The sequence below is a fragment of the Pteronotus mesoamericanus genome, unplaced genomic scaffold, assembly GCF_021234165.1.
Source record: "Pteronotus mesoamericanus isolate MK-2021 breed Mesoamerican mustached bat unplaced genomic scaffold, CSHL_Meso_final scaffold_54, whole genome shotgun sequence".
NCBI classification, from domain to species: Eukaryota; Metazoa; Chordata; class Mammalia; order Chiroptera; family Mormoopidae; genus Pteronotus; species Pteronotus mesoamericanus.
This window is the reverse complement of record NW_026555321.1, coordinates 27,649,756-27,793,934: the sequence shown is the minus strand read 5'-3', so window position 1 is coordinate 27,793,934 and position 144,179 is coordinate 27,649,756. Positions and strand designations below refer to the sequence as shown.

The window sequence follows — 144,179 nt, the reverse complement described above, 5'->3', positions numbered from 1 at the left end:
TGCATTTTTTTCTATTTCAAATGTTTCATTAAAAATACATTTTCTAAAAATTACTTTTTAAAATCATCACCCAAGGATACATTTATTGATTTTAAAGAGAGAGGAAGGTTGGGGGGAGACAGAGAGAGAAACATCAATGTGAGAGAGAGAAACATTTATTGGTTGCCTTCCATATGAGCCCCAACTGGGGATTGAACCCACAGCCTAAGCTTGTGCCCTGACACTGACTGGGAATTGAACCTGCGACCTTTTGGGACACAGAATGATGCTTCAACCAACTGAGCCACACCAGCCAGGCTTGTTTCTTGTTTTTTGGGGTTTTTTTAGAAAACCTTGGAGCATATCAGTCAACAACCAAATAAATTATAGCTAGAACACATGATGTGATGTGATATGCTTACATTCAATGTTAAGATTAATTGAATAAACATTTTTAAAGTGCATGACTCACAAGTCTGGCAATCTCTGAGTTGCTCAGATGAAGGCCCCAAACGCAGATCTGTTTCCCCAGCGTATAACACTCATCTTGAATTGTCATGAGCAAACGTTCCAAGGACATTCGCAGGATGCTTGGCAGGAAGTCATTGGGTCTTACAAGTATACACTGGAGTGTAAGAGAAAAACTACAGGTGGACATCATAAAAAAAACCCCATGCATCTGAATATGTGGAGAAAGACTATTGTAATTAAACAACAGTAGAAGAACATTTTTGAAAGCTATTAATTTTAGAATAGGTGTGCATTGGTGTGAACTCAACACAAGCTTATGAAGTTCCTGCCATCCGCAAAGTTCCATGAAAAGCCCTACACAGCAGAGATTTTTCCAGCAGGTCACTATCCATTGTTGGGTCAGGAAATCAATTTCATTGCAACCAGATTTTTTTTTTCTTTAATAAAATAAGAAAGAAGAGAAATTATCTGACTGTATTCTAAGCTGTAAGAAATAAATGTCTTACGAAACTTTTGTTTAAATGATATTCAAAATAAAAATGGAACCCAACCAAAGCAACCCACCAGTCCTTATGCACGGGGTCATGATGTTAATTGTATTTCTGATGGTGATTGTAATTTAAAATGTTTGGAAAGCCTTCCTGAAGGGACTGTAAATTTGAACAAGGTTTATAATTAGCTCTTATAATTTAGCATTGGGTGCTAATTATAGGAATTACAATAGAAAAAAAGTGGTAATTATTTTACCACAAGAAGGGTGGCCTGCAACACTCCTCCCTTGGGATGTGCAGGGAGATGTGTGACGAAGCCCAGAGAAGCAAGTACGAAAGGAAGACTTAGAAAGACCTAGCAGGGTGGATGGGGAGGCAGAGAGGGAGAGGCTGGAGGGACAGCTGCCCTGGGAAGTGGTGGTTTAGGTGAAAGAGAGAGATGGTTAGAGAGGGAGTTTAGGTGGTTCTTCTTGAGTGGGGTGCAATGGAGTCATCCTCCACCCCCCAAAAAACATTCAGCAGAAATATGTGTAGGATGGATTTGGGTCCAACTTATCTAAGTAATGAACTTTTTATTTTTTCTTAAGTACCTGACCCTATCTAATTTTGTTTTATTTGTTGTCAACAAATAAAACACTCAACATTTTAGGAAATCAGTGAGTGGGTATTTGTTTGTTAAAACATAGACTGTCTTTCTGCACTGGTGATAGGACAGTTGTAAAGTTGGCTGTTCTGCCTTTGGGGGCCGGGCCCCCCTTTCCGTCCGCCAGGCCCTTTCCCAAGAGCTGACCATTTGGTTTCAGTGTTGGGCCCTCTTCCTTCCCCTCCCACCCAGCCCCTAGAGGCCATCTCAGGAAAAATATGATATCGGGTTTTCTGGAAATCCAGTACTTTTTGAGTCAGGACCAGGTGTTTGCTAACCTCACTGCAAGTGGGATAGGAGGCACGGGCGATGAGGGTGTGGCCTGATGCCAGGGAAGGAGACACTGGAGTGGGGTAGCTGCGGTGCCGCCAGGGAGGGAGGTCCTGCAAGGACGACAGAAGCGGTGCTTTGGGGCTGAGCTTTCTAGATGGAGAGTGGGAGGAGGGGCAGGCGGCCAGTCCAGATGGGGGGCGGTGTGAGAAAGGCAGTCCGCTGGGAGGACTGGGATGGGAGATGGGGCGGTAGAAGTGCTGGGCAGGCCCTCGGTGCCGGGGCCAGCTGCGGACTTCAGGCCGGAACGCAGAGGGGGCGACACCACGGCGCTGGGCTTGAGGGGACTGAGGACCCATGTTCCTTGGGAGTAAACCTTAGTCAGGTCATATCACAGAAGAAGGAGGAAAGAAGACATCCCCTCACCTTCCTGAGAACCTGTTCATTGCTGATGCTGGTTTTCAAGGCCTGTTTGATGGCTGAACACGCAGACGTCTGCGTCCGTGCACAATGCTTCTCGGGTGTCTTCAGGAATTTCTGAAGAACTGGATCGATGGGCAGGGGTGCTCCTTTATTTCTTGTGTTCCTTCCTTTTCTCTTGGCATTGTTTTTATAGTGTTAGGTTTTACTTGGATCCTGAAGGCAGTAACTTGTCCTGAAACCCAACACACAGATATCTTTTTAAGTAAGATTGCACCCCCACCCAAAATTGGCTAATGTTACTACACACCCCTCTCTGAAAATTTTTAAATGCTTCATTTATCTTAAAATGCGAGTAGGGAGTTAAGAAAGACACAATGGAGTGGAATTTTTCAATTTCCAATTTCTGTATTCATGGATCCATGTTCTTTCTTTTAGATTCTTTAAAATGAGGGCAGTACCCATACAACTCGATTGTAAAGGAATGTAATTAATATTAATAGTGCGTGCTAAATATTAACAAGGAGATATTCATTTAGAAATGGCATAATTTTTTTTATAGACATAACTCTTGCCAGGTGGTATATCATGGTGGTTAAGAACATAGGCTTTGGTGGGGAGCAGACCTGAATTTTACTCTTGTCTCCACCACTCACTGGATGACCTTATATAAGTTATGAAGCCTCTTTAAGCCTCTATCTTACCATCTGTAAAGTGGATTTTGGTTGTTGTAAAGATTAAATGAGGTAGGTTTATAAAGCACTTAACACAATGTCTTCCACAGAATGGAAATTCTCAATAAACTTTATTGTTATTATTGATGTTATTATTGTTCTGTTGGCCACAAGAAGTTACCCAGTCAGTACCGATTTTGTCCTTTAAATTATCTAGTCCCAAAGAGTCCCTCCATGTGATAACTTAAGGTAAAGATTGGGTCTCTGAACTGGATTCACAGAGACAAATGTTTACAGGAATTATTAAGAGTTTTGCCATATAGGAAAGTTTCCAGCTAGAGACTGTCCAAAAAAGTGTTTATTACCTTACTTCAAAAGGGGATGTCCTTGTCCCTCCTGATGTGACTCTGTTGATTGGAGTGTTGTACCATACACTGAAAAGTTATGTGGGTTCGATTCCTGGTCAGGGCTCATATATCTAGGTTGCAGGTTCAATCGTTGGTTCGGGTGTGTATGGGAGTCAACCAATCAATGTTTCTCTCTCACACTGATGTTTCTTTTTAACTACCACCCCCCTACATCTCTCTCTAAAAGTAATTTTTAAAAAAAGGCCTTGAGTGAGGATAAAAAATAAAAACTGAAAAACCAGAGCGCTCTTCTTGTTGAATCTGGGCCTGCTGATTCTTCTCAAAGAAACCAAAAGATGGGGGCTGTTAAGAAAAGCAAACATCAACCCTGGCTGGTGTGGCTCAGTGGACTGAGTACTGGACTGTGAACCAAAGGGTCACCCTTCGATTTCCGGTCAGGGTACATGTCTAGGTTGCAGGCCAGGTCCCCAGTAGAGGGTGCATGAGAGGCAGCCATACATTGATGTTTCTCTCCCTCTCTTTCTCCCTCCCTTCCCCCCTCACTTGGTTGGGTGTCCTTTCACAAAACAAAAGGTCGCCCAATTAATTCCCAGCAGGGCCCGGTCAGGGCACATGCCTAGGTTGTAGGTTTGGTCATCAATCAGGGTGCATGGGAAAGACAACCGATTGATGTTTCTCTCCGACATTAATGTTTCTCTCCCTCTTTCTCTCTCCCTTCCTCTCTCTAATAAATAAAATCTTAAAAAAAGAGCACAACTTCTTTGCTACCACTACCATCATTTTCCAACTGTACCTTAGGTCTGTTCTCCAGTTGCCAGTGATGTTTTCCAAATGTAAATCAGATCATGTGACTCTTCTGCTTAAATCTCTACGATGGTCTCCTATTACATTTATCTTTACAGAATTTTATATACACTTGATCAGTTATCGAGAGAGGTATATGAATGTGAATTTGTCTACTTCTAGTAATTCTGTAAATTTTTGTTTTATATATTTTGAAGTTATGTTACTAGGTGCCTACAAATTTAGAACTGATAAATCTCCCTGGGGGAATCTACCCTTTTGTCATTCTTTAATATTCCTCCTTACCTCTACAAATGCTTTGTGTCTTAGAGCCACAGTTCCCAAACTGTGTACTGAGGTGCTTGGAAGCGCTGCAAACTTACATGGTACTTTGGGATATTTGAAATTTTCCAGGGAAAGCTAGCAACATCTGTTAGATGCCATGTGAGCCACGATGGGGTCGATCACAGTTTCAAATTGGATCACACTTGTGTCGGCATCCTATTGCTGCATAACTAATTACCCCATCACACATGAAAAACATTTGGAAAGAGAGAATGAGCCCAGCAGAATGTAGGCACTCAGGTCCTTGGGCAAGGGGAAAATCACAAAATTACAGCTCTGGTTGGGACTTTACAGATTGTCTAATCCAAGGAAGCCATCACTAGGAGAGCCAACTGTCCTAGGACTTTGAGTGTTAAACCTGGGAGAGTAGTGGGCACACGAGGATGGTTGTTCACCCTACCGCTGCCCTTACCCAAGGCCATCACCCAGCTGCAGCCTCGGCCTCCTGCTCTTGGCTATGCTCCAGGAAGCTGCTGGAGAGCAACCAACCTGGGCAGCTACCCAAAACCTATTTGCCATCTCAGACCTTGTCTAACTTCTTGTTTTACACATAACAAAAATGAGCCCCAGGAAAGAAAAGAAGGGACTCGCTCTGGCTGAGAACAGAACTGGGCCTGCTGACTCCCATGACTGTTTTTGGTAAGCATCCATGTGATGCTTATCATCAGGCAATTGGCAAACACTGGCAAGGCATCATGGGAGACTATGCAAATGCAGGGGTTGGGGGTGGCCAGGCTTTGAGTCAAGAGGAAACTGTTTGAATTCTGTGCCTGCAATTATTAGTAGGGTATTATGGGTAATCAAATTCACTTCTCCTATTTTCTTCATCTGTAAAAAGAGTGGGAATATTACCTCTTTGGCATTTGTGAGGATTAAATGAGATAACGTATGTAAAGCTTTTCATCACTAATGTAGGGATGACATGATAAAAAGTCATTATGAAGAATCATCAATTGGCACATGACGGATACTCAGAACAGAGCCTGGCACGTAGTAAATACTTGGGTGGGAAACCTGAGGCACAGCAAGGTGGAGTGATTTGCCTAAGGGCAGACACTGGCAAATGGTGCAGCTGGGACTCAAATTCAGGCAGCCTGGCTCCAGAACTCGAATTCTTAACCATTCTGAGGTACCACCGGTAAGATACAGTTGTAGACTGAATGTTTACATCCACCTGAATTCCTGCGTTGAAGCCCTAACCCCCCACTGTGATGCTATTTGGAGAAGGGGCCTGTGAGGGGTAATTAGGATTGAATGAGGTCATGAGGGTGGGGCCCTCCTGTTAGGGTTAGTGCCCTTACAAGAAGAGACACCGAGAGCCTATTCCTTCCCTCTTCTCCACCCCCTCCTTCGCCTCTCCCCTCCCTATTTCCTTCCTTCTTCCTCCCTCCTCCTTTTCCCTCTCCTAGCTGTTGAGATGACCACCACCAAAAGCCAAGAGAAAAGGTTTCAAAATGAAAACCACCTTGCTGGCATCTTGATCTTGGATTTCCAGTCTCCAGAACTGTGAGAAATAGAGTGTTGTTTAGACCACCCAGTCTGATATTTGTTATGGGGGTCAAAGCAAAGACAGGTACTGTATACAATATTACTTAAGGTACACACACATATGTCCTAAAAATACTCTTAAAGATCCTCTTGAATCTTGATTTTTTTTTAACTTAATATTTTATCAGGAGCATTTCTTTATGTCATTTCCCTGTACCGCAATATGTGGCCCAGGTTAGCAGGGAGGCGTGTCCAACCAGGCCGCTTGCATCCTATGATGGCTATGAATGCAGCCCAACACAAAATCATAATTTACTTAAAACATCATGGGTGTGTGTGTGTGTGTGTGTGTGTGTGTGTGTGTGTGTGTGTGAGAGAGAGAGAGAGAGAGAGAGAGAGAGAGAGAGAGAGAGAGATTACGTGTAGCCTTGTATTTAACGTGTGGTCCAAGACAGCATTTCTTCCAATGTGGCTCAGAGACACCAAAAGGTTGGACACCCCTGATTGGCTGATTCATTAATGAATATTCATAGAGGCTCAAGGACTGGGTGCCCGGCGTGTGCTAGGTTTTTTCTCTCTTCTGTGACTCCTCCAAATGGGACAGTGGTGGGGGCTTCGGGTGGGACGCGGTGACGAGTAGGGGCAGAAGGCCCCTGCCGGCTGTCTCGAGAAGAGTCCTGCCTGAGTCCCCTGCTTGTCCAGCCCGGACACCTGCTGGCCCACCTCGAGGTCCCAGGGGACAAAGAAAGGGAGCGCAAGAAGGGGCTGGGTGCTGCCCCCCTCTCCAGGGCTCCCAACAATTTCAATACAGTCCGGAGAGAAGCCAGACTACCCACCCGAGGCCGCGACACCCCTGCTGCGGCGCGCGGGGCAAGTCCGGGTGGGAGTCGGCGGGCTCCGGGGTCCCCGGGGGTGGGGAACGGGGAGGCGCGGGTGCACACCGTCTCGGTGGAGTCAGGTCCCAGCCCGTCCGGAGCAGCCCATCAGGGGCCACACAGTTTCGGGGCGCACTTCCCGTCCCCGGCCTGCGGCCCGCACTTACCAGGGGGCACTGTCTCTGTGTCCCTCGCCCAGCCGCCTTCCCGCGTGGGTCCACTGCCGTGGAGACGGCAGCCAAGGGCGGTCAGAGCGAGGGGCAGAGACAGGAAAGGGGCCGGCGCGGGAGGAAAGAGTCAGGGGCTGGAGGGGGAGCAGGGACAGCGGCAGGAACTGTGGTTCCAGGGTCCCGCCCCCGCCCCCCGCTGTGTCCCCGCTGCGGGTCAGACAAAAGCAAACACCACAAGATTTCACTTACATGCAGAATCTAAAGAATAAAATAAACGAATAAACAAAACAGAAACTGTCTCATAGATCCAGAAAACAAACTGATGGTTGCCACAGGGAAGGGAGGTTGGAGGATTGGGCGCAAAAAGTGAAGGGATTAGGAAGTACAGATTGGTAGTTACAAAATACAGCAGAGGGAAAATAGTCACATATTGTAATAACTAAGTATGGTGCCAGGTGGGTACTTTAAACATCGGAGGTATCACTTTATATGATCGTCTAAACACCTATACACCTGAAACTAATATAAAATAATATTGACTGTCAGCTGTAATTGAAAAAATTATAAAGGTCATCTGGAGTGGAGAGATTTGGGGGACCCGTGTCCCTGGTCATAGGTGAGGCATCAGGCAACAGAGGTCTCCAAAAGATAGGTGCCTTGGCCACCGCCTGCCAGAGCCCCTAACTCAACAGAGGCCTGTACTCGGTCGGTTTCCAAGGGCAAATGACATGAACGGTGGTTACCTGAAGGACTGCAACAGGCAGAAGCCAGTGTGAGCCGACTCTCCTGCCCACTAGAGAGGTTCGTTTTAGCTTCTCTGGCCCAATCCCAGGAGGAAGGGGACGCCAGGATAAAGGAGGCGCTTCAGGGGCTTGGCCTCTGGAGTTTTGGGGGGGAACAGAGAGGAGAGAGGTGCAAAAGCAGCTACAGCTTTAGGAAGAAGTGCAGAGGGGTGGCAATTTTTAAAAAAAATCTTGCCATCCGCAGTGGTTTTGGGACTTGTACATTTAAAGATTTAGGGTCACAATAAAGACCCCCCACTCCCCCTGCCCCCCCCCCAAATATCCATGCTCTAATCCTGGGAACCTGGGAACATGTTACCTTACATAGCAAAAACGACTTTGCCGATGTGATTAAAATTACAGATCTTGAGATGGGACCAATCTCACCACCTGAGTCTGAAAACATGAAGTCGGGAATCTTTCCCTGCTGTGGGTCAGGGAGAGATGACAGAGGAGGACAAAGGCCAGAGGGATGCAACCGCAAGACCTCCACTGCGGCAGCTGGCCTTAGGGGGGAGGGAGGGCCGTAGGAGCCAAGGAATGCAGCAGCCCCGGAGGCTGCAAACATGTGGGGGTGAAACCTGCCCAGACTTCCGCAAGGGAACCCAGCCCTGCCGACACCTTGGTTTTAGTCCGCGGAGTCCCGTGTGGGGTGGGACTTCGGACCTCCGTGGATAAAAAAATTACATATAGAATAGGCTTTTAGTGAATGTTTAATGAAAGAATGAATAAAAAAAGAAACTGGATGAAACTAATTTACAGTCAACTGCAAATGGAAAATAGTTCCTTAACTCCTCCAGGGCTGGCTATAGTTTTCTAAGTGTGTATTATAGACCCAGGCGGCTCTAATGGAAGGCATTGGGGACTCAAAGTGAAGAGAGGAGGTGAGGAAAGCTGAACAGGGCAAGGAAGGACCCTGTGTCTGGACAGACGTGCCTTTCCAGTGAGTGTGCCCCCTGAGTTGGCTCCCCGGGTTACTTGTGCTTCGTGCAGCCTCTCCCCTTCCCCTGCTCGGCCCTAGTCCTGCCTTCCTAAGACAGAACCAGAAAGGCGGTGAGGGAGGACAAGTCTGGAGCGGGTTGAGAGAGAGCACTTGCAGGTCACTGACTAGGCCTCCAAGCAGATGCTCAGAGGGCAGAGGATGATCAGGAAGGCCAGAGCCCAAGAGGACAGGGACATAGTGAGGGTCCAAAACCAGATGGACCATTAGAGATGAGATGAGGCATCCTTAGGCCCAGCGAGCAGGTTTATGAAGAAAATGTAACACTCAGATTAGGTTCAACTTTAAATGACAGAAACACATTTAACACTGTTAAAACAATACAGAAGTTCATTTCCCTTTCTTGTAAGTGAGGTTCAGGGGCAAGCAGTCCAGAACTGCTAGAGCACCCAAACTTATGAGAAATCCTTCTAGTTTATTACTTTGCCATCCTCATGGCCCAAAATGGTTGCTGAGGTCCAGCCATTTTGTTCTCATTTCAGACAGAAGGAAGGATAACTGAACAAAGAAAGGCACATTTTCTCCCTTTAAGGACATTTCCCAGAAATCACATGGGACACTTTTGCTTACATTCATTGGCCAGACTATGGACATGATCATTCCTAGCTGCAAAAGAGGCTGGAAAATAATCTTTATTTCATGCCTACTTGAACCCAGCTAAAAAATAGGAGCTTCTGTTAATTACAGGAAAAGAGAAAGACAGATAAGGGGAGATAGCCAGGGACAGCAGGTGGGATAGGCATGGGGCTGTGTGGGCTCCGCACGCATTGAGCATTTGTAAGTCAGAGGCAGCCTGGAACTCAGTGCACAGTTGGTACCATTTTAGGTGTGACTCACCAAGGAGGAACTACCAGGGAGGCTTGCCATGTGTCTTGATCTCCGGCAAAGCTGGCAGACAAAAATAATAACAAATGTAGAGAAAGGATTTGATATTTCACATTTCAAAAAAAGCCTCTAGCAAAGTAGTTTTGGGGAAAAATCAGAACTCTGTTGGACTTCATTGTCTGTAGTTTGCAGTAGTGTAGTTTTAGGTTTTGATTAATGCCTAGGAGCGGGGCGGGAGTGCCATGATCTTTTTGGTTCTCAGAGCCCATCAGGCCACCCCATCCGCCTGCCTTTGCTCCCTGCTGACTGCAGCCACCAGAACTAGAAGGGCTTTGAGGTGAATTTGGCTTTGAGGGGAGGGTAGCTGTTCTGCTACTAGATGCACGGGAAATCATACACCAGGGAGGAGGACAACAGGAGACTGCTTGAGAGAGAAAAAAATAGAGGAAGAGAGGAAAGAAAGAGGCAAAGTGAAGATAAGAGGGAAGAGACACAAAGGAGGACCTACGGTCAGAAGGGGAATAGCTCAGGGGCAGTCTACCCCCTGCACCCTCCCTGAGGGGGTTTAAAGATGTCTCCACAGATAGATCCACTTCTCCCCTCAAAAGGTGGAGGCTAATTTCTCTTTCCTTGAGTGTGGCTGGACTTAGTAACTCATTCCTAATGAATAAAATATGGTGGAAACTATGGCATGTGTGAGGAAGCGCCACAACGTTCTCTCTTTTTCTCTCTGCCGCCCCCACCCCCGCCCCTCTCTCAGATCACTCGCTCTGCGGGAAGCCGGCTACCGAGGAGGCCCGGGAAAGGCCTGTGCCCCAGGAACCGCGGCCTCCAGCTCGGTGAGGAAGTGGATCCTTCAGGCCCAGTCAAGCCTTCAAGTCACTGCAGCCCCATGAGAAACCCCCAGAACCACCTAGTGAAGCTGCTCCCAAAATCTCAAGTCTCGGAAATTGTGTGAGACGATAAGCGTTTGTTGTATGAAGCCTTTACGCTTTGAAGTAATTTGTTCCGCCACGAATATATAACTAACCCACCTAGGAACTTCTCCCTCAACAGTGGAAGATTTACAGGGACCTAAGAGTGCCTGGCGCAGCCGCTGCTGGTCTTTCCAGCAGCCGCGCTCCCCTTCCACTTTGCTGACAGACTCAGTGGGGCCACAGGGGTCAGGAAGCCGGTCTCGGGAAACGACCTTCCCCGGCCTTCCCGGCCGATGGGACAATCACGTGACACAGCGTCAGCCAATGAGACAGAAGCAGAAGTTGATGGCTGAGGCTTCCCAGAAAGCTCTTTAAAAGGAGGCAGTCCCAGGCGGCATAAAATTTTATCTTTTTTCTTCATTTCTTCTCACTTGGAATACAGTCATTGTGCTGAGTGACGGTGGAGCTGCTGCCAGGTACATAAGCGCCAGTCATCAAATATGGCCTGGAGGGATGGGAGGAGCTGGGGGCCTCTGGGCGTCATGGGGCCGCTGGACCCGTCTGGGCTGCTTTCCTCTGGGTCCTTATTACACGAGGAAAAGAACACCCCGATTTATTTAAGCACATCTATTCAGGTGTCTGTTGCCCACTGCAGAATGAGGGATTATGGAAATAGGAACGCCTTGACTGATGCATCGTAAAAAATGTGCTAACATTCAGTTCCAAAATTTAAAAAGTATGCAATGAGCAGGTTTCATATTTTCTATTCAGATTGTTTAAAATTTGTATTGTGGATCTGTCTCTGAAGCACACAGTAACTCTGGAGATGAGAATAGGGATTCTCGAGGCAAGAAATGAAGATGCAATTTCTTTGGGTTCTCAAGAACATTGGTTTTGAACTGAAAATGTGAAAACCAGCTCCGCTGGCAGCCAGACCATGGTTTCCCACCTGCACGCAACGATGCTTAGACAAGTCCTCGGCCCCCACCCCCACAACATGCGTGGAACACGACTATTGTACTGACAAAAAAATGGCTAAACAACCCCTTCTTCTGATGGATCTCAGGGACTGCTGCTCCTTCACCAGTTATAAGCAGCTTTAGTGCTCTGGCCTTCTAGATGCCCGATACCCAATTGCTCTGTTCCTCTTGACACATCCAGTCTAAAACTGTGCCCCCCAAGCCAACCTTCCTCATCCCTTCTGAGAATCACCAGCACGAGGCGGATCCTGCAGAAGCCCCTCCCACCTCCCTCCTGCTGAGCCGCTCAGCCATTGGCTCCTGCTGCAGCCCAGTAAACCTAAGGGCTTTTTTCTTTGATTGCATGTGAGCTCCTAGTAATTTCTGATCAGCCAGCTTTTACAGAACACCCTGGTGTATTAATTATATTGATTGTGATCAAGTATAATGTGTGCCATTGTTTCCCCCTCTACAAAGTGAATAAGATGATACCTTTTAGGAAAACCTATAAGATACTAGTGAGCAAATCTCCCATTCTTGAGTATTTCATAAAACGCATATTTCATAGGCGTAGAGTCATGTCTTTGAGGCTCTTTCAGAGTAAAATTTGTGACTCGTTGGGGAAATTACGATGTCAAAGAACTTTTATGGATGCATAGATGGAGTTCCCTGGAAAGCAAAGCCAGGCAGCTAAGAGTGAGGGGAAAGGCCTGGAGGGATGAAAAGCACCTGCAGGTTGGTGCCTTCCTGAGCTGGCCACAGTCATCCCGATGACCTTTATGCCCAACCGCTGAGCTCTCAACGGTCAGGGAGGAAGCAAAGGAGGTGTCAGCTCCCTCCTGTCTCTCCTGGTGAATTGGAACTCTCCGCACTTCCAGGTTCTGCCCCCTGATCTCAGGGAAGCCGCTGGGGAAGGGGGTCCCCGATTCTCAGATGCAGAGCCTCAGTGGTTTCTGGTGTCACGGACGTGGATGTGAATGAGGCCAGGCTGGAGCCCAGGCTGCCCGCCTGGGGAGGGTGGGGAGATGTGACAGGAGCCTGGCTGGAGGTCTTCCCTGAGACAGCACGGGAGGGCCTGAACGCAGGTGGGAGGCACACAGACTGCACAGATTTCACGACTGCGTGGCCGTCAGTGTGTTAGTGTGAGGCTTTCTAGCTTCGGTCCAGGTTGACTCACCATCATCTCTGGAAAAAGGGAAAATCCAGGCCCTGTAGCGAGAACTGGCACACTTTTTTTGTAAAAAGCCAGAGAGTAAATATTTTAGGCTTGCTGGCCATATGGTCCCTGTTGAAGCTACTCAGCTCTGCTATTATAGTGTGAAAGCAGCCGCCATGGAGAGTATGTAAATGAGCGAACATAGATGTGTTCCAAGAAAACTTTGTTCTTGGACAACAAAATTCAAATGTCACATAATTGCCATATGTCATGAAGTGTTATTTTTCTTTTGATTTTTAAAAATCATTTAAAATATATAGGATAATCACTATTAAAAAAAAGAAAAGAAAAGAAGTGTTGGCAAGGATGTGGAAAAAAGGGAACCCTCATACACTGTTGGGGGGATGGTAAGTTGGTGGTGCAGCCATTATGGAAAACAGTATGGAGGTTGCTCAAAAATTAAAAATAGAACTACTTTGTGATCTAGCAAGTTCTGAGCATTTATCTGAAAAAAACAAAAACACTATTTGAAAAAAAACGTGTGCCACCTTGTTCACTGCAGCATTATTTACAGTAGCCAAGACATGGAAACGGCCTAAGTGTCCATCAATGGATGAATGGATTACAAAAATAATTCCACACAATGGAATGTTTTTCAGCCATAAAAAAGAATGCAATCTTGCCATTTGTGACAACACAGGTGGACTTTGAGAGCATTGTGCAAAAGGAAATGAGCCAGAGAAAGACAACTACCACATGATCTCACTTGAATGTGGAATTTAAAAAACAAAAAGAACACAAAATTTTAAAACCTCAGGCTTATAGATTCAGAGGGCAGATCGGTGGTTGCCCAAGAACAGGGGTGGCAGGGCGGTGAGAGGCGGGCATAATGAGCGAAGAGCGTCAAAAGGCACAAACATCCAGTTATAAAATAGATCAGTCAATCAGGGGGATGTCACGGAAAGCGTGACAACTAGAGTTGATAACACTGCCATTCATATTTGAAAGATGCCAAGAAAGTCTTGAAATTTCTTATCACAAGAAAAAAATGTGTAACTATGTACAGTTATTGATATAACTAGAATTATTGTGATGATCATTACCAAGCATATACAGGTACGGAGTCATTATGCTGTACACCTGAAACTAATGTAATATCATATGTCAATTATATTACGATAAAAAGAAATAAATGAAGTGGTGCAGTTCATTTGGAAAACACTATGGTGGTTCCTCAAAAAAATGAAAAAGAGCCCTGGCTAGTGTGGCTTAGTGGGTTGGAGCATTGTCTAATGAACCAAAACGTCATGAGTTTGATCCCCAGTCAAAGTTCATGTCAGGTTGCAAGTTTGATTCCTGGTTGGGATGCATCAGAGAGGGAACCGATAGATGTTTCTTTCTCACATCAATGTTTCTCTTCCTCTCTCCCTCATTTCCTCCCCTCTCTAAAATCAACAAGCATTTCCTTGGGTGAGGAAATACATGCATACATACATCATACATACAACTACCATAGATGATCCAGCAATTGCACTTTTGGGTATATAGTCAAAGGAATTGGAAACAAGATCTCAAAGAGCTTATCTGTACACCTATATGCATATCAGCATTATTCACAATAGCCAAAAGATGGAAACAACCCAATGGCCTATCAACACAGGAATGGATGAAGAAAATGTGGCCTATACAATGGAATATTGTTCAGCTTTAAAAAGGAATGAAATTCTGACATATACTATATGGATGAACCCTGTGGATATTATGCTAAGTGAAATAAGCCAGTCACAAAAAGACAAATACCATATGATTCCACTTATATTAAGTAGTCCCATTCATAGCGACAGAAAGTTCGGTGACGGTTGCCAGGGGCTGAGGGAAGAGGTTGTATACTCACCAGTTGTTGTCTAATGAGTATAGGGTTTCAGTTTTTCAAGATGAAAAGAGCTCTAGAAATGGATGGTGGTGATGGTTGTACAACAGTGTGACCCAATGTCATCGAACTAGACACTTAAAAATGGTTATGACCTTAAATATGTTATTTGTATTTTATCACAATTTTTTAAATGTAAAAACCATTCTTAGCTCACTGTACAAAAAACAAGTGGTGGGCCACATTTGGCCCGTGGACTGTAGTTGTCCTATAGGACTGTATTAGCATTTCCAATCCTCCCTAACTCAGACGTGACTGAAAATTCCATATGGCAACATAACGAACCCATGCAGTCTGTAAGGAAGCACCTGGGTGGGTAATCTTTGTTTCATCACGAGTGAAAAAAAAAGTGCTATTTTATCAAAAAATAAAAATAAACTTTAACAAGGGCTCCATGCACATCAACATGAGGAAATAATTTTGAGCTTTTTCTTAAACCCATTTACCTTCTTTCCTGTGGATGAAAAACGTTTATTTTGCTGAGTCTTTCCCTTCCATGATTTAGGTGTGAGTAACCTGCCTCTGATTGTCAGAGCATCTTCGCCTTTCTGCTTCTCTCTCTGTTACTTTTGGAGACAAGTGTAAGTCACCTGGTGCCTTTTCAGCTCCTGGTTGATAGCATTGTTCCCTACGAAAAGCTCATTGCAGATCAAATGTAGAGGAATGGCTAAGCGCGTGATGACAATACATCACCTTCATGAGGCATTACCTGGCCCTTTAAGAGAATGAATGAGATGTTTATGCACTAACATGGAAAATATTGCTCAAATGGTCTGAAGAGGGAAAAACAGGACAGGGGCAGATGAACACAGTGGCGTCAGCTATGCTAGATATATGTGCACATGTGGCTGAGCTGGAAGGGGACCTCAGAGAAGTTAAAGTGGCTGTGGACACAGTTGGGGATGTGGTGGGATTGGTGCTATGAAAAGGGAAATTATTCTAGACCCAGAGTGTTCTGAGTTCAAGTCCTGTAATTTGGGGGTACATAACTCACCCACTCTGAGCCTCAACTTCTCCCTTTCAATTTGTAGATTAAAATGAGAGCTGAGCATGTTGCACTTGATAGGCTCAAAAAGCAGCAGGGCCCTATCCAGGTGCCTGAGTGGGTGGGGGCATTGTCCTGTACAAGGTTGCGGGTTTGATCCCTGGCCAGGGCACATACCTAGGTTTTGGGTTCAATCCCCGGTTGGGGTGCGTACAGGAGCAACCAATCAGCGTTTCTCTCTCACATTAATGTTTCTCTTTCTTTCCCTTCCTCTCTCTAAAATCGGTAAAATTCTTGAGTGAAGATTAAAAAAAAAAAAAAGAACAGTAGGAATAATTCTTATGGGAGAAGTAGATTTAAAGCATTGTTACAAAGAGGCTATACTAACTTTAAAGATATAAAAGTACTTCTAGTTAATAATAATACATGTTCATTGTAGGAAGCTTGAGAAATATATGAAAATTTAAAAATATGAAGTAAACTTCAGCTGTAATCTCATCAGCCAGCCAGGGCCACAGTTTAAAATCTTCGCGTGCAGGGCTACAGACTGTTTTCAATAATACATCTTCCTGCCACACCTTAGGAAGTTACTTCATTTCCCTCAGTCTTAGTTTCCTGTTCTGTAAAATGGGTCCCCTAACATCTGCTCCCAAGGTTGTGTGCGCATTAAATAAGAGAATGTTGGTAACATGCTGAGCCTGGCGGAAAACAAATGCTCAACTTGCTGATTATTATCAACATCACTGTCACTATTCCTTGCTCCTAAATTCATAAACTCACACATTATTTGCCGTGGAATATCCTTTTTCTCTTTCTGGGTGTCGACAATTCTCCACAAAAATCTGTATGTATCCAATTCAGCTAGGAAGAGTAAGGGCTCTAGCAGAAATGTGACCAGCTTCTCCAAAAAACAGTCAAAATTGCCAGTCCGTATTTTTTTTTAAAACTTCACTGGTATATTATTGACATCACAATAATAAATTGGACGCTTTTAAGTGTGTAATTTGATAAGTGTTAACATACATCATCACTCATGAAACCATCACCACATCAGGAGTGAGCATTTCCTTGTGCCCCGTAGCCCCTCCCCACAGATACTCACTGACCTGCTTTCTGTCACTATAGATTGCACTTTCTAGAATTTTGTACAAGCGGATCACACAGCACACACACTGTTGGCCCAGTTTCCTTCACTTACAACGTGACCTTGAGCCCTCCTCTGTTACTGGGCATGTTGGTAGTTCATCTCTTCAGACTGCTCAGCCGTGAGCGTCCCATTATTGGGATCTGCCCCCATTAGATGATCCCTTTACCTGTTAGTGGACTTCTGGGTTGTTTCCATTGTTTGGCTGTTACAAGTAAAGCTGTTATCACCCTTCTGGACAAGTCTTCGTGTGGCTGTATGTTCTTGTTTCTCCCACTCTAACTTTAAAAGCCAGTATTCTCTTCAAATGCTGCTCCTGTCCAGCCTTTTCCCCAAGAACGTAGAGTCAGGGGACGCACCCTGCATTTGGGCCAGATTCTAGTCTGTTCGGTTTTTAACAGGGCTGTTCCCTGTACTCTGGCGTCACAGAATAGAAAGTGCCCCTTTTTCTCTCTTATCAAGTCACTAGGGTCAATAGGATTTTTCGGCTGGAGGTTTATGGCAGCTGCTGCTGGGATCTGCCATTGAGGATCCCCCCAAGGGCGTGGCTCCAGAGACCAGGGGCTCAAGTCTGCAGCCGCTCCTGGCTTCTCAGCTCCCCCCGCAAGGCAGAGAAACAAGGGGAAACTGAGGCCCAGAAAAAGCTGCATCACTTCAGATTGTTGGGCCAAGCACCCTCTGCCAGGACTGCCTTCCCTTCCTGACTGGCCTGCCCTTGTCTTTATTAACATGCAAGGCACCCAGAGTGACGTCACCTAAAAACAAGGATTGATACATTGGGGTCTTCTTACCTGGAAGGGAATTATTTGCCAATTAACTCCTCGTTCCTCCGCAGGGGCGGTGCTTTCCCCCCAGGGTTCTATAATCATGTATGAAATATTTCCACTATCATGATGTTCACCCCAAAATAAATAAATATCAGCACCCCCACAGATGTCTCCTTATTTGCTGAAGGAAAAAGAAGATAAACACAGTTATTGTGACTCACAATATTTGTGTAATAGGCACCACAGTAGAGCCTTCCTAAGTACTCCCAACAATAATATTTGGGAACTTTAATTTTTTTTTTTTTAATCTCAGATGGCTCCATGCCAGTTTGATGCAGCTTCAGGCTCTTCCCCGCAGTGTAAATATTGAGGATCAGTCAGAAGAGTTTGGGGGGATGACCCGGTGCTTCCAGGAATCACCTTCTCCCCCAAGACCTGGTGGCTGGATTCTGCTCTTCAGCAGTGTTGGGGGCTCACACAGACTCTGCAGCAGCCGGAAACCTTTGCAGACCTGCTCACCAAGGACTAAAGCAGGGGCTCTCCAACTTGAGTGACTAAGGAGCAGAATCCCCTGAGGGGGCGCGGACCAGCAGGCGGGGCCCCACCCCCAGGGCTGGGACTCAGAATGTCTGGGCTGGGGCCTGAGCATTTGCATTTCTGTCAAGTTCCCAGGTGATGCTGGTGCCGCTGGTCCTGGGACCCTACTTAGAGAACCACTAACCTAAAGCTTCTCTTTCTTTCCAAAGATGCCTAACATGTTAACTCCTGGCTGGGGGACTGCCTCGCAGAGGCCTGAGGAGACTCTCCCTACCTGAGTGTTGGCACTGAAATATGGGGTTACTCGGAGGGGCAAGAAAGGCCACTTTGCTGGTTCCCAGGCCTGGGTTAAGCCTCAAGGGCCCAGAGTCTGCCTGGTACCTGACAACTTTCTGGAAGGTACTAGATTTGTTTACTCCCTGAGGACAACTTTGAGGAGAGAGAGAGATCCACGGCTGTCTGAAGTTCAGGGCGTCTGATGCCAGTTCCTGGGACAGAGCCAGAGGCAGGGGGAGCCTGAGGCCTGAGCCTTGGACACCAGTCTGTGTGGCTCCCCAAGAGGGTGTCCACAGGCTGGGCCCGCAGCTTTGTCAGTGAACCAGACATTGGGAACAAGTGACACATTGGGTGAGTCCGGTGAGCCTGAGACCTGCGCCTGGAGGAATGGGGACAAGTGCACTTGTCAAGGGTCACCTGGAGGGGCTGAGCAGACAGAGTGTGGGGAAGCAAAGGTGGAGAGGGCTTGAGGGCAGAGGTGACTCAGCCCTGTCTCCCACGGTGCCCTGCGTCTGGGCCCCACCAATGAGGCACCGTGTGGCTCAGGGCACTCGTGGGAGACGCCCGAGGGCTCCAGGACCTGGTGCTGCCCCCTTGGCCTCCTGCCCCCCTGGCTTCTGGCCTGAGCTCCTGGCTGTGACATCCCATGCCCCTTCCTGTGGTTATCATCCACACATTCCACCCCCCCCACCCGGGGGTCCACTCTAACCCCATTTGAACACATGCCTGCACTGTTTGGTGTCAGACCTCCCGGGAGCCTTGCCCACACTGCTTCCTGTTCCCTTGTCCAGCTTCCCCATTCCTGGCCCTTGATGGCCCCTCTGGGCCCCTCCCACTTAGAGGCTGGTCAGGGAGCCTGGCTGCATCCTGGGACTCTGCCCCCAACTTGTCGGTGAGAGCCAGGATTCATCGGCACTAAGGTGCCCACCAGCCTGCTTTCAAGTCCTTTCAAGCATCTCACTCTGATTTCCACCCACTGGCCTGACGAGCAGGGCAGGTCTGGGGCTACAGCCTCCTCCTTGGGAAGGCCACTTAGCCTCTGTGGGCAGCAGATTCCCCCGTAGTGACAGGACTATTGTGGCCATCATGTTAAGAGAATGCCCATAAATTGCATATTAATGTGTCCCTTCAGCCCCCTCCCCCTTCCTGACTGCGGTCCACTTGGTCCCCAGTGTCTAGTACCAGAACCTTGCCCTCCTGTTGGAGATGTGTAGCTTGGGCTGAACGCTGGGGGGATGTGTGCATTGAGGCAGAGCCAGGAGAGGCTAGAAGCGTGGTGTGTACCCCCTGCCACCCTCCCCTTCCCTGGATCATGGACGATCATATGACATGGGGATTTGAAAAAGGGTAGAAGATGCTCTGAAAAGGTGATTCTTGGAATGTGAAAAGGATCAACAGTTGGGGTCCTGGGACTGGAAGGGACCGAGGGGGCCACGTTCCTCCTCTGAGTTGGAGCGGATTCAGGTGCACCCCAGGCAGGTCACCTTTTCTGTCAGGGGAATGTAAAGGGGCCCTGGAGCCTCTCCCCTCAGCGAATCTGGCACCTTCCATGGCACCATCCTTTTCCCATTATGTTTCAAATGGGGAAGAGCAGACAGCAAGAGCGGTCCCTTACAGGAACTTAGACTTTAGGGGCCCAGAAAATAGTAACCGCACCTAACACAGTGCCATTTTTTCCTGTTGCCCTCACAATCCCGTGGGACTGGCTTGAAGAGGCAGGGTCCGGGGGAAGAGGTGGGGGAGGGCAGAGGAAGAGGCTGAGAGGCAGGAAGGGCTTGCGTGAGGGTGAGGCAGTTCTCGGTTCAGCGCAGCGCAGTAAACAGTTTCCTCCTGGCCTGGGGCCACCGTCCCAGCACGCCTCCCTCTGCGTGGTTCCGCCCGCGGGGGCCTCCCCCAGGGTCAGGTCCCTCTTCTCCGGGAGCCCTTTGGCATTCTGTTCCTCGGGTGCAGCGACTGTCCGCGGCTCTTCCCGGGTGTGGGGTGGAGGTCTCGGGGTCCTGAAGCCACACTGTCGGGCCTCAGCCTTGCTACCTGGTGACCGGCACAACTCCAACCAGCGGTGTCCCAGAAAGTCACCTTTGCACTTTGCTGTGCTGAGGAAGCAAGGCCGGATAGTGAGAAGCTAGGAAAATTCCTTGACAAGTGTAATGGGGAACCTGAGACAGAAGCTGGACAAACTGGCCGAGCAATTTACAGCCAGATACAGGAGGTCACCTGGGTGGAAAGTTCCGGGTGCCTAGCAACAGGCAACACTGGCAAACTTGGTCCCCGGGTGGCCTTTCCTCCCCTAGCTTATGGATGGTCCTGCGACCCCCTGATCCCTCCCCCATCCCACCCCCACCCCCAGAGATAACATCTAGGTCTCAGTTGCATTTCAGCTCCAGGCCCAGAAAAGCAGCAAAACCAGGCAGGCAACTCCAGGACCAGGTGCAATGACTAACAACCCCCTGCCTTGGAGCTGCCCCATCAGTGGAGACTCTTACCCTAAAAGGACACACCTGGAAAAAATGATGAGCATTCTATTAAGATCCTCCTCTAAGACCTCCCTAAACTCCCAGATATTGAAAAACTTTAAGGTCCCAGGGCTCACCTCCCTCCCTCCTGCTCTCCTGGCTTGCCTACATCTTTCCTTTCCCCCTCTTCCTCCCCCACAGGCGTGCCATCTCCTGAAGTCTAAGGGACCCCACAAGACTTGAAACCAGGGGAGCAAGTGGCGGCAGCAGCTCATCCCGGGCTTACCCCCTGAACCTGTCTCCAAGGCCCCCTTTTCCTTGACTCCTCAGTGAGCTGAAGCAGCCCCGCCTGGTCTCTCCTGTTGCTTCTTCTGTCCTAGGCCCTTCCTTGTTTCACAGTCCCCAACTTTTAAGAAACATCTTCTCAAAATCACCAGGATTCGTGATGTGAAATCTTTCCTGCACAAAGTCAAGAACCCACTCACCACAGGCCGGCCGGAGGCAGACCCACTCCGGGCAGGTGCCTTTCTGGTAACAGAAGCAGCTCTGAGGGAAGGAGGGTTTCTCTGTGGCTTTTGGATGATGCCAACGTGGTTCTGCTCTGCACAGTGATTTCCTGCACGTTCTTAATGGTCTCCCTCTCATGTCTTTGCATGACTATCCCTACCATTGACCAAAGGTACTAGAGGCCACAGCCAGGGCCAAGGGGAGGACTGGGACCCCGAGGCCCACGAGGTCTCGGTAGTTCAGGCAGAGCAAAGCGGTGTTCCCCTTTCGAGGGAACCCCCCAGGTCAAGAGGCTGAAGAAGGTGCCACCGGTGTTTTGGGTTCCTCTCCTGAGGCTTAGTCTCAGGCCTCATAGTTAAAATAATTACATAGTTCAGAATAAGCCTCAGCGTATGTAGGTTGAGTTTAAGGCAACTGGGGACCCTGAGGGCTTACGAGAAACTTTTGCTTCCCCCACCCCCACAGCTATCTAGAATTTAAATTAGAAGCTGAGTCCATGAGTTATTTCCACTAATGACTTTTACTTATCTATATGGCAGGGCAAATTAGTAATTACTGAACACTCTCTCTGCTTGACCTTCAGAAGCCCCAAGGTGCCTAACCTCACCCCAACAGCTCAGAATGTCTTATATACCTGTTTCCCATCCATCCCTGGAGTTCTCTTGTACGTGAGGTATCTCTCATGTACGCAGGGTTCACATATGTATGTGTGTGATCAGATTTGGTTGTTCTCTTGCTAATCTGTCTCATGGCTATTTGATTGAGACCCGCCAAAAGAACCTTGAGAGGAAAGTGTTCCTCCCCTCACAATCACACTTATTTCGAACATGTTTTATTAGTTTAGCAGAGGGCACGAGAGCTCGGACTCCATGCACCTGCCTGTGTGGCTGTCAGGGGGGCTCAGGGAGCCCTCGAGGAGGGGGGAGCCCGAGGCTGGTGCAGGCAGCTCTTCACAGGCCTGCTCTGTGGCTCCTGCTGGCCGAGGCAGCTCCTCCCTCCAGTCATTTTTTTATCTTAAAATGGCAAGTGACAGTTTCCAGCAGAGACGCGCTGACGAAGGAAAAGCTCCTCCTATCCCCCACCTGGGCGGCGGGGGGGGGGGGCGGGGGGGAGGACTGGAATTGCAGGACACGTCAGGAAAACTGGGTCTGGGTTTAAGAAAACACCCTCTTGAACTGTAATTGGAAACTTGAATCCCGCCGAACTCCCCACCCTGCATTTGTTAAGACGGCTGAAAAAGTTCACTGAATTATGGTACTTTTACAAATACTGCTGTAAAGAATTTAAGATATGCAGGTTACGTGACCTACTTCCCTACAACATTTTAGTGGTCTGTTTGTAAAGGTTTTCACACATTTCTCAATATGTAGATAAAATACTTTCAGAGTGATTAGGTTTAAGCATTTCAATCCCTTAACTGAACATGTCTCTTTATTTCCTTAAGCATTTGAGTAAAATCAAAGGTGCCAAAAAAAAAAAAAAAAAAACAAAAAAAAAAACCCCAAGATACTATAGGGCATTTAATTGTGAAAGTTAAGAGTCAAGAATGATTTGCTTTATTTTCTTGCTACAAATGGTTTTGAAATTTAGCATAGTTATTTTCCTTTAAACTACCATGCCAAAAAAAAAAAAAAAAAAAAAAAGCCAATTGATCCCAAATGCCAAAGTGATAATTACACTATTCCTGGTTACAGGTTTTAATTTCCCCCTATCCCCTGTAAATAATGGGGACTACCGATAAGAAATAAAGGTGGCCACAGGAGGGAAACGCGCCTGCATCTGTGCCTCATCTTCTCTGACCACTGGAAGGGCCAAGTATCACCCAAAATGTCCTGTGACGTGAGAATGCAACTGTCCCAAGTAAAAATCACCTTCAAAACTCGGTGCCAGCTTTGCTGTTTTAAGGCAGCTTTTTGTCTATGAACTGTTGGAAGATAAACTGAGGCATATTAAACATTTTAAGAGGTGAGCAAAAATCAGCTGGAACCAAGCAGTGTCAAACCAGAAGTGAACACAGGAGCTCTCTGCCCAAACAAGCCAGGGGAAGAGACAGAGAAGGTGCAGAAGCAGAGAGGGGGAATTGGTTGTTTGGTTGGAGCTTAAAGCCCAGCTGGCTGTTTGTGGTTGGTGGTCCTAAGCGTTTGATTTCATAACCTTGAGATATTTAGTCTTAGGCTTTGGCTAGCTTATGCAGACCAGGGGGCACTGGATTCGCCCCCGTCTAACAGTGTCCTTGCTCAATGAAATTCGCACGGCCTTGGCAGGACAGGTGTTGGGCTCTTTTCCTACACCAGGTCATTTCATTTGTCAGCCAGTTATTTCACTAATGACAAAGACCTATTCTATTAATTTCTATAAGGACTAAAAAAAAAACACAAAAATTCCAATCCATCTATTTTTTCCTTTTTATTGTATTGCGGTGATACTGTTTTAACAAAATTATACAGGTTTTAGGTGCACAATTCTACACTTCATCTGTACACGGTATTGTGTTCACCATCCCAGGTCCCCTTTCATCACCATTTATCCCCCCTACACCCTTCTCTACCTCCCCAGCCCCCTTCCCACCTGCAATCACCGTACTGTTGTCCATGATTTTTTTTCTCTATCCCTCCACCCTATGTCCCACCCAGCCCTTCCACCTCCCCCACCAGCCCACCGCCGTCAGCCTGTGAGTCTGTCTCTATCTGGCTTGTTCATTTTGTTCATTAGATTCCACAGGAGTGGAATCATACGGTACTTGTCTTCTTGTCTTTCTCTGACTTATCTCACTTAGCATAATACCTTCCAAGTCCATCCAATTCTTTTCTCTAAGGATTATAGGAGGAGAACACAATTTCACAGGGCCTAACGGGGTCAGTGCTTCTAAACTGGTCCACGGTTGTGGAGCTCTGGAGGAGAGCTGGGAACATTCTGCCAGGAAGGATCCGCTAAAGGTTCTGGATTATCTACACAAATAGTTGGGTCGAGGGTGAGTGGGACAGACCCTCGGGGTCGTCTAGGTATTGAAGTTGTAGAAGAATCATCAGTTCACTGTGGTCTAGTCTCTGGCTTGACCATGAGCAACTTGAGGGCAGCATCTTAAGGCTCCTGGTTTAGTAGAGTGCTTAGTGAATAGCAAGGGCCAAGTCTTGTCCTTGAAGAGCAGAACTTTTAAGTTTTTACATGCGGAAGGAAACCAAAGCCCAAAGGGGTTATTTGACCAAGACTATAATTTCTAGGATGACTTTCAACCAAGGCTGTTGCTACTCCATTATTAGCTGTATGTCACTAATTCATGGAATAGTATTGTCTTCCTCATCTAAGGGCAACGAGTTCTGGGTACAATAAAGTCCCCCCCATCCTTGGAATCATTTATAATCTAGTAAGGAAGATATGCTAAGTGCATAAAACTAGATAAAATACATGCTGGTACTTTCTAAATGACTTAAATGGACTTGGTTTCCAGGAGTCACTAACATGGGCATGGAAAACACCACATACATGTCGTCTTCTATAGCCTGCCTCTCTTAGCTCAGTAAATGTCCCCTCCTTTCTTCCAGTTGCTTAGACCACTGGATCTTAAAGACTCTTTCCTTTTCCCACGTTCTGTCAACAAGTCCTGCTGGTTCTATCCTCAAATATAACCAGTCTCACCAGCCTCATTCTCTGTGCAATCCCCACAGGACCCAGTTCCACTCCCTCACATGCTCAGGATGCCAGCCCACCCGGTCTCACACTTCCTCCTATGCCCTGAGATTTTCCTCGCATTGCAGTCAGAGCACCCAGAAGGTGAGTTGAGAATGTCGCTCCACTACTCCAAACCTTCCCCCTAGCCTCCTACCTTGTCCCTTCTTCACTCATTTTGTTTTGGCCGCACCAATCTTGCTGTTTCGAGCACACCACACATTTTGTTTCTTCTGCCTGAAAGGATTTCCCCCTGCATATCCTTATGACCTCCTTTCGTCACTTCTTCAGATTTCTGTTCAATTATCTCCTTCCTGGCGAGGCCTTCCCCACCACCTAGTTATAAATTCCAATCCCTGCCTCTCCCAGTCTCCTTTCCTTGCTTAACTTGGCTTCAACGTACTTATTGCCATCTGCCATAATTTATCCGTTCACTTAGTTTTCTTCCTCTCTCGAGAATATAAGCTCCAAGGAGGCAATGGTTTTGGCTGTATCCTTACTACTGACACATAGTTTTGTGTAGAGTTTAAGACTGAGACTTGGGGCCAGGATTTGGAATTTACCTTAGCCCATACTCTAATATTTCCCAAACTTTAAAAATGAACGTCCCACATTAACACAAATATCTGAGGCTCCTTATTGGAAAAGGCCTCTGTGTGAGAATCACGTTCTCACCTATGCATTTTCATCAGTCAAGATTGTGCTGAGCTTTTTTTGTTGAGTTACAAAATCAGGTGATGGTTCGAATTTTTAAGTGTAAAACTGTTACATTGACTATGGCTTTTTAAACTGTATACCCTCCCACCCCCGAGCCTGCTGTCTCCTCAGGGAGACTCTGAAATGCCTCCTCAGGGGTCACCTACCCACTCTGCACTGAGACTCTGTCTAAACTGATGGGTGTTTCTGTAATAGTCCAGGCAGTGTGGCCTTCTCAGTTCTGGGAGGAGTTGAGAAATATGATAAATTTGGACAAGAATGTCATTCGCTCCAGGCAGATGTAGAGCAATGCGAAGAAAGTAAAGGTTTTAATAATATGAAACTAAGAGGATCTGAATGACAAGGCAGCAAACTAAACAAAGCTTAACAGGATTTCAGTGTAATTAAACAGTGTTAATTTATCCCTTGTCTGCTATTAACTATAAAATATACACATAACCTTCCAATATGGTAGCAAATGGTGTCACCAACTAAGAAGTGGCAAAATGATAAGGCAAAGAAGGAACCTTTAGGCCAGAGAAGACCAAACCTCAGATGTGGATGTGTATGAAAAATCAAGACTCTCTGAACACTGGTTCGTTTATTCTGAAGCCTGTCATGTCTGCTCTGGAGGGTCAGCACTGGCCATTGACCTACAGTAGAAGAGAAACATAGCAGAGACCCGAACATAGCGGTGCCAAGCTATGTCTTACCTTTTAATTCTTTCTTGTGTACACATAAAGGGACTCTGCTTAGCCTCAGGTGTCTCTCATTTTGGAATCATGCAACTTGGAAAGGGAAACCAAACCAAAGTATGGACCCCTTTCTTGTCAAAGAACTAGCTTGTTTACATTATGGAATAGAACCCTAATTCTTTGTTTCTGATAAGTTCCAGTCTAATACATGGGCTAGTGTGAGTGAAGGATCTGGTATTTCAATTAAAAAAAAAAGATCCTTAAGAGATTCACACTCTTATTCCTTCCTCTTTATTAGCCTTAACCCCTTCTGGAGTCGCAGGGGCTGTTTTATGAAGGTTTATTAGAGATGCGATCAAGGCCGTTGAGGTCCTACTGGGAAGGATTCTTGCTTCTCTCATTGGGGGCCCAAGTTACTGACTGGTTTTTTGGTGCAGTCCCTTTACATTCTCTAAACAACTCAGCAAAATGGCACGTGGTCCAATTCCAACACCCAGAAAAATGCACCGAGAGCTGAGCTGTGGGGCAGGCTCACCTGCACAGTCTGCATAGGACCTGAGTAACCAAAGGTTATGACGTTGACCTTTTCGAGAAGAATAGGATATGGGATCCTTCAAAATCTAACAGAGGTTGAAAACGCAGCTCTAACTGTTCACCCAGACAGGTGTGGAATGCATTCCTGAATACCGGACGTGCGTGGCTCTAAGGGAACGATGGGACCCTGCATGACACACTGTAGGTTCTCAAAACAAGTCTGTTGAATAAATAAAGAAATAATGAACACAGTCCATCAAAAAAAAAAAAAAAAAAGTCTAGTTAAATGCAAGAATACTGAGCTCTTTTCAGGATGTTTAATTCTTCTTTGTAATTGGGGTTTTCTCACTTCTGCTATTCCCTTACTAATAGGTAAGGTATAATAATTTTGAATAAGAATTTCTGAATCACTAAGAAAGTATGGTCTCACAAAAAATGGGCAGGCTTCTTGTAATTTATTTGAGTTATCTCCAAGCAACAGTTACAAAAGTTTTTAATTTTTATAATACTCTTGATAAGAAAATAAAATTTAAATAAAAATACGTTCTCAACAATATAACATGGTTACACAAATTTACTACATTAAGCTTCGATAACTTACATTTTAAAACCGGACACTGTAAAAACCAGTATTTACTAGCAACACATTAATTACCAAGTTATAAGAATGGAAGCAAATTATATCAATCAAGGCTGGTAATTTCACTCTAGAATGAGTCATGTATTTTTCACATACTGGACGGACACCTAGAAGGCTTTGTTGCATTTCTGTCTTTACAGGATGTACCGTTAGAGCAAATCAAAGGTGCTTATACTTAAAAAAAAAAAAAAAAAATCTGTTTTCTAAAACCTGGCACAAACAAGCCTTTCTGGTAAATGAACGAAGTTAGGTATCAAGAGGAACAAAAGCCACAGCATTTATCACTATTTTTGTATCATGAGGAAAGCCTAGTTTGACACTTAACTCATTTATAATGTCATGGGTAAATGTCATTACCCGTGACATTATAAATGTTTCTTTGGCAAATAAAATCATTCAGTTTGATAAACTATATTCCTGGGAGTAAAAAAACTTTGCTATGCCCATCATCTTATTAAATGACTATTAAAAGAACAAAGCTGAACAAAAAACAAAACAAACAGTAACAAAAAAACTAGCAACAGATCACCACAATTTCAACTGGTGGAAATGGCTAAACTAGGAACCAGAACTGGCATTTATGACAAGAGTTTCTCTTTTTCATCCTCCTTTTTCCTTCCTGGGGTTTACAGGTTTTTTGGATGGAGGGAGCTGCCACGTATTTTTTCAAGTGTGGGAGAGGCAGAGAAACAGATCAGGTAGTACAAATTGAAAGTACCTTGGTTATCTAGGTCCTACTGACATAGTTTCTTATTTCAGAAGACTTTCAAAGAAAATTAATTTAATTTCACATTACCTCTTTTCAGGCTGTGCCAACCTGGTTACCTCCAGTCAAAGTGGCTATTTAAAAGTGTCATGTAGAGAAAGTAACTAGATGACTGAACTCCTTCCTTCAGATTCAGGGCTACATATTCACACAGCCTTCGTCCCCCTGGTAATACCATGATCTTTAAAAACACTCATAATCGGGGATCTGACATTATAAAATACTAGAAGAGTATTTCTCTTCCTTTGAAAAAGAACAGCAGAGGACTAAACACCACCACATAGTAATAAGTGGCACCTGACAATGTTTACATGCTCTTTTCAGGCAGAAATTTAATTTTCCTTTTAATTTAATTTCCTTTTAAGAAACTTATTTTCTTAAAAGGAAATTTCAATCTAAATGAAATTCAACAATAAGAAACTTATTAAATGGTTAAATTCCTTCATATTTCTGATCACTGTACTTTATGGCATCTACAAGCTCATAAAATTTAAAGAACTCTTTCAAACTTCTCTTTAAAATAGGCCAGGAATAACCTACCATAGTACACACTAGAACAGTTTCTTAATAAAACCAATTGATTTTTACAAGTCATTTAGAGAAATACATTGCTCAATTAGAATCATTTATGGAACAACTTTGATTATGTGCCAATGGTCTTTAAAAATACCTACCTAGTAACAATATAATTTTAAAACAGTTACTCACCAATAACACAGTTGGTAAAGTGTATCTTAAAATATAGCTTATGCTTAGGGAAACAAACAAAGAAAAAAGCACTACTAGCTAGACTTACATTAATAAGTCACAGTCTTAAAACAGAAACATTTAAATCCCCGATGTTCAAAGTACCACATTTAGAAAACGTTTGAGTTTAAAAAGACATAGTAAGAGTACCGTGGTTTTTAATACTGATGAAGCAAAGTGTGTCTCTCTCAACTTCAAGATGGCAACTTGCTTCGACTGCTTATTTACAGTATGGTTTTTAGGATAAAAGTAAATTATTAAGGTAAAACAGGATTCAAACAGCTGCTTGTCCAAATTCCATTTGGCTAGCACACAATAAGGAAACAGCAATGAAATATAAACCTTTTCAGGAAAGCACTATTTCTAGATTTAAACACTGATCATTGAACTGATCATAAAGATTAGATACCACAGAGTATCTAAAGTATAATCTGGGGCTGGGAGCCCTGATTATTAAAGTGCGCCGAGTGACTGTTCTTGTGTTCACTCTCCACTCGAGAACAGTCACACTAGGAGGAGGGCATCTTGATGGTGGCCCTTTGTAATAACATGGACTAACAGGTGAAGTCAGGTGATTTTCCCATCACCTTTTTTCACTGTTTACTTTCTCTTCTTTTTCAGAAGAAATGTCCTTAGAAGTCATGTTAACCTGAACTCTCAAATCAAAAAAATGAGTACCTGATATTTAAAACAATGAAAAAAATTTAGTGGTCTCATTTTATTTCACTTGCCACCACTCATCCCAAATGTAAACAAGATGCACACAATAGTACACGTTCCCTGACTTCTCCTATCTGAGTTCTGTTTGCATCTTTAAATAGGCAAAAGGATCTATCAACTTTCAAGGATGCTCTGGCAGTTTTGTAAAGTTTCTGTCATTGCCCTTAATGTAATCTGCAAGGACTAAAGGACCAAAGGAAAACCTACTTTTTTTTTCTTTTTTGAAGCCGGAGGTCTAGGTGAACTAATGAAAAGGTCTCAGTTGTCATGGACTGGAATTTTCTAGAAAAACAATACAATGTTGGCAGTATAGAGCAGGCACTAATGGTAGTGAAGAGTCCACAGAACATGGAGTGTTACAAGAAGAGATGGTTTCCAGCTATGGAGGAGTTCTCTTTCTCTTTTTTTTTTCCACAAAGCTTCTGTAGGAAGGTTCTTTCTATTGAAAAGAAGTTGCAGAAACATGGCTTTCTACACATAGATATGAAGGGAATCTTGGGTTTCAAACTCTCTAGTAATGCATCAATACAAGGATCCCCAAACAGTTAATTTCAATTATTAAATATTAAATACAATATGAATGCAGGTGAAACTGAAGCCAATGTTCATTCTTAAATACTATGAACAAAATATATGATGAATTGAAAAACTCCAACAAAAATAGTATTTTCCAGTTCTTCTGAATCAACTGGTCAAACTCTAAGATGTCTTCCCAACAATTGGATTTTCCCTAGGGGTGGGGGTAAAAAAAAGAAAATCATTTTTCATAAGGTAAAGAATTTAACATTTTAAAAAGTGACAAATATCTCATACTATTCATTACATATTTATAATTTTCCCTTGATACTCTCTCATGCCAAGTTTTACTTCATTAACTCAACAAGTATTTACTTACCACCTATTAAATGTCAAGCACTAAATCAGAAGCTACAGATACAACAATGACCAAAATTGACAAAACTGTTTGACCTCATGGAGCTTGCATTCTGGTATAGGGAAAATGAAATGAACAAGTAAAATATTTAGTATAAGTGAGGTTGGTATTTTTTAATAGAGAAAAATAAAGCTGTGAAGGGGTACAGTGTGTGTATAGGAGTGTGTGTATAGGGACCTACTACTTAAGGCTCATCTAGCACTGGCTAGGACCCTCACATGGAAACCTCCTTGAGTTCCAAAACTGCTTGACTACGGTTGGAAGAGAACTGATTAGATTAACATAGAAGAGATAGGGATGGGATGTTTACAATACCCTTCTAATGTACTGAGCCTTCTATTCAGGGAGAACACAAACATTTATACCTGTTAAACTAATTTGTATTATCCGTAAATCACAAATATAATTATTAACCCGTACAATTAAAAAAATACCTAAAGTGGAGGGGCCAGGATCCAAATCCCCTCACTAATCAGCTGTGTGATCTTGGGCAAGGCATTTACCTTGCCTGAGCCTCAGTCTCTCTAGCTGTCAATGGGAATATAGCTGTCAATGCTGGGCTGATGTGAGGATCATTGGAAGAGCCCACATTGCTGCAAACGCTTATTTGCTGGTCTAAGGACCATCTGATACCTATTTACTTCTGTGTAAACAGAAACCAGATTCCAGTGCTAGTCCTGGGCAGCCCTGTAGCCTAGGGGAAGCTGGGGTTAACTTTAGATAAGCTTGTTTTCTCTTAGTGAGTAGAAAACACCTCTTTCTGCCTCTGGACACTATTATTTAAAAATGAGAGGCTTTGTACTGCTGTTCCCCCACTATGATCATAAAGGGACAAGCCTGAGGGAGACAGAAATCCTGTTGACGATGGCTGAGTGGTTGGATGAACCCCATGACAGTGTTGAGCTGGTGAAATAAACAACTGTAGAAGTTTGGACTTAATTAAAAGGTTAAAAGATTCCTTACTGGCTGGGCCTTCAGTTGGGGTTTTCTGTTACTTGGTGCTAAAAACAATCTAAGTGATATGACGTAAAGTACTAGGCAAAGTACCCGGTGCTGGAGTAAGCTCCTAATACACGTTAGCTGAGCTGTTATCCACTTATCCATGTACATCTGAGATGGATCCAAAAAAATTTTTTTAAGTACTTACTATGTATAAGGCATGGTAGGAGAAACTAAGAAAAAAGAGGATCAATAAAAATAAAAAATAAAGAAAAAACAGGCTACTGAGTATTCCACTTAATGAATGCGACACTGGAATGTAGCATTAGAAGTGGTGATGAAGTACAGTAGCAACATAAGGAAATGGAACCAGAACTGAAAAGACAAAGATCACTGTGTAAGTGGCCAGGGAAACTCTTACTCAAGAGAAAGTATCTGAGCTGGGTCTTGAAAGACAAAGGTAAGCAGGGGGTCTGCATTTCACATGTGAGTACACAGCAGCAGAGTCACTCTCAAACTATGTTTAAAAATATGTTTAAAGTTTCTTAAATATACTTACTTGCTCCCATATTTTGCACTACTTGATCTTTTCTTCCTATACTTTTCATGAGGTTCATCTAGCTTCTTTATGATGCTTTTTATGTGCTGAATTGTCTTAAAGGTTGTTATAGAATCCTCGATTACAAAGTTGGAATAATCATCAGGCTCTTTCTGTGGTCCTTGATACACTGCTATAGTTTCACAAGCCTCTACAATGAGCAGCAAAGTCTCTGATCAGACAACTATATTTCATAAGTGTAACTGGTAACAAAAATAAGACTTTTCAAGTGTCCTAGGCTGGGGATAGTTCCCCCTGGAAATGCACAGATAACCAAAATACATTCATTTTATTAATTATGATATCACATTTATGCAAAAATATTTTACTTGATGAACATCTATGAAAGATGCCCCCCTTTGAGTTTGTCAACTTTCACATAAGTAATATTTTGGTAAATCTATGAGTATTTTCAACTTTAAGATAATGCCAAAGTGTCCTATCTGGTGTAGCTCAGGGAGTGCCAGCCAGCAAACCAAGGGTCGCTGGACTGATTCCCAGTCAGGGCACATGCCTGGGTTGCGGGGCAGGTTCCCCGTAGGGGGCACGCGAGAGGCAACCACTGAAGTTTTTCTTCCTCTCCCTCTCCCCCTCCCTTCCGCTCTCTCTATATAAATAAATTAAAAATCTTAAGGAAAAAAAAAAGATAATGCCAAAGTAATACTTTAGGAACTAGTAATTAAGGATCACGGTTACATAAAAATATTTTAATCATACATTTACCTTCCATTTTCTGTAGCTTAAGCACACTGAGGGTAAAAAGGGAATAAATTCTTTCTGTTTCTCTGTCTTCATCAATATCTATTTGGATATCTGCAGGGACACCTCTACGGTAAAAATGAAATTAAAGACATTGGAAAAATTTCACTTTGTTGACATGCCAAAGACTTTTGAAGGTTTGAGACTAAAAAACAAAACCACAGAATTTTGTAGAAGGAACTTCAGAAATCTAGCCTCATATGATAATTAAATTAAACAGGGCCAACAAGGTTTGGTTATTATGTAGCTCTAATCAAAAGGAGGGGAATTTAAAAGTGAAATCATTTTCATAACCTATGCTTCAACACGATAGCAATATGTTACTTCTTACGTCTAAAGAGAGACAACAGCTGTTCCACACAATTAAAAGAGAACACTAAGTCCTTCTTCCTTGATTATCTTGCTCCACTTAGACACTGCCCTTTTTTTCTGACTTGTGCCAGCCCCTATTTATTTGGGAACATTTTCATCACCCCAATAGAAACTCTGTCTCCATTAGCACTCTCCATTCCTACACCCTCCCACTCCTTACAACTGCTAATCTACTTTCTGTCTCCAAGAATTTACCTATTCTGGACACTATATAAATGTTAACATACAGTATATGGTCTCTGTGTCTGGCTTCTTTCACTTAGCATGTTTTCAAGCTTCATGTGTGTTATAACATATCAGCACTCCATTCCACTTCATGGCTAAGTAATATTCCACTGTATAGACACACCACATATGAAACATTGCTTTTTAAATCAGAAGACACTTACGCAGTACATGGCTTGCAGCCTGGAGCGTTTTCACTGGTCTCCTGACAGCAGAGCCAGCTGCCATTTAGATATGCAGAGGGATGATAAGAACTGAGCCTGTTCTGATTGCATCGGCTCACCCTGCAGAGTACGTCTATCCACTCATTAGCTTCTACGCAATTATTTGCCTGGACATAGAGTGGTTTCTCCGTATGTATTACTTGGAACATCTTTATAGGCAATTAAGATAAAAAGCTAGTGAGTCTCAAAACCAACACATAGTACAAAACACAAAAAAAGTATATAAGAGAAAAATAGTTTGACTAGGTAACTGCTACTCAGGTATCTCATGAACTGTTACATTTTAAGCAATCTGAGTCACATGATACTAAACAGTACATTATTATATAATTTTTTAGAAGCCACACGTGCCCAAAGGAACAGACTATCATAACATAGGAGTTAAGGGAGGGGATTTCAGTTGGAGAAAAAAGTATAAGTAAAGGCAAAGCAGTGGGAAAATAAAGAAAAACAAGGAAATCATTTTGGTTGGCTGGAGTATAATGGTATGTATGTACTGAGAGGCAGCAGAAGATAAAATTGTACAGATTGGTTGACTATATTTCTACAAGACTTGAAAGTCGAGCAGCAAAGTTTAATAGGATAATATCGAGAAGAGTTCCTTCCTTTAACTTAATAGGCTAGGCAGACTATACAAGGCATCTACAATAATGGACAATTTTAAGACAGAGTCCTAACCAGCAATTATAAAGATTAATGATTAATGGCAAATACTAAAATGACCAACCTCTTGAAAATTTTTGAATAAGTAATTATATGCAATTTAAAAAGTTTTACTTATTTCTGTAACTTACATTTTTCTTGTTGAAAGAGCTATCTTCCAGTTTCTCCACAGCAAGAATGTTTTTCACTGGAATTGTGTAAATTGCATCTTTGCCTAATAATAAAAGAAGTACAACAAAATTAAAATAGCTTCCTCAGAATTATAAAGATAAGAGGCTAATGGTATAAGATTTAAGTTCACCCTCTTTGATGGTATAAGTAACTATAGATTTCCAAATTGCACATATATAAATAGTCTTTGTTTTATGGAACAGATAAATTTTTATTGTTTTCTACGAAGATACTTCCTCTTTACTTTTTTTAAAAATTAGAACGTTTAAAATATTTTCAAAGAAAATATGGAAATAAATTTGATCTCAATGTGGAAAATAAAAACTTAGAATATTTTTAATATATTTACCATTATTTTTATTTTGCTGTGAGACCATATTCAAAAAGCATTCTTCAGTTTATTACAATTTCTTATAAATCTTTAACATCAATATTATTTTGTAAAATGTTATATTATTTCGTAACATTATATGGGGACTAAAAAACATATACTTAGTAACAGAGGCCTACTCAAAATTTGCTGAGACATGGATTTTCAGTCATGGAGTTATTACATGAGTAGTGAATCTGACTGTACCTAAGTGGATTTTTCTGTTTTTTTAATCTAATATTTAATTAAGGGGTTAACCCTCAAAATATTTGTTTATTTATTGAGAGAGAGGAAGGGAGGGAGAAAGAGAGGGAGAGCAACACTGATCCGTTGCCTCTAATACGTGCCCCCAATGGGGAGATCAAACCCAGAACCCAGGCATGTGCTCTGTTCAGGAACTGAACTGGCAACCTTTTGTTCTGCAGGATGACGTCCAACCAACTGAGCCACACCAGTCAGGGCAAAATAATGATTTTAAATTGAAAAATTGTTCAGTACTATCACATGTTGGTTGGCTGGTCAGCTGACTAGAGCTACCAAATTTATTCTAAGAGATACAGGAAACAAAAGTAAAAATTTTATTTGGTAGAGTAAATCTTCAACGTAATTTAAGAATTCACAAATTTCGGTTTGCTAAAGGAGCTCCATAATAATATGGCATAAAAGATATGATGTGCACTTCAGCTTATAAGTTACCCTAGAAAAGACTTGATTCTCATATAGTCATAGAAACTATAAACAAATAGAATTTCAACCTTTCCTGGTCATTTTGTAATGCTGTTCTTAGAAAATCAAAGCTCTGCTTTATTTCCCACCAAACTTAAAAGTGCTGGAGGTTAAGACCTTTATATTTTATATTAGTCCATGGATAAATGTATATTACTTTTTGGTCAAAGACAATTATTTGGTTAACAAAGGTTTTCTTTCTTAAACAGAGAGGTTAATATGGACTATTTGCTAAACCTGGTTTCTATAATAAAATCTAAAATTTGTGTAATTTAAGCAAATGTGATATGTAATTTTAAAAAAAGACATAAAGTCACTTATTTCAATTATCATGTTGAATGTCTTCTATATCCCAGGCACTGTGTCCCACTTGCGATACATCAGTAAACAGAACATATAAGACCCCTAAGTAAAGTTTACATTTAGGTCTGGAAAGACTGATAAATGAATGCTATAATGAAAATAACCTGAGGTGATATGATAGAAGGTAATTCAGAAGTTACTTTAATTGGGTGGTTAGGGAAAACTTTTCTGAGGAAACATTTAACTTTAACAAATACAAACTGTAAATGCGTGGGAAAGTAAGAAAAGACTATCAGCAGGCTCCTGGAAGCAGACAAAGTCATATTTATGGCAAGGGGAGAGTGGGGAGGGAGTAAACTGAAGCAAGCTACAGTGGCGCTACATGTAGCATAGAGGACATCTGCAAAAGTAGGACTGGTTAGAAGAGAGCTTTAAGCCAGAGTCAATGGACACTCTCAGACATACATCAGGGTTAGTTGGTGAGCTGCATCTGGAACAGCTGGGCCAACTAGGCCCTCATCCGCTCCCCCCTGCCCGCCAACCCCCTGCTTGTGCTAAGCATCAGTCAACAGAGGCATATGTCCCAGGCTAAAGCAGCAGGGATGCATCCTGGGCTGCAGAGCAGTGCCATGTCAAAGGTAGTTGCTGGCCCTCAGGAGGGAAGGGGAGACCCCACACCAGAAGACAAGCATCAGCACCCTTGCCCCACCCTCATAATCACTGGCAATAAGCTACTCAACACCCAAGCAGGCGACTGAACTGTTAAACACAAATATGAAGAAATCACCAAAAAAAAACTACCAAACAGATGAGGAAACCACCAAACTCTAAATGAGACACACACATGGTACACAAAGAGTAACATCTGAGGAAACTGGGTATAACAAAGTACGGGGCAAAGAAGACGTGTCTGGGTATCAAGCGACAGTGGGAGGAACCAGAGATTAAAGAGAATTTAAAAGTTTTGCAGGAAATTTCTATTTTTAGATTATGTTGAATATACAAAGCATACACATACCCTAGAATTGCCATATTTGTTAATTTCTGGACAAACTGTAATATTACATACATATAGAAAGCACATTGCTCCCGGACACATACACTGTCATGTCATCAGAGTTAATTTCACAGTTAATAGTGTTAACTGGAATGAATTACAAAGTAAAGTAGTAAAACAAATGATTTTACTGAGGACTCTCCAAAAATACACACAAGACAAACTGTTAGGCATGAAAAGGTAAAAGCCATGGTGGACAGATTTAGAAATTTCAGTATCTGTCTAATCAGAATTCTAGAAACAGAATAGAACTAGTGTTTAAGAGAAAATTACTAAGGAAAATGTCCCAAAGATAAAGGTAGAAGTCTTCAGATTGAAAGGACCCATCAAGTGCTGAGCAAATGGAAGAAAAAGAGACAATAACTATACTCTTGGCTGTAAAATATTAGAACCTGAAAACTAAAGGAAGTCTTAAAGAGTTTCTAGGAAGAAGAATCAAGACTGAGAGCCAGAAGACTGACATCAAAATTCTCACCAGCAACAATGGAAATTAGCAAACCACGGGGTAATAGCTTCAAAGTTCTGAGAGAAAATAATTTTAAATACAGTATAACTATCATTCAAGATAAAGGGTAAAAGACTTTTTAAAAATTATGCAAGGACTCATTTATCAGCCATAAAGGCTATCTGAAATAATTCCTTGAGGATGTATTCCTCCAAAATAAATAATAAACCCAGGAAAGACAAATACATTATGTAAGAAATTGTGCTGGGCAGGATAGGAGGAGGGGATCCCATCTCTTTCTCTCATTCTCGATATCTGATCCTCTAGCACAGAGGTCCCCAACTTTTGGCACCAGGGACCAGTTTTGTGGAAGATAGTTTTTCCACAGACTAGGGACTGGGGGGCTGGGGGCTGGTTTCGGGATGATTTAAATGCACAGATTCTCCTATGAGAATAGAATGCTGCTGCTGATCTGACAGGAGGCAAAGCTCAGGCGCTAATGTGAGCCCTGGGGAGTGGCTGGAAATACAGACAAAGTTTCCAGGCCTGCTCACTGCTCACCTCCTGCTGCATGGCCCTCTACCTGGCTACCTGTCAGGATGCTCTGTGGGCCAGAGGTTGAAGACCTCTGCTCTGGCAAATCCTGTGAGTACGACCTTCGTAAGAGATCCAGAATGCGATCCATTTTTACCACCTCCATGGTTACCAACTGGTCCAAACCATTATCTTCTCCCCCCGGGTTACTGCAAAAGTGTCTTAACTTGTCTCCTTGCCCCCTGCATTCTATTCTCATCGCACTCTACATGGCATGACTGATTAATCCTATTAAAGCAACATTATTCCTCTGCTTAAAATTCTCCAATGCCTTTCCATCTTACTCAGAGTAAAAGACTTCCAGTGGTTCACAAAGTCCTACAATGTCTAACTTCTCCATGATCTTTTGGCCTCAGTTTCTATAATTACCCCCTTGCTCATTTTTTCCTAGCCACAGGAGCTTTCTCTTGTTCCTTGAACACTCCAGGCATGCTTCTTTTCAAGGCCTTTATACTGGCTGCTGCTAGCTACATTTGTGTTATTATTACTCCAAATATCCACATGGCACATCCTTTTGTCATCTTTAAGTCTTTGCTCAAATGTCACTTTCTTAATGAAGCCACTCCTGGCTAGAATTTTTAATATCACGACTTTCCTCAATGAGCCCATCATTCTCTATTCCGCTCCTGTGCTTTATTTTGGTCCATCTCATTTAAATCCCTCCAATATACTACATGTTTTTTGTGTGTGTATTATCTATTACCACTAAACTATAAGATCCACAAGAGCAAGGATTTTCATATGTTTAGTTCACTACTGTTTTCTCCAGAATCTCCAACAGCATCGCGCACAAAGTAGGCACTCAATAAAAAATTTGGTGAATGAACGCATGACTGAATTGATGATATTCTTTAATTATCAAAGAAAAAAATACTATAGAGCCCTATGTGTGAAAATATGAGCAAGTGAAAAGTCAATCCAAATATATTAAAATTCCTGTTTAAAACATCGTGGAAGTTTCTTTCATATTGTCCACAGGCTGTATGAGCTGGAACATGGGCTATCACATGAAAGTTGTGTAGGTTGTATGTATGCATCTGTGTGTGTCACGTCTCCCAAAGTAGGTAATACCTAATCAAGTTTGGTACTGGATGGAATTTCAGAGACGAATTTGTTAATAACCTATTATTAGCATGCTTGGTCAACAGGTTAGAAGCCTAGAGCTGTAGTTCTTAAAATAATTCAGATGATAACATAGCTAGAAGATATGGTCTTCTTTGAAGAACACCATTTATTAAAAACATTTACTTAATGTAATGGCTTAATGAAGGTAGTAAAAATAAAGTCCCTACCACTGATGATTTTAAAGGCCAGGGGGACAGAGAGAGAAAAGTAAGGACCATACAATGTGGTAGAAGCTATCACAAAGGCAATAAAGAAACATAGTAAGGGAATACCTCAGCTGAGATGGCTAAAGGCTTATAAATGATTTCTGTAAAAGGCTAACACTTGATTTAAGTATTAAAGGTGAAGAAGGAAGAAGGGTATTTCTAGGTAGAGCATATGCAAAAGCACAACTGTAAAAAGAGTACAAGTTAAAGAAATTGCAAGAGTAGTTTGGCACAGTGACATATAGAGAACGCAAAAGATGAGACTGCATGAGACGGGAAGAGGCTGGAACGTCAGCAACACATTTGGTTCCAGCATGTAACTAGAACTTCTACTTGTAGTAGATGACTACATGACAATGTAGCAGGAAAACCTTAATCACAAGCACACAGGTCCATAAAAAATTGCCAATGTAATCATGACTGATAACTGACTGAGTACCCTATAATAGTCATTTGCTACACGTTAACTTAGCTATCTTTAAGATTTGTTGCTTACTATTGCCTGTAATTACTTAAGCAGGAACCCAAAAATTAACAACTTATTTGAGAAAAACCCTTAAAATTTAAAAGTTACATTAATTCATCTTCCAGTAATTTGGAAAAAAACCACATTGTTTGATCCTAAGTGGTAGAAAAACTCAGAATACGTGTCCAGTAAGAGGATGGAGCAAAAGACTCAATGATTCAGAACTATGTTACAGAAACTTTGGGAGGCACTCTTTCAGGCATCAAAGTCACATAGTAAGTGTAGCAAGAAACTTAACTAGCAGCCTTGGCTGTCCAGAAAGCAGCAAGGAAACAGCACATAAACAAAGCAGTTGCTTAACAACCAAAGAATCCAAAGCCCAAGTATTTTATTCATAGGGGAAATTCCTTAAGTCTGTAATCAAAGACGTTTAATCTTATGCATAATTTTAACAAACGCAAGATCTATAGCCTCATTCCTAGTATATTAGCAGTGAAAAATGAAGGTGGGTGATGGAGGTGGAAGTGAGATGTTACATTATGGTTCATTGACAGTACAAGAAATAAAGATGTCAGCCTAAACATATAGGGGATAGAGAAAAACGAACACAGGAACACAAAAAGCACAGCAGTCCAAGGCATTTAGCTGGGGAGTAAACAGCTGCGCACACCCATAAACAGCCTTGAAAACATCATTAAATAAGAGCACTATATAATAATATTATCAATGACAGATCCAAGTCATCTAGAAAATGTTAACTTACGTTCAATGAACTCTTTTTTAGAAGGCAGGGAAGCATGTAATACATTTTGGAAAAATCCATCAAAATAGTTAAAGCAACAGGCATGGATGCTTAAAACTGTAGGCTTTGGTAAACAATCTCACAACTTCATAGAACAGAGCTCACTCCTCCAAGTCATTTCAACATGTTAAATTGCTTAAGGCCTGAAAACAGTGTTAACTTCTAATGTGTCAATTTTATACCTAGAGCAGCCTAATCATTCCATGAAATTTTATCCTCACGAGATCACTGATTAGAATAGAGGTTACCGAAAACTGTGAATGGGTTTTGGGTCCATGAACTCCCTGAAATTATATGCAAAATTCTGTGTCTAGTTTGTATGTGCATTTTTCTGGAGGAAAGGGTCCAAAGCTATCATCTGATTCTTAAAGTCTAAAACCAAAAAAGACTTTAGAATGTTTGCTTAGATTAGAAAATACTTTAAATAAGGAAAGAATAGCTTATTTATTCATGAAGAATGACTAACTCACCTTAAAATTTTATTTCAATGTATTGTTAATGTAAACATAACTTAAACATAATTAGCAATTATGACAGCTATTTTTAAAATACTGCTATATATGAGAGAACATTTATACAGTATTCAACATGAGCTGTAACTTCTAAATCTCTCAAAATATGCTTAGCATAAAAAATGCTGTCTGGAAGGACAAGTGTGTAGCCTACTGATCTTTAGTCAACTGAATATTTGTATGCCATAACAAATTATCTGGGCGCCTAAAAAAAAATTCACTTTGGTTTCTTATGTCTTGCTAACATATTTGGACGTATATAGTTATCCTGGCTAGATCATTCAAAGAAATTATAAAACAAAACATTTTTATCACTCCACTCTTCAAGAAGCACCTAAACACTTAGCACTCTACATTCTCTTAAAAGCAGTCTATGTCTGGTGCTTGTTTTATCATTTCAGAATTTGCAGGAGAAGCTCTCTTACTTTACCTAACATATTTGATAGATTGACTGAGACTCCTTATTTCCTCTGTAAAACATAATGAATGATGTTCATGGGATGCTGAATACTTATGGTTGCCAGGCTACTATCGATTAAGCCTATCTCTGTTCCGTTGGTTAGGTTTTTGTTTTTTGTTGGTATTTTTTTTTTTTTTGGCTTATCAAGTCCATTGAATTTGTCCCCAAATTTATTTATGCCATTTCCCATGTTGTAATTATAATTTACTGAAACATATATAAAGTAACAACTGCCCCCTATGAAGACATTTACTATTTATATGAAAATCAGGCAAGTGCTTTGAAAAGCTTCAAAAAGGAGACTTACATCTATATAAATAAGGTTGATTTATATGGGGGTGAGAGAGCTGTAAAAGACTAGGTTGACTATTCTGAAAATCTAAAAGGATTGTGTACTTTGATTACTTTTCAAGTATTTAAGTTCTAGCTTCACTTTGGAGAAATCAACCTGAAAACTGATGCATTTGTGGTATATATGCACAAGAAAGACAAAGGGGAAATCCAGCCTATAGATCCATATTCAAAGAAAAGATCTCGACTTGCTCTCAGAAGATCGTGAACAGTTATATAAATATTTGTGATATGTATGTATCTTTTTGTTCGTTTTTCAGGATTCTTGCTTTAACTGATGTTTTTTGGTTAAGTGAACATCTTTGGATCCTGATCACTTTAAATCAAAGGGATTCTACTGTATGTGATCTATGCCCTAGATACTAAGTTTTTGCTGAGAAATCAGAAGAAGCTAATGGCCTTCTGTGGATAAATAGTTGACCTCAAAGAATAAACTTAAAAGATGAAAATTTTAAGCATTGTGTCAGTCCACTGAGGGAAAAAATGGCCTCTCTGAAGCCCTCAAATCATACTGTAAAAAGACAGCTTTGTTTATACAGACAGACTATTTGTACTTTCTCAGAAGGCAAGTAATTAAAATTTCCATCTTTGAGTTAGTCTGCTCAACAGCCTAGAATGAACCTGATTAACTTTATAGGAATCACTATCTAATGGTATGACAAAATACTCTCATTAATTAGCTATTGATTCCTACCAATTTGGCTCTGATAGTTAAAGAAACTACCAAGTTCTAAGAGGTCTTGATGTTTCTTATTGATTATAACAGCAGTGATTTTTAAAAAACAGAGCATGTGTGAGAGATATTTAATTTGCATGGTGTCACTTGTCAAATATTTATTGCATTCTTAATGTGTGTGTGTATCACTGTGAGAAACTATAAACTACAGCAATATTAGTGAAAAGGTTAACTATAGTCACATTAAGCAACAAAAAGAAATCTTCCCTGAGAACCAGCAAAAGACCCCACAATAAAGCATACACACAACTACCTGGCTGTTTGTGGTAGGTGAGCTCTCTGCTTGTTAAGCAGAACCATCGTTTCTTGAAGTTCTTTTTTCCAATCCGAGTTCTTCCCTGAGCTCTTTTATACATCTCACTGCCAAAACAACAGATGTAAATATTTAGTTACAAATATTAAAATAGTTAAGCCCTCCCGCCAAAAATTGCCTTCATTTTAAAGTGTATTAAAAAAGTGGCATAAGATTTAATATTAAGCATACATAAATGTTTTTGCCATCTATAACTTTTGGATTTATTTTTGCCACACTAAGGGAAGAAAGCCTTTAATTAATTTAGTATTTATAACTGTGCCACCAAAAATTAAAAGGGCCAAGTGAGTGATTTTCTCCCTTAACTTCCCATGATAAGACTACTACTTTCAGAGTGAACAGTGCTGCTACTTTTCCAAAACAGTAACTCTAATTAGTCTAATACCCACAATTTCATTATATTTGCAAAACAACTCTAGGGACTGTATGGACAAGGAGCCATGCCCACCTGACACGAAGTTTACAGGACAGTGAGAGTGACTTACCTGATTGATGCTACACAGGCAGTTCTAGCAAGCACAGAACAAACACCCAGATTTCTCACTCCCAGACCCATGCTCTTTGTACTTACTCAACATCTAAACTAAAATGTGACTTTAATGTCTAATTTCATCAAATTACCCTTCTTTCAGGTGCACAGGCTCACTTGTACCACTGGACTCTTTAGTTTCAGTAGATGAAATTTCATCCAAAAACTAAATGGGGAAATAGGCAAATATTACACTTTGTATTAAGATACATCATAAATTCAGCTTATTTTAAATTTCAATGATAATAACACTGTGAAGTTCTTCATTATTAAGGAATACACGTAATTGTGATGCATAAAACAAAACACACATTTAATTGTAGAGGAAGCCCCTAATTTACAAATGACAGGTATTCTAAAAAAGTTTATTCTTAAATTACTTAAAACCCACCCTATATTTCCTTGAGAAAGAATTCAATCTATAATCCCTTAACTGTAGTTCTGAAATCTCTAAAGTTCTGAACAGAAAGAGATTTTTCGTTTTACTCCTGATTTACAAACTCATTTGGGTGTATAACTTAACCTGATTGGTGGAAGGCTATTTATAGTTTGTATTTATCTACTTAATATGAATATTCATACTTTGTGCTACATGAATGTTAATGTGTTCGATTATGACGTGCAACCCTACTGGGGGTATTATATGAGAAATAACATGTACCTTTCAAAGCTCTGAAAACTGAATTCTAAAATACTTCTGGTCCCAATGATTTTAAATACGATTATAAATGTCTATTAAAGGTAAGGGATCACCAGGGATCACCAAACTATGGCTTGGCAGGCCAGATTCAACCTGCAAAGTGCTTTTGTAAGGCTTATGAGTTAAGAAATTATTTTACATTTTTAAAGAGTTATAAAAACAAACAAACAAACAAACAAACAAGAATATGTGGCAGAGCCCTTATGTGGCCAACTAAGCCTAAAATTTTTAGTCACTAGCTTCTAAGAGAGAAGGGTTTGCTGACTTCTACTATAAATTGACTTTAGCCCCGAGAGTCAGTATTTCACAGGAATGGCTGAAGTACAGCTGTGTTCTCTGTAATAACCTGGAATCTAATCACAATTTATAAACTTCCTATGAAAAATGTAGGAATGTGATAGCTCAAGAAAATTTTAAGTACCATCTCTAGCAATGGTAAGCTACCCAGTGAACAGTATTCACAAATACGCCACCTTGACTTGTCAAGAGCTTCCTGGCATGTGGCTTTCATGGGAAAGAGAAATTAGTTCAAGGACCAATTCTTGTTCTTAGAGAAGAATTCTATTTTGTCCAATAAAGGAACTACATGTTTAGTCCTTGCTTTTTCCTTAATACTTTTCTGTGTTGTCTCATGTAGGACTTAAAAAAATAAAAACAAATTACATTCCAGTAAGAATGACATTGAGGCACCAGTGCCTGATGCAAACAGACTTTGTGGGCACAGCCATTTTCTCCTAAGACTGGCTGTGAATTACCCACCAGAACCTACACTTGGGGGGTTTCCAGTAGAATGTTTACTTCTAGTTTCCTGGAAGGAAATCTTTGCAAGTGAAAGAACAAGAGGAGACTTCCTTTTGTATTATATGTATGTGGGTTGGGTGATACAGAACAAGTATCTAAGGGAACTAAAGGTGTTTCCTATCATATCGTTAATTCTCTCTGGGGACCACCTGCTAATGAAGTGTAACAGATTTATTTGAATGTTTCATTTCTTAGTTTTGCTTGAAGGCACTGATTTGAGAAATATTATTTATGATAATTATTACATTTACTATTTATTGGCCACATTTATAAATACTGGGGGTGGGGGGGGGGATACAGTTCGCCAAAGTGAAGGAAAACACAATAATTAAGATGGACTATAGGCAAGGTGAATATAGTCCCAGTGTGCTCAGGGATGTCCTTGTCTACAGCTGTGGTCCCAACATAATCAATAGAACTCCTTTTAATTCTTAAAAGTATCCAGGTTTGGACATAAAATTACATGGTCATTCTGTTTATAGACCTGTCCAGGCTACCCTTTCTATAATCTGTGGGAATAGTACAGGATTCAGAGTTATAACCTATTTTATTCTGGAGCAGTGGTCAATGTCACTAGTGAGAACAATATGAAATGAGAAGCTGGGCTTCATAAGCTTTTGCACTTTATGTCATTGCACATATCCAGACTTAGCTAGTGAATTACAAAGAAAACCCTTATATTAGAGCAAAATATCTTATGCTAGTTTAGGAGCCTAGAACCAAATTTGAGACAGGACACAGACCACGGTAACGGTCTAAGAGAATGTGAGTGAGTGACTCTGGGCGAATCAGGAACAGACTAACCTCCTGGCACCCCTTACCTGCTTTCTCCACTGACCTTATCAACTCTACATATTGATTATGTCAGGGAAAAAAAAAATCAGATGCTACTATGGCCTAGGTCATTAAGAAATGGAAAAACAACCTTAAAACATCATAACGTTGCCAACAAAAGTCTGCCTACACTGTCCCACAAATGTTTCAACAACGTCCTATAAATAAAAGGGCAGCTTTCTCTTTGCTTATTCTTTTCAAAGAGTTTCTCTTCAAAAACCTTCAATGGTTGCTTAAAAAAAAAAATTTGGTTTAACTTGCGCTATTCCAGATGAAGAGATTCCAACTGGCTTTAATTTTTTAAATCATTTTAATTTACTGAGTCCCTGTAAGAATTTTAAAAGTACAAACACGTTTCCACAAAATATACTCTTGGCAATCAACTGTAAATCATGTTGTAGAAACTGAATGAAATCTTTAAAATTTGGCTTTGCTAATTTAAATTCAATAAATTATAGCTGTAATAAATAAGTTACAGTACTTCCTGCAAGCCAAGATTAAATATACTTCAAAACAATTTTTCTTAACAAATTTTTAGGGTATGACAATAATGCTACATTGTGTTTAGAATGATTCAGAACTAAAAACTCAAGAAATTACAGATCTTTTCAAGATACTCTCAGTTTCTGAGTATAGCAATTTTTGTATATTGTATGTAAGCCTTGCGTTAGGATATTTTATATTGTAGGCTTTTGTACATTTTAATTTTAGCAACTTTCCTTGAGTTACTACTGTTTGTCTCCATTGTTTATAAAATGTTCAATAATTCATGTATTTTTTACTATGGCAATTAAGTGCCTACTATACATCAGGCACATAGTTAAGTCCTTACCTCTAGACTAGAGGTTCTCGATCAGGGGCAATTTCTGTCCTTCAGGGGTCATTTGACAGTTTTGAGACACTTTTGGTTTTCAAACTAGGGATATACTACTGGTTTAATTGGTGGAGGCCAGAAATGTGACTAAACATTCTACAAAGTATAAGACAGCCCCTCACAATCTAGAATTACTCAACTAAACTGCCAATAATGCTGCCGTTGAGAAACCCTAATTCTACATACTTGTAACTTGTGTTAAGACACTGGTAATAGTAGCCACCGCTAAAACTCATTTAGGTGTTTTCACAGCTAAAAATACCATAGTTTTGAATGGGAGGAGAGAGGGGGGAAAAAGACAGCTTTGTTATAGTTGATGGATCGTTTTACATTATTTATTTAAACTGGAGATTAACTACTAGGAATACTATGAAATATTATTTCTCCAATGCTGTATGATAAGACATGTTAATATTTCCAGAACAAAACAATCGTACCTTTTTAACTGCTATAATATACCCTTCTTCTTGAAACATTTTGAAAAATTCACACATGAATGTCTCCTTGAAACTTGACTAAGAAAAAAAAAACACAGGATTTCATATATTAAGCAGAGAACTGAGACCAGTAAACTGTATTTTCAATAAAGCTTAGGCTTAAGACCTAAAAGGATTCAATCATGTATTTTAATAAAGTTATAGGGCTTGGAGCTGAAGATTTCCCTAATAGCTCTTAGGTGATTATGGTACAGAGAGATAAACAGGAGGCACTAGCATCGGTTTACCAGACCCTCTACCCCTCATAGATAAATTAGTTTAAATTAATCTGTCTTCTTTAACAGGCGACTAAGACGTAACATCTCTCTAAAAGACAGCTACTGCATCTGTACATACTATGTATTTTTGGCTTTGCTTTGTTTTTAATTTGGAAAGGAGAAAGGGAGAAGGGATCACAGAGTTGTACAATATTTAGAAGTGTGAATACAAAGCAAGAGACATCAAGACTTACCTTGCTTTTGGACAAACTACCACAGCTTCCCAAAGTCTGAATGGTTTTTGAGATAAGAGTTAATGTTCTAATTGTCTGTGGGTCCTAAGGAATGTAAAAAGGACATAAAACCCGTTAAGTTTTCAAAAAAATAGAATTTGTATAAAAAGTACAAAGTACAGAACAGAGTGAATGGACTATATTATTGCTTTTGAAACAATTCTCAAAAATGTTCATTCAAGGTAATGTAATTAAAATCTAGCAAAGGGAGACTTCTGGTCAAGACGGCAGCACAGGTAAACATGGCTCACCTCCTTGCACAATCATATCAAAATTACATCTAAATTATAGAACCACCATCACTCAGAACCATCAGAAATCAAGGTGAATGGAAGTCTGACAACTATGGAATTAAAGAAGCCACATCCATCCAGACTGGAAGATGTGGAATGGGCTGGTTCCATATCCATGTACGGTAAATAAATTTCCAAAGGGATCTCTCAGGAGCAAGGAGTCCCAGCCCCTCACCAAGCCCCCCAGCCAGAGTTCCAGTGCCAAGAAGATAAGTATCCATAACTTTTGGTTGCAAAAACCAGCTGGGAATGAGTCAGTGGAAGGAGCTTCTGGAGTCCCAAGCAGTTCTTCTAGAAGAACTCACATATGGACTTACTCAGACTCACTCCCTCTGAGCTCCAGCACTGGGGTAGCACCTTGAAAGACACCAGTGGCACACAGGGAGGAACTAAAGAGTCTGGCATCAAGGCGAGAGCTGGGGGACAGCTTTCTCCCAGGCAGAAAGGTGGGCAGAGGCCACTGTCCCTTTTGTGAACCCTCCCCAGAACCACAGAGCCAGCAGGTGGATGCCATATCTGAGACTCCATCAACCTGGCTAACACTATTTGCCCTGCCCTGAGGATCCCGTGAAGTTCTGTCCCACCCAACTTACAGCTGTTAACAGTGGCTTTTTCATATGAATGGCTGGTTTTGGCTCATGCTTCACAACTTCCTATAGCCTCTCAAGTAAGCATCAGCGAGCCTCAGAGAGCCCCCAGCCCCTGTATCTCTTGCAAAGTGGCCCTAGGTTCAGCACTAGCAGCAGCCAGCCTAGATTTACAGCCTGGCTTCACCTGAGAATCTCCAAGCCCAGCACAAGAGGCAGTCATTTCAGATTGCTTTATAGCTCAGGCAGGGTGCCCTCGGGCAAACACAGGTAGGGCCTGACCTTGACCTGTACCACCCAGGAAACTCCAGGGCCTGCGCACCCAACAGACAACTACAGACCACACTGGAGCACCACCACCCTGCCCCTGTACAGCTGATCTTCCATGGAGGACGGAGGTTGGTTGTCAGTGGTCACAGCCACTCCTTGCCGCTGACTCGCTTGGGTGAATCCCTCCCATTGGCCTGTCAACAGCAGCCAAGGCTCAACTATAGCAGGAGGGTGTACTCAGCCCACATGAAGAGTAACCAGCCTGGATGATAAGGGAGACTGTGCCAGTGGCCTCTACAGGACACCTACTACATCAGGCCACACTACCAAGACAGGGAGTCATAGCAGCTCTACCTAATACATAGAAACCTACACAGGAAGACTGCTAAATTGAGAAGACAAAGAAACATGGCCCAGATGAAAGAAAAGATCAAAACTCCAGAAAAAGAACTAAACAAAATGGAGATAAGTAATCTATCAGATGCAGAGTTTAAAACACTGGTTATAAAGATTCTCAAGGAACTTAGTGAGGACCTCAGCAGCATAAAAGAAGATCCAGTCAGAAATGAAGGATACACTAATTGAAATAAGTAACAATTTACAGGGAAACAACAGTAGAGTGGATGAAGCCAAGAATCAAATCAATGATATGGAATATAAGGAAGCAAAAAGGACCAATCAGAGTAACAAGAGAAAAAAAAATTTAAAAAAACCGAGGATAGTGTGAGCAGCCTCTGGGACAAGAGCAAGTGTTCCAACATTCGCATCACAGGGGTGCCAGAAGGAGAGAAAGAACAAGAAATTGAAAACTTATTTGAAAAAATAATGAAAGAAAAGTTCCCTAATTTGGTGGAGAAACTAGACAAGCAAGTCCAGGAAGCACAGAGTCCCAAACAAGATGGATGCAAAAAGGACCACTCTATGACACATCATAATTGAAATGCCAAAGGTTAAAGATAAAGAGAGAATCTTAAAAGCAGCAAGAGAAAAGTAGTTAGTTATCTACAAGGGAATTCCCATAAGACTGTCAGCTGATTTCTCAAAAGAAACTCTGCAGGCTAGAAGGGATTGGCAAGAAATATTCAAAGTCATGAAAAGTAGGAACCTATAGCCAAGACTGCTCTATCCAGCAAAGGTATTATTTATATAATAGAAGGATGGATAAAGAGCTTCCCAGACAAGAAAAAAATAAAGGAGTTCATCATTACCAAACCATGATTATATAAAATGTTAAAGGGACTTAATTTAAGAAAAATAAGATCAAAACTAAAACATTAAAACTGCAATAAACAGTTATCAACAAATGAATATAAAAAACAAACTAAGCAAACAAGAACAGAGATAGAATAATGGCTATGGAGAGTGTTTCAATGGACGCCAGATGGGCAGGGGCTGTTAGGGGTATGGGTGAAGAAGTAAGATGATTAAGAAGTACAAGCTGGTAATCACAGAATAGCCACGGGGCTGTAAAGTACAGTATGGGAAATGGAGTAGCCAAAGAACTTATATGCATGACCCATGGACAAGAACAATAGTATGGGGATAGCCTGAGGGAGTGGGGGCATGCTGGGCAAGGGGGGAAAATCGGGACAACTGTAATAGCATAATCAATAAAATATAATTTTAAAAAATCTAGCTAAGGATAGGCACAACTCATTGGACTAAGAAATAAAGAGACTAAAGAAGCTACGTGTAACTGACAATTCCTCCCGAAGTAATTATATGTATGACATGTTACTTCTGAAAGCCATAATTTAATCAATATTATATATGTTGTTCTGTACAGTATGGCAAATTGAATTACCTAACAAATTTTATTCACTTTGGAAATGTCAATGGCATCTACTTTTTTCTACCTTATAACCAAAAATAGCACCAATTTTCTGTACTCAACCCTTCTCTAAGCATATTCAATAATTTGCAATCAAGTCTTTACGCCACGGGAGCAAAGACCCAAATTCAGCTTAGGAAATAAGAAGTCACCCAGTTCATGTAGGATCTTAGCAGAGGGTAACTATTTAGGTCTATTATCCAAGGTGTTTTTCAGGCTTGTCTATCAGAAAGTAAATATAAGTGAAATTGACTAAATGGTGTTCCTTAATGAGTACTTCCTCCTTCACTTAAAAAAAAAAAAAAGGGCCAACCCCCCCCCCCCCCCCGCCTTGAGGTATAATTTAAATATACTGAAATGAACAGATTTTAAATATATATATACAGGTTGATAGGTTTTCATCAACCCATACATCTGTATAACTGATTTGCCTATCACTATATAGAATATCTCTGGTTTGGGTATTCAAATAAAGAGTATCTTCCATCAAAAGACATACTCAAGAAAATTTAGATACAGAAATGCTTTGGTTTAGTTTTTGGTCTACATTCCTTAATATTTTAGGATTCCCACATTGAAAACAGGCAGTAAATTGACAAAGAGATGACCAGGAAGTAAGGATATCTGGAAAAAAGGGATATCTGGGATATGATTAGTATTATGTATTTATGAAACATTTTCATGCTTTGTTAATTCAGAAATATTTAGCTCAACATCCAGGATTCCATTATATGTATAAAAGGTCCCTATAATTGTCTGCTGTGGAAGAATATTACAATATTTAACAATGTGCTAATAAGCTGAATTTGAACTGAATTTCACCAAGATTTCCCTGTTCAGATTTGGTTTTAAAATTAGTGTTTTATGTCATAATTTTCCTGAACAAGGAAAAGAGAAAAAAAGTATATTTATAGTTTCTGCACATCAGAGGATTATGTACATTAACATGGCCCTCACTGTTCTTTGACAATCATCTCACTGAGCTGCTGTTGATACCTGGTGAACAAATAAGTTATTCTAAATTTTTTCTCTGCTACCATCTGCCACTGTTATTTTACGTAGATAACCAGTACCTCAGACATCTGACACCTAGTGCACAGCCTGGCACTGGTATATATTAGATGCTATGTAACATTTATTAAAATCAACTAAAATGTTGACTCTCTCACACCTTAAAACAACATTTCCTATCCTTTATTCTTTATATTAGGTTGAACCATATGAAATCACCATTATTTAACTCTTTCTGATATATAAAAAACAAAACAATTTCATATAGTCTACCATATATTTAAAAGGAGGAATTATTCTTTTTCTCAAGGTTTACCCCATCACTTTTTCTTTTAAAGAAATACTTACTGAATCCTTTACGATATTGATCTGTTATTAGTAAGCCCCTTTCTCTTTTTAATTACTCCTTCTGTTGGTCCCTTCTTCTCTATTTAAACCACATATAGGTTTTCCCCTTTTGGAAAAGACTAATCATTTGATGGGTTCCCTCTCTGAGCTACCATCTTTCACTCCCAAACATTACTGAGACTCTACTTATCCTAGAAACTGTGCCATGTGCTTGGGTTACAAAAACTTGAAAAAGATCTAGCCCTTGCTCTTACAGTACTAACAGTGCACAGGCAGAGACTATAAACAGATGATTATAAAATAGTCTGAGAAATGCCATGACAAAGAGAGCCACAGGGTACTATAAGAGAGGCACCTGCCCTGGCCCAGTGGCTCAGTTGGTTGGAGCGTCACCCTGTACACCAAAAGGTTTGATTCGCAGCCAGGGAACATACCTAGGTTGCAGGTTTGATACCCAGTGGAGGCATGTATAAGAGGCAACTGATCGATGTTTCTTTCTGGCTCTCTCTTCCCTCTTCTGTACCACTCCCCCCACCCCATTCCTCTCTCTCTAAAATCAATAAAAAATACATCATTGGGTAAGGATTTTAAAAAATTAAAGGGAGAGAGAGACAGACAGACAGATGGACATCTAACCTAGACTTGAAGGATTAGAGAAGTCTGCCATGGCTGAATTTTACACGGAGCTATAAATGAGAGAATGGGAGATATGGTGAGAAGGATGGTTCAATCCTTTTTCACTCCTACCATGAAATTTCTGGAAAGAGTGGCCTATTGTGTCAATGTTAACATATGTTTTAAAATTAGTGTTTTAAAAAAAATTATTCATTCATGTGGACATGACTGAGTTTGCCCATGTATTCTAGTAGTAGGACAAGCCCACCTTTGATATTATTTCCTAGGTAAAACTACGGTTACCTATTTATTCTATAATCTTCTGCAATCTGATTTTCTTCTTTTCTTTTCCTCTACTAAAACTGACTTCTTGAAATTCAAAGAACTGCTAAATGTAAAATCCAACAAATTTTACTTGGCTTCCCTCTACAACCACTCTATAAATTTCGGTGTTGGTCTTGACAATGACATCACCCACAGGTTCCTGGGATCATTTGTTCTCAATTTGTATAGTATGAACTGTCTACAGTTCTAACTTGGTACTAATCAGGTGCTACTTTTAGATTTATATATGTAGTTTTAGACTATGTATTTTATGTATTTCCCCTATTTGCCCAATTAGAGTGAACGATTCTTAAAAAGAAGGACTTTATTGAAACATCTGTTACAGGAATACACAAATCCAAGTCTGAATACAGGCAGGGCCACAAGTTCAGAGATAGAAGTTCTATTTCTGTCCAGAATGCTGCTACCAAGCTCTTGCTTTTCCCCAAGTTCAGTGCAGCTTCATAGTCATAGAAAGGACAGCATGTTAATAAAAGGTTACTGGCCCATTCTTGGCTGCAGCTACTCACAGGCCATTTGTCATTTGACAAGAAAGGGTATGTTGCTGCCATAGCAGCATGGTCCTGTTCAGCTCTCAAAGTTAAATGAGTGGCCAATGTCAAGAGAAGGAGTGGCCTTCAGAGCCCAGTTTAACTGCAAAGCCCACAGGTCCTCTACATATTGTATCAGTCAGTGAGTTTCCTACGGGCAGGTAGAGCTTTCCCATCACTGTCTCCACAGTGCTGAGCACAGTGTCTGATACATTACAGATGTGCTCCAACATCTGACTGTCTAAGAGGGGTAAGCTCACAGACTGGGAAGACTGAACTAGAATTCTGGTTTAATTCAGTTCAAACTCAGTGACAGCAAATCGTAAGTTAATTAGTTGTTTGACCTTGGCAAAGTTACTGAATTGTGATTTTCTTATCTGAAAATGGGGATGATAACAAAATTTACTCACAGGGTTACTAGGAAGGCTAAGTAAGTTAAAACATAAAGTACTTAAAACAGAGTCTAGTACAAAGTAAGCACTAAATAAATCTTGGCTATTATTTTTTCTAAAGGTTTTATTTATTTATTTTTATAGTGAGGGGAAGAGAGAGAGAAAGAGAGGGAAAGAAATATCAATGTGTGTTTGCTTCTCATGCAACCCTTAATGGGGGCCTGGCCTGTATCTGAGGCATGTGTCCTGACTGGGAATCGAATGAGTGACCCTTTCATTCTCAGGCTGGCACTCCATCCACTGAGCTACACCAGCCAGGGCTTGGCTACTATTATTTGTTATACAAATCAGCAGCAAAAACAATTAGATAAGATCATAAACTCTCTGGGACACAAAAGGTTAAAGAATCAGCAGAAATACACTATATGAGAAGGAAACAAATAGGAAAAATGAGGAGTTTTGATGTGTTAAGAAATGTAAATCTATATGGTACAGACTCCTGTTTAAGTAATTAAATAGGTCTTCACAACAAAAAGTTTACATGCTTTTAAAAGGTTTTAAATTTCATATAATTACAGTATCATCTCAGGTAAATAAAAAGCAAAAATATGGAGAGAGCAAACAAATTCTGTTCCAATAAAAGTTTCTACATCTGTCAGAAATGAGCCTCTTCAAATTTCTGTAAGATTTAAAAGTGTCTTCAAGGTTAAACTAAACCTATAATTAATTTTTTAAAAACTATTAAGGAAATTTACAAACTTACACAATAGCAGATGGTAAATAAAATAAATCCTCTTTGTACCCATCACCAAGCTTCAACAATTAGCAATATTTTATTACTTTGTGTAATCTCTCTTAACAGCAACAACAAAAAAATAGGATTTTCAGCCTTCTCTAAAAGACTGAAATGTCCAAGAAAAATGCCCAGTGAATTTAAGAAAACATAGCCAAGTGAAACTGGCTTATTTTATCTTTTTTTCCATTTTAATAAAAATAAATAAAAATGGAATAAAGCTTTGAGGAAAACAACACTTACTGGATGATGAGGTCGCAAATGAAAAGTATGAGGTGATACTACGGCTACAGCAAAGAAACGAAGAAATACAAAGCTGCTCACTGCAGAATACTGAACATGAGGGTCATCTGCAGGAAAAAAATGGTGAAATGTCATGCACAAAAACACTGAATTAAAAAACGAAGATGATAAAGTAAAAAATGTAAACTAAATAGATCAATAAAAGTTGTCTAGTAAGGACTGAGTGGATGAAAATGATAGTAATGATTATGACTAAATTAAAGGAAAAAATTCTATGACTAAAAAAATTTGAAAGAATTAAAGAATGAAAGACAAAGCCACTAGGTTTTCAGAAATATTTAATCTGGAAAAATACTTCTTTCCTCAATCTGTAAGAAGAGACTCTTGAAATCATAATAAAAATAAAAATAGTGTCTAGCACTACCTAGTGGTAACATGGAATACCTTAAGACTTGGTTCAGAGAGTACTGTCTTAATTTTCCCCTCAAAAATCTTGATAATATCAAACACTATTTAATAGAAACAATTAGGCTGAAACCTTTACTTTTCAAAAGCTATCCATATTCCACATAAAAATTCAAATGAATTGGAGACAACTTGTGGCTTTGATCACTGACCTACAGCTTTCGATTCAGACTATAGTCAATACTTAACCCACCAATCAGATGGTAGAGAAGCAGGTGGTGAGGGCAAGGATGTCAGGATTTGGTGTGAGTTTTAACTCTTATAAGTCACTCAATAGCTAGTCACTGATAAGTTATTTAATTCGTAGTTCTTTAATAATACTTGCTTCTCACTCATTGCCTCCTCTCCCTTCTCAACCCATTTTCTTCCCAGAGTGAAAGGAATAAATAGGAAATTATAAAAATATTTTATGACAACAAAACTGTCACTACTGTTGTCTATTAAGGATATGAAGACACATTAATATTTAAGCCAACAGAAAGTCAAAGAGATACTTTAGCATTTGTAAAAAAAAAATCATAAAATGTTTTAGATTTATATAAACAAGAATTAAATAGATCAAGCATATTTAAAGCCAAGATCAATGAGAAGAGTAGCATGCTTTGGAATAGGCCAGGCCCAGGTTTGAAACCCTGCTTGCCCATTGGCCACGCTATGGATCTTGTGAAAGTTACTTAAACTTTTCTGAACCTGTTTCGTTATCTACCTAAGGATAGCAGTAGCTGCCTCATGTGGTATTGTGTAGATGAGAGTAGACATAATGCAGGCTAGCATGTGTCTGTTCTGTCATTAAGCATTTGATGTGGTTGCCATAACCTAACTCACTAAAATATAATTTTAGTCACCATGTCTTTCAATATGTTAATGTCTCTGTTCCCCTTATTTTTTGTTGCAAAGCTAGATATAATATACTTATTTGAAGTTAATTGTTTATGACTTTACTATAATCAGCAAAGACATCTAAGCCTGAATTAATTTACATTCTAGTTGGACAACTCAGGCCCACCACTTTAACAATGCATACATTTAGAGGACGGTCAGATAACTGCACACGCACGTGCATATACACACACTAAAAAATCCACGATAAAAGACCAAAATCTCTTCAGATGTTATAGAAATAAACTCAAGGTTTCACAGAGCTGGGTAAGACTGATAAACTTAAGTAGCTGCCTCATCTCCTCCCCCTTCCTCTTATTACAGGCAGATCTGGAAAGACAGCTATAGCAAGTTTATTTACTTATCAGAGATGCAAATAATTAGAATAATTCCAAGTATTGACAATCAGAGACAGCAACTCTTAATTTTATTTTTTTCTAAACAATTTGTTTCTAAACAAAATCTTGACATTGCTGCTGTGCAAAATTAAAACATTCCAGCTACTGACATATGCATCTCAAAATTCTATGTATAGTACAACAGAGATGTTTTTAATTTCTAAAGCCATATCTGTAAAAACCTATCACCACCAAAACCTTATCATTATCAAACTATCAAATCCAGTCAGTTGTATGGAACTAAAAGATTCTCACTCTTCGAATGTATACAAGTGGAAAAGGGAGGTGGCACAAATAACAAAGGTGTATCTCACAAGACCTGGTATAAATGTTTATTTATATAATGCTATAGTTCTAAATTTTACCTTTTAAAAAAATAGTGACTTTGATTTGCTCTTTGTATAAAGTTGTCATTATATATATTTTTTGTAGAAGAATATTTTTATTCTAATTTTTTCCATTTTTAAACATTATTTTTTTAATTAATTTATTTTTCCAAATACATTTGTCTCTGCCTTCCCTCCACCACTTTCCCCTGCCCCCTCCCCCCTTAGCCTCCCTCAATCCTTCCCCACTTTGATTTTGTACATGAGTCCTTGCTATATGTTCCTTGACTTGCAACCCTTCCCTTCCTTTTCCCCTGCCCACCCCTCCTTCCTTTCCTCTTGTCTCTGTTTAAAGTTGTCATTATATTGAAATAAAATGAAATGTTTTGAGACTGTAAGAAAATTAGATCAGATGTTTTATTAAAAAGCAAGAACTATTTTGAAAAATTAAGTAAGACTGTGCCTATAAGCCATACACATTTCACATAAACCAAATACATAGTAAATCTACAAAAAAAATAAAATATTAAAAAAGAAATGGCATGTTTTAGTAATAATATAAGGCACTTACTAGGAAATCTTTGAGTAGCCATTTGCCTCAGAGAATAAAAGATATCACACATAACAGTGGGGCAGCTCATACTTGATTTTATAATTGTATTGAATAACTTGTCTACATAGTAGCGTAGATTTTCCTGTAGGATTTAAAAAGGTAAACAAACACTAAGTTTTTGATTTTTACACATCCTGAATAGCCTTCATGGAAAAAAAAACCAGCAATGAAAAAGAGCTCTATTAGGCAGTCACTATCTGGTTTCTAAAGTTCTGCTTCCCTTCTCTAAATTCATTCAGCTAAGGGACAATTTACATCTTGACCTAATTTAATATATCAGATTTAGAATAGCTAGATATGAGGTGAATGTATCGAATAAAATGCACAAGAAGCAAGAAAGTAAAACAATCCTAAGGTAAATTAGGAAAATAACTCAGATATGCAGGCATATAGCATTGTGGCATTGTTGTCTACCTCAAGGAAAACCTGGGACTAACACAACAGTCTTTTCCCAGAGACAACTTTAAATACCGGTTGACCAAGGCATTATGCTACTTAATTTAGCCTGATCAGTTTGAACCTAAAGGACTGACCAGAATGGGGCTGCAACCAGATAACAGCCTTACTCCACCACTGTTACTAGAGCGAAAAAGAGAAGATCAAGAACAAAAATGAAGTGAAAGCCAATGAAAAGGTAACAATAGTCTGTGCTACTGATGGTATGGGCATTATGTAAAAAATAAAAAGCACTGCTTCCCTCCATATAGCATTACTACAATGTAAGTGGGACACAGGTTTACTTTTAAGGCCAATTTTAATGCAGTTATGAAGATAACAAAGACTTACCTTATTATTTTCTACATTATCTCCCTCTTTCAATTTAATAGGATCAATTTCACAGGATTTTGAGGATTCGCATATCTGGAAAATAGATTAATTTTTCATTGAATACTCTTTTAAAATATTTGGCAAAATGAAAATATTATTTTTATGATAATACAAATTAATTATAAAAACTTGTAACAAAGTTTAAAACTCCCATCCATAGATAATATAAACAGGCAGATCTGGAAAGACAGCTATAGCAAGTTCATTTACTTATCGGAGATGCAAATAATTAGAATAATTCCAAGTACTGACAATCAAAGATAGCAACTCTTAATTTTATGAAATGTTTCTAAACAAAGCCTTGACCTTGCTACTCTGCAAAATTAAAATGGGTCAGTTATTGACATATGCACATCAAAATTCTATGTATATTACAACAGAGATGTTTTTAATTTCTAAAACCATTATCTGTAAAAACCTATCACCACCAAAACCTTATCATTATCAAACTATCAAATCTAGTCAGTTGTATGGAACTAAAAGTCTCACTATTTGAATGTATGCAAATAGAAAAGGGAGGTTCCCAAAGAACTATATAAAAAATTCTCATGTATTTGAAATTCTAGCTAAAACAGAAACCCGGTAATAAAGAAATAATTATGTATATTATACCACACATGTCCTTTGAGTAAATATCCATTGATGAAAGAATAAATAATCTATTTTACTTCTAAAGTGCTCAGTCTTATTCTTTCAATAATACATGAATGGATATATCATTCTCATCAATAGAATACTAAATGAAAGAGATGCTATAGTAAGTCCACATAAACTATTATTATGAATACATATATTCATTCCATACCTCATCAAGAATAGGCTTTAATGTTACTTTCAGATAGTGCCCTCCCACTATTTTCATCATCTCATCCAGACATCGGGTAGCCAAAGAATTTCCTCTAAAAATTGTGTTTGCATCTCTGAAATACAAGTAGAAATAAGGTGAAAACAAGTGTAGTAAACAGAGGTCCTCAAATCAGAAATATGAGATACCTGACTTGGTCATATAGACAACTTTAGTAATTTTTACCAACCATTTAAAAGTTTGCTGCCATTTGAATTTTCAAACTTACAAAAACTACTTATTGAAAAATATAGGAAAATACATTTTTTAAAAAAGCAAACCATACTTACGAACTACAAATGTGGGGCGCGCGTGTGTGTATATAAAACAACAGGTAAGACTACGACAGGTATGGGAAACCACCCAATTATTTTTATAATGTCACACCTGTGCACATAAGGGTGATACATATAGTCAAGAAAAAAGGAACTTCTGACTTGGTATTTTATTTGTAACTTGCGAATCATTATAATAAGAGGCAAAGACTAGTAATTGGAAATTTTGACATCAAGTAAAAAGAAAATCCGTCTTTAGTTGTTCAGTTTACTGTTGGTGGGTACTGTTTGCTAACTTAAAAGGACTGCCTTTATTATATGCTAATCAGTTCTTTTTAGACTATGATACAGTAAAGATGGTCAATACAAAAGAACTAGGATTACAAAAATAGTGTGACAAATTAAGGTCCAAATACAACAACACATAATTAACATTTAATGTAACTCTTACTGTGTATCCTTCAAGTCTAATTCAGCCACAGCAGTGGCGAAAGGAACAAGCTTATCATGGTGCAGCAATAGTCGTACAAGGGGCAAAACAGCATCATTTTTATCTCGACATATTTCACCCAAAATGTAAGCAGCTGAGGCAGATATTGGCTGGAAAATAAAAAGATAGAAAACAAGCACAAAATCAAGGAAACATTAACTAAATGTTCAATCACCATGTTGTAAAAGTAATTCAAATTTGTTCATTAACTACAAGAGCACATAGTGAAATCAGGGGCTGTAATTGGAATCACAGACTGTAATTGGAATCACAGTTCAAGAGAATTAAATATACATACGTGTATATAGAGGTAGGAAAAAGTAGGATTACAGCAATTAATAAAGCAGGTTTGTAATAATTAATAAATTGGTAATACAAGAATATGCTCTTTTGCATATTCACAACTGTAAACCTACTTGTGCCTACCCCTGTATATATTATTTTTTTGTTGTTTTAATAAAACTTGACACTCTGAAATCTCCTCCTCATCATTTACTGAATTACTCTGGCCTTTTCATATTAAATTATAATTAAGATTTTTAAGGTACCTGAACATCTGGTGATTTTAGCAGCAAAGTTTTCAAAGGACCATAGTACTCTGAAGGAAGCACATAGTCTTCTGTATAACATATATTTAATCGAAGAGACCCCAGATCATCAGTTTTAGATGACTTGTTTCCATTGTCTCTTGGTTGTAGCAAGTACCTAAAGTAAAAATACAGTCAATTCCATGTGATGGTAATGAGCATCCAAGCCAGTGAGGTAAATAAACAGCTGAGCTATAAAAAACTAAACCCAAAAGTCAACTTAATATTTAAGATAAGGGCACTTCATAAGTAGCAGACTTTTAATCTTCAGAGGTTTAATATTGGTTGTATATTAACCTAAAAACTATAAATAGATTTTTATCCAGCAAAAGAAAGGTATAGATACTACAAAAATTAAGATCTCAAAGGCATTGTATAAGAGATTGATTAGCTTGCTGGTTTAGAAAAAAATAAAAAACATTTAAAATCCAGTATTATCAAAAATAATTTTTTTTACCAACTAAATTTAAGAAAGATACATTTGATACAAACAGTTAATACATCCTACACAAGAAGGCATAAGCGATGTTGTTGTAAAGTAAATCCTATATGTAAAAATTTGAATTTCTCTTTTAAAAAGTTAGCAATTGAATGTTTAAAAATAGATTTTTATACTATTAAAGGAGTAACTGTAACTACTGAAAATGTTGAAGAAAAGGCAAAAAAAAAAAAATAAAACAAGACATCTTTAAACATCCATGTAAAGAGAAATGTTTAGAAATCAAAAGACACTTGTAGGACCAAAACCCAAAATCTAATACTTACTTAAGACTTTTTATCATAGAAATTTAAAAATACATACAAAAAGTAGAGAGAGTAGAATATTGAACCTCCATATACCCATCACCTAACTTCAATAGTTACCTCAAAACTATTCTTGTCTCAGTCATACTTCTACTCACTCCTCTCATCCCACTAATGCATTATTTTAAAGCAATTTCCAGGTGTTTTATAATTTCATCTATAAATACTTCAGTCTATATAACTATATATATATAAAAAAACTTTTTAAAATCATTATTACCAGTCAATATTCAAATTCTCCCAAACTTATCATAAACAGTTTTCTACACTTTACTCAAATCCAAGATCCATGAACTATAATTGGTTGATAGCTTAAGTTTCTTTATTTTTATTTTTTGTTTGCTTTTATTGTATTTTTTTCCATTACAATATAGTCCCCTTATACCTCCCTCCTCCCCACTATTACCACACTGTTGTCCATGTCCATGAGTCTTTTTTTCTTTTTTGCTCAATCCCTCCATCCTTTACCCTCCCCATCTCCTTTGCTGTCATCCTGATCTCTATTAATGAGTTTGTCTCTATTTTGCTTGTTTGTTCAGTTTGTTCATTAGATTCCACATATGAATGAAATCATATATTTGTCTTTCTCTCACTGGCTTATTTCACTTAGCATAACGTTCTCCAGGTCCATTCATACTGTTGAAAAGGGTATAACTTGCTTCTTTTTTATGGCCAAGTAGTTTTAATCTACATTCCCTTGACCCCTACGAAATCAGGTAGTTGTCTTAATAGAATTTTCTACATTTGCGATTGTATGAACTCTACCTTTGTCTCCATGATTATCACTTAACATGTTATTTTGTCCCCTCTGTATTTCTGTATATTAGGAGTTAGAACTAGAGTCTTGGTTAGACTCAGATTTGATATTCTACCAAGAACATTTCATTGATAGTGATGTGTAGTTCCTAGTACTAAGGGGCACTAATATCTCATTGTTTCTCTTTTTGTGACATAGCATCATTGATGATCACTGCCTAGCATCATTCATCTTCACAGGTTGCAAAATGATAATTTTATAATTCTATCTTTTCTTATTATTTATTATCTGGAATGCTTTCTATAAAGGAAAGTCAGTAGTTTTGATGTTTATTTCTGAGGCTTATCACTTAGGGTCTCCCTAACAGACTAACTTGTTGAAAGAGAGAGAGAGGGAGGATTTGGTAGAATATTATTAGCTTTGAGAAAGACAGGATTAAAGACAAAAGAAACTAGAGAATTGACCAAGCAAAATTTAAAAGATGAGGGGATGGCAGTAGAGGGAGAAGCAATTATACTGAAATTATATTACTACCCACAAAAGAGGAATTCCTGTCTCAGAAGACCAACTTTCAGAACTTCTACTCTCTGATATGAGAAGTAATGATTTAAAGATTTCCTAAGGAAATAACTGCAAATACGTCTGTTAGCAAAGGTAACTCAGAAGTACCTTTAAGAAGCTCGGAAGTACCTCTAAGGGAAGTGTAGCTGACTGACCACCCATCATCAGGAAAAGGGCATTACTTCGGGCATTTCCCCCAATCAAGTGTATGTTCTGTAGCCTTGCGAATTCAGATGCCTGGTTTTACCAGCATCTAAAAGTGAACCTGAATTGCAATGACTGAGCAGAGACTGATATATTTAAAGTAAGGGGGCCAATTAGTAAATTTATGAAGAGAAATACAACAGGCAAGTGACAAAAATACCTGCACTTTTTTGTGACCAAAACATTTTATTATGGAAATGTTCACTCACAAAAGTAGGGAGAAGAGTGATATTGAAAAGGAACACTCTCACCACCGCCCATGCACTCATTACTCAGCGTCAACAATTATGATTTCTCACGGTATTTCATCTCTATCCTTCCCTTCAACTAATATGTTTTTTAATTTATTAATGCTATTTTAAAAGTTTGTTTCATTTACACACTTTTACCTACTGATAAGCTATTTGAAAAGCCAAATTATCATAAGGTACTGTGGTGAGTAAAGAGGTATCACACAAAGACTTAAGGAGCCTTAGGAATCTCTCCGCTAAGACAATAGTTTCGCAAAGGAAAACAGTAATGCCCCTAGAGCAGGAATCCCCTTTTTCTGCAGTTGTCAAATAGGCAGTACCCACCTATGTCTGCCTCTTTGGCGTGCTTTTTTATTCTAACATTCCCCTTCTATTTTAACTAGTGTTTTCCATATATGGTAGAATAAAATTATTTGTATTAGTTACAACCTGGTTCTTTCTGCCTCCCTGAGACTGAGCATACAGATCTTAAACAGGGTCCCCATACTTGGGTCAGATTTCAGACTCTGTTTTGGTTTGTTGTATAGAAATCTTACTCAGAGGGCAACTTTAATTCCCTTATCTCCAAATTACTGGAGAAGGGATTATGCCTTAAGCCACTGTTATGCTTATAAAACTACAAAATACCCAAAACAGGTCTACAGTACTAACTGGCATGTTCTGTGCAGGATTAGGAGAGTGTTTTGCTGGTTATTAACTTTTATGCAAACACTATTTAGGATGCTTTAGGAACTTCAGAAGGGCTCATTCCTGCTACCCTTTATAGGCTTGTCTCCTGGGGGGTTTTTCTTTGGCAGGGTAAAGAATTCCTATGGACAAAATATCTCATTCATGTCTACTCGAAAAATTGTTTTCAATATATGTCATTGTTCCACCCATTCCCTTGAAAAAAATCATTTTTTTCCAACGAGTAGAGACCATTTCAATTTTCTTTTAAATGATATTTTATAAGCACGGGGCACTCAAATCTTTGCTGACAGCTTAAAACAGAATATTTTTGAGTTTTAAACATATTTAAAAATATGTATGCCAAAGTACAAATTTATTATAGTACATTGGTTAAGAGCACAGGCTTTGGAGTCAGAGAGTTTGTTTCAAATGCCAGTTGTGTACCTAAGCAAACTGCTCAGTCTTTCTGTACTTGTTTTCTTAATCTGTTAAATAACAGGTAATAATAGTGTCTAACTGATTTAATCCTTACAACAACTCCAAAGAGGTTACATAAGTAAAGCATTTAGAATAGTGCCTGGTACACAGTAAACACTATGTAAATGTTATTTATATAACATTTATATACATCTAACTGTTACAACTTAAATATATAAATAACTATAGATAAATGCAGTTATTTATATTATCAATGTAAGTGTGAATTATTATTTTAAAACACTGTTACAAGAGACTCAATTTTAATCCCCTGAAGGATCTCTTATAAATTACGGGATCTTGTATAAATCAGAACTAAAGAGAAAGAAACCCTCCGGATTTGTTAAATAAAGGGTATGTGGCATGCCTAAGGTCCAGGGATGCAAAAGAAGAAGAATCTCAAATATATTTTCTTCAGTTTTTGAATAAAGTGTTCCAGTTTGAAAGAGTAAGAAACAGGAAATAAAGATAAATTTTAACTGAAAGTGTAATTAACTCGGCAAATATATTTTTCATTCACAATTAGAGAGGCATAAAAGTAATCCTGTGCTCTTAAGAGTCAGCAGTTTGACAGCCCCTTAAGAGAATTAAATATTAGCATTTGAAAATTTTTAACCACAAGGTCTATATATTAACTGAAATTAAGGTAGGCAGGCTAAAACTACAATTATCGGTTCATAATACTATATAAGCTGGAAAATAACTGTTTAAAGGAAACTCTACTAATACTTGAATGTTATTTCTTGTTCCATAAAGATAACCATTATCAATAGATTTTTACTAAAAATAAATTAAAGATTAGGTGCTAAAACTGGCAAAGTAGGAAACCAACTCATCTCAAATAAAATATTAACCTAGTTTTAAATATGTATAAGTACTTTATGTTGAAAAAAACCCCAACCATTTATTTTATTTACTATTTGAATCTTACTTTCAAAATTAAAAGTTATAACATGAAAAAATATTTATACTTATTTTCTTAATTTACATTTTTACAGTTTGAATCCTTTGGGGGAGGTGAATTATTGTACCAATCTGTATAGTTACAAAAGGGCTTTACACACATTAAGTTCTCTGACATTGAAGTAACTGGTGAAATGTGATTGAATTAGATTATCTAAGATTCTTTTTATTTATAACATTTCAAACAATGGAATACTGGTGCAAAAAAAAGGATGCAGAAATTCTTTATGTATTGATGTGGAATAATGGTCATGACACAGCAGCAATCACTGTAACAACGAGAACATGAGTTATAACCATGGTCACAGCACTTGCACCTTCCTTCATGCAAACTCATTTCATCCTTTAACAACTTTGGGAGGCAAATACTACTTGTATTGCTCTCATTTTATAGCCAAAGAAAGCAAGGCAAACAGGTGGAATAACTGGTCCAAGGTCACACATTTGGTTCCAGAGTCCATACCCTTAACCAAAGATAGAAAGACAAATATTTACTGAGGTTCTACTAAATTGCTAAGTGGAAAAAACAAGGTACAGAGCAGTATACAGTATATGTCCATTTGTGTAAAGAAAGGGAAGGGATACATATATATTTGCCTGTACATAATATTTTCAAAACTCAAAACAGTGGCTGCCTCAGAAGAAGGAAACCGATTACCTGGGGCACAGAGGCAGGTGACATACTTTTACCTTTTGAACTGTGAACCATTAAGTATATTACTTATTCAAAAAGTCAAATAAAATTCTATTATTTACAGAGATTCAAGTAAAAATCAGCTAATATCAACACTAACAAGCTAATCCTCACATTTCACAGAATTTTCAGAATAAAGAACAAATATAATTACTAAGGAATTGAAGAGCCAAGAAAGGAATGGGAAATGATTGAATCATGTTTGATTTCAGAATAAAATTAAATTGCAACCATCAAAAATCAGTTTTCTGAAAAGGACTAACAGACAAATAGTAGAAATTATGTGAAAAATCAAACTGAAGGTTTTAAAAGATTACTGATCATTATTCTACATCTTCATTAATATCAAGGTTAGAAAGAAAATGCCTGAAATCTTGGTAAAGAAAGCTTTTCCCAAGTGTTCTTGCAGTTACCATCCATCCCACAAGGGGATGCTATAGCTCTACAATTGACAAAGGACACTAAGAGTTTAATAATTTTGACTTAAAAGAAACGGCATTTTTAATTTTTCTTAATTTCCTTACATCTATGGGAATATGAATAAATTAGCAGCTGTTTCTATTTCATGCTAGATAAATGTTAGCACTACACAACTTTTGTATACTTAAACTTTGTGGTAACTTACACTTTTGGTAAGTTATCTTTGAATATTTTAAAATACTATTGGCAAAGGAAATCTACAGGAATAAAATTAATTTGTTTGTTAGTGTTTTATCATCCTGCCAAGGTAGCTGGACACAGTTTTGACAAATTTAAATGGCCTGACTGGAGATAGTCGTACTTAAAGTACATTGCAAATTTGCTTTGAGGGACTCTGGGAGGCACACCAACTTACTCTTTATTTTTGTACCAAGTAGTCTCACATATAATTTTAAAGACTTAATAAACTGAGTTAAAAATTTTTCATTTTAAAATACGTGGTGCTTTATGGAAGGTATAAGAAGACGTGGGGAGGGAAGGTGACAAATGTTTGTCAATTTTTCATAGTAACTAAGTTTAATCCCCCCCCCTCCGTTCTGTGGATGCATTTTAGAAACATACAAAATGCCACCATAGAGACCAATAAGTTTTAGATCTGCATTAGTAACAGATAAAAAGAAAATTAAAATTTTGAGAGTCTAAAAATTAGTTTTCAAGGGATAATTGCTTGAGGACAACAGAGTCCAAAGTGAAGAATGAATGTCTGATGGCCAATCAGGACAGACAAGCTCTTTCAAAGACAAATGATATTGGTGCCCATGGTAAGAAACATCTAAATGCTTAGTTTCAAACTCTTCTTCCAGGCAACTGAAACTGAGTTCTAAAAATTACGTCTTAAAAGTTTGGCAAATGAGAAAAGCATGTTTTTTACACTCTGTTGAAACCCAAGTTTAGCACGATTTGTTAAGTGCTGTAGACAGAAGAAACAGTAGCTGCACATCAATTCTGCTATGAAAACTAACATCAATTTAATATCCACACATTAATTTTAATTAAACATCAGTTTAATGTCACTCTTAGAATCCTAAAAGGTAGAATTAATCTTGTGACCATTCTCAAGCCACCAGAGCCCCTGAAAAGTGTATTAATTGAATGAGCTCAACAACACCTAGACTCAAGACATTTAGAAAATAACATCAGGCCATCTGTAGAGAATTTCAGGCGGGTGTGGTGAAGGAAGACCACTGGTTAGACCTCATAAACATCCAGTTTTCATGACCGTTAATGAAGCTTCTGAACTACAGATGTTGATTTGTGACCAAGCATCTTCTTACATGGGCTACTCCTATGTAATGTTTTAAATGTTTTCCATTTTCCTCTTTGAGATAGGAGTTAGTTTTTGAACAGAAAAATATTCCCAATTTAGTTCTTTTATCTCAGTATCAGTGGCCAAGTCATAAAACTATCAATGTACTTATATTTCTGCAACAGTAAATTAACGACCAAATCAATTAACGCTAATGACTTTTGGCTTACTCCATTACTAATGTAAAATATGCTTACAGAAAACATTTATTTGCATGTACAGTATATTAAAGAGAGTTCACTAGAATGTTTGTCTTCTTACCAAGCTTGATGAGGAGTATCATTCCTTAACACGTTCACAGGAACCTTAATCTCGCCTAGGAAAATATCTTGGACCAGGTTTCCGTTGTTCCACAAGTCAATCCTGAAAATTTAAAACTGGCTTTAATTTTTTGCAAACAATATTTAAGAGAGCACACACCACCAAATAGCTTGAAATTACTTTGATTTGTCTTATAGCATTAATTTTACATGCTTAAAGGATGTTAGCATTGTCATATGCCTCACTAAACTAAGAGAGCAAAATACTGCAGTAGCTTTTATTTATAAGCACAAAAAGTAACCATTTTAAATAGTCTAAAACAAAACACTTAAGGAATTTAGTTTCAAGGTCTAGGTTTTATTTTAACCTGTAACAATAAGGGCTACAGAGTTACTTTGTTGAATTTGATCAAAGAAACCAACACAAGACTATAGTTTCTTTCTCAATTAGAATCAATTAATATGTAAAGATAGGTAATTTAGAAAAATACATTACCTGGTCATTCCAAACGTGATTAACACACCCTTTAGATGAACACACTGTTAACACCACACCTATACATGCATTTACAGAAACTCCCCTTCCCAACAGCATAGATATTTAAGATTTAGGAAATTGCAAACTTCAAACACATGCACCTATTGAATTATCTTATAAGACTTCTTACCTCACTGAAATTTCTGTTAGACAGCAGATATGTTAAGAAGAATAAAAAAATTATTTCTAAATAGGCTAATATGTAGTTACTTTTTTATATATATATATATTTATTTATTTTGCATCCATTATGCTATGATTCAGAAATTTAAGGAGCAATTAAATTTGGAAAAAATTAAAAATATAATAAAATAGGTAAAAATTAATCTCTTTATAAAATAAATACATTTTGACTATTTCTGGAAAGAATCAGATTTTGTAAAGATAATTTGATTTAAATTAGATGCAAATTAGATGGAAGCTTCATCAACCAACTTGCTAAAGAGAATCCTATTAAGCTTGGTTCACCTTTTCCAATTACATTTAGGATTTTCTTTTTGCACAGAAAAAAGCAATCATGTAAAAATCCCAAGACACATACCTAATTTCTAGCTTTTCAATGTCTTCCTCTTCTACCTGGAACTGGGACTTTCTGGTGTAACTACTGGATCTGGTTACCTGTAAAAAAAATACTCTAGTAAAAAAATTTTCTAAATTCTTTTTCCTACATGAACTTACAAAAAAAATACTATCATTCCTAATAAGTTCGATTTTGTTTATTATACAACAGGGGAAAAGCCTAGGTAATATTTTTTACCCAAAAGCTAAAGACAAAAAAAGCCATGGAAGTAGCAGGGAGGTTAAGAATAAGATCACGTAGGCTTTGGGTGAGTAGCTCAGTTGGTTAGAGCACTGACCCGATATGCCAAGGCTGCAGGGTCAGGGCACATACAAAAAGCAACCCATGAATGCATGGATAAGTCAAAAAACAAATTGATGTTTCTCTCTCTCTCTCAAATCAATAGATAAAAAAGTGTTTAGCCCTGGCTGGTATGGCTCAGTGGATTGAAAACCACTCTCTGGTCTTGGTGCCTGTCTGAGAACCAAGGGATCGCCGGTTCGATTCGCAGTCAGGGCACATGTCTGGGTTGCAGGCCAGGTGCCCAGTATGAGGTGCACAAGAGGCAACCACACACTGATGTTTCTCTTTCTCCCTCCCTCCCCTCCCTCTAAAAAATAAATGAAATGTTTAAAAAAAAGTTCTTAAAGAATAAGGTGGTATAAAAATGTCAAAAGCAACCTTGCCTCCATAACCCTTCCTTATCAACTTCATATAAAGCAACATTAGGTTCTCTGGCTCATCTGTAACCTCTTGGTGACTTAAAGAGTAAAAAGTGTTCTATTTCACTGAAGCTTCTCTGTCCCGTGTTCCTCAAGATACTAATGCCACCCTTACACTCCCTTCTCACATTTTTACTGAACATATCAAGACCATTGGCAGGTACTTCCTCAGCTACAGTCCACCTGAAGTCAGTCTACTCCCATAAATGCCTTTCTACTTGATGAGTTGTCAAGTAAACATACCACAGTTTTTTGATCCACTCATTTACTTGATAGGCACTTAGGCTGTTTTCAGCACTTGGCTATTGTAAACGATGCTGCTATGAACATAGGGTGCATAGGTTCTTTTGACTTGGTGTTTCAAGATTCTTAGGATATAATTCCAGCAGTGGAATTGCCAGGTCAAAAGGCAAGTTCACTTTTTAGTTTTTTGAGGAAATTTAATATTGTTTTCCACAGTGGCTGCACCAGTTGGCATTCCCACTAACAGTGTACTGGGGTTCCATTTTCTCCACGACCTCATCAGCACTTGTTTGTTGATTTATGATGGCCATTCTGACCAGTGTGAAGTGGCATTTCACTGTAGTTTTAATTTGCATCTCTCTGATGGCTAGTGATGCTGAGCATCCTTTCATATGTCTATGGGCCCGGTGTATGTCCTCCCTGGAGCAGTGTCTGTTCAGGTCCTTTGCCCATTTTTAATTGGGTTGTTTGACTTACTGGAGTGGAGTTGTATGAGTTCTTTATATATTTTGGAGATCAAACCCTTGTCCTAAGTACTACTGGCAAACATATTTCCCCATATGGTTGTTTCCCTTTTCATTTTGTTGATGTTTTCTTTAGTCGTGCAGAAGCTTTTTAACTTGATGTAGTCCCATTTGTTTATTCTTTCCTTTATATCCCTTGCTCTGGGGGACGTATCAGTGAAAATATTGCTGCATGGAATACCTGAAATTTTCCTGCCTATGTTCTCCTCTAGGACTTACATGGTATCACAACTTACACTTAACCATCTTGAGTTTATTTTTGTGTATGGTGTTAGTTAGCGGTCAAGTTTCATTTTTTTGCATGTTGCTGTCCAGATGTACCAACACCATTTGTTGAAGAGGCTATTTCTACTCCATTTTATGCTTCTGCCCCTTTTGTCGAATATTAATTGACCACAGAGACATGGATTTATTTCTGGGCTCTATTCTGTTCCACTGATCTATGTGTCTGTTCTTATGCCAGTACAAGACTGTTTTGCATTTGATCTCTTTTAATTACAGATTTCCTTACCAGCTTGTTCACTTAAGTCTAAGAAAAATTCTCCCTTTAAAGTATGGTCCTTCTATCTCTTTCCTTTCACAGACAAGTATCTCAAAACTGTAACCTATCCTTACAGCCTCCACTTCCTCACCACCCACTCACTACAGTAATTCTTCATAATCTGGCTTCCTCACAGGTCACCCGCCTAAAACCCCACTCTTAATCACCAAGTCTGATGATGAATTCTTAGTTCTCACCTTCACTGACCCCTCTATCTGAACAAGTAATCATACAACTATACCTCCTTGCCCAGAAACATTCTTTTCTTTGAGTTTGCCCAGGCACTATCATGGTAACATTCTGCTCTCTTTGCTTCTCCATATGGGACCTCTTCCACAGAACTTGTAAGTATGGGTTTTCTCTAAGGCTTTATTTTTTATTGTGTTCTAAGAGCTGCAAGTGTTGCATAGTTTACAAAGTGCTGTTGTATCCAATATCTCCTTTGTTCATCAGATCACTGCTCTGAGGCAGGCAGAGCTAGATTTATTATCCTCATCTCAAAAATGAGGAAGCTGAAATGAGAAATGAAGAGACACACTCAAAGCTGAATACCTAACGCGTTCCAGCACTGACCGTCTTCACTTTTCTCCTTCACCGTGTATCTCTACTCCCTTGCTGATCCTGAGTCTTTATTTGCAACCATCATCCACCTTAAGTTTCAATCATAACTGCCTATCAGAGAATTTTACATGTCAGACCTCGAGCCTATTACGTCCCAAAATGAACCACTTCTATTTTCCTTCTCTTAACTTTTCTATTTCTCCAGATATGAAATCATGAAGACATCTGACTCCTCCCTTTGTCTTTTCTCCTATAACAAATTATCTTGCCATTTCTTTCTCATCTGTCCCTTCTTCTCTATTTCCATATCACTCTCTTAGCTCAGATCCATTCCCCTCATCCCCAACCCTCTTTAAAAAGCTAAACTACAACAGTCTTTTGATCTCTATTCTTTTTCTCTCAGCCATTTGGCCCACAGATCACAGTTAATTCTTCACAAAAACACTGCATTACCCTTATAGCTTCCAGGCTCAAAAAATTTCAAAGGCTAGTACTTAAGCACCTCAGGCAGGTACACCTTTCATTAGGTGGTCCTACTCTATCTTTTTAAGCTTAATTCCCATTATTCCCTTACACAAACCTTCCAGTCAAATTCCTGCTTGCTGTTCAACAGAACTATAGAACTTTCTGCTCTATCTCAAAATGTCCCTTTTCTGTAATGCTCTCTTTCCTCTGACTTGACTAACTCAGCTGGAACAGAGCTCATTTGGTCTCCCAGTTATCTATTGCATTTTACTACTGTGTGTATATGTGTGTGTGTGTTTTATGTCTCTTGCTCTACTAGAGAACAGACATTGAACCTTATCGTTATAATCAGGTCAACAAAATGCATTCTGAATGAATGTCTCAAGGCCTAAATGGTATGTTTGTATACAGTTAGCAGGATAGGTCTTGACTTTCAAAGAACCGTATGCTTACTGTAATGGCCTTTCCTTGTTTTCTCCAGGCCAGCTGTAACAGCCTAATAAATGTAGAACCACAGAACTAAGTCCTTAGCCAGGGAATGGAAAAGTCTCATATTGGTATATTTTCTTTTGTTTCTCCTTCTCTCTTGCCTCCATCCACACAATTCTTCGTATTTCAGTTTTGGCATTTTCTTCAATGTGTTCCTTTATTAAAGTACAGTATTCAGGCATAGTTAGATGTGCCTTCACTCTCTCCATTTGGAAATATCAAGAAAAACATGCACACAGAAGGAAAAGCATAAAATAGTTTGTGTTTGTGTTGTTTTTTCCCAAACCTACCCTACATGTTAACCTCAACTGCAACATGTTCTACAGCCAGAACACAATCTTTTAGAATAGAGGCTGAATTATTTTTCTTTTTTCTGTAGTTTTCAAATAATATGAAAAAGGATTTTTTTATACAAATTTAAATGTTCCACAGCAGAGGACTCCAAAGCCCGGTATTTGGGGCAGCTTCCAGGCAGCTGAAGAGCTCTGTGAAAATAAGCAAGTGTCCACAGAGTGTATTTTACAGTCTCAAAGCATTCTCACATTTGGGCGTCATAAAAACTCCATCAGTTAGATGGGGCTGCTACTATTTTCTCTTTCAAAATTATCCTTTCACAAGATAAGAAATTTGAGTCTCACATTTAGTGATTTGTTCAAAGTCAACTGGGTCAACTGGGACTAGAACTCAGACCTACCAAGTGATATCATACTTACTTCACTAGAGGTATTCAAAGAGTAGTCTGCAGAAGAGTCCTGTGGCCACTATCTGTCACGTGGGGTGGCTGGATGAAGTGGGGTATGGGGATGGGTGTGATATGGAGGACGACTTGGAAGTGAGTGTGCCCCTAGACCTCCCCATCCAAAAATCAATCAAAGCTCTGCCTTCATTTGTTCATATATTGAGCCTCCACTGCATTGTACCATGGCTCTACTGCATTCAGGAGAGAAACGCTTAGTTGCATTAGTTGGTAAAATGATTACTATGGCCACAAGTTGAAAAAAACAAGTTAATCAGCATTGAGTATTAAATATTCATTGTTAATATTTATGTAAAACAGAAAGTTACCTCAAAATAAAAGATTTCATTAAACTGCGGGTTGCTTGTTTTCTTCTTTACTTTTGTCTTCTTTTGGTCATTCCTGTTCCAATGTGGTAGAGTTTTACCTTGTAGAACTTAACAGTACACAATTATAAAACATGCTATTTCCAACCAAGGAGCCTGACCTCTGTTTAATGTTAAGATGACTCATGGAAGACTGCAGTTGTAAATATTACTTGAGGGTGGGGGAATGAGGTGTCTCTTAAAATCAAATCAGAGAATCCACAAGTTTTGTATATCTGATATATAGCAAGACTGTATTCTTCTCTCTATGGATATACCAGATTGACTGCCAAACTTATGTTAGGGGGTTTTAGTAACAGAGTCTATTATATAAGCAACTTAGAATAAATGGTAGAAGGAAGACAGTGAGATTCAGAGTATTTTTACCTATGTGGAAAAATACCTGAGGAACACGAAAAGCATTCTTAGCTCAGTTTACTTCTTGGGTTTCAGCTACAAGGTGGCTTCATAAAAAACTTTTAATTTTGAAATTATTATAGATGCAGAGGTTACAAAGAAATGTACAGGGAAGCCCCACACAGCCTTTCCCCAGTCTCCCTCAATGCTAAAATCTCATACAATTATATTACAATATCAAAATCAATAGTGACTTTTTATAAAAATTCATATGCCAAATAGTTTCTATCTGCATGTTACTAAACAATTACACTTATGAATTTGCCTGTCATTTATAGATGATAAGCAAACACAAAAAAACAAAAACATCTCTCCTAGGTTATATATTTTTAACACACAAAACTAAATTCCCCTGATAGCACAAATGTTACAGGATTGGGTATTTATCTCCTTTCAAATTTAAAACCGTCTATAATAATAATAGCATACTATTTATTGTTTGAGCACCCAACAAGCAGGAACAGTGGCAGATATATTACACACACACACACACACACACACACACACCCCTCCCCCACCACCCCCTCCCACGCCCCTTTCAAAGTAACTCATGGTGATTTTCTAAAAAATAAGAGTATCTACAAGATCTTGAGGATGGGGAGAACGGGTGTATGTCTGTGTGTGAACATTGTGTTTGTGTAAAAGGAATACTGTGCTCTTTGTTTCCTGATTCTAAACCTTCCAGTTGTAGACAAATTTCAGACTAGTCAAGCTCTGAAAAAAACCTAAGTGAATTTGTAAAATACAAAATAATACAAAATGCTATCAGTTTTTCCATAAACTATCCCAAGTAATTTAAGTCCATGACACGGTGCACCTCACCACGTTCTGGTACTTCAGCAGTTTGTTTACAGCTGGGAATTCTCTCTGCAGAGCACAGAAGCCATGAATAGCAAAGGCATTTCTGGTCCTGCGTTGCTTTATAAACAACAACATAGAAGCTGTTTTTTTCTGAGCTAGCATTTATCAAAACAGGATGCTACCTGCATAAAACTTAAGACATCTGCCAGTAGGAAGGGTGATGATGAATAAAGAAGGTGAGGTTTATGTTTTAAAGTACACCTTAAGTATATAAAACTGATGTTGTTCCCCAGAGCCCTATAGGCTGGCAGATCTGAAATGACACCTGTGTTCTTCCTATAAAAACAGGACTTGGTTGTTTACAAGTATACAATAGAACTCACTAAAGATTCTTCTCTCAAAGCATTACTTTGTGCCATAAATACCTGTTTAGCATTTGCTCTTAGGTCCTTAATTTTGTAATTCTTTTATCAAACTTTAAAACTTAAAAATCATATGAGTCAATAAACATTACCTAGAAGGGCCCACTAGAGAAACTGTCGCGTAAGGGTCACAGCTTTGTCCATTTATGAGAGGCAACCCATGGCATGCCTTGATGCTAAGGAAAAATAAAAGGAAATTAAAATACAATATTCAGATTTAGCAATATAAAACATCTTTAAATAAAAATTAAGATATTCAAAGGGTTAAAACTGCTTTCCACATTCCTGCAGTTATGTTATCTACCCCAAATGTATGTATGCATTTATTTACTTATAGGATAAAGAATATTTAGCATACACATCCTCCACTGAATATCTAACAAGGTACAATATAGTAAAACTGCTGTGGCTTCTAAAAAGGAAAAGAAAGCACTGTGAACCTTAAAGGAGAAACTACAAAGCCAAGTGAGATCTATGGAGTCACATTCTCTGCTAAAGCATGAATGAGAAACAAGGAAACAACTGTGGTTTCCACTTAAAATCTGATTCATATATGGAGGGCAAGCCTCACAAAGCTCTGTAGACTTTTATTCTGATTCTCAGTAACAGCTCCTGCATCATGTGCATCATTGTGTTGAAAATGTTTTAGACCATAAAACCAAGGCATCTAACCTACCGCATGGGGAAACAGTCATGGGTATTTACAGAGATCATAGAATCTGACTTAATGACCTGCTTCTCAAATTTGCTCATTAAATATTACTTAGTTCGTGAATTTAGTTTAACATCTAAGGGTCTGTATTTCTTAATGCCTAAGAGAAACTCATGAGTGCTGCTGGAAAGTATTCTTTGTTGAAAGATGTGGGCTATTGAGCAACATCCTTATTTCTCTCCACAACCCACAGATCATATATGTGATAAAGTACAAATGGCGTGCTGCCAAGTACAGAAAGAAATGATAATATGACTCATATTAAATTTGGTATCAAAAACCAAATTTAAAAAACTTCTGAAACTAACCAAAAAAAGCACAGGCCAAGATAATTATTCTGGTTATTAATGTAAGGCTTAGGTACAGTCAAACTTTCCCACTGTACATACTGTGTGAAACTTACACTTCTCAGGCTAAACCTCAGAACAATACCTGATGTTTATATATCAATAGCATTTGCAGTTTACTATGTATTTTCACAAAAATGTACCTAATTCTCAAAACTGCCTTTGAGAAGAGTATCAAAGAGTACCATCATGCCATTTTAAAGAAAGTAAGGCTCAAAAAGGTTATGTGAGAAAGTAACAAAATAAAGCTGACAAGGTAACCCAAAATTTGTAAGAAGTGGGCCAAGACTCAACTTCTAGTTTCCTCAGTTTATAAAGTTTAGCGTCTTTTACATTCCCATGACACCCAAATATATTGTATTACTCTCCTTCTAGTAACCAAATTTATCTCATGTAAACATTAATTATGAGAAATCTTATAGAAACTTACTATAATATTATGAAGTATAAAAAAACTGAGAAAAATGCAGTTCAGTATACGAAGACTTCTGTAATAACACCCAGACCAAAGCAATACTTACAAGCCAGAAGTCTGAGTCTATAAAAATCACCAGAAATATTTAATTTTTAAATGCAAGAATTTAAAAATTGAGTTTTGTGAAAAACAATAAATATTATACAGATTATTTTATTGCTACATATATTATGAAATATTATATTTCTAATACATAGGATACAACTACTCTTCTAACTGGCAAAAATCAAACAATTTCATATCATAAACCATAGCTCAGCCGAAAATACTGAAAATAACCATAGTATACTGAATTATTTTGTATGTTTACATATCACATATAAAGCATTTGAAATTAATACATTTTTAAAAGAAATTACAAAGGAAAATACATTTAGTCCAAACTAGTTTATAATACTGGGTGATGTGAATCTTTTCCTTATATTTGTTTTAAATTAAAAGTTAACTTCTACACAGAGCCATGATGGAGTAACAGGAAATGGATTTACCCTCCCATGTGAAAAAACTTTTTTAAAAAGAGGACAAAATCAGGAGCACAGGATAGCCATCTCTGAGTGGGGAATGAACAAGGTGAGCCCTCCAAGTGTACCAGCTTACAGCTACCTAGTTTCTCTGGAAAGAAGAGGAAGAACTGTCAGTCGAGACAGGCCAAAGTGAGTAGAGTTCCCAGGGCAGAGCACTGGGGGCAAGAAAGCTGCACACAGGGAAAGAACCCTCTGGAGAGCTACAAGAGCCCACTGGGAGTCTTCAGCGGAGTGCTGATAAGCATACCCATGTGCAGAAGCTACCTGAGGCCTGGGAAAGAACCATTTGAAAAGAGCAAAGGGAACAATTCCTGAAGCCTGTAAACTGCTAGCAAGAAGTCTAATAGACCACACAAAACCAGGTAATTCATGGGTGCTGCCTCAACAGTAGGAAAATACAAGCCCTAGACAAAAAGCCAATTCTTGTTCCATCTAACAAAGCTTAAAAGCAAACCACATAAAATCAAACTGTTCTCTGGTAACTTAACTGAGCCCCTAAGTATATTCATGGGAATACATATGAAAATATCCAGCAACTTCACAATGTCTAGCATTCAACAGAAAAGATACAGAAACACAAAGAATCAAGAAAATATGACCAACAGTAAAAAAGAAAAATCAAAGAGCAACAGGACCAGTAATGACACAGATGACAGAATTAGTAGATAAGGACATTAAAAAGTTATTACAACTACATTTCATGTTTGATAGAGACAGAGACGACATTAAAAATTTGAATTCTAGAGGTGAAAAACACAGGTCTGAGAAGAAAAACATGCTGAGTGGGAGTAACAGAAGATTAGAATAACAGGACTAAAGGGTAATATAAAAAAATAAAAATTTTTTCAAATTAGATATAGCAGAAGACAAGATCAGTTGATACAAAAAGCAAAAATCTCATATTAAACAGATGTAAATTGGTCTAAACATGTCAATTAAAAAAGATTTTTCAGATAGAACAAAAATGAAAATTACATGCTACCTACTAAAAACTCACTTTAAATATAAAGATAAAATTAGGTTAAAAGTAAAATAATGGAAAATTATACTACTATTTAAAAGAAAGTTCATTACATGGGTAATAACAATGCTAATGTCCATCAGTAGGGCTCTGACTGAACAAAATATACTAAATCTTTATGTTAGAATTCTATTCAGTTATCAAAAAGAGTAAGGTAAATATTTGCTAATTGATATGAAGCGATTTTTCAGGAGACATTATTAAGTGAAAAACAGGAAGTTGCAGAAGACTACACTTTGTGTAAGAATCAGGTGGGAAACACAAATATATTTTTATTTCTATATGTATGTATATTTGCTTATATTTTTAAAAATAATGAAAAATAAAACCAAAACTTTTAAATATAGGAGTAAAAAGGCTATAGGATTGGGAATGGATGTGATATTTCTCCAAATATACTTTATATAAGTTCTGACTTTGGAAACATAAAAACTTTTACATTTCAAAAGTAAAATTAAACTTAAGAAGGAATCCTTAAAAATAAAACCTGAGAAACTACTAAAAAAGAAAGAGAATTAATTTCAAGGGAACAGAACACAGTATCTGACTCTACATTCCTAGGGATGTGTGTTCTTAGAACAAATAACAGAGAGATCTCTTAAACGTCATTCATTAACCTACCTGTCAGTGGTAATATTGGTATCATATTGAATCTATCTTCTATATCTTATCATATATGAAAGATAAGTAATTATGTTTATGTTGTTAGAAATTAAGATTTTCAATTAAAAGGAGATACAAATGTAAAATAAGAGTTACATTAAAAGTTGTATAATATTAAATTTGAATTAGTAACATAAAAAAAGGAATGAGAAAGACAGTTAGCCAGAGTGGTTATATTAATATCAGACAAAGTAGATTTCACAACAAAGGATAATATTACCAAAGTTAAAAAGGGTCATTTTATAACAATGAAGAGTTCAACTTGTCAAGAGGAAAACAATCCTAAATATTCAACTCCTAACAACAGAGCTGCAAAACAAATGAAGTAAAAACTGATAGAACTTCAGGGAGAAACAGACCTGACATAATTAACATTTATAAAAAACAGTCTTTGAGGACAAAGAACAAGTCTTGGTAAATTTAAAAGTATTCACATCATATAAAATATGGTAATAAAGGAATTAAATTAGAATTCACCACCACCAACAAAAAAAATCTGAAAAACTCTCAAATATTTGGAAACAAAATAACTCACCTCTAAATAATCCACAGGTTGAAAAATGAAACAGAAGAAAAATTATAAAGTATTTTGAACGGAATGAAAATGAAAATTCATATTAAAATTTGTGAAATATAGCTAAAGTAGTACTTAGACAATGGATAAACCTAAATAACTATATTAGAAAAGTAAATGATTTCCAATTGCTGACCTCAGCCAACATCATAAAAAAATTAAAGAAGAGAAAATTGAACCTAATGTAAACAAACAGTGGAAATCAGTAAAATACAAAAGAAAGTAAACAAAAAAATACAAAAATCAGTGAAATCAAAAGCCTTTTTTTTTTAAAGAAGATCATTAAAACTGATAAACCTCTATCAGGGGTGTCCAACCTTTGGACATCTCTGCACCACACTGGAGGAACAGTTGTTGTCTTGGGCCACACACTGAATATACTGCAACATGTAATCACAAAAAAAAAACCACAAAAAATAACAAAAACAAAAACCTCATAATGTTTTAAGTAAATTTACAATTTTGTGTTGGGTCACATTCACAGCCATCCAGGGCTGCATGCAGTCCATGGGCCACACGTTGGACACCCCTGCAGCTAGGCTGATTAGGGAAAAAAAGAGTAAAGACAAAGATTATCAATATTAGGAATGAACAACATGACATCACTATAAGTCTACAGATATTTTTGTTTTAGTTTTTTTTTAAAGATTTTATTTATTTATTTTTAGAGATAGGGGAAGGGAAGGAGAAAGAGAGGGAGAGAAACACTGATGTATGATAAGATACATTGATTTTATTGATTGGCAGCTGCCTCTTGCACTCCCCTAACTGGGGACCTGGCCCACAACCCAGGCATGTGTCCTGACTGGGAATCAAACTGGTGACTTTTTGGTTCACAGACCAGCACTCAATCCACAGGGGTGCACCAGCTAGGGCAAAGTCTACAGATGTTAAAAAGAAAAAAGGAGTAACTTAAAGAACTTTATGCTAAAGAACTGGACAACTTAGATTAAAAGGTCAAATTCCTTAAAAGATACAAACTACCAAAGGTTACTTTTTAAAAAAATATGAATAGCTATTTATCTATTAAAGAAACTGAATTCCTGGTTAAAAACTTTCCTGCTGACAAACAAAAAACCAAAAATACTTTGGGTTCAGATGGCTTCACTAGTGAATTCTTGTACTAATCATGTAAAGAACAAGTCACATAAATGTATATTTATTAGGAACAGAGAGGAACTTTCTCAGTCTAATAAAGGACTGCTTATATCATAATTATAAAAACTGAATGCTTCCCTCCTAAGATAAGGTATAAAACAAGGACATTTTCTCTCACACAGTTCTACTCAACATTATACTGGAGGTTCTAGCCAGTGCAATAAGACAAGAAACAGAAATAAAAGGTATTCACATAGACTGAAAAGGAAGAAATAAAACTGTTCATACATGATATGACTGCCTATGTACAAAATCCTATGGTATCTATAAAAAGCTGGTAGAAATAACAAATGAATGTGAAAAGGTTGCAGGATACAAAATTTTTTTTAAAATTTCTATATACTAGCAACAACCAACCATATATTTAACCTCTCCCTCTTCCCCTCTCTCTGCCTGTTTTTCTATTATAAAATTCACTGCCTGGACCTCATGTCACTCTACACCTATCTAATTTGTCTGTTTTTCTCTCCAAATTTCTTGATCTACCATTCACTCCGCACCCTACTGAAATCTAGTTTTTTTCTACATATACCATCCTATGGGAATTCTCATCATTAAGGTCCCCTGAGTGTCAAATACTACCCATGTTTTTCAGGGCTCTTCTTGGACTTCTTGGGTACATGCAATACTTCTGATTACTCTCTCCCTGAAACTCTCTTCTCTCTTGGTCTCTTTGTCCCTCACTCTCCTAGTGTTCCTTGTATCTTCTGTCTACCACCTTCATGTTTTCCTCATACACTAAACTAACTATTCTACCTCTTCTGTTCTCTGTTCTCATCAATTGCTCTCTTTTCACTAGGTAACTCCCCCTAAGCCTATTTCTACCTATCTATTCTTTTGGCTACAATTACCATCATCTTTACATTTCCATATGAGATTTCCCCACAGAGTTTGAAATTTGTATATCCTAATCCCTCATGGAAATCCCTACCTGGATGTTCAGGGGCTGCTAAAACTGAATTCATTATCACCTTATTAAAGCAACTCCTCTTCCTCCAGCATTTTCCCTTTGTTGTACACACTACCATCCATCCAGTAACACAATCTAGAAATCTGGGAAACACACTGAAATTCCTTTTTCTTCTTTACTTTATATACCTAATTAGTAAGTTTTGGCGACTCTACTCTTTAAATATTTCTTCTTCTATTCTCTTTTCTCATATCTACAACTATTTTCTGGTGCAGAATCCGTCATCTCTCACTTGGAGCGCCCTAACACCTTTCAAATTCACCTCCTAGTTTCTATACTTAACTGCTGCCACAAATCTGATCTTTCTAAAATTCAGTTTGTCCATATTACTGTACGGTCTAAAGTCTTCCAACAGTTCCATAAGCTCATGTAAGTTTCATAAGCTCACATGGCACATAAGAGCCTCCAAGATTTAGCTCCAGCCTATTTCACCAATTTCTGATCAATCTTTGACTCAAGCTTCATGTACTAAGTAACATCAAACTGCTTTTAATTATACACACACATATACACACTCACCATGCTGTTTCTTGCCTCCATACTTTTTGCCTATATTGTTCTTTGTTTGCTTCTGAAGAAAAAAAAATCTCACTTTTTCTAGGCTAGCTACTTTCTATTCATCCTTTAAAACAAATGTTACCTTCTTTCTTCATTTAGCAGTTTCAAAGATTTATTAATACCTATTAAGTGTCAGGCAGTGGGGTGATGAGGTGAATAAGACAAACATGGTCCCTGACCTCATGGAGCTTAGAGTACACTTGAAGAAATAGATGACAAGCAATAAAGAAAAAACAGTAACAGCAAACAGCAGTGTTATGAAGGAAAAAGAACAGAATGCCCTATTTTAGAGTAAGTGGTATTTAAGCTGAAATTTGAAGGATGAGAAGGAACCAGCTAGAAAAAGAATGGTCACAAGGGCATTCCAGGCAAAAAGAACAGCAGACACAGAGAGCTCTGAAGTGGAAGAGTATGTCACATTTGAGGAATTAAGAGAAGACCAGCAAGCATATGGACAAGATGAAGCATGCTACAAGATGAGCTCAAAGAGGCAGGTAGGGTCACAACATGCTGGATCTTGTGGGCCAAGATAAGGGACTTGTGTTTTATTCTAAATGCGATGGGAAATCACTAAGTGTTTCAGCAGGGTAATAATATGATTTAATTTATTTTAAAAGATGGCACTGGGCTGCTATAAAGAAAGAACAGAGTAGAATAAGAGTAGAACAGCTAAGAAGTCCATTGAAATAGTCAAGGTGAAAAATGGTTGGTAGTTTGAAATAAGGACATGTCAGCAGCTACTACTAACAATAAGGAAGTCCAAAAAAATATTTTAAAGAATCAAAAGGGAATGGATCTAATGTGTGGGGAGAGATTTTAAATGACTCCTAGAATTCTGGTTTGAGCATTAGGGGGCTGGTGGTACCATTTGCTAAAGTTGTGGGGTAGGAGCAGAATAGATATGAGAATTAATACTTCAGTTTTAAATGTGTTAGATTGCAATGTTGTGAGACATCAAAGTGAAGCTGCCAAAAAGGCAGGTGGACATATTAATTTGGAGCTTAGAAAAAAGACCTGGGTTGAATGCACAAGTTGTAAACAATTTTTAAAAGCTTTTTAATTTGAGATGATTTCTGACTTTTAAAAAGTTGTAAAAATAATATAGAGAGTTTCTGTATACCCATCACTCAATGTTAACATTTCTTTTTAAATCCTCACCCAAAGACATCTTTATTGATTTTAGAGACAAAGGAAGGGAGAGAGGGAGAGGGAGAAGGGAAGCGGGAGGGGAGGGAGAAAGTGGCGGGGCGGGGGGAAGTAGAGACCAATTGGGGAAGAGACAGAGAGAGAGAGAAAGAGAGAGAGAGAGAGAGAGAGAGAGAGAGAGAGAGAGAGAGAGAGAGAGAAACACCAACGATGGAACCTGCAACTAGGTATGTGCCCAAACTGAAAATTGAACCCACAACCTTTTGATGCTCCAACCAACTGAGCCACCTTGCCAGGGCCCAACGTTAACATTTGATAGAACCAAAGCAGAGTTACAGAAACAGGAAACTGATGATACAGTGTTAGTTAATAACAATATTAACTACTCTACAGACCTCACTCCAATTTCACCCATGTCCTTTCTCTAGTCCAGGACACAATATAGGATCTCACACTGCATTCAGTCGTCATTTTTTCTTAAAATAGTACCTGGGCCTTAGTTTTCCTTCTCTGCCCCATGATCTTGCCAGTACTAGCCAATTTCTTTGTAAAATATTCCCTAATTTGAATTTGTCTGATGCTTGCTCATGATTAGATTGAGATTACGCATGTTGGCATCTTTTGCAATTCATCATACAAGGAGGTACTGGGTGTCTCGTTACAGGTGGTATTAACTTTAATCACTCAGTTAAGGTGGTATCTATCAGACACCATGTGTGGATATTCTTTGAAACTATGCATGTATGTTGTTTGTTGTCATACTTACAGCTACTTTTTTTAGCAACTATAGGTGATTTTTTTCCCTGTACCGAGTATTAGTGTAGTGATGATTTATATTTCCATCATTTGCCCTACATTCATTAATTAGAATTCTATTATAAGGAAAAGCAGTCCTTTCTCCCCCATGTGTATTTATTTGTTTACAGTAGCACTGACTCACAAATATTTATTTTATTCTACAGGTTCTAATCCATTATCATTATTCATTTTGATGCAAACATCATCTTAGACCTGGTTATCTGGGAACTCCCTCAAGTTGGCTTCAAAGTCTTTTCAACATGCCCTCATTATTTTTTAAGCACTTTTTTACTTTCTGACTCCACAGATGCTCTGGGCTCATCTTACACATTCTCTGCCCAAGCCTTGAAATAAGCCATTGCTAAAAAGAAGTCCAGTTTCTTTTTACTGAAGCAGCTCTGTCTAATACTGTAGCCATTAGCCACTTGTCATTATTTAAATTTAAATTCATTAAAATTAGGTAAAATTAAAATTTCAATTTTTTAGTAACACTAGCCATATTTCAAGTTTTCAATAGCCACACACCCCTAGTGGCTACTGTATTGGACAGTTAAGATATGAAACATTTCATCACCACAGAAAGATCAGACATTAGTGATTGGAGAATGATATTTAGAAACCAAAATATGGGTGCTAAATATGCTCATTGCTATTGGGGTGATACTATTTCTAGACCTCAGTGAACACAGCTAGTATGTACACACACGCGCACGCAGCCTTGTACTTATTAGACCATTTTACATTGAGTAATCTATCTTCAAGGGACAACACAGAAATATAGACAGTAGCTCGGAGAGAGGGATATAGATGAGGTCTTGAGATGCACATCTTTTAAGATGATGAGAACAATCTAAAAAAGAGAGTTAAGTGGATGAAACAGAAGGGATATCTGAAGGAGCAATGTCTTTGAATAGGGAAAATAGCTGGAGTCCAAAGCACAAACAAAAAAATTCACTTCCAATAAGAGAAAGGGCACCTCCCCTACTATAACATAAGGACAAAAAGATGAATGCCAGTCCAGGTTTGCAGATTTGTACTCAGGAAGATGTGACCAATTTACAGTCTGTAGTGATGGAAAAATCTCGTCGATGCATTTAGAGAAGCACAGTAACACTCCAGAGCAGTTATAAGGGCCCAGGTAAGGTTTGTGGTCATGAGTGTAAAATAAAATCAGTCTGTGTGATTTCTTTCTCCAGCAATATTCACACTGAATACAGATTGAACACAGAGGAAGAGGTTAAGTTAATTAAGATTTTTCCAGATAAATAAGAGGGATAAAGAGAAGAACAGGGGATCTAGGGAACCTGCAAGAAAATGATTATAGTGACAGATTATTAAAAAAAAAAAAAGACATAAAGGGAAGTAAAAATAGGAGCAGGAAAGAATGTGGTAAAGATCAGTGAATAATGGTCTTACTGACGTATAAGAAATGCTCCAATGGGGAGCTTCTAGGTCTGGAGGATACTAGCTACTGCTAAGATAAGAATCTTCCCACCCCATTACCCGCCCAAAACTGTAAATGTCGCAAGGGGCACAAAGCAAACAACACCTGAAACCATGTCTTCAAGCATTACTAAAAAAATAATACCATGAACTTCGAAATACCTTTCAAGTTGAGAAAGCAACAATAAATTCCATAAGACTACTACTGGTATCCTGTTGCTGCAAGTCAGTGAGTATGGACAATGGAGGCTTAAGTGAAAAAGAGAAAAAAAGAAAGTAATACATACAAGCATATGTTCACATAAAAACCTGTTTGTGAACATTTTTAGTAGCTTTCTTTATAGCAGCAGCAAACTGAGAACAATTTAAATATCCATAAACTGGTGAATAAACAAACAAGTTCTATACAGTAAAATACTATTCATAAATAAAAAGGAATTAACTGGTTTCCAGTTCTAGGACAAGATGGAATAGATGCATGACTTCCTGCTCCTCTTACTAAGTATAGCTAAAACCCCTGGACATTATATATAAAATTAACATAAAAAAAACTCTCAAGATGAAGAGAAGATAAACCAAGTAGAAATCTTAGGACCCAAGAAAAGATGCAGCAATAATTTCCCTGGGCTTTCTTCAGACAGTAACCCACCACACCCCCCCACCCCTGGCTCATCCACGGGGGATATACTCCAAGACCCCCGGTAGATGTCTGGACCCATGGATAGTACTGAACCATAAATATACTATGTTTTTTCTATATGTACATACCTATGATAAGATTAATTTATAAATTAGGCATGAGATTATCAACAATAACTAATAATAAAATAGCACCATTATAACCAAATGCTATAATAAAAGTTAAATAACTGTGGTCTCTCTCTTCTCAAACTAGCATGAATTTCTTTTTCCTTCTTCACAACTTCGCAGAAGGTTCATTCTTACTGTGGATCTTAGCAACCTCAGCATATAATTTTTTTCTTTCCTTATTAAGTATAGAACTTTCACCTTTTCAACTGAAAGGAAGTGCTTTATGGATTCTCTCTGGCATATCTAAATAACCAGCATCACTATTCTTGTGCTTTGGGGACCACTGAGTAAAATAAGGGTTATTTGAACATAAGCACTGCAATACTGTGAGTCAATCTGATAACCAAGACAGCTACTAAGTGACTAATGGGTAGGTAGCATATACTGTGGACAAAAGGATTTCACATCCTGAGCTCGATGGAGCAGGACGGTGTGAAACTTCACCATACTACTCAGAACTGTATGCAATTTAAAACTTTATAAATCATTTATTTCTAAAATTTCCTGTTTAATATTTGTAAACTGTGGTTGCTTGTGGGTAACTGAAACCACAGAAAGTAAAACCACTGATAAGGGGGTACTACTGTACTTTATATACCCCAGACTGAGTAGCAGAGAAGCCACCGACCTGGAAACACCACTGGGCATAAACAAAATATGTCCTAAGAAGAACCCAACTCTCTGTAGCCAAAGGACCAGAAACTAGGTAATTTAGCAAGACAGAAACCACTTTCAGACAGTAACCATCTACTCCAATCAAACACCATGAAAAATGCCATGGCTCCATTCCTAGCCCATCAACAAAAACCAAAGGTTGAGGGGAGAATCTAGACTTCAGCAGGCTGTAATAAGCCCCTTCCCCTTATGGTGTCACCAGAAACCACATGGGGAACCTGGGTTTCCATCCCCACCTACTAGCAATAAGGTACTTCTCCCCCTCCATGCCAGCATGGTGTCAGAGAAGGCTGAGTGGAAAGGCAAGGGTAACTAATTCTTCCTAACCACAGTGTCAGCAGAGGGCACAGGGCAGTAATCTGGGATAGGGAGAAGTGTCCTGAGAGCAGTCAAAGGAGAGGACTCAGTGAAGCATAAACTACCACTCCATTCAGCAGAAACAAGAAACATTTCTCAAGGGGTATCAACAGATGTTAAGTCAGGAACCCAAACTTCTACCTCTGCCTGACAGTAATGAATAGGTACTCCTCTTACCCCACAAGTAGAGTGTCAAAGAAATCTGGCTAAAATATGAGATTGAAACGAGATCCAGAGTCTCATAACAAAATATCCAAAATGTCCAGGTAGAATTTAAAATCACTCATTTTACCAAAAAAAAAAAAAAAAAAAAACAAACAAACCCCAAAAACCAAAAAAAAAAAACTTCAGACAATCAACTTCAATGAGAAAAGATAATCAGCAGGTGCCAACATTGAGATAACATGGATGCTGAAATTATCTGTCAAGAATACAAAAGCAGTCATCATAAAAATGATTCAATGAGGAATTTTGAACATGCATGAAATAAATAATAGAAAATTTCAGCAAAGAAGAGTTCTCACCAAAGGAATAAAAGATATGTAGAAGAAAATGGGAATTTTAGAACTAAAAAAAAAACTAAAAAAAAAAGTCTCAATAAACGGGCTCAACATGAGAATGAAGAGGACAGAGGAAGGAATCAGTGAGCTACAAGAGAGAACAATAGAAATTATCCAAAATCAAAAACAGAGGGAAAACAGACTGAAACAAAAAAAGAGCATAGCCTCAGGAAGCTGTGGGACTATAACAGAAGATCTAACTTTCATGCCATTGCAGTCTCAAAAAGGAGAGGAGAAAGATGGCAGTGCTGATAAAGCATTAGAAGAAATAATTGCTGAAAGTTCCTCAAATTTGACAAAAGACATATTTTATATTCAAGAAGCTGAGTGAACACCAAACAGGATAAACTGAAAGAAATCTATGTAAAGATATATTGCAGTCAAGCTGAAACACACAGAAAACTAACAAAGAAAAAAATCTTAAAAGTAGCTTGAGAGAAACAGCACATTACTACACAGAAAAAAAAATAGTATGAATGGCAGTATATTTCTCATCAAAAACGATGAGGCCAAAAGGAAATGGTACATTTTTCTTCTTTGCCTTTTTTTTTTTTTTTTTTTTTAAGAACTGTCAACCAAAAATTCTATATCCAGTGAAAATATCCTTCTGGAATGACAAAAAAAATCAAGACATTCTCAAATAAAGGAAAACTAAGAGAGAGTGTCACCAGTAGACTTACCCTACAAGAAAAAGAGGAATTCTCTAAACTTAAAGATAATGATAAAAGAAGGAATCTCAAAACAACAGGAAGGATAAAGAAAATGAAAAGACCAAAACATGGGTAAATACAACTTTCTAACTTTTCTAAATTTTGTTAAATGGCTGAAGCAAAAATTATAAAATTGATGTGGTTCTGAAGGTTATATAGAAAAAACATTGAAAACAATTACATTCTAAGCGGTGAATGTTAAAGGGATTTAAAAGAAGGTAAGATTCCTATACTTTATTCTAGCTGATAAAATGTCAACACCAGCACACTGATGTTACCATGTATAATGTAATACCTAAAGCAACCACTAAAAGAACTATACAAAGAAATAACTCTGAAGTTTGAAAAACACTACAGATAAATCAAAATGAAATTCTAAAAAACATTCAAGTAACCCACAGGGAAAAAAAAAAACACAGAGGGAACAGAAAACAAAATAAAACAACAGAATTAAGCCCAATAGAGCAATAATTACATTAAAAGTAAATGGTATAAACTCAGTAAATAGGACAGAGCATAGGAGATTTAAAAAGTGACCCAACTACATTCTATCCACAAGAAACTCAGACAACAATTGGATGAATCTCACTGAAAAAAGCCAATCTCAAAAGGTCACATACAAGAAGGTTCCATTTACATAACATTCTTGAAATGACAAAATTATAGATGTGGAGACAGATTAGAAGTCGCCAGCCAAGGGTTAGGGATGGTGGTAGGGAACAGAGTGGGTATGACTATAAAGAAGTCATATGAGGAAGATTTTTATGTGATAGAATAGTTCTGTCTTGATTGTGGTGGTAGTTACATAGATCTATACAAGTGATGAAATGATATATAATTCACTGCACATGTACAATGCCAATTTCCTAGCTTCTATATTGTATTATAATTACATAAGATGAAACCACTGAGGAAAACTGAGTGCAGGATACACAGGACCCCTCTGTACTTTAAAATTTCCTGTAGTCTAAGATTATCTCAAATGAAAAATGTGTAAAAAAAAAAAAAATCAAACTGCCAGAGTTCAAATTCAGACTCTATCACTGCTTATATGAACTTGGGCTTATTTAACCAATTTTACAAATGATAAAGTGATGCACAACAGTATCTATCAAGTTATGACAAGAAAAAAAAGAACAACAGAAAATGCCTAAAAAAGGATAAGCTACTGATATATGCAACAATGTAGATGAATTTCAAAAACATTATGTTAATTAGTGAAAGCAGCCAGACACAAAAGACTATATATTATATAAATCTGTTCAAATGACATTTTGGAAAAAGCAAAACTATGGGGATAGAAATCAGGGTATAGGGAGCAGGGACTGAATGCATTTATGAATAATGCTTTTTGGTATAGTTTGGACTTTTGAAGTCATGCTAATAATATTCTACATATTCAAAAAATAAAAGTAAACCAACAAGGATGGGGGAAACATTAAACTGAAGGCAAACAAACCAAACCAACCCAGATAGTTGTGTTTCAAATGTATAACATAACCAAACTGAGCAAAGGAGGGAGTACTGGAAAAGGGACTAATCCAAATATTTTCATTATATGCTTCCATTCTGGAGGGAGGGAGGGAACCTGCAAACACACCTTTAACTGTTTTTAGTAGGTAAATCCAAATTGAAAAGTAACTGCTCTGTATTCTTCAAAAATCTTAGTATCATGAAAGACAGAAAAAGCTAAAAATGAGCATAGGTTAAGGAGGTTAAGGAGACCTGACAACTAAATGCAATATGTGTTCTTGAACTAAACTCTTCCGTGGAGAGAAACAAAATGTCCTAAAAGACATTACCAGGACAGCTGACAAAAGTAAACTATAGTAACTGTAGATTAATGTACTCAAAATAGTAACTATAGATTATACTTTTACTTTAACAATGTTAATTCCTTGAGTTTGGTATCTCTACTACAGTTATTTAAGAGAATATCTTTATTCTTAGGAAATAAAATTGAATAAATTATATATGGTATTTAAAGTATAGATTAAAATATATTAATAGGCAAAATCAAGACGGTGGAGGAGTGAATGGAAATCACACTGTCCTCCTCCCAGGACCAATCTGGAATTACAACTAAACTGTGGAGAAATCACCTGGAACAAACAACTGAACAATAGTGAGAGAGGAGCCTTATAACCTCGGACAGTCAGAAGAATCAACATTAGTACAACCTAACTGGCAAAAGGCATGGTAGAGACTCGAGAAGGTGGGCAGGGCACCCACGGGCTGCAGCGGCAGAGGGATAGTGAAATGGCCAGAATCTCCCTGAGAAGAGTGGGGTCTAAACCAGAAGTGAGGATCTCCAGCCTACAGCGCCAGAGTCCAAAAAGTACACAGATAACAGTCAGTTGCAAAAAGCGGAAGGGTTGCTCTCTGCCAGAGACAGATGCCTGGAGACACAAAGAGCCTTTAAGAGGGCCAATGCATAAATTTTTATTTGTAGCCACTAACCCTGATCTCCAGCAAAGAGGGGGAGGGCAGAGTGGGCTAGAGATGCCTGAGGAGAGACTGGGAAAGGAGGCTTTGGGGAGAGAACTGAGAGAGCAGCCAGTGGGATCCTGGTGCTGACTCTTCCCCTATACAGCAGCAGCCATCTTGTTCAGGCAGATCACTCCCCTGAATGGCAACAGCGTGAGAAGACTCAACAGGCCCGCCCCCAGGAGGGACCCTGCCCTGGACAAGTGGTGCTAAAGCCTGACAGCTGAGTACAGAGTGGCAGCCACATATAGTAGATCCCTGGCTAAAGGGGGCACAGAGTGGTCTACAGACCCTTGAGGAGAGACTGGAGGCAGAGAATGGAGAGAGTAGCTGGTGGGACCGTGGTGCTGACTCCTCCCCCATACGACAGCAGCCATCTTCCTCAGACAGACCATTCCCCTGAGTGTCAGCAGCTTGAGAGGACCCAATAACCCCACCCCCAGGAGGGGCTCTGCCCTATGGGCCCAGTAGTGCGTAAGTCTGACTGCTGAGTGCAGAGTCACAAGATTAACAGCTGAAGGAGACAGCTACAGACAGTAGATTCCTGGAAGTCTCAAACACACTGCTTAAGGTCAGACAGGGTCAACATCTTGACATCATCAGAGGCAGATCCAGAAAGAAAAAACAGTGGTCTCCTATCACAGAAGCTCACACCACAAAGTCAGGAAATCAAGACAGATCAATTTAAGAAGAAGCAAAAAAGAAGAGTCTCACAGATAATGGGAAGACAAAGAAACACTCCCCCAATTGAAGAGAAAGGAGGAATCCCTGCAAAGAAAACTAAGTGAAATAAAGACAAGTAAACTATCAGATACTGAGTTCCAAACAATGGTTCTAAGGAAGCTCGATGAGCTCAGAGAGAATTACAAAAAACTACAGGGAAACTAGACTGCAAACTATCTCAGCATGGAAAAGGACATAGCAACTATCAATAATAGACAAGAGGAAATGAAGAATACAATTTCTGAATTGAGAGCACAGTAGAAAGAATCAAAAGCAGGCCAGATGAGGCCAAGAACTGAATCAGCGAGCTGGAGGATAAGGTAGAAAAAAGCCCCCAGAGAGAGCAAAAAAATGAAAAAAAAACTTAGAAAAAATGAAGAGACATTTAGAGAAACGCAGGACAACCTGAAACATAATAACATCCATGTAACAAGGATACCGGAAGGAGAAGAAGAGGAACAAGGGATAGAGAACCTGTTTGAAAAAGTAATGATGGAAAACTTCCCTAATTTGAGGAGAGAAAAAAGTCATACAAGTCCAGGAAGCACAGAGGGTCCCATTCAAGAGGAACACAATGAAGCCCACTCCAAGACACATCATCATTAAAATGGCAAATATCAAAGACAAACAGAGAATCCTAAAGGCAGCAAGGGTGAAACAGGTAGTAACATACAAGGGAGCCCGGATACAACTAGCAGCTGACTTCTCAACAGAAACACTACAAGCCAGAAGGGAATGGCAAGAAATATTCCAAGGAATGAAAAGCAAAGGCCTGCAACCAAGACTGCTCTACCCAGCAAGACTCTCTATTAAAATGGAAGGAGAAATAAGGAGTTTCCCAGACAAAAGAACGCTTAAAGAATACACCTGCACCAAAACAGCATTGCAAGATATGCTAAAGGGACTGCTTTAAGAAGATGAAGAAAAAGAGTCTATGAATACCCAGTTCCTTTCATAGTCACCAATACTTGATATTACCAATATTTTTAATACTTATTAATCTGATTGTGACAATAATGTGTTAAGTGTTACTTTATTATTTGTTGAAACTAAACCTGTTTATGTATATTTCTTGCCTATTTCTATTATCTTTAAAAAGCTTTAAATGACTTTTTGGTATTCTTTATCGATTTTTTAAATTAAATACTTGTAGAAATTTTTCCCTAAAAAAAAAAAAAAAAAAAAAAATTTAACCTTTTTTAGATGTGTTGCAAATCCTTTCATATTCTATTACTTGCCTTTAACGTTTTTATATGTATATTATTGTGTAGTCTTATATGTTTAATATAGTCATATTGTCAATATTTTACTTTATAGCTTCTGGGTTTGAATATTTTACTTCATGGGAAGAAAAATTCTATATTGTGTTTTCTCCTAAAATTCGTTAGATTTTACATATTTTTAACTCACCTGAATATTTTTTGTATAATGTCTGAAACAGGGCTCTATACTTGTTATATTTCAAGTAATAGAGGTCCATGCACTTAATTTGTTGAATAAGCTTTATTTTCCCCATTGATTTGAAATATTAGTTTAATCATATATTAAATTGTTAGATATATATGTTTGTTTCTAGAATGTTCATTTTATTTCACTGATCTACTTGATTATTTCTGTGCTGGTGTCATGTTGTTTTAATTGCTGAGACTTTATAATGGATTTAATTTTCTAAATATTTTATAATGAATTTTGACATTTAAGTAAATAAATAAAATCTGCATTAAAAAAAAGAAAGAAAGAAAGAACTTCTACCTTTTGTGACAACATGGATGGAACTGGAGAATATTATGTTAAATGATATAAGTCAGTCGCTGAAAGACAAATACCATATGATCTGACCTATAAGTGTAGTCTACTCAACAAAATAAACTAACGAACAAAATAAACTACAGGCATGGAAACATAGAGCAGACTGAAAGTGACCAGAGGGGATGGGGAAGAAGGACAATGGTGGAAAGAAGGGAAAGGGACTAGACAAAGAACATGTATGAATGACCCATGGACATGGAAAACAGTGTGGGAATTGCCTGTGGGATGGGTGGAAGAGGGCAAATGGGGAAAAATTGAGACAACCATAATAGAATAAACATGATTTACATTAAAAAATAAATACAAATATATATTTATAGAGAGAGAGGATGCCTCAAAGGAGCTGGGGTGTTCATAATTAACAGGATAAATTATAGCCTGGAGCAGCAACAGGAAACTGACATTTATCCTACTCCCTGGCTCTATCAGATATGTAGTATTTTTTAAAACAGACTCTGATTGAGGAAGCAGTAGAGGAAACACTATCTCAAAGGGTGTCAGATATTAGTTATGACAAAGATAGAGAAAACATTCAGAAGTCAGGGATATTGGGTAGTCTGTTAATAACACAGAGGAAGGATTTGGGTGGGAAGGAAAGGGTAAGGGATTGGGCTAGAACAGATTTCCAGAACAGTCAGAAGGTTAGAGTCTGGGTGAAAAAAAAAAAAAATGACTTTAAGGCAAAAGAGGAAAAAAAGAATTCAAAGTAGGTGAGAAATCAACACTGGTTATCTCAAGGTAGGCATTCAATTTTAGTCCCAAGGTCCCTAATGCTCTGCTCTATGGTGTCCAAGGTCCTAGAGGCCCTCTACCAGGAAGCCTTTCCACCTCCCTCCTGCCAGAAAGTTAGACACACTTATCTGTGATCCTATAACACCATATTGCCTATACCTATCATTTAACCCACATTCGATAATAAATTTTGGTTGAATTAATTAATGACTTACCATAACCTGAATAAACTCGATGTAACAAAATAAATTAGAGATCAACTTAATAAAGAAATGGCATGAGAGGAGGACCAGAAAGGTGAGCCTGGGACCAGGCCCGCGGCATGCCCATCAGTTTGAGTAGCCTTAAATATTTGAGCAGGAACATGGCAGAAGGGGACACCCTGATATCAGTGGATTATGAAATTTTGGGGAAAGTGCAAGGGGTGTTTTTCTGCAAGTACACTCAGGCTGAGGGTAAAAAGCTGGGATTGGTAGGATGGGTCCAGAACACTGACCAGAGTACACTGCAAGGACAATTGCAAGGTCCCATCTCCAAAGTGCGTCATATGCAGGAATGGCGTGAGAAAAGAGGAAGTCCCAAATCGCACATCAACAGAGCAAACTTCAACAATGAGAAAGTCATCTTAAATTTGGATTACTCAGATTTCCAAATTATAAAATAATAGCCTGAATTTAAATTTTCCAGGAGAAACTCAGTTGTTTTGTTTTTTATTGTTAATAGAGATAGTATTATTCTGAATCCAATATTAGGATTTTTCAGTAAGTTATTTTAGTATCAGACACTTGAATATTACTGTGTATGATATGTATGATGGAAGGATTACAACTGTACACAATTCTAATAAAAACACATGAGATCCCCCCCACAAAAAAATGGCATTAGCAGTTTCATTTCTGAATAGTTTCTGAAGTATTTAAAATAAGGAGCTGGCTTAAGATTCAAAGAATGTAAAATGGTGAATTATTTTCAGTTGATTTTGATAAAAGAAATACACTTACTGTACAACAAGCTGCTGGCATACAGTTCCATTCTCTGTTATCAGTTCATTCAGTTTTAATTCAAGGTGAACTTTACCCTATAATGACAAAATAATATAAACTGAGTAGTCTATTTTGTTGACAAAAATGTTAATTAAAAGTATATACTTTTTCAAATGGTATTCACAATATTTCATTATGTGCTACCTAAATACTAGTGATCCCTACTAGCACATGGCTTTGCCCACATTAAGTACCTGTTAAATGACTAATAACCAAAAATGTAAATCAAAATCTGAAAGAAGCAGTCAAATGCTTATATCAAACATGGTATTCAAATCTAAGAACTTTAAGCCCAGTTCAACCAATATTGGGTTGGCCAAAAAGTCCATTACATTTTTTCCATAAAATAAAAGACACAGTTTTCATTTGCACCTATAACTTGATTGATTTGGATATTTTGAGTATGTCAGCTATCTCTTGCATGGTTGAATGTTGATTATTCTCAATTAATGTCTTGATTTGATTGCTATAAACTTCAACTGGTCTACCTGACCATGGAACATAGTCCAGCAAGAAATCTCCTGCACAAAACTTCACAAACCACTTTTGACACTTTCTATCAGTCACGGCACCCTCACCATACACTGCACAATCTTTCTGTTTCATTTTTACCTTTCTTGAAATAATAAAGCATAATATGCTGAAAATGATTCATATTTCTTTCCATCTACAAGATTTAAATGGCTACATGAAAATTCACCAATTTTGATAAGTGTTTTTAAGTGCATGCTGATTAGGACAGCTGTCACGAAACAATCTAACAAAGTGGTTTTGAATAAAGTTAAAGACAACTAAATACTACTAGTGCCATCTAAGGTGAAAGAATAAACGAACTTTTTGGCCAACCCAATATTTATGGATCTCAAATATCATGGATTACAAAGAAAGATAACACTCGTATTTAAGGAAATTCTGAAATAAAAACTAATTATAATATGTAGAATGCTTTTCCCAGAAAAGACAAACTATCAATAAGGACACAGGCACGATCATTAAAAGACAGAGAAATCATACAATTCTAAAAAAGTAAAACTAAGTTAAAACTAGTAATGCAATTTGTCAATACTTACTTTTCTTAAATAATAGATTTATGAAATATCTACTATATTTTAGGAGGCACTGTAGGAGTGGGTAGGAATTTATAGATGTATAACACACAGTTGCTGCTTATAAAACGCTCACAATCTAGTTGGGGAGATAATAAACAAAGGATAGCAATATATGCCCTAGATCACTAATGAAAAAATAGGATGCTGAAAACAAAGGTATACTTTCTTAAATAGCCATTGATATAGATTTTTTAAAAATTCAGTAATATAAATTTAAAGCAAACTATCAACTTCTTAAGAAACAAAGGTTTAGGAATAATACAATCCAAAACTTGGTATTTCTACTCTCTCACCAGTGATGAGCAATTCTAAACTTCTTATGAGCAATTCTGAACTAGTTAAGAATCCAGTGCTGGATTACCTCCACCCAGCTGACAAGACAAATTCTCACGGTGCCACCTGGAGTTGCAGGGGTTATGCCGCTTAGGGGTTGATGATGTAAGTAATTTCATTAGAGGCAAGAAAGTTCATTATCTACTCACTGTTGCTTTTTGGAATAATCCCTTTCCAATATCCTTTTACAGAAATCTAACCTGAATTAACCTCACTATTTTAAAGGGTTTTGTTACACAAGAGTGAATCTGAGATCCACTACACACAAAACTCAGAGTTAGATAGTAAGTAAAGAGCAATAAATATCAGTGGGTCTCAACACAAAAGTCTGCATGAGAAAGCTAAGCTCTAAAGAAAGGCACCAGTGGGAGTAAAATTAGCAGTTAGATGGATTTAGAATTAAATTAAACCAACCTTCCATTAAAAATCTAGGTATAAATATTTATAACATCATATATGATTTATAAAATACATCTTTTGTTAGTCCTACATTTAATATTCTCAACCCCTGCTATTTACGAGTGACTTTGAAGAGGTCCATAATCTGTAATAATTTGCAGTATTACTCAAATAGAATTTTTAATCATGTGTGTTGTCACACCAGCATGTATGTCACTTAGTGAACCTAGCCAACTGTACCAACATTTGCATCTCAAAGCAGTTTTACTATTTTAACATGTGTGTATTGTATGGTAGAAACTGTATGCTAAAAAGGCACTCCCAACTGTCTCTCAAGAAATGTCTAGGCTCTCTAAGACAACAAAAACTGTCAAAATGAAATAGAGAAAAAGTACAATATTTTCATTCACAACTAAAAATCATAGCACTCTATCAAGTCAAGGCTACCAGGAATCATCATCATTGAGTCAGAGCCTACCAAACACGCTCATTACTCCACTGGCTGTTAAACATGACATTCCCTTGGCCTTAGTCAACAATAATAGAATTGTGTATTAACCTGGTCAAGAAAAGAATGGGTATAGAACAGGAGACACAAGACACATACTACTAGTGTAGAACACTAAAATTAAAAAGCATTATGAGTTAAATTAAGGACATTATAATTTCTAAACTGTAAAACACTATCTCACTGTATACTTTTACATGTACATGGTACTTAGTAAAAAAAAGTAAGTTGCAAAATGGGATGTATAAGATTAACTTATAAAAATAAACTCTACTGTACATATACCACTATATAAAATTACTACAAGTCCATCTACTAAAACATTGACAGAAGTTACCTTTTATTGGTAAGATTTCAGATTTTTTTAAAAAAATGTTCATCTCTAGATTTTTTAAGTTACTACTACCAATATGTGTTACTTTTTAGTAAAGGAAAATGAAAATGTTTTTTAAATTACTTGAAGCTACTTTTCAGTGTCAGAAACCTAAATCTGTGAAGATTTTTAAAAATTTACTTGGTATTCCTTAATACAGTCACAGAAAAGTTCAGTTTTACTTTACATCTGTCATCATTTTGTATATTTGGATTGTAGCAAAACAAGTTTTTTGTTGTTGTTTGTTTGTTTTCTGGAAAGGCAGTTATGAGTTCAGCAAAACATATCCCTTGAAGCCAGAGATAGTGGATAATGACAGTCATATGATACAGTTCTGGCCAATGAGACTTAAAAATAGAAGCTGCTGGTGGGGCACCTGAAGAAGCTTGTTGAATGGAACTTCCTAACTTCCTGACTGGAGATGATGTATTTAATCAAAGCTTTCCACTGTCTCGTGGTGCTGAGCAGATAAATATTAGTCCAGGGCCCATCAAGATAATAAACACCAAGGCTTTCTGTTGGAACCTCTAAAAGATTACACCTGAGGAATAAGAATGAACAACATAAACCAGCCCTTAAAAAGACTAAAACCTAGCCTGGAATCAGCTGAATCCCTAACTGGATTAAGATAAACTGCCTCTAATAGCCCTAAGCCAAAAGTAAAAGTAAGTTACTGGAGAAAGAAAAAAAAAAAAATCCAGAGCTTCAAATTATATTTAAAATATTTCAGATTTCAATGTCTAGCATTCCATCAAAAATTACTAAGCATGCCAGAAGACAAACACCAAAAACAAAAAACTGCCAAAGAGCAGATTTACAGGAGATGTAGATGTTGGAGTTAACACAGGTCAAAATAGCCATTTAAAAATATTTTTAAGATAAAAAAAACAAAATGAAAAACCTAGGTATTAAGTGGACACTATAAAGTGTATCAAATTTAGAATTACATTTAGAAAAACTTAGAATTAAGCAATAAAATAACCAAAATGAGGGTGTATTTAACAGATTATCCACAGCTCAAAAAAAAGGGGGTGAGGGATAAGTAAATAAGAGATAAGATTAGTCAGTAGAAAATATCCACAAATAAAGCAGAGAGAGAGAGAATAAGAGGCATAGCAAAATGGTCTATTATTCATGTAATTATAGTCCCAGGAGAGAGGAGAAAGAACAGGGAAGGAAAAAACAGATAAAGAGATAATTGCCTGGAATTTTCCAAAACTGAGCAATGACATCAAGGCAAAGATTCAAGAGCCCCTAGAAGCACTCAAGTAGGAAAAATATAAAAAACCCCACTCACTGGCACAGCATAGCAAAACTGATGAAAGTATAAGATAAAAGAAATCCTGAAAATAACTGGGGAAAAAAAAGAGCCATAGCCTACAAAAAAGAAACTGTAAGACTGATAAGGAATCACATTTGATCAGAAACATGTAATGTGATCTGGTCCCCAACTACTTTGTTATCCAATATCTAAGGGAGATTCAATGGCAAAATAGTATAGCATTTATATATGTCAGAAAATACTGGAAGATCAAATACCTGGTACTATACTCCCTACTTTTAATTAAAATCAAATTCTTGGAAGATAGTCTATTTATATTACATAGTCTATGTTAGGTTGGCACACGCAACTGCATCACATTAATTTGCATTTGCACATTTAGGAAATTGTATTATCCTGGTATAATCTGAAGGTTTAATATTTTATATACCAACTTTATTTCAATTACTTATACAAAAATTCACACAGAAAACTCTGTGATTATTTTAATATATGTTATGTTATTCTTGGTACCCTATAGAGAAGATATATGAATTTCTGCATATAGTTTGGGAAACTCAAATGAATACAGTTACTTGAGCAGCATACAATGCATGCACTTAAAATCTCTTTAGTTTAAACACTTTCTTAGTTTTTCTCACAAAACACTAAATGTTAACAATACTCCACATAAGAGAACTCCATATATTTCAACTGGTGAAAAACATTTTTTACATGGGGAAAAATATCCCAACTTCTGGATTTCTGACAGATGTTTTCATATAATAATTTAATCTGTAAATCATTTTGGACACAACTACCTGTCAGATAAAAAAAAATAAAGACATTACTTACTATCTCTTATTTATGTATGGATAGATTTGTTTTTCTCCTTGTGACCTAGAAGGCTCATTCCTTTATTATTTCACGTTTATAAATTTACAAATAAATTTTTTAAAAATCAACCTGCAACAGTCAATATGTCTTAACGGCATGTAAAAAAGAACCTGATATATTATTAGCTATAATCAATGCATTTCTTTTTTTAATGCTTGTTTAAAAAGAGAGGGCAGAGGCCATATTACAAAAGAAAAACTATAAAACAATCAATAACTTATGGTATGATCCAGAAATTCAAGATGAGCTTGTTGGTATAGACTAATTACCTAAGTAATTACATTAAAAGGATATCATTGACAGTATATCTGGATTTACTGCTTGTACAAGCTGTATGAGACAAACACCCTTAATTAATGAGAACACCAATTCCTCCATATGAGAAATTTAGTTTCAGTCTTATGAAAAGGCATGCTCTTTACCATAGCACCTAAGAAATATAGGAAAAATACTTAGTTTGTTTTGCGTTCCAGAATCAAATAGCATAGCTGCAGATCACCGAAGCCAAAAAAGAATTTATAGGAAAAGACACCAACACGATCCATGTTAACTTCACTTGTGCAGCAAAGAATATGGGGAAAAGACACCAAGTGAGGCAGGATAATGACCAGAAACTACAGAAGAGACAAGAGTACTCAACAATATCAAAAGCTGCTTAAAAGTCATGTAAAAAAAGGACTGAAAAATGTCCACTAGACTTAGTGACACAATGTCATGGGTATAACATTAGTGACAACCACCTGTACTGGCCCTCTCTCTGACCAATTGTGGGGTCTGAAGGCAGATTAGAGTGAGTTGAGAATAGTTCAAATCAGAAAAACTGCAAAAGTGCTAGAAAATGCACTTATGAAATATTAGTATCTTGAATGTTTGAAAAGAGAACTAAAAATAATTAACATTATTAAAAGCAGTAATAAAGCATCTGGGAAACAAATCCAGGTAAGAGGTTAAAGTTCTTAGCAATATTTCAACTGTTTTGGTATAAAACCCATCTTACTACTATTGGTATCTTCATTTCAGGGCTAAATTACATTTTCTCATGTTACTGAAGCTGAAGGGAATCCTTTATACTGAAGTTCCCATTTCACAGATGAAGATCCTCAGGCAACTATAGGATAGCAACTATTTTGGGTACAAATGCCTGCTAGTGGTAGTGCTAGGAAATCAAACATCTTTCCCTCTGAAGTAGAGATACCAATCATTTCTCTACCCAAATCCCTTTCATGGGGAACATGCCTACTCAAAGTCCCAAAATAGACTTCTCTATAGTGACTTTACCCCCAGTCATACCAAATCAGACTACAGTGGACATGTGACCCACGTTCAGCCAAATTCTCTAATCATGGCAGAGAAATGAGTCAGTTCTTAGAGAGCGAGGAGGCTATTTGGATATATGGTCATGTAGACTCAAAGGGTGATACAACCTTTCTTTTTTTTTTATCTGTTAACAAGAAATTAGACTTTATTTACAGAGGGAAGCAGAGCAAGAGAGTCTCATCAGACATACAGAAAGAATACAATGGAATCTCATCATACAGTGTTTTTTCTTTTCCCTTTCATTTTGCAAAGTGAGTAGTTAATGAAAGACAGAAAACATTAATTATTCACTGTATAAAATTAAGGGAAAAGAAAAAAAAACTATTTAAACAGTGAGCAATTACATTCAAGGAGCACAGTGAGCATAAGAGTAGGGAGAAATGAATCAGTAGATCTCAGTTCCCATGTGCCTCTTGCAGTATCTATTGCTCATGGAGTGGAAGTTTGAAGATACAGTAAATATTTTAACTTCGCCGTGGCCTCATATGCAAGCCAGCTGTTTTATGTAGTGGTCAACCAGAAACAAACCAAATACTCAACATTTTATTGTACTTTATGAGAAATTAAAGTCTTTCTAAAACAATTTTGACTATGTGAACTGATCCAGTCTAGTACTGTAAGACCCTGACTTCCATTTAAGATGCAGCTCCGCTCTAAACAGCTGACAGCTTTCTAACTCCTACTGGCCAAAATGAAGTTCCTTTAATTATGCACCAAGAAGTTCCCTAGGAACCTTCTAATGCCTCTTCCTTTTTTCTTTGAGCTTATTTCAGTAGGCTTCTGTTCCCTATACTCAGATGTTCCCTAAGAAATCCTCCTAATAATCTCTGTTGAGGCCTTTTTATGGCTAATAGTATAGAATAATGAAAGGCAGTAAAACACTGTGGTTAAGAGCTTTAGAATCACATAAAACCCCTACTGTAACCATGGCTCCACCACTTAATAGTGCTGTGATTTAGGAGACATCATTTAACCTCTATGAAACTATTTTTCCCTATCTGTAAAATGGAGATAATGCTACCTGTACCTCGTAACACTATTTTGAAGATTAAATAATATATATTAAGTACTTTGTACTATACTTGGTATAGACTGTTATAGTAATTATTAGATGGAATTCCTGCTGAACTCAATCGTATGGCTTTTTCCTATAGCTCCATCAATTACTCTCATTTCCATTACATTTTTGTAAAATTTTATAAAAGTTATGCAAGTGAACATTTATTGAAAAGTAGGATTTGTATGAATCACAGACTGCTTTTCTGTTTTCTAGACTCACAAAGTTAATTTAATATTCTTAGATAAGTTTTGGAGCCAAACAGTAATATTCCCAATGGTACTATATTAACCTGAAAAGTATATGCATTCCTCCTACCCTCTAAAGCACTCTTCCTTCCAAATTTTATTTTAAGTACTGAATAGATCTTTTAAGTACTGAGTATCATTTAAGAAAAAAGAGCTGTAAAGATTATATTCATGTTTATGAAAATAACTCATAGCAAATAAAAAAATGTTGACATTATATCTAACAAAAATGTTGACAAAATGTTCATTTTGGCCAGTAGGAGTTAAGTGCTATTTCCAGACTTTTCATGTTTCAGAAAGAGTTTTATGTATATCACCAAATAAAAGTCTGTTACTTAGTACTAATTTCTCATACCAACTCCAAGAATTATATAAAGAGTATTATAAAGACATTTCTACTTTGACGACTAAGGCCTTTAAATCTTCTAGAAAATTCACATTGGTCGTACAAATGGATTTTACAGACTGCATCTTAAAATAACCCTCAAATTTGCCCTGACTGGTGTGTCTCAGTGGATTGAGTGCCAGCCTGCAAACCAAAGGGTCACCAATTCAATTCCTGGTCAGGGTACATGCCTGGGTTGCAGGCCAAGTCCCCAGTTGGGGATGAACAAGAGGCAACCACACACTGGTATTTCTCGCCTTCTCTCTCTCCCTAAAAATAGGTAAATAAAATCTTTTAAAAAAAAAACCCAAAAAACCTCAAATTTCATTTTAGACCAAATTCCCAAAGTCTATTCTTACCTTGCTTTTTGTTAAACTTAATTTAATTTAAAACTTTCATATCTGCCGCATCATAAAGGTGTATTAGGGAAATAGCCACCTGATCAACTGGTAGTAACAGATATTTTACATCTGGATAGCCTTTAATAGCTTCAAAATATTCTTAAAGGTATTTCACTTAATTTTCACGTCATATAAATCAACATAGCAACTTTTATTTCCATTTTACAGAAATAAAATTTAAGGTCAGTAAAGTAACCACATATGAAAATTAGGACCTAAAATTTCTAACTTCTAGTTTAAAACCCTTTCTACTTCATCATATTGCCTGTCACCTGGATCATTTACTATACTGTATAATTGGGATTTGAATAACAGTAATTGTCAAATGGAAGGAAAAGAACATTAAAATGTGATACAGTGGCCAAAATGGGAAAATTTTTCATTATATTGTACACTTAAGAAGAGGTTTTAGTATACCAGTACTTAATTTTTTGAGAATTTAATCAAAGAGAATGCTTGAGAGGTTATGAGGAAATAAGGACATAGGCACTTTATTTGCAAATATCTCTGGGTGTGTGCACAGCACTTTTTTCTTCTCTTAAACTTGTTTGAGTCACAGTAGCAAATTATAGCTTCTTTAAGAGAGGAAGAATTCTGCTTGCAATTATGCCTTCAGGAAATGGTTTCACAATCCTTACCATATTTTATAAATAAATATGGTTATTTACAGGAAAAAAAGGATTCTTTTTAGATAGAAATAACAATATCTAAGAAAAACTCAAATTTTCCAGAAACAAATAGAAAGTTAAGATACATGGCTAAATATCCATCTTTACACACACGTAGAATCTGTAAGATTTCTTATTTTGGCAACAGGAAAGAAAAGCATTAAAAAGAGTAATGATCCCCTTTCAAGTAAAGGAAAGATGAACAATATGAAAGGTGGGTAGGAGAATAAAGGTACTGTGTGGTGAGCTTGGGCATGGTTTGAATGAACAGCATTTTCCTAAGTCTAGTTTACTAGAAAGTAAAGTAAAAAGCACCCTGATCAAAACAGATGAAGTCACAAACATCTAGGAATTCTCCTAAAATTCAGAATTAATAAAACACATTTTTCCTATAAAACTTTTTCCCCATCTAGCCCCAAAGAGTGTGGCTCAGTTGGTTGGGTGTTGTTCCACACACCAAAGGGCCACCAGCTCCATTCTGGTCAGGGCACGTGCCTCTAATCCCACGCAAGGGGGCACATGTGAAATAGGCAACCAATCAAGGTTCCTCTCTCACAATGTTTCTCTCCCTCTTTTTCTCCCTCCCTCCCCTTCTGTCTAAAAGTAAATAAAATCTTTAAAAAAATGAATAAAATAAAATTTTTCCCCTTATCTAAAAAAAACTTGAATGCTCCTGTGACTGCTACAAGAGAACTAAGGAGAAAAAAAAATTTCCCAATATAACCTTTCCCATACATGCACACACACACACACGTTATTCTTGAATTCATGTGGCAAAATATTTCCTTCTAGCTACTTATTACTCAAAGGTCGAAAATATATGGTGCCAAAATTTAAAATAAAGTATAATAAGCTCTAAGTATATGAACTAGCTTAGTTTTCATTCATTTTCTGTGTGACAATCTCCTGTATCACTTAAGTCTTAATATTTACCTGAACCTCCGAATTGCAGTCAACAGGCTGTAGTGAAAACCAAGTTTCTTTACCACTATGGTTACACAAGTCTTCTTTTTTGATGGCTACTTTTCCTATAGGAAATAAGTAAAACAATATGAGGAAACATTTTGTATAATCCTTAGCACTGTTACATGTAATACTTTGTAGAAAACATTTAAAAATAACTTATACTGACTGATATTAAAAATACACTTTTATAAAGTATTTTTCTATATTCTAAAGAATGAAAAGTGCTTTTTTTCCTTGCCCCTTGGCAGGCCCTGCCCTGGGTCATTTTGAATCAGAGGATTTGACAAAAACTCCCTGTATTTACATGCAACTGCATTTTTTAGTACTTATTCAGATTCACGTTTTTACCCAGATTGTACTCTCAATCTGGGTAAAAAGTACTATCAATGTATTTATACAACGCTAATGCAAACTAATCCTTCCAATTCTTTAATGCTATGAACTATATGTTTTATATCTGCATTTAATAAGAGTTCATAAGCCCCAGTTAAGAGAAAAATAAAAACATCATACATCACACATCACTAATACTGAAAACTGACTTGAAGATTATGGGAGACTAAAGCAATAATTTAATCAAAGTTATTCAATGCATATATGCACAAAAAATCAAGGCTGCTCCTGAAAGAGCTTCTATCTCTGAGAGAAAGATATGGTACCATGAATAAAGTAGTATGAAGAGGAAGAAACAGAAATGTTCTTATTATAATGAAGTATTTGCCATGTTGGTGCAAAGTATTTCCTTCCTCAATTCAAGTTTTAAGAAATAGATACAGTTTTGCACATGACCGACAATTTATTTGAAGATTGGACACAAAAACCTCAACAAAGCATATACACTAAAAGTCAAAAACAGTTCACTTTCTTATTTCAAGTAAGAATTTTCATTTTAAATGCCCTAAGTATACCTTCAAAGGTATCTTTCACTTATGACATACCTTGGTCTTTTATAGTTCAACATTTGAAAACTTTTACAAAACGGTATGTCAGTTTTTGTGTATCTAGTGAAAAGGAAAAAGCATGATAGGAAAGCAAACAAAAGACTAGCTTTAAAATTTTATTCTGGAATTAGATTATGGTTATGGTTGCACAACTCTGGAAATATACTAAAAACTCCTGTATGGTATACTTTAAAAGGGTGAGTTTCATGGTATGCGAATTATACCTCAAAAAAGCTATTATTTAAAATTTTTGACCATATTAAATTTTTTTAAAGATTTTATTTATTTATTTTTAGACAGAGGCAAAGGGAGGGAGAAAGAGAGGGAGAGAAACATCCATCAGTTGCTTCTCACACACGCCCTGACCTGGGGACCAAACCCACAATCCAGGCAGATGGCCTGACTGGGAATCAAATCCATGACACATTGCTTTGCAGGATGAAACCCAACCAACTGATCTGCACTGGTCTTAAAAAAGCATTTTTTTTTTAAGTTTTATTTATTTTTAGAGAGAGAGAGGAAAGGAGGGAGAAGAAAGGGAGAGAAACATTGATATGCAAGAAGAATATCAGTTGGTTGCCTCTCACACAACCCCAAATGGGGGCCTGGGCCGCAACTCAGGCATGTGCCCTGACCCGGAATCAAACTGGCAACCTTTCGGTTTACAGGCCAGCATTCAATCCACTGAATCACACCAGCTAGGGCCATATTACATTTTTGATAAGCTTACCTTTCCAGTCATGACTGAAACTCAAACTACAAAAACTGTGTGTATATATAATTTTAAGAAAAATGTTAATATACGGCTACATTTATTTTCATTAGAGTGGCAACTGTATTAATATACAACCCAAAAGAGAACTATTGAAAATCCATCAGCTATATTTATTAATACCTGTAAAATATTTTAATTAATAAATGAGCCCACACAACAAGCATGAATCTTTCCAAATTTTTAACTATATTGGATGAAATCTAATGTGAAGGTCAAAATCTTCATGTAAATACATAGCATTTATAATTTATTCAAATCTAACAGGAAATGACATTAGGAAGATAACATATTTCATCCTTTGGGAAGGGGTGTTAAATTTAAGATACAAAGTAATGGAAAAAAAGAAATTCTTCCAGTACTGAATATAGAGATTATAAGCCAAATACAGAATTTAAGCGCTAACTGGAACACCCAAATATTCTTTGTGCTGCTGAAGGAGTTTAGGTTAAGAGCCAAATCATACAAATCTCTTGATATGATTTACCTATAGATTTTATCAAATTCCTGATAAATCAATATAATACTAAGAATGGCTTAAGATTCAGAATTATGACAAATGATATAGATATAGATAAAGATATAGATTTTTTTTTTTTTTAAAGAGAGAGAGGAAGGGAGTAAGAAAAGAGAGGGAGAGAAATATCAATGTGTGGGTTGCCTCTCGTATGCCCCCTACTGGGGGCCTAGCCTGCAACCCAGGCATGTGCCCTGACTGGGAATCAACTCAGCAACCCTCTGGTTTGCAGGCTGGCCCTCAATCCACTGAGTCACACCAGCCAAGGCAAAAACAAAAAACAAAGAAGCTCTTAGTTATATTCAATCAGTATACATTCTCAAGATCTCTAGTTCAAATTTCATTTCCAGAAAATGCTCTGGCACTGTTTCATCTGCAATCGGGCAACTCAGAGTTATAAAATAATTGAGAGAACTGGTAGCTCAAAATTAAAAAAACAAACAAACAACTTTATGAGTTAATGACAGAAGAAAATACGTTGAACTACAAAAATGTAAATGTTGGGTTGGCCAAAAAGTCCATTTAGTAAAATAAAAGACGCATTTTTTATTTTTACCAATAACCGTTGATTTGAGTATTTTGGGTATGCCAGCTATCTCCTGCGTGGGAGAACAATGATTATTCCCAATTAATTTCTTGATTTTATCGCTAATAACTTCAACTGATCTACTTGACCGTGGAGCACAGTCCCCCTAAAAATCTCCAGCATGAAACTTTGCAAACCACTTTCAACTTGTTCAGTCAGTCACAGCACCTTCTCCATACACTGCACAAATTTTTTTTTGCGTTTCAGTTGTGTTTTGACCTTTCTTGAAATAATAAAGCATAATATCCTGAAAATGTTATTTATTTTCTTCCATCTTCAATATTAAAACGGTTACACAAAAATTCACCAATTTTGGTAACTTTTTTTTTAATGCACACTGATATGACAACTGTAATAATACACTCTAACAAAATTGTTTTGAATGAAGTTAAAGACAACGAAGCACCACAGAGCTTCCTTTCCAGTCATCTTATGGAAAAAGCCAAATGAACTTTTTGGCCAACCCAGTATTTATAAATGAAAACAGCAAACAATTTTCCAACTATAATTATCGGGTGTGTATGTATTGTATTTACTTTAATAGTAATTCCTATGTGAAAAAGGAAAAAAATTCCCACTAAATATATAAATTTTATCTATTAGTAAGAATAAACTTATTTGAAAAAAAGTTCTCAAACCAAGTTATAATTTTCTGATACCAATCCACAAAAAAATTGATTTTTACTTAAAATTTTACTCAAAATAAAAGTGATTGTTTTACTTTGAAAACACATAGACAAAACACAAAAATAAGTATGATTTTGGAAATCATAAACCTCAACTAAAGGCCTTTTCAAGAAATACTATATAACTATGTTATGGGTACACAGACAATGAAAATTACAAAATATTTTCTTAAAAAGACATTACAGTCAAAAGATACACTCTACTGAATCTTTAATAATCACCAACAGCCTCTATCCAATCCTCATCCTACTGTACCGCTCTCTAGTTGCTGACATTAAAAGATCTCCTTGCCTTAAATGATATTAATCTATTATCCCTCTTTCTACCTTCCTGAAACACCTTACCAATCTTCACTAAGCCTCATTTTCCTTGCAACACACTCCTTATCTTCTCCTGGAGAAATTTCATTCATTCCAAAGGAGGCTTCAAGTATTACTTAATGCTAATGACTCTCAAATCCACATCTACAGCTCTTTTCTCTTAAGCTTCAGATCTGCATTCCCAACAGTCAGCAAAGAAGTTCCCCAGGTAACACAAATTTAACTTGTTTGAAACCAAACTCATCCTCTCTTCTTCCCAACCCCCACTCAAAACTGAATGCTCCTGCTGTGTTCCTTTAATCAGTTAATGAATGACAGCCATATTTATAAGACTTTTTTTTTAACTCTTTTCCTTTTCACATCCTCTTTTCCCCTTAGTCCCTAAATCCTATTTGAAGCTACTCTTGTGAAGTATATCCCCTCATTTGCATTTGCACTGCCATCACCCTAGTCCTTTCATTTGGTAATAGCTTTCTGGTTTCTCTCCCGGCCTCTAATCTCTCGCCATTCTAAATTATAAACTATAGATTACATATCTAAAGTATATGTGTGTATATATATTTTTTAAATGTACGTGTATATATAGTTATATATAATTACATATAATACTTTAAATATGTAATCAATAGACATTAGTTTATAGTTTGAAAGTTACTGTTGTAGGAAGTTGTTAAACTATAAAAGCATATATGTATGTGCAATTATACGTAATTTTTAAAGGTTCCTCATGTTAAGAGATACAACACTACTATCCATAGAATAAAAGTCCAAATTCTTTAGCATGGCTTTGAGGGTCCCGCACAGCTTGACCTCAATTTTATATTCTAAGCTTCACTTTCTACAATCCTCCTCTTCAGGAGACATACCACAAACATGATTCAACTTCTCCTCTGCTTCTGCCAATCCCTATTACCTTGAAACAACTTCCTACCTAAACAGTCTGCTAATCCTCCACCAAACAAAATTAACTGTTCTCCCCTCAATGCTCCCAAGTACTTTGTTCACACCTCCAGCACAGAACCTATTGTAACACATTAGTATTAGAATACAAGTCCGCCTCTCTGATAGCCTGGAAGGAAACTGAGTGTTACTCACCGGAGTGTTATTCATCCTAACATTCCCATTCATTGTTTGCCACAATGAATTGTTTATAAATGTTCTTTTAACTGAGTAGAGGAGGGAGCCTCAGAGGTGATCTACAATTAAGAGTTTGCTAGAAAGAGAAGAGTATGCATAGAGGTAAAGAAGTAGTCAAAAGAAAGACAACTAGGAAAATACAATGTCATTAAGCTGTCTTTTCCTGGGCAATCAAGAGTCAAATGTGACACAGAAGCAGATGAGGACTGAAAAACTGCCTTTTATGACAGAATAATTATTTGCTACAAATATAGCTGACAAAAGCTAACATAGTTAACAAATAAAGATGCATAACAATAAAAAATTAAACTCCAGCAAAAAAGAAAAATGAACAATTCATAAAAGAAAAATGTAAGACATAAAAAATTCTTCACATTCACTGATAATCAGGAAAATACAAGTTAAATAGTTAAATATTATTTTCACCTATATAATTGGAATTTTTTAAATAAATGATAAGATCCAAGAATGACAAGGGTATAAAATGGCTGTGCCCATGCCATGTCTGGGGTGGGGGTGGGAGTGGGAGAGGGGGGAGGTGGGGACTGTAAATTAGAACAATACTTCTGGGGTCAATGTAAAAATATACATAGAAAAAACCCTAAAAATAGACACTTTGCCTCAGTATTTTCACTTCTAAAAATTTATCCTCAGAAAAATGGACATGCAAAAATTTATGCAGAAGGATGTTCACACTAGCACCATTTAGAGCACCAAAAATCTGAAAACATAAATGCTTACCAACAAAGCAGTGGTTAAAATAATACATTTCTATACAAAAATATTATACAACACATTTTTTAAAAGTATTTACTAACACAGGAAAAGGATCATTACATGACATTAAGTGAAAAAGGAAAAAAAAACTGAATGTAGCATGAAATAAAGAATGGGAAGAAATATACAAATTATTAATTGTAGTTCTTCCTGTGCAGAGTCACTACCAGTCACTAAACTACTTAATAGTTTTATTAATAAAAAATGTTTTTCAGAGGTTATTTGATTCTCCCTAAAATGATTTTTGCAAACGTGAAAAAGGTTTGTCAGAAAAATGTAGAAGCCAGATTAGAGAGATATAAAAAGAAGTAAGTAGTAAGGAGGAGAATACAGACCATTTGTGAAAGTTCAACAGCAAAGGAGAAACATATTAGATGGTAGTTAAGAGGACTAAATCAAATAAAGCTTTATCATTCAAACTGTAGGAGACTTTAGCACATTTCAAATCAGAAAGAAGAAATGCAGATGATGAAATTCAGGATACAAAAAAGGGAGAGAATAATACATGTAAATTATAGACCTCTACCTGTTATTAAAATACACAGATACTGGTACAAGATCATGAATGTGACACATATGTGGCCCGTTAGTTTTGCTTCAGTCTATCCCGCCTCAGACAATTGTTTAAGAAATAGAATTACTAGTCACCAATACAAACAGAAAACATATGACCAGACTAAAGTGAATTAATTACTTCTATTAGAAAAACTTTAAAAACAGACATTCTTTGTGGGGATCAAATCCTGCAACCTTTGTATAAAAGATTCTTTCTGCCTTGGCTGGTGTGGCTCAGTGGATTGAATGGCGGCCTGCAACCAAAGGGTCACCGGGTCGACTCCCAGTCAGGGCACATGCCTGGGTTGCGAGTCAGGTCCCCAGCTGGGGGTTGTGTGAGAGGCAATCAGTGATGTTATCTCTCTCACATTGATATTTCTCTCCCCCTCTTTCTTCCTCCCTTCCTCTCTCTCTAAAAATAAATAAATAAAATCTAAAAAAGAAATCCTTTCAAACATTCAACATAATATGCACTCAACATTTATTAAATGTAAGGCACTCTGTGAGTTATAGCCTCTGCTTTATAAATATCATATTCAACTAGAGAATCTAGTTATTAAACAAACTGATGAACAAGCATAATGAACACTATGGAAAGGGACCTATCAGGTACAGAGGAAACATATGACACTATGACAAGGAGGAATCAAATTCATAAATAAACATAAAGACTAGAGAAGAAGATTAAAAATGTTGAGCATATGTTATTCTGTTGTTTTCAACACTTTATACTTAGAGAAAGAATGAACATAAATACCAATGTTGTGATTAAAGATAATTATGAATAGTACATACCTATACGAAGGTCTCTTTGTAAAACATTCTTATCATAAACATAGAAAGACAAATACTGGAAAGTTCTTGGAATCTCAAAGTAAAATTCTTCGCTGAAAAATGGGCTAGAGAGAAAAGGGGGAAAGCTCATTATTTTAAATTTAACAGTGTCCTCAAGTAATATTTTCAATAAAATAAATTATGCACTAAAATGCAATAAGAAAGGCTTCAAAAGCTCCAGAATAATTCTCTATGCTAAGTTTCAACTAAATCCTGTATAAACCAAGCTGAACTCTGAAAGAACCTCAATTGCCAGGCTGAGCTCCGAACAGCTTTTCAGGAGTCATGTGAACAGGAGACTCAGTATTTGCCTAGGTGGACACAAAGAAGACCAGAGGATAATGTCATCATCATCTTCAAAATATGCAAAACTATATTAATCACAAAAATATAACACCTAAAACAGGTAATGTTATGTAAAAAGCTACTTCAAAATATATTTTCAAAATTAAAACAGGTTATTTCTCAATCAACTTTACTGGGGTATAAATTACATACGACAAAATTCAATTTAAAGTATAAAGATTAATGATTTTTGATAAGTTGATAAATTGTGTAGTCTCCATCTCAATTAACATATGGTAACATTTCTTTATCCCCATAAAGTTCTTTTATGCTCTTCTACAGTTGCCCTACCACACCTGCCACAGGCAACCAGTGATTTGATTTCTATCACTATAGATAGGTCTAGTGTAGAATTTCATATAAATGGTATCAAATAGTATGTGCTCTTGTTTCCAGCTTCTTTCACTAAGCTTAATGTCTATGAGATTTTTTCCATTGTCTATGTATATCAGCGGTTTATTTGCTTTAATTGTGGCATAATCATTTATGAATACTCCACAATCCATTCTCTTAGTGATATCATTTGAGTTATTTCCAATTTGGGCTGTTAAAAATTCAACTGCTATAAACATTTTTACACAAGGCTTTCTTTGAACATAAGCTTTCAATTCTTTGGGTAGGCAACTAAGAATGAAATTGCTAAGTGAAAGGGTGGGTGAAATTTTAATTTATAAGGAACTGTCAAAATGTTTTCAACATGATTTTCAATTTTTTTACATTCCTACCAGCAATGTATGAGAGTTTCAGTTACTCCATTATCATCAACTTTTGCTACTGAAAGTCTTTAAAATTAGCTGTTCTAGTGAATGTGACACAATAAATTTATACACCTATGTAATCTCTACTCCAATCAAGATACAGAACATTCCTATCTCCCCAGAAAATTCCTGCTCCATACTGTCACATGAACCAGTGATCTGATTTTTATCTTGACATATTATATTCAAGAATCTATAGTGATGGGTATAAAGGGGCTAAATGGTAATGGAAAAAAAATACAATGAAGATTAAATTTTTTAAAAAAGAATCTAGAGTGACAAAAATGGCATTTCCCTGATGGCTAATGGTGTTGAATATCTTTTCATGTGCTTATTGGCCATTTGCCAATCTTCTTTTGGGAAATACATATTTGAGTTTTCTCCACATATTTTAAATGCGTTGTCTCTCTTTTTTTTTTGTAAACTAAGTACTGCTGCTACTTAGTTTACATACCACCTACTTCTTAAAAGAATTTGAGTGGTAGAGATTTGGAAACTATGGATTCCATTTGTGACTCCCACTTACCTGTTATGAAAGCTCTATCTCCAGACTACCTATCTATAAAATCCAGAACCCACAAAAGATCTAGGTGGTATCTACCAACTTTTGACTTAACAACTTATCACAATATCCACAAAGATAAAAAACACTGAAATGAAACCAAAGTGAGCAAGCAGTTATATTACAGATTCTTTCACACTATTCCACAAGACAAAAATGCTATGGGATACCTAGAATCCAAGTAGCACCTAGTCTAACTAACTAGTTCATAGTCTGTATTCAATGACCTAAGGTAACTACTCTAGCTTTAAAGTATCTTCCAAGTTGCTAAGCATCTAAAAAAACAATTTAGGATGGATAAAAACAATTATTTCATCATTTCATTTTCCTCAACAAGTATCTGGAAAGGCAAGGGTTTAAAAAAGTAAGCTAATTTTAGTTATTAATTTTCAAGGCTACATATTAGAAACTACCACAAGTATTCAATTTATGGACAATTATTAGTTTTGTATATCACTGATTTTTGTGTGATATGGAATCAGCATACATTAAGTAATGCATTGAGATTTAAATAGTCCCAATCATAGTTTTGCTTCAAACTTCATTATATGCACAAATTATTCAGCCTTTTGGTGACTCGGTTTCATTATTTATAAAACAAATAACAACAATTCTAATACAACAGGGACAGGTAATTTATGACTAAGATGTGAGGTGTATTCAAATCTTTTTGAGTTACTAAAGTATTTTCAGATTTATACAATGTCTTTCTTATGAAGAATCTAACAGACATTCAAAATTATAAGTACTGACAATAAAGACATAAAGGGGAAAACTTCAGAGAAAAAAGGTGAGTATAAAGAAAAAAGATAAAATAGAGCATAAAAATATACATGTAGCATACAATTTACATTAGTCATGACACTCAATATTTCATCCACCACATGTTTATTCCTACAACTCCCGATGCCCTTGTTTTGATCTTGATGTCTGAAGAGAACTGCATCCTTCCAGTATAGCTCTGCACTAGAATGTCCACAAACACTATTACAAGGCAGAGGGGGCACACTTCAATTTTATGAGTTAGAATTTACTATTATACTCTCAAAGTGCTGTTACACTTTCAAAAATGAGAAATTTACTGAAGAGGTAATTCCTTAAGTGACTTTTATAAACTGTTAGAAGTTATGTTCAAGAGAAATAAAATGATGTAGTTTGAGAAAAGTTCAAACAAACGGGCAAAATTTTGCCTTGAGAACAAACTGAGGTATATAGTAGTTGTTTTCAAAAACTTGAGAGTGTCATGTGAGGGATGGATTTAAACTTGTTCTCCAGAAATCCAGGGACAGAATTAAGAAAATTAAGAGGAAGATACATTTTGAGGCAATGAAAAGCCACACAAAAGCAAGCAAGCACAGTGTCTATCTTGTTCTCATGGATGCATTAATAAATAGCACCCAGAAAGTTCTTGGCACATAGTAAGCTCTCCTTTTATTAGACATTAATCAACTAAAAATAATAGCTCTCTAAGAGTCTGAATAGTTCTAAAACCAGACAGGCTGCTTAGGAGGCAGTGAACTCCTTGGTCACTGGTACATTATCAAGCAAATGCCAGATGACCAACTGTCAGAAGGAAACATGCATAAAGCAAGTTAGTCCAGCTCAATGACCAGTAAGCTCCTTCCAACTCTGAGATTCTGTAATTCTAAAATTAAATTTAAAATGTAAAAGAAAAATAAAATTTTCATATGAAGAAAAGTCTTTTGATGAAGTCTGGAAAGTTTATAAAGTTTATTAATATATATCAATATAAATTTCATCAATGATAAATTTATACCAATTTTTACAAACCTTAAAGATTTTTCAACAACTTGGGTACGATAAACTTCTTCCTGATCCAAATTTATGGTGCAGAAACAATCTCTCATTTTGTTGGGTCCAAGATATGGCAATAAATTTTTTGCTTCACCTGTTGGCACAAAAATTTAAATTGGCATTAAGTATCACCAGCTGCTTCATGCTAAGCCTTATATAGGATGACTTCATCCAAAAGAACTTATAAATATAGTACAGGAAAAAAAATTAGTGATTAGAGAAAGAAGACAACTTATTTTAAAGAAGTCCAGTGGTACTGCAGGAGGAGTTGTTTGTAAAGAGGCACGTGAGGTCATGTCGTTTCCTGGTCCTGGAAAGAAGCAATCCCCCGACTCGAGCTGTCCATCCCATCCCACCAGCACCAACTCAAGGACTGACCCTACAATTAACCCTTCTTTTCTATATGATCATTAATTTTCCTTTCTAGCAGACTGCTCCCGTCAGCACATAAATAAGCTTTGGTATTTCCCAATTTTAAAAAACACAAAAAGAAAAACCAAACCTCCTTTAACTCCACCTCCTCCCTTATGATATCATTCCATTTCTAGACTCCCTTTCACAGCAAAACTTCTCAAAAGCAATTATCTCTAATTATTCTGTAATTTCTCATCTTCCATTCATTCTTCATCTCTCTCTAATTAGCTTTTAACTCCATGAGACAGCGAAACTGCCTTCCATACTGCCAATCCCAGTGGTTACTTCTCTGTCCTAACCATTCCTATCTGGCAGCACTATTTAAAGTGAACACTAACATCCGTCTTTAAAGTGCCCTCTTCTTGGCTTCCACAACTCTGGCTTTCCTCCTACATCACTGGCCCTCTCTCCTGACTTCTCCTCCTCCTCACCTCTGAATGTTACAATGCTTCAGGGCTCTGCTGTGGACCACCTTCTCTTCTTCCCCCCAAGGAAACTCCTTCAGTATATGGTGTTATGATGCCTCCCCCATCTGCATTTCCAGGTCTGATATCTCCTCCTCAACACTAGATATGAATATCCAAGTTCCTCTTTGAATTCCAGTAGACATCTCAAATTTAACAAGTCCCAGACAAATCATCTGATTTCCTCCCTTAAAACATGCTCTTCCCCCAGTCTACTACCATCTTCCTCTTTTTCTCTCCATCCTCCCCAAACCTCCCACCCCCCACATCCAGTCCATCAATAAATCCAGCAGACCTCTAAGATAAATTCCAAATCCAACCATTCCTCAAACATCCACTGGTAGCACTCTACAATCTTCTACCAAGCAGTATAATCTTTTAAACATATTACTCAGGTCAGTCACTCCCCTGCTCCAATACCATTCCATTTCACTTGGAATACAATCCCTTTTCTAAATTCCCACTTTCAGGGTCTACATAACCTTACTGAACTGTCCTCTCCTCTCTGACCTGGTCTCCTGCAACCCTCCCCAGTGTTCATGTTCTTTCTATTCATCAACCATTCAAGCTTGTTCACACTTAGGACCTCTGCCTGGAATGCTCTAACCCATAGCTGGCTCATCATTCAGGTCTCAGCTCAAATGCCACTTCCTCAGAGAAACCTTCTCTGACTATTGTTACCACATTTTATTTCTCTGTTTCTTTTCATGATAGCATTTATAACTAACTGAAACTGTTAATATTACTTAAGTGTTTATTTTCTGGTTTCCTCATTCTTGAGGACTGAGAACTTGTTGATCCCTAAGATCTAAAATAGTGATTGCCATATAGTAAAGAAAGGCACTTAAGAGTATTTGTTGAATGAATACTAAAGAAGACAGGAAGTCTAGTTTTGAAGTTCTTGTGAGAACTTCACAAGGGCCACAAGTACACACAAAAGTAAGGATACTAAAATCAGACCCCAGTGTCCTAAATTAGAAAAGCAAGGCAGTTGACACAAGGAAAAGGGCTCTGTCCTAACAATCATGAAACCAATGTTCCTGTCTTACCTCTGATACTAAGTGGCTCAGTGACTTCAGACAAATCACTGAGGCAAACTTTCCTAATGAATGTTTGGAATAGATAACCTTAAGTCTCTTACTGATTATCAACTTTAAAATGCAAGGCTGTTTAAACCAATATATTTTACAGAAGTTTATCAGAAACTTCAGAAGCACGTAGGAAAAACTCAAAAACAAATACTTTTTAAAAATTAAAATGAGAAAATCAATGGAAAGGCACAGTAAGATACTTGTTATTAAAACTGCCATTGAGAAATTTTATTAAAAAAATCAATTTACTACTTAAACAAAATATATAAAAACACTTATGTTCATCATGAGTCGATTCAAGGAATCTAATCTTTTAAATGACCCCAAAATTACCCCATATGGGTTGGGTTTTACAAACACACCCATTTCTTAACAAGAAAAATAACACATATTTGATTATGTATCCATCCATTCTCTTCCTCAAAAGACTAGATGTCCCTCCTCTCATCCAAAGCACATCTATAGTTCATCCATCTACCTGTGCTCGCTCTATCCCATTCCCTCCCTCTCACTCCAGGGCACTGGTCACAATTGTTTTCATTATTTTCAACTTTCTCCTCCTTGTAGTCTTCCCTTCTTCTTCAATATCTCCCCTGTATGTAATTTCTGCTTTTTTTTAACCAAAAATCCAACTAGGTCACTCAATAGGCCCTAGCATGTAAACAAATTTGGAACTAAAATCATAATAGACATGTTCCACATCTAATGAGGAAACTTAGAACATTTAATTACTGCCCTTGAATGTGTTCCTGTTTTGCTCACATAAGTACACTTTAAGAAAACTACACTATTAAATGTATACATATTCCACCACCCGCCTTTTAAGAGACAATAGGGATTGTGCTGTCTGCAGCATCCAGTGAAGCTGACATTATCAGATATTTAGAATAAATTTTAAAAGTTCTATGTAATATATAAAATGCTCTCACATCACTTCCTATAAAAGCAGTTATCATAATCTATACTCTTTGAGTATCTTGTCACTAATGCTCAAATAAACTACATTGAAAGTGAATTCATCTAATCAATGCCCAGTTCACCAATCAATCATACAAATATGTTGATTAACTATTAAGACTTTAAACTGCAACTCCAAAATTGGCACTTTATTAAAAATGTAATCAAAATTAAATGCCACTTTGTAAAAAAAAAAATCAAAAGTGAAGTAGCTAATGGTTAGAGAATAAAAATAGTGTTGCACCCATTTTATCTCAAGTTGAAAGAGATTATAGCACACACTTTATCACACTAGACAAAAAGACAAAAGTGAGGAAATTTGGAAGACTGTACTTGTCCTGCATGTGATATTTGCTTTGGGCCTCACTAGTCCTAATTAAGCATGGTACATACATAAGAAAGTACATTGGACCAGAAAAACAAAAACAAAACAAAACTACTGCTCCTTAAAATATAAGCTTCTTTAAAACTTATTCTATAACCTCTCCTCTAATCCTTTCCCTCCTACTCACAGCCTGAACCTGCAATTTGGCTTCTGACTCCATTTCTTTACTAGGACCTTTTAGAACACTAATAATACTAAGTGCTACCAAATCAAATGATTGCTTTTCAGTTTCCACCTTTTTTGACCATGCTTCAGAATTTGAACCCTCAGCTCAGGGAAACCACTCCTTTTGATTTCTTTTACTCCCTCCTTCAGGCTTTTCATTCACTACCCACACATTGAGTGTGAGGAAACTTTTGGCATCCATATACCACTAAATATAAGTGAAGCACCAATTTTAGGTATTTTTTAAAAGTGTGTCACTATAAAACAGTAAATTATACTAAAAAAAGTACTCCTGTGTTTCTCAACATTGTTTGATGGTATTTATTTACAACCCACCTTAATTTATCCATAACCCATTTGATGGCGGTTTGCCTTATGGAGAATTGGGGGTCTATACGTGGAACATACGGTGGATTAGTACTTGTCATCCATTTCAATGTCTTTTGGTGTATGACTTTCTGCATTGCACAGACTAGAAAGCTAAAAAAACCTACATTTCCCAGCTCCTCCTGCAGTTAGTTACAGTTGTGGATGTGACTTAAATTCCAGCAATCAGACATACTAGCAATTTGAGGGGTAGAAGAGAAGGGAAGTTGCATTTAGGCTGCTTATACTAACAAGCACGGTCATGCAGACGTCCAAGTTTTCTGCAGCTGCATTTGCAGAGCTCTTTGAATGTAGTCCCAGGTTTCACTGGTATCAAGAAGAAGGGCACAAGGCATCCATTTGGTCATACAGGTTGTGGCAGGTGTGGTTTGGCTCTACCACCAGCTGCAGTGACAACAGCTTACTGATAGAGATGGCTGCTTGCTGATGGCTATTTCCTAACAGTGGAGAATTCCTGACTATGGCAAAGGTGGCGAGGTTCTAAATCAAGCAGCTAAAAATTAGCTTCCCAATTCTGCAGGCACCTTTCTGATCCTAAAAGAGAGGGTAACTCGGTGGTCCAGCTGCAGTGTGGCTTTGAATGTCATTCCTGAAAGTTCAACATGGAGTCTGTTTCCATAGTCTTTCCAACAATTCTATAAGCCACCTGAAATCTTTTACTAAATCTCTATGTAATTCTGTAAACCTACTCCTGGACTGGTTTCTTTCCTTACTCTTTATTTCTAATAAATTAGAAAATTCCATCCTACATTACTAGTCATTAGAGTTTGGTAAATCTTTCAGCTAGATATGGCTACCTGAATCAAACATGGACTCAGAAATGATAAAGCAATGTCTCACTAAAAACTACTTTTATTGTTTCATTTAGGTAGTGAGCTGGATGGCACAGCACGTTCAAAAGGTAAATGCTTCAACTTGGGAAATGGAGACAAATAGATCTTAATTCTCTATATTGTTGTATCTTCCTCTGGCAAACATTTCATCATTTCCTACCGTAGTATCTGGATATGTGTTCAATAATACAGCATGTTTTATAATGTGCTCAATAATACAGCATATTTCCATGCATGTGGGAGTGTCAAATTCTCAACATTCAAACCATGTGCACCATTTTATCCTCCATCTTATCCTTAAATATACATCACGCTTTGATCCTAAAGTAGTAAGATTAAAGTATTCCAGACATTCAACATATTGCTGAGACACCTGAGCAAGACAAATGAAATAATGGAAGTGGTTTTTACTTGCATTTGAGTGAAAGCAGAAATGTTTTCAACTTATCCTTCATTTAAAAAATTCTGTCTGTGCCAGGGTTCTGCAATATGCAAAGGCAGATACTTATCCTACAAAAGCAGATATTTTGGCCCTACAGCAAATAGTATAGTCCTGATTATATTTACAAATGTCACTATTTCCTTCACCAGTGAATCAAGATCATGAGGCATATTGTTGACAAAACAACTGATCCTCTATGAAGAAAGGAGGCTCACCTTCAAGCTTGACACCCTTTATTCTGTAACAATACCCCTTCTTGTTGAATTCATTAATGGTACTCCTTAAAAACTTTTCTGGTCTACATTATGACTTACAATATAATTGTTAAGTAAATTTTTTTTAAAAACTCTCCTAAAGCGTGGATTTTTAGAGATGAGCAAACTCATCTCCACAGGGCATTTCTTCTCCCTCACAGATGTACTGCAAGTATGCCAAGAACACCTTCACACTACACATCAGTGGTTTTTGTCCAACCATAAAATAAAATAGCCTCTTGCCCATTCATGTGATAGTAATTGTTTCTCTGCATCATAGCTTGCAACATCATATATAGCTTAAATAAAATGCCCTGTTTAGCTTGGATCCCCTTTCCCCCGTCACACTGTTGCCAGTTACCTTTTTAGTATGTAAACATATATATGACCCCTTGCTCAAAAGTACCACACTACCCACCTTACAGGATAAAATCTAAACTTCCTTAATCTGGCCTATGAAGCCTTCATGATCTGGCTCCATCTACTACATGTTTGGCCTTATCTACGGACTTAATCATTACCCCCACAAGTTATGCTCTAGCAGTACTATACTTTTGGCTCCTTGAACACAGTGTTCTCTCACTGATATTTTCATTGTATGGAATGCTCTTACCTGTTTTTTCTCCAAAATAGATCTGTTTAAGGGCATCTTTACAAAGTCTTCCCTCAGTTCCTAGGTAGTCATGTCACTCATTCCCTTATTTCCTTGTATGTACTTCTACTATGGTGATCATATTGTACTGCACTTCTAGCATTTCATTCGACAAATATTTTTAAAGTGCCTATAACCATTCCAGGTACTTTTCTAAATGCTGGGGATATAACAAGGAATAAAAATAGGTCTCTGCACACATGGAACTGTTGTACAATCTAGACAGGGAAGACAAATATCATTAACTCTTAAATGAGCAAATAATATTTATTGCCATAGAAGAAACAAAGTAGGGAAGATAGTTAGACAGGGCAAGGCCCAGAGGGTAGAGAGAGGGAGAGGAGAAATGTTATTTTATACAGGGAATCAGGGAAGTCCTTTCTATTAAGATATTTAAGCGTATATCCAAAGGAAGTCAATGAGGGACTAAGTCATGTGGATATCTGGGGAAAGGGATGGACAGGCAGAAAAAGTGATATATGCAAAGGCCACAAGACAGGTTAGTTTGGCACACTGAAGGAATAGCAAGGAGGCCAGTATGACTGCAAAACAATAAGCCAAATGGAGAGAGGAAGAAAATGGTGAGAGATGAGGTAGGAGAAAGAAGTAGGTTATGCAAGTCTTGTAGGGCAATGAAAAATCTTAGACTTTTTTGAGTGAAATGGGAAGCTATTGAAGGCTTTTGAGTAGAAGAATGTCATGATCTAACTTTTGTTTTAGAAGATTAATTGCAAAAGGGAAAATGTGGAAGCAGAAGACTAACTAGGAGGCTCTTGTAATGATCACGATTAGAGATAAATTGGGGAGGAGGGATGGGCAACCATGGCATGGAGAGGTGGTCAACTGGATACACATATTGAAGATAGAGCCAACAGGATTTCTGATATTTTGCATGTGGGTATGAGAAAGAGGGGTCAAAGGAGACCTCCTAGAGTTTCAGCCTGAGCAGCTGGATAACAGTGATGTCTCTTCCAGAGGGAGGAGTCTCTTGTTGGGGGAGGGGGATCAAGAGTTTGTACTGAGCATATTAAGTTTGAGTTGCCTATTAGATATCCAAGTGCAAATGCCAAGAGGGCGAAGATGTACTGAATGGAGATAAAATTTGAAAATCTTCAGAAAGTACATAATATTTATAAAACCTTAAGACTATAAAAGGTCACAAGGAGAGTAAATATGGATAGAAAAGAGATCTGAAGATGGAGCCTCAGAGCTCTCCATCATATTAGTTAGTAGAGATGAGAAAAAAATAAAACTACTGTATGTCTATTCACTAAACTATGGATTTTTTTTTTTAAATCCTCACCTAAGGATATGTTTATTGATTTCAGAGAGAGAGGAAGAAAGAGAGAGAAAAATATCTATGTGAGAGATACACAGATCAGTTGCCTCCCATATACACAGTGACCAGGGATCGAACAGGCAACCTAGGCATGGGACCTGAGCAGGAATTCAACCTGCAACCTTTTGGCATAGGGGACAACATTCCAACCAACTGAGCCACCCAGCCAAGGCATAATTATAAACTTCTTAAGGGAAAGGACCGATTCTTAGAACCATGCACAGCTTATAATAGATAATGAAATATGTACTGAATAGGTATGAATATGTATGTGTTTATAACTTTAGCATAGACAAAAAAAGAATTCTAATACAACATCACAAATTACAAAATTACACATAAGCTTCTTTTTCCAGGTCATGAAAGCTGACTTATGTCAACTGCTCCAAAGGTTTAAAAAAGTTGCTTGCATACAGTTATCTAAAGCACTAAGAGTTATTATATTGAAAATAAACCAACCAATCCTGAAAGTCACACATTCAAGAAATTACTGAGAGCTACTAAGATACTAGGGATACAAGAGTGAGAAAAACAGACCAAGCTGTATCTTTTTTGAGCTAACAGTATGTTACTAGTTAAGTGTTAAGCAGAAATGGGCACCACATGAAAGGCAGAGGAAGGGGGAACCAAGGAAGGCTCCACTGAAAAGGTACATCTACATAAATACCTGAAAGAAGGGATACAAGTAAATATTTTCTAGAAAATATCAGCTTGCAGTCATTGTCAAAAAGTAAACAATTTGAAGACAAACACCACTGGAAATCAAAACTGATAGATAAACAGAAACAGAAAGATGGGTAACTCTCTATGTACAATATCAACAGTTCTGTGGAAAGGCTAACAGACAGTAAATACGGATCCTACCCTATCAATTTTACCTAGGACTAGAATTTCAAGTATCAGGCTGCTAGGTGCAGATTCTGATGTATATGCTCTGGACATGTATGCAAGTATGCACATATTTGCTTATGTGTATGCTGGGGGGGAGGTACGTGCATGCATTTATATCTGTAGGTCTATATGTTTCTGTGTGTCCTAGAAAAGAACACTACTGAGATAAGTAAGAAAGGAGATAAATATTTATCAAGTAGTTGGATATGCCAAAACTAACACTAAACTATCTCTCAAATATCTTATTTGATCCCTACAACAACCTTGTGAGGTATTATTGCTCCTTTTTATAAATTTTTTTAAAAATCAGTTACAAAGACAAAGCTTAGTCTTTCCAATCCACTCTTAATGTTTTTCTGAATACAGCAATGCTGAAAGGAACAGACAACTATTCTGTTTTGAAATTACCCTAAGAGATCCTGTAGGCCCAAGTTTATTCGAAGGATAGTTTAAGTAGAGGGATAAGAGCCAACACAGATCTCAGGTGGATTAACTTAAACCCCAAGAGAAACTGCAAAGGGCCAGGGTCCTAGAAAAGATAACCTTAAAGACAAAGATTATTGGGTGTGGGAGGAAAGCTAAACCATAATAATAGCTACCATTTACCAAATAAGTTAATACACATACTACACATAGCAGATTTTTTTAGGGACTTCATATACATTACTTCACTTAATCTTCACAATAACTTCTTCCAATTATTTTTTCCCCCAAAATACAGAAATTGAGGATGCAAAGAGTAAATGAACAAGGTTCAGAGGTGGGAACAGCAGGAGCATCTTCAAGGAGACAGTGAATAGTGCAAATAGGCTAGTAGAGGTATCCTAACTTTTGGCATCTCTGAGCCACACATTAAATACACTGCAACACATAATCACAAGAAAATCTCAATATTTTAAGTAAATTTATGATTTCATGCTGGGTTACATTCATAGACATCCTGGGCCACATGCAGCCCACGGGCCATGGGTTGGATACCTCTGGTCAAAGCATAAAGGGAGCTGAAAGGGGAATAAGAAGTAATAAGATTGTAAAAGAAGGGTGGAATCAAACAGAATCTTAAATGCCAAGCTAAAGAGTTTTAACTTTATTCAGTAAGCAACAAGGGTCACTAAAATGTGTATGGTCAGAACTATGCCTCGGAAAAATTACCCTGACAGTTAAATGGCCTAAAGTAATGAAAGGGCAATAGTAGGAAAAAGAACAATGGAAGAGATACTATAGGGAGAGAATAATGTGGCTTAAGCGACTAAGAAGATGATGTTCTAATAAAGGAATATCAACCTAAACAGAGGATTGAAACTTTAGATGGGGAAAAGCTATAAACAACATGAAAACTTTATCATTTACATTCACACAAAAAAAAGAAGGATGAAGCCAATGTACCCATAAAATATAATACAGTCATGATGTTGACAAGTGTAAAATTAAAATTCTGTTATGCCATCTAAGTATAAATAAGACAATTCTGTATAATGTTAACATATCATAAGGGCTTTCAAATTTTTTATAAAGTTTAATTAAAATTTCTACAATAAAATTGCACATAATTCTGAAAACATACAGTACTGGTAAAGTACAGCAAGTTTAAATGACTTCATTTTGGAGACAGAGATCTGAGTTTCAACATAAGCTTTGTATTTGATCTGTATGTCTTTAATCTTAATTGCCTATATAAAAAGAGATAACTATAATCCTTCAGGATTGCTATGAGCATTAACAGAAGTAAAGCACTTACCACAATGCCTAGAACAGAGTAAGCACTCTGTAAATAGTAACTAGTTAATGCCCTTGCTTGGTTAGAAGATTCCTAAAAATTAGCATCTACACACAATTCTCTTTACCCAAGTAAAGTCCTGACCAAAGATAATCTGTAATTTAACAACTAGATACGCCAGAGGAGCTCATTTATTTTTTTTAAGGTGAGATTCTTATTTCAAAAGTAATAAAAAAAAAATAGAAAAACGCCTAGCCTTTCTATTGGCCAGGCTCCATACCTTTAAAATGAGACATTTGAACTATTCGAAAGGATACAAATTGGGGGTTGGGTAGCCAGAGATTTGTTTGGCCCTCATGGTGTTAAAAAAAAAAATACAAGCAACATCTAGAAACTGGGTGAGTTAATAATAAATACATACATTATTTCTGGTTTCTCTTTAACAATCAAAGACCTGGCAACATGGTTCTGAGTAGAAACTGCAGACAGGCACCCCTTATTAAATCATAATAATCCAACAATCCCCACTCCATCATGGAAATAAAGTACTGTGCAATCATCAAGATACCTAAAAGCAAGGTAGTACCACTGAGCAAGCACCTGAGTGGGCAAAGGACTACAGGATTCCAGCATAGCTTAGGTGGTTAGCCTACACTCATAGTGAGCAAAGAACTGTTTTGTGGCTATAAAACCTGAACAATAAGTACAATTCCTGACAAGGCATAAAGCAAAGGTTAAAGCCTAAGTTCCATAGCAACTCCTCAAAAAATGTCCTACTAGGTAAGATGCAACTCTTCAGTGGCAAAGTCTACAGAACAGAATTAGGGACCAGTTGTTTCACACAAGCCATGTGTACAATAACTGTCATACAGTGATCTATACTGCTTTCATATTAATCACCTTTGACTGAAGCTTAGTACACAACAAGAAATTAGGAAACTCTTGCACTTGAAAAGGCAAGTTTCACAGGAAGTGTCCATGGGTTATAGATACGTCACCAAGATGCAGGCAGGATCTTCCTGTGGTTTGCCTTGCTCATTTCCAGTTTCAGTTTTGACCGTGTGCTGACCCCTAAGCCCCTTTTTCTCAAGTAGCAAACCAATTTCTGAAGCACATATGGTAAGAATCTCTCCTAGGATACGCCAATGGTTCCTACAGCTACATGAAGCTTAGCAAGGTTCCTAAGCTGACCAAGAGAGCCTCATGAGGCAAGGAAAAAAAGGGGGTGGGGGGGCAGAAAGTCAGGTGGTAGCTGAACTAAGGACTCTAGGGACAGATGTTATATGGGCTACGGCAGCTATTTCTGGTAACAATCCACGGAGCCAAAATGGACTCATGACCTAGAGCTTTTCAAAAAAATGTTGCACCTAGATATAAAAAAGTTGCACCCACACACATGCATGTATCAATATATAGGTTTATGTGTAACTGTGTGTTCTAACAAGACAAACCCACATGCAAGTATGCAAAAAAGAGTAGTGTGTGAATCCCAAAACATTACTAAAGATATACCATTTCAACATTCTAGTTTTATTGAATATCCATTACATTAGACTATAACCAATTCAGGGATAATTATCAACTTCTTGACAACAGAAATGTATTCATCAGTTCTTTCCAATACACTATCTGATAGGCAACTTGGTAGAGAAAGGGGTATGGGCTTTGATAACTTAAAGACCTTCTGAAAACCTGGCTCTGTCACTTTAAAATCTGAACAAATAACCTTTCTGCCTGCTGTTTCTTCACTAAAAGAGGAATAATAACAATCTTCTTCATGAAATCAGATTAAATGAAACAATTTACAAAGTACTCTAACACAGTACATAGAAAAGAATAAAGACTCAATAAATGTTAGCTCATTTTCTCATCCTAAGAAAATGTTATATAAGATAAAATTGTCCAGCCTTGCCCAGATGGCTGTTAGTTGGAGTGTCATCCTGAACTCCAAAAGGTTGAGGGTTTAATCCATAGTAGGGGCACATATGGAAAGCAAATTGATCAATGTTTCTCTCTCACATCAGTGTTTCTTTCTCTCCGCTCCCCCCTCTCAAAAATCAATAATAAACATGCTCAGGTGACGATTAAAATAAATAAATATGCTCAAATTCAGAACTAAGTTCTGTATCATTTAAACAAATGTTATAATATTTTAAAGGATCAAAATTATTATTTTTACTACATTTCTCTGAAACAAAACACTGGATTTTTCAGTCAACTTTTTGAACACAAATGGTGAAAACAGGCAAAGTAAAGGAAATAAAGTTACCCAAAAACTTAACAGAAAAATCTATGTGCACTCAAAATGTTACCAAGCTTAACCCTTGGTTATCCTTATATTGCAGAGAGGATAGTCTTCAAGGGTAGAGGAAGAGAGGCTCACACAGCTAAATACTGTATCAAGTTCACTTTTTAAATAACATAACTAACACACAAAAACATGCTATAGAAAATTAGATCATTAAAAGTAAGGCTAATTTCCCTTTATCCACCACTGAGGTAACCAATGTTGTAAATCTTTTAAAACCTCTTTCTGTGCATTTTCCCATATGAAACAAAATATGATACCACACATATCACTCTTTGTTCTTATTTTTATCCAACAATACATCTTAAAGTTGTTTCCTTTCACATTATAGACACACCTCATTCTTTTTAGCTGCTACAGAATATGTATAAGAATATATTATTTAGCCATTTTACTCCTGATGGACACTAGTTGTCTCTAATTGCTCTGTTTAACCAACAAGGCAACATTAAATATCTTTATGTATGCCTCTTCTGCAAACGAACAAGTGCTTCCATAAGGTAGATGTAGAAATGCATAGGGTATATACACTTAAATTTTTAACAGATACTGTCAAAATGCTCTTCAACATTGCTTTACCAATTTAAAACCATAGCAACAGTGAAGAAAGTACCTTTTCCCTAAATCCTCACCAAGAACTGAAATTAACAAGTTTTTCTGTTTTCAGACTGGTGACTTTTTAAAAATTTTATTTCCCTGATTAATTTTTGTTAAATCTTACAAGGATTTTCATTTGTTTCCTAACCTTTTGTGTCTCCTTTTCTGTAAAATGCCTATTCATATCCTTTATATTTCTTTTTTTTTAAAAAAGATTTTATTTATTTTTAGAGAGAAGAGAAAGGAGGGAGAAAGAGAGGGAAGGAGAGAAGTCAATGTGCAAGAGAAACATGGAACGGTTGCTTTTTGCATGCCCTGAACCAGAGGCCTGGCCCACAACCCAGGCACGTGCTCTGACCTAGAATCAAACCTGTGACCTTTCTGCTTTTGGGACAATGCACAACCCACTGAGCCACACCAGTCAGGGCTTCTTTATTTTTCTAATAGCCTTTTCCTTTTTAAAGTTTGTATGAACTTTTAATATATTGTTGACACTAACTAATAGAGATGCAGTGTAGCATAGTAGGTTCAGAATAACAGGATGGACTGTAGAGCCAGTCTCCCCAGTTTGAATGACAGCTCCAATAAGCACTGGCTGTCTTATCTTGATCAAGTTACTTGTTTAGTTATTCTGTGCCTCAGTTTCCTCATCTTCAAAATGTGGACAATAACTGTACTTATAATTACAGTGAGGATTAAATTAGTTAATATGCTTAAAGTGTTTTGAAACAGTGGCTGGCACAGAGTGTTATATAAGTGTTTTCTTTCTGTTTGTAGGATTTGCTGCAAAAATCTCCCAAACTATTGTCTTTTAACTCCTGTTTATAAGTCTTCACTTACCTTTCCTCAAACAGTTCTGTCTCCATCTTTATTCTCATATTAGAAATGATAAGTGGATGAAATCAACAACTGACTATCCTCCCTCAATCTCACAATCAACTCCTCCTCAAGAATACACACACAGGCATCAGCCAAAGCACCGAAATTTTTAAAAATTTTTGCACGTAAAAGAAAAACAGGCTAACTTCCTCACTGCATAAAGCACTCCCACAAATCAGAAAGAAGAATGAAATAAGCCAATGCGGGGGGGCAGGGTGGAAGGAAGGAAGGAAGGAGACAAGTTCAACAAAAAGTGCAAATAAAAATGGCTCTTGAAAATATGAACCGATCCTTGACCTCATTTCAAACAAGTGCAAATTAAAACTACAAATTAGATGTTTCTTTTTATCTTACAGATCAGTAAAAATCAACAAGTTTTAAAATACACGCTATGTGTGTGTAAAGAAACAGACATTCATAGACTGCTGGGAGGAGCATAAATTGCCACAGTTTCTGTGAAAAGCAGTTTGGCATTATCTTTCCAAATAAAAATATACATACCATTCAATACACCTACCAAAGTCATAAAATCTAGGAATTTATCCTACTAACAGGCTCATATACTCATATTAAAAATGACATACCTACAAAGTTATTTGTTGCAGTAATGTTTTTAATAGCAAAGAATGGAAATAACCTAAACGAACATCAACAGGGGGCTTGTTAAATAAACCATGATGTAGCCACATGGTGAAATATTATGCAGCTGTTAAAAATGAGGCAGCTCCCGACCAAAACTTCCAGCCAAGATGGAGACACAGGTAAACACGGTCCACCTCCTCACACAACCATAGCAAAAATTACAACTAGACTACAAAACAAGTATCATCCAGAATCGTCAGAAAATCGAGCCATATGGAAGTTAGACAACCAAAGAATTAAAAAAGTCATATACATCTAGACGGGTAGGAGGGGAAGAGACACAGAATAGGTGGTGGATAAAAATCAGGAGGGATACCTTGGGAGCAAGGGATCCCAGCCCCACACCAGACTACACAGCCCAGGTTTCCAGTGCCAGGAAGATAAGTCCCCAAACTTCTGGCTGTAAAAACCAGTGGGGGACGGGGTGGCTGAAGAAACTGCGGGATTCTCAGGGGTCTCCTCCTTTAAAAAAATTTTTTTTTATTTATTTATTTTTAGAGAGGGGAAGGGAGGGAGGGAGAGAAGAAAAGAAACATCAATGTATGGTTGTCTCTCAAGCGCCCCCTACTGGGGCCCTGGCCCACAACCCAGGCATGTGCCCTAACTGGGAATCAAACCAGCAACCCTTTGATTCGAAGGCTGGTGCTCAAGCCACTGAGTCACACCATCCAAGGCTAGGAGTCTCCTCTTAAAGGGCCCACAACAGACTTAGGACTTAGGCAGACTCACTTCCTCTGGGCTTCAGCAGAGGCTGCAGCTGGAAGAGCACAAGTGGCATACGGGGAGGAACTGAAGTGGCTCGCATCAGGGCATGTGCCAGGGAACAGCTTCCTCCCGAGGCCAGGGAGAGGCACTGTCCCCTTTCTGTGCCCTCCCACACACAGAGCCACAGAATGGCAATACCATATCTAAGACAACATCAACCTGGTTCACACAGCCTGCCCAGCCCTGGCGATTATCTAAGGCTCTGCCCCATCCAACTTACCAGTGTGCTTTTTTACAATCAGCCACACCACTAAGACAGGGAGTAAAAGCAGCTCTAATACATAGAAACAAACACAGGGAAGCTGACAAAATGAGAAGACAAAGAAATATAGCCCAAATGAAGGAACAGAACAAAATTCCAGAAAAAAAATCTAAACAAAATGGAGATAAGCAATCTATCAGATCAGAGTTCAAAACAATGGTTATTAGGATGCTCAAGGAACTCACTAGGTACTTCAGCAGCATAAAAAAGACAGGCAGAAGTGAAGGTTGCCCTATGTGAAATAAAGAAAAATTTAAACGGAAGCAACAGTAGAGTGGATGAAGCCAATAATCAAATCAATTATTTGAAACATAAGGAAGAAAAAAAACATTCAATCAGAGCAGCAAAAAGAAAAAAGAATCCAAATAAAACCAAGAATAGGCCCTGGCTGGTGTGGTTCAGTGGATTGAGCACCAGCCTGCCAACCAAAAGGTCACTGGTTTGATTTGCAGTTAGGGCACATGCCTGGATTGCAGGCCAGATCTCCAGTTGGGGGCATGGGAGAGGCAAGTGGCAAGTAATCAATGTATCTCTTATCTCTTGCACACTGATGTTTCTTGGAAGGAAGGAAGGAAGGAAGGAAGGAAGGAAGGAAGGAAGGAAGGAAGGAAGGAAGGAAAGAAGGAAGGAAGGAAGGGGAGGGGAGGGGAGGGGAGGGGAGGGGGAGGGAGGGAGGGGAGGGGGAGGGAGGGAGGGGGAGGGAGGGAGAGGGAAGGAGGGAGGGGGAGAGAGGGAAAAGAAAAGAAAAGAAAAGAAAAGAAAAGAAAAGAAAAGAAAAGAAAAAGAAAAGAAAAAAAGCAAGGCTAAGGAGCTTGTGGGACAACTTCAAACATACCAACATTCAAATTATAGGGGTGCCAGAAGAAGAGAAAGAGCAAGGAATGGTAAACTTATTTGAAAAAAAAATAAAAGAAAACTTCTCCAATTTGGTGAAAGAAGTAGACATACAAGTCCAGGAAGCAGAGTCTCAAACAAGATGAACACAAACAGGACCACACCAAAACACATCATATTTAAAATGCCAAAGGTTAAAGATAAAGAGAGAATCTTAAAAGCAGCAAGAGAAAAGCAGAAAGTTACCTACAAAGGAGTTCCCATAAGACTGTCAGCTGATTTCTCATAAGAAACTTTGCAGGCTAGAAGGGATTGGCAAGAAGTATTTAAAGTGATGAAAAGCAAAGGGCCTACAATCTAGATTACTCTATCCAGCAAAACTATCACTTAGAATTGAAGGGCAGATAAAATGCTTCCTAGACAAGGTAAAGTTAAAGGAGTTCTTCATCACCAAGCCACTATTATATGAAATGTTAAAGGGACTTATTTAAGAAAAAGAAGATTGAAACTATGAACATTAAAATGGCAATAAATTCACAACTATCAACAACTGAATCTAAAAAACGAATTAAGCAAACAAGCAAAACAGAATCATAGATATAGAGATCATTTGGAGGGTTATCAGTTGGGAGGGGGAGAAGGAAGGAAAAGGTACAGGGATTAAGAAGCACAAATTGGCAGATACAGAATAAACAGGCAGATATAAAGAACAGTATAGGAAATGGAGTATCCAAACAACTTATATGCATGACCCACGGACAAGAACTAAGGGAGAGACTGCCAGAGGGAATGGAGGGGTACTGGGTGGAGGGGAGCAAAGGGAGAAGAACTGGGACAACTCTAACAGCGTAATCAATAAAATATGCAGGGCCCAGCACAAATAACACCCCTTTTTATTACAAAATCATAAGCATGTAATTCTGTAACATAACAATACCATATGACATTTTAGGTGAAATGTTCAAATTAAAACTATATATTGTCACACCCATATTATTAACTTACCAACCACAGTCCAGCAAGTGTTACTTCTGCTGGACCCTGTATTTTAAAAAATGAGGCAGCTTTTTATATATACAGATATGAAAAGTCTTCAAACTATTATTGTTAAATATAAAATAGCAAGATGTAAAAAATCTGTATATTTTGCTATTATTTGAATGCTGGTGATAGAGATGTTAATACCCATACATTTATGCTTATAAATACTGGTAATGCTTACTTCTGAAGAGGGAATGGCTAGGGGACAACAAAAGAAAACTTGTTTTATGTATATCCTTTTGTATCTTTTGAATTTTATAACAGGTATTTATATTATTTTAATTTGTTTATTTTTACAATAAATTAAAACCTCCCTTTGCTCATATCAACCTTTTTGTTCGTTCCCTTTAAATGGTCATGCACAGCAGGTTGCTACCACTCAGGTAGTTTGTGGTTAGTCTGTTCAACTGGCAAAGGCAGAGGTTTACCATCCTAGTTGCCCATTATCACCCTCTGGGGAACATTTTAAGCCTGCAGATGTCCAAGTACCACCCCAGAAATTCTTATACAGCAAGTCTGGAGTAGAGCCTGAGCATCAGAATTTAGGTTCACAGGTGATGCTGATCAGCAGACAGGACTGAAAACAGGTGAGTTAGAGCATGACACAAACAGGAAAGCATCCAGGCTCAATCTCCACATAAGTCACAATCACAGTCTCCAGTCACAGTCTCATCAGTAATTCTAACCACTTCACAAAGTTCTTGAAAATGAACAGATGAGTTGCAAATAGCAAAATGAAAATCTATTACTACTGGACATAACACTAGATAGGCAATATAATCTTCATATATTAAATGCAGTGTCTCTCCAACAATGGTACTAATTAATTCATCCTATGTAGCATTTTAGAAAGAAAAAAATTTATTTATTTATTTATTTATTTATTTATTTATTGAGAGGAGAAAGAAAGGGAAAGAAACATCAATGTGTGAAAAATATTGCACACCCTCAACTGAGGACCAGGCCCACAACCCAGGCACATGCTCTGACTAGGAATGGAACTGATGACCTTTTGGTTCTCAGGTCAGCACTCAATCTACTGATACACACCAGCCAGGGCTAGAAAGAACTCTGATAGTACTAGTGGACTAGGGCCCAACAGGCCATTAACTGTGTGACACATGAGCTATGGTTGTCAACCTCTTTATTTATAAAAAGAGAGGACAAAACAGGGTATGTTCTCTAACTTCCAGCTCTAAACTTCTATAATTCTCTAAGAATTCAAGTGTCTAAAAAGCAACTATCGCTTAATATACTTTAGGATAAACTAGTAAGGAACTTTTTCATTCCTTTCATAGCCGAGGCCCAATCACAGTCCAATGGGCTAGTGCGCTATCACTCAGATATATAGTAGGTACTGCTGAATAAATTAAGCTCACAAAAAAAAAACAAAAAAAAAAACCAAAAAAAAAAACCAACTCAATCTGAAATCTGATCTAATAAATCTTAGATAAAGGTTTTTCAAAATAGTGCATCTTATGCAAAACAAGCATACTAAATATATTTCAGCATTAAAGTCAAAGCATCTAATGCATCTAAAGTGAATGGCTCAAGTTTAAAATACTTAGTGCTAAAAGGGATGTTAAAGACCATATCCAAACCTCTCATTTTATAAGAAAACAGGGGTTCAGCAAAGTTAAAGACTTTCCAAAGTCATTCTGTCATTATTCATCTTCTTAGAACCAAGCTCTTAATAAAAATTTGTCAATTACTGTTCACTGACGTGTACTGGTATAACCTCATAAGGTATATATATCATGTTAGCCAGGGATTTTTAATGACAAAAATGGCCTTTAAAACTAAAGATATATATAATAAAAATTTCTTTCTTTTCTTTTTAAAGATTTTATTTATTTATTTTCAGAGAGAAGGGACAGGAGGGAAAGAAACATCAATGTGTGGTTGCCTCTCACACATCTCCTACTAGGGGCCTAGCCGGCAACCTAGGCATGTGCCCTGACTGAGAATTGAACCAATGACCTTCTGATTCACAGGCTGCACTCAATCCACTTAGCTATACCAGCCAGGGCAAAATTTCTTAATGTACATAAAGTTTCTTATTTAAACTGATCAGTGGCTATACAACAAAACTTTGGCAGCTGTCAAAAGAGCACAGAACTTCATTAATAGATAAAACATGTAATCTGATATTACTGTCACATAATTTCATTTAGAATATTAACACAGAAATAGGATTAGCATTTATGATTAAAGGATAAAATGATAGTTTTATTTTAGCTAAATTAGTTCCACAGTCTCTTAGAGTCTATTCAAAGAGTTCTAAGTTCAAAAAAAAAAAAACCCCAAAAAACTCTATGAACTCATTGAGGTTTACCTCCTGTCTTCCTCAGAGCAAATGATTAGCAGACTGCTCTGTGAACTTTTACAAAGAACCCTTTTCTCTCATTTCTATCCATCTGAAAGATGGGTTCTTCCTCCTCTCTAAAGAACTTATCTTCTCATTTCAAATTTCTGACAATGATTTCTTATCATGAACAAACCCTTTTTAAATACTGCCTCTATTAATTTATTAAATAACATCTCACTTCAAGTATCTGGCAATAATGAATTCTTAGCATAAATAAACTTTTTTAATCTCTCCCTCTCAATTCTATTGTAGTCAATAAAAAGTTTTGATTTATACTTTGTTACTAAAAAAAAAAACAACAAAAAACAACCTTCAAACCTGCCATGACAAATAAAAAACATACACTGTGTAAGGTGTGATTAAAAGATTTTTCTTTATAGGACTCAGGACCAATTAGTAAAAATATTAATGGAATACAGTCAGATAACAATATTCAAATCCCCTAATAATCAGCAATCAATGCATTTAGAAAAATTAAATCATTTTCTTAATGGGGCAACTTTGGCAACAGTTCAAACCTAAACTCATCTGGCAATGTGATTTTGAAAAGGATGAACTTCCTGCCACAGATCCATGTAGTTTTCTCTTAATAATATCATCTCTCCTATTTCATTTAGCTATAAAATTTACAAAACACTTTCATATCTTGTATCTCAAATCCTCCTCAGGACACCATAGTGAGAGGTAGGGCATTTTCTAAAGGCCTATACTGTTCTAGGCACCGTGTTGACACTGGAATAATTTTTTTAAAAATGAGTAAGAACACATTCTACCTTGAAAGAGCTCAGTCTTACAGGATAAATAATTTTTATAAAGTGTGATAGATAATAAGGTGATTCCCCAGCAGTACAAAGTCCTAACACCTTCTCTCCAGGGATGAGGGTGGTAGTACCCCGAAGAAGAGAGAGGACATGGAGATGACGTGGAGGATGCTTTTGAGGTATGAGCAGGAGTTCTCCAACATAAATAGAGGGGTGAAAGAAAGGAGAAAAACCCTCCCAGCTAGAGGGAACAAAATGTACTTGATGAAGCACTATTCCCATTTTAAAGATGAGGAAGATAAACTCAAAGGTAAGTGAGCTAGCTGCCTAAAGTTGTCACATGCATAATAATTACCAATGTAGAAACAGAATACAGGTCTTCTGATTTTAATCAGCTTTGCATACCAGGAAATTCCAGTACAAGCTGGATAAGAACATCAAATAAAGATTAGTTTTTATCTCCTGCTTTATTCCTGCTTAAGACATGGTCCACGCCTGTCCCCACTTCTGGGGGAAGAAGGAAAAATAATCAGAGAATAGTTATTTATTTAATCCTCAAATGAATCCTGGGAGATAGATGTTTTTACTATGCCCATTTTATACATGAAAATACAGAGGCACACAGAGATTTACAAAAATTGGAAATTAAGTGAAGATTCAAACCTAGGTGCCTAACCTGACCAAGCATCTAAACTAAGGCATGCCCTACCGATCCTACCCTTGCCAAACAGCCCTAGGTCATTCTTTCATCTGAAGATATCAGGGAGACCAATAAATTCTGGGACATATCATGGTCCCAGATTCTGTACTATACCATACATGTGAATGTTAACGCATATCCTCAAATCTGGCTTCCTTATAAATCTGGTCTCCCTTGAACAGGTAAACCCATGCACGAGGTGGCATGGGCTCTTTCAGCAGCAGTTCACAACCTGATTTAATTAGACAAGAGCAAATTTAGCAAAAAGCAGTAAACAAAAAGGACTCCATAACATAACAGCATGAAGCCTAGAAGTATAAAGGAGAAGGCCCTAATCTTCTTTTGCGCATGCATGCATGTGTTTTGGGGTGGGGGAGGGCAATGGAAAATTGTTTCAGCTAGCACACCTGCCACTCACTGCACAAGAGTTCAGACCAAAGGATGGAGTCTGAAGTAACCCTTAATTTCTTTCATCAAGGGTTCATATGACAACTGTAGGACACCCAACAACGAACTGTGCCTCTTGAATATTAACAAAGCAGACTATTTGGAACTGCCATGGTTTCCTAGGGCACTAAAAGGACCTAAGGGAATTTGGAATAAACACGTAAGACAAAAATATTGTCAGCAACACTGGGTTTGCTAATGGCAGTTGATTATTGATACTTTCTACCACAAAATTGTTTTTCAATCTGTCAACCTGGTATTTCGCCTTGTAAAGTATATGGGGAAGTTAATAAATACTGGAATGAAACCCATAAAAAAGGTTATGCCCTATTATCTCTAGAACTTTAAAGATAAATAAATCAATCCATGCTCACTTTTTTTTTTTGCTGGTATAATTTGGAGTTGACGGGTCCTACCCCAGTTCAGAAAAAAAAGACATTTCCTTTCAGGCTCCCTTTTCAGCCCCACGGATCTCTAGTTCTCCAGATCAGAGACTCTCAATCAGCAGTTTGGATTCTGCCAGCACATCTTCAGGCTAGTGGGCCCTATCAGCCTTTCCTCCAAGGTCTCCCAGGATGATGAAAAGGAAAGATGACATGGTTACTTCCACCCTCGAGCCGCTTAGTATCTTCAGTGCCACAACTACCACCATCCCATTTCTGTGACTTTAGCACCTGGCTAATGACTCTTCCAGCCCCCGCAACCCCCACCATGCAAAACCCACATGTCAGTTTCAGGAAAACAGAAAACAACATCTCTTCAAGGTGTCCTGAATGCCAACCAACTCTGGATTACACCAGCTAAAAGGAGGGCAAAGAAATGACAAGGAAGATGGGGAGAAGTTTCATATATAAGTATCCTAATACATTTTCTCTTATGAAGCAGATACTCTATGATCTAAGCTAAAAGCTGAGCAATTCAAAAAGCAAGAAACTGAGATAACAGATGTAATACTTTGTCTATGGTTAAAGTGGTAATATCATTCCAGATCAGTCTCCGTGTATGGGCAGTGGTGGGGTTGCTCTAAGCCATAGGAACGAAGTTGTGTTTTCTTATTTCTTGGCCCAAGTTTCACTTACAGTGGTATCTCTTACTGTGGTATCTTTGCCATGGAGCAGGTGAAAGTGCAGGGCAGCTAAGTCCTTCTGGAAACAGCCTAACCCCAACCCTCAAGTCCAAGACCTGTGTACAGGTAGTTCCAAGGTATAATCTGCAGCTATGTAAATCAGCGAGGCGCCATTGGAGAGTGCCTAGCATGAAGGGACACCAAAATGTAAAGTGGTACAAAATTTGGAAAATTAGATCAAAGGGGAAACGCTGGCCCATTTACAGTTTTCCCAAATATTAAATTAGATATATACAAATATTAAGTAAAGGCCATCTGAATTCTTGAGAGAGTTTATATCCTCGAAGGTAACTTCCAAGTTGGGAAGTTAGATACAGACAAGATCAACTTTTCTGGCGTCATTTTTCAGGTTTTAAGAACTGTACTGTCTTAAGGGCCTGAGGACTACTTCTGATAATAGAAAGGTGAAAAAAATTTAACATATCTGCTTCTAAGGTTTCATAAAATCCCAAGAACTTGAAAGAGAGCAACATGAAAAGAGGAAAGTGGGAGAATCCAAGCTCAATTAATAATACCATTATTCACAAAGAGGAAAATCTTACATCCTGTGGAAGAAACAGCATTGTTAGCCATTTGAATGCAATTCGCTTTTCTTCATACAAAGTAAAAAGTACTCCTCCTAAGGCGTTTTATTTACATAAAACATGAAGCACGTTTCCAGTCTGAAAAGAGAAAACTTTTTCTCTACTGAATAGAGAAAACAAATATTTGACAAAAGCAAAAACAAGGCTTATTGATATACCTTACAAATAAGGAAAAAACAGCGTATCCTGACTAAATTACTGTGGGGGAAAAATGGCAATCTGATGCCAAAGGGTCATTCCCCCCCCCCAAAAAAAATGTCCAAATGCCTGGACTCAAATGGTCTATGATAATGCTCTAGGCAAAAAATTTGTATTAAGTCAACAAACAACTACGGCCCGTTCATAAAAGTAGCAACCGCATGAGGAGGAAATGAATTAAATGGGTTAAGAGACCTGGTTGGATGACTGTGTTTTGAGACCTGCTCACAGGAAGCCACTACATCCTGCCTGAATTCAGTGTCAGGCACGCTGTCTCTCGATTCAAGTGGGGCGAGTACAGGTGTCCAGCCCCGGCCCCTCCCGAACACCCGGTGCGGCGGCCACTCGAGTCCCACGGCGGCCTGTTTCCTCCTCACCAGGGCGCCTTTTTCAACCTCGCCCAAGCTGGTGAGCCCAGGAAACGGGCAGCCCCCTCCTCTCCGGCCAGCCCTACTTCCCCGCCCTCCTCCTCCTCCTCCTCCGGCCGCGCCTCCGGTAATTACCGCTCGACTCCCACCTCCGGGCTGCTCCCGGGCGCCCGCAGCCGCCCGCAGGCCTGCGTCTGAGGGCGGCCGGAAGCGCCTCACGCCCCCGGCCCGCGCCCCAAGTTGGGGCGTCCGCGCGTCCAGGCCGCGCCCCCAAGCCGAGCCCCTCACGCCGGCGTGGCCCAGGCGCCCCCGTCCCGGAAAGATTCCCGGTTCTCCACTCCCTCGCGACAGTGGCAGCCCAGCCCACGCCGCCCTGTCCGGGCGACGCCTCCCCCAACACACCCCCCTTCCAGCCTCACCCACGCCCGCTCTCCCCACGCGTCTCGCCCGGCTACAGCCCGCGCCCAGGCCCCCTCACGTTCCTGCGACCCCAGCGCCGCTCAGCGCCACCACCCCCGCGCGCACACCGCCCCCTCAGCCCCGCGGCCGCGCCGCCACTGGGTGGGTCCCTTCAGCCAGTCCCCCGCTTACAGATCTTGCCCCGCAGACTCTGCAGCACTCGGACCTCGCGACTGTCCACGTTCCCAGCTTCGGGCTCTGCCGTCGCAGTCGCCGCCGACGCCTCGGAAGAAGCCTCCGCAGCATCAGGCGCCGCCGCCGCCATGGTGCTGCCCGGCCCGTGCCGCAGCCCCGCCGCCTGCGTAGCCCGTCGAGGCGGAGCCGAGCGGCCCCCAGAGAGTGCTAGCCGCGCGCCTGGCCCCGCCCCCGGCCTCCGCTGCCCGCCCCGCCCCGTCGCGGCCCCGCCCCCGCCCCACCCGGGCCCGCGCAGTCTCCGCGTCCCGACCCCGAACCCCGGCCACCGCCCTTGCGGGAACCGAACTCCTAGCTTTTCTCCTCTTTGCCCCATAAAAGCCCAGGCGCTGGCCAAGGGAGGCTGCAAGTCGTGGCTCTGAGCAGCCTTGAAACCCGCTTAGGGAAAACCTCGGCCGTCCCGAAATCCCCAAATCCTCCTGGGAATTAGGCCCTCTGCACCCGCGGACTTCCATACTTTTCGAACGCTCAAGGGAACTGCCTGTGGAATAGAATGGAACTTGACAGCTCGGTGGACCCCAAAACTCCCTAGTCTAAAGGCGCCAAGAGGTACATTAGAGATTTCCTCACTAATAGCCATATGTCCCCTACTCCCAAACCACACACCACACCTAAATCCTTATTTTTAACACAAATCCTTATTTTTAAGAACATTGCTTTGAAAAAGCTGGTGCAAAAAAGGATCATAGTCCCCACTTACAGCTCGAGTGCAGTGCCTGACACCCTCCCGCAAAGGAATCCTGACGCCTTTCCCACCACTTGTGTTTTCAGAAACAGCAAAGAAGGGTTACATCTCTCCACAACCCCCTCCCCATAAATGGGCTTATTAAAAAATTGATTGACATGTAATTCTTCAATCTTTGACTAGTAGTTAGTTTTATTTCAAGGGAACTCTTTACAGTGAGTAAACTGCATGAATAATACCCTGGTATGTGATGAGGAAGATGATTTCCTGGTCTTGAGGTGTTCACGGTAGTGCCCTGAGAAGGAAGAAACTGTGACTTCATAGGGGAGGGTAGTTGTTTTCCAGGGCAACAATAGGAATCAGTCAGTCTGTCAACAAGTATTTTTTGAGGTTCAGACTTAGTGATAGCCTCAGAGACTATAAAACACACGGTGAAGAGAGCCCCAGCCCTCCAGCAGCTCGGTCTATGGGAAGACAAAAAAGAAAGAAGAACTGGGAGAAAAGAACTCAAATCAGGAGACTGGGAAGCCTTCCTGGGAAATGCACTGAGGGCTGAACTGAACACAAGCCGAGAGAGGCAGAAACGTGAGGAGGAGTAGAAACCACTGTGCAAAGGCTGGACAGCTAGAGATCACAGCCTAAGTATGTACCTGTCTCTGAAGAGTGACACTGCCAATTCTGGGTGTGTTGCTGGTGATCTCTACATGATTTTTACACATTTTGGAGAAAATAAACTTACCTCTTTTATGTGGATGTTTTGCTGTCATTTTAAGCAATAAGTCTGAAACTTGATTTCCTATTTTCCTTTTCAAAGCTGAGTTCACAGCTATATTCTGTTACCTAAGCTAAAAACTTTGACTCTTTTAAATCCCTTGTCACCATGCTGTTTTCAATTGTCACATCCTTCTGAGTCTACCAAAATCTCCCCTCCCTTCCCTTCGTTTCCATTCTCTGTCAAGGATTCTCTGTCTGCATCCTTCTTAAAATAATCACCATTTGAATAGTATCAACACAGTCATAGTGTTTGTTTTTCTGTTTGTTTATCTGTTTTTAAAAGGACACGAGCCTATGAGACTTAGGTTGGAGCCTAATTCTACCACTTTAATATATTCAACAACAGTTACTCAACCTTTCTGAACCTGTTTTTTAACAGTAAAATGGGAATGCTATACTTACTCTTCCCTCTTCAAAGGGTTATTGTCAGGATTAAATAACTATTGAGAACATGTGTGTGGAGCATCTAGTGGAATACTGGGCACGTAGTAGGATTAACGCAGTAAACATAGCCTGATGCTCTTGCCTGGAACTCTTCTAAGAGGTCCCCCATCCCTCTCATTCCTCCTACACGCCACTTACATTAAAATTCCTAAAGCAAAAATTGGAGTTTGTCACTTGTACGCTCAAAAAAACATCAATGGCTTGCTTTATCCCTTCAGCCAGCAAGCAAGGCACACTATAGGCCATGAAGAGTGCTAGAAATGACAGCAGAATAAAGTTAAAATTCCTCAGGCAAATGTCCAGGGCTGGAACTAAACCCAGCCTACCTACTCCTCTAACCATGAGCCACACTGAGTCACTTTTCTCACCAGCCTGACTCTGTTAGGGCCGACCTTCTTCCTGCCTGGCCAAATGCTGCCTCATCCGTCTATCTCTCCTCTCACAGACAGAGGTTCTAATTAGTACTGTTTTGGGGCATTGATCACTTTCCACATGATATTATGTGTCTGTGTACTTGTTTCTCTCTTCTCCTAGATTCATGTTTTTAACTCCTTCAATAAATATGTTGAATAAGTGGATCGAATCACTTACTTCCTCCACTCAGCAGACTTGAACTTTTCCTGTTTTGAAAATCCTGACTTGTATTTATTATTCATTATCATACCTGCCTAAAAGGGAACTTTAATAACATCCTGTAATTTGAAATGAAGGTTTTTAAAGCTTTGTTTTCTTCTTTAAAATATCAATATCTGTACAGATTCTCTTAAGTTCTCTCCTTTTTCACTAGCTTAATCCTGAGTCTATATTACTAAATTGTTACTAAAGATATGAAAACAATTTTACATAAAGTGACACTCCACTTTTTTCCTCTCAAGCCATCTTCCTATTGAAGATTTCAGAATTATCATATTTCACTAAAACCCAGAAACTCCATTTCCTTCTTTATCCAAAATCATTCCTAATTAACTCTGCGTAAACATTTAAGGACATTATTTTTTTTTTTTACTGATACCGGCCTGATTGTCGTAGATCTTTAGCAGAGTCAATGTTTCCTTAGTGTACAGTAATTGTGAAATAAAATTTTATAAAGACCAATAAGATTTACCCACAGTACAATTACAAGAAGGCTGCTACCTAGCCTTCCTTTTATTGCCCTTGCATTGTGTTTTAAATTCATCTAGAGTTCCTCTCATTTCTTCATGATGTTTAGTAACTGGAACAATATTGCATCATGCACAAACTTGCACTTCACTTCCTTCCTCAAATTATTAATGAATGTGTTTAAAGGCCATCTCTCCTATCTCTACCCGCTCTGCTCTGATGAGCAACCATTCACTACTATGTCCTTTCCTCTTTCTTCACCAGTTTTTAACCCATTCAGTCATTTCCACCCATACATAAATT

General features: G+C 37.9%; 2 protein-coding genes across 2 annotated transcripts; one reads left to right on the top strand and one right to left on the bottom strand.

Annotated features, from left to right (window-relative positions):
- Window positions 1-30,271: 30,271 nt before the first annotated feature.
- Window positions 30,272-141,016, bottom strand: RASA2 (RAS p21 protein activator 2). Its single transcript, XM_054595596.1, has 24 exons — window positions 140,813-141,016; window positions 116,327-116,444; window positions 112,832-112,935; window positions 105,712-105,806; window positions 95,781-95,857; window positions 75,620-75,703; window positions 73,852-73,924; window positions 69,224-69,300; window positions 68,146-68,247; window positions 60,680-60,836; window positions 60,093-60,241; window positions 59,328-59,442; window positions 58,481-58,555; window positions 57,653-57,776; window positions 55,014-55,120; window positions 47,717-47,800; window positions 47,206-47,283; window positions 43,652-43,725; window positions 42,971-43,077; window positions 34,525-34,607; window positions 33,671-33,879; window positions 32,874-32,977; window positions 32,112-32,301; window positions 30,272-30,409 (listed from the first exon to the last, which is right to left on the bottom strand). The coding sequence occupies exons 1-24, from the start codon at window positions 140,943-140,945 to the stop codon at window positions 30,379-30,381; spliced, it is 2,550 nt and encodes an 849-aa protein (XP_054451571.1). The 5' UTR covers window positions 140,946-141,016; the 3' UTR covers window positions 30,272-30,378.
- LOC129088321 (acylphosphatase-1-like) lies at window positions 95,115-95,512 on the top strand. The gene has a single exon (XM_054595597.1). It carries the CDS (start codon window positions 95,144-95,146, stop codon window positions 95,441-95,443), a length of 300 nt encoding a protein of 99 aa, XP_054451572.1. The 5' UTR covers window positions 95,115-95,143; the 3' UTR covers window positions 95,444-95,512.
- Window positions 141,017-144,179: the final 3,163 nt, after the last annotated feature.

Coding starts and splice junctions, on each gene's coding strand:
- LOC129088321 (XM_054595597.1), top strand. CDS start 95,144: ATGGCAGAAGGGGACACCCTGATATCAGTGGATTATGAAATTTTGGGG.
- RASA2 (XM_054595596.1), bottom strand. CDS start 140,945: ATGGCGGCGGCGGCGCCTGATGCTGCGGAGGCTTCTTCCGAGGCGTCG. Junction 73,925..75,619: donor TCTCTAGTGGGCCCTTCTAG/GTAATGTTTATT, acceptor ACATTGGAACAG/GAATGACCAAAAGAAGACAA. Junction 59,443..60,092: donor TTAGACTTGAAGGATACACA/GTAAGAGTTACA, acceptor CTTGTATTTCAG/AGATGCAAACACAATTTTTA.